This window comes from Oncorhynchus kisutch, linkage group LG5 (assembly GCF_002021735.2).
Source record: "Oncorhynchus kisutch isolate 150728-3 linkage group LG5, Okis_V2, whole genome shotgun sequence".
NCBI lineage: Eukaryota > Metazoa > Chordata > Actinopteri > Salmoniformes > Salmonidae > Oncorhynchus > Oncorhynchus kisutch.
The window spans coordinates 59,414,825-59,550,385 of NC_034178.2; the positions used below are offsets into that span (position 1 = coordinate 59,414,825).

At 44.0% G+C, this 135,561-nt stretch overlaps 1 protein-coding gene across 1 annotated transcript; it reads right to left on the reverse strand.

Moving 5' to 3' along the window:
- Positions 1-24,665: 24,665 nt before the first annotated feature.
- LOC109891624 (ERC protein 2-like) lies at positions 24,666-121,610 on the reverse strand. The gene is made up of 23 exons (XM_031823909.1): positions 121,510-121,610; positions 111,706-112,542; positions 83,774-83,935; positions 83,214-83,480; positions 80,540-80,614; positions 78,409-78,564; positions 76,692-76,859; positions 72,549-72,716; positions 68,235-68,372; positions 66,709-66,849; positions 66,309-66,449; positions 59,243-59,278; positions 56,736-56,956; positions 49,747-49,899; positions 44,554-44,565; positions 31,010-31,142; positions 30,769-30,929; positions 30,314-30,461; positions 29,720-29,952; positions 29,322-29,673; positions 27,910-27,980; positions 27,406-27,605; positions 24,666-26,992 (listed from the first exon to the last, which is right to left on the reverse strand). The coding sequence occupies exons 2-21, from the start codon at positions 112,381-112,383 to the stop codon at positions 27,954-27,956; spliced, it is 3,570 nt and encodes a 1,189-aa protein (XP_031679769.1). The 5' UTR covers positions 112,384-112,542; positions 121,510-121,610; the 3' UTR covers positions 24,666-26,992; positions 27,406-27,605; positions 27,910-27,953.
- Between the last annotated feature and the right edge of the window lie 13,951 nt (positions 121,611-135,561).

Below are 135,561 nucleotides of genomic sequence, written 5' to 3' on the forward strand. Positions count from 1 at the left end.
GCCAGTCCTCTTCTGGCTGTGCCGGGTGGAGATTATAACAGAACATGGCCAAGATGTTCAAATGTTCATAAATGACCAGCATGGTCGTATAATAATAAGGCAGAACAGTTGAAACTGGAGCAGCAGCACGGTCAGATGGGCTGGGGACAGCAAGGAGTCATCATGTCAGGTAGTCCTGGGGCATGGTCGTAGGGCTCAGGTCCTCCGAGAGAGAGAAAGAAAGAGAGAAGGAGAGAATTAGAGAACGCACACTTAGATTCACACAGGACACCGAATAGGACAGGAGAAGTACTCCAGATATAACAAACTGACCCTAGCCCCCCGACACAAACTACTGCAGCATAAATACTGGAGGCTGAGACAGGAGGGGTCAGGAGACACTTTGGACCCATCCGAGGACACCCCCGGACAGGGCCAAACAGGAAGGATATAACCCCACCCACTTTGCCAAAGCACAGCCCCCACACCACTAGAGGGATATCTTCAACCACCAACTTACCATCCTGAGACAGGGCCGAGTATAGCCCACAAAGATCTCCGCCATGGCACAACCCAAGGGGGGGCGCCAACCCAGACAGGATGACCACCAAATACGGTTCCCAATCAGAGGCAACGAGAATCACCTGACAGCTGATTGAGAACCGCCTCAGGCAGCCAAGCCTATACAACACCCCTAATCAGCCGCGATCCCAAATACTACAAACCCCAATACGAAATACAACACGTAAACCCATGTGACACCCTGGCCTGACCAAAATATATAACGAAAACACAAAAACCTAAGACCAAGGCGTGACAGAACCCCCCCCCCCCCCAAGGTGCGGACTCCCGGACGCACCTCAAAACCATAGGGAGGGTCCGGGTGGGCGTCTGTCATTGGTGGCGGCTCCGGCTCGGGACGTGGACCCCACTCCATAAATGTCATAGTTCCTCCCCTTCGCGTCCTGGGATAATCCACCCTCGCCACCGACCATGGCCTAATAGTCCTCACCCAGAACCCCACAGAACTGAGGAGCAGCTCGTGACTGAGGGGCATCTCGGGACTGAGGGGCAGCTCGGGACTGAGGGGCAGCTCGGGACTGAGGGGCAGCTCGGGACTGAGGGGCGGCTCGGGACTGAGGCAGCTCTGGACTGAGGGGCAGCCCGGAACTGAGGGGCAGCCCGGAACAGAGGGGAAGCCCAGTACTGAGAGGAAGCCCAGTACTGAGAGGAAGCCCAGGACTGAGAGGAAGCCCAGTACTGAGATGAAGCTCAGGTAGGTAGTAGGCTCCGGTAGATCCTGGCTGGCTGGCGGATCTGGAAGATTCAGGTTGACTAGCAGATCTGGAAGATTCTGGTTGACTAGCAGATCTGGAAGATTCTGGTTGACTGGCGGATCTAGCTGCTCTATGCAGACTGACAGCTCTGACTGCTCCATGCAGGCTGACAGCTCCTTGCAGACTGGCAGCTCTTTGCAGACTGACAGCTCTGACTGCTCCATGCAGGCTGACAGCTCCTTGCAGACTGACAGCTCCTTGCAGACTGACCGCTCCTTGCAGACTGACAGCTCCCTGCAGACTGGCAGCTCCTTGCAGACTGACAGCTCTGACTGCTCCATGCAGGCTGACAGCTCCTTGCAGACTGGCAGCTCCTTGCAGACTGGCAGCTCCTTGCAGACTGGCAGCTCCTTGCAGACTGGCAGCTCCTTGCAAACTGGCAGCTCCCTGCAGACTGGCAGCTCCTTGCAGACTGGCAGCTCCTTGCAGACTGGCAGCTCCTTGCAGACTGACAGCTCCCTGCAGACTGGCAGCTCCTTGCAGACGGACAGCTCCTTGCAGACTGGCAGCTCCTTGCAGACTGACAGCTCTGGCTGCTTCATGCAGACTGACAGCTCTGGCTGCTTCATGCAGACTGACATCTCTAACTGCTACATGCAGGCTGACAGCACCCTGCAGACTGGCAGCTCAGGCTGCTTCAAACAGGCAGGAGGCTCCGACAGCGCTGTAGAGAAGGAAGGCTCTGATAGCGCTGAACAGGCGGGAGACTCCGACAGCGCAGGAGAGGAGGAAAACGCTGGCTGCGCTGAACAGGCGGGAGACTCCGACAGCGCAGGAGGGAAGGAAGGCTCTGGCTGTGCTGAACAGGCGGGAGACTCCGACAGCGCAGGAGGGAAGGAAGGCTCTGGCTGTGCTGAACAGGCGGGAGACTCCGACAGAGCAGGAGAGGCGAGGCGCACTGTAGGCCTGATGCGTGGTGCGGGCACTGGTGATACTGGAGCGAGGACACGCACAGGAAGCCTGGTGCGGGGAGCTGCTACCGGAGGACTGGTGTGTGGAGGTGGCTCTGGATAGACCGGACCGTGCAGGCGCACTGGAGCTCTGGAGCACCGAGCCTGCCCAAGCTTACCTGGCTCAATGCCCACTCTAGCACGGCCAATACGAAGGGCTGGTATGAACCGTACCGGGCTATGCACCCGCACTGGAGACACCGTGCGCTCACTAGCATAACACGGTGCCTGCCCGGTCTCTTTAGCCCACCGGAAAGCACAGGGAGTTTGCGCAGGTCTCCTACCTGGCATAGCCATACTCCCTGTAAGCCCCCCCCCAATAATTTTTTGGGGTTGCTTCTCGGGCTTCCTTGCCAACCGTGTTTCCTCGTATCGTCGGCTCCTATCTCCTGCTGCCTCTGCTTCCTCCTTGGGGCGGCGATATTCACCAGGCTGAGCCCAGGGTCCTCTTCCGTCTAATATCCTCTCCCAAGACCAGAAGTCCTTATATCGCTGCTCCTTAACAGGGAGAGTTGGCTCAGGTCTGACTCCTGACTCTGCCACTCTCTCCCTGAGCCCCTCCCCCCAATACATTTTTGGGGCTGCTTTTCGGGTTTCCCTCTGCGCCGCCGTGTCTGTTTCTCCAACTCCATTCGCCTATAGCCTTCTTAGCACTGTTCCAGCGAATCCCATGCGGGCTCCTGCACTCTCTCTGGGTCGGCCGCCCACCTGTCGATTTCTTCCCACGTCGTATACTCCATGCCATTGCTGTCCATAACGTCCTCCTTTCGCTTTTCCTGCGGTCGCTGCCTGTAACCACGCCGCTCGTATGTGGTGGGTGATTCTGTAACGGCGTTCTTCGTTTGTTGAAAGAGAGTCGGACCGAAATGCAGCGTGGTGGTTACTCATGATCTTTAATGAGGAAATGGTGACGATACATGAAATAACTAATAAATACAAAAACAACAAACGGAACGTGAAACTTATTACAGCCTATCTGGTGAAACTACACAGAGACAGGAACAATCACCCACACAAGACAAAGCGAAACTCAGGCTACCTAAATACGGTTCCCAATCAGAGGCAACGAGAATCACCTGACAGCTGATTGAGAACCGCCTCAGGCAGCCAAGCCTATACAACACCCCTAATCAGCCGCGATCCCAAATACTACAAACCCCAATACAAAATACAACACGTAAACCCATGTCACACCCTGGCCTGACCAAAATATATAACGAAAACACAAAAACCTAAGACCAAGGCGTGACATGCTGAAGTGAAAGTCATCCTCTCTTGGGGAATGCTGCTTTTTAGTTAGCTTTGCGACAGTATCAAAAAGGAATTTCGGATTGTTCTTATTTTCCTCAATTAAGGGCTCTTCGGTACTGCACGGTACTGTCTTTCCAAGCTAGTCGGAAGACTTCCAGTCTGGTGTGGCGCCATTTCCGTTCCAATTTTCTGGAAGCTTGCTTCAGAGCTCGGGTATTTTCTGTGTACCAGGGAGCTAGTTTCTTATGAGAAATGTTTTTAGTTTTTAGGGGTGCAACTGCATCTAGGGTATTGCGCATGGTTAAATTGAGTTCCTCAGTTAGGTGGTTAACTGATTTTTGTCCTTTGGCGTCCTTGGGTAGACAGAGGGAATCAGGAAGGAGATCAAGGAATCTTTGTGTAGTCTGTGAATTTATAGCACGACTTTTGATGTTCCTTGGTTGGGGTCTGAGCAGATTATTTGTTGCAATTGCAAACGTAATAAAATGGTGGTCCGATAGTCTAGGATTATGAGGAAAAACATTAAGATTCACAACATTTATTCCATGGGACAAAACTAGGTCCTGCGTATGACTGTGACAGTGAGTGGGTCCAGAGACATGTTGGACAAAACCCACTGAGTCGATGATGGCTCCGAAAGCCTTTTGGAGTGGGTCTGTGGACTTTTCCATGTGAATATTAAAGTCACCAAAGATTAGAATATTATCTGCTATGACTACAAGGTCCGATGGGAATTCAGGGAACTCAGTGAGGAACGCTGTATATGGCCCAGGAGGCCTGTAAACAGTAGCTATAAAAAGTGATTGAGTAGGCTGCATAGATTTCATGACTAGAAGCTCAAAAGACGAAAACGTCATTATTTTTTTGTAAATTGACATTTGCTATCGTAAATGTTAGCAACACCTCCGCCTTTGCGGGATGCACGGGGGATATGGTCACTAGTGTAGCCAGGAGGTGAGGCCTCATTTAACACAGTAAATTCATCAGGCTTAAGCCATGTTTCAGTCAGGCCAATCACATCAAGATTATGATCAGTGATTAGTTCATTGACTATAATTGCCTTTGAAGTAAGGGATAGGATAGGTAGGATCTAACATTAAGTAGCCCTATTTTGAGATGTGAGGTATCATGATCTCTTTCAATACTGACAGGAATGGAGGTGGTCTTTATCCTAGTGAGATTGCTAAGGCAAACACCGCCATGTTTAGTTTTGCCCAACCCAGGTCGAGGCACAGACACGGTCTGTTGTTGGAGAAGAAAGTAAAAGTGCAATATGTGCCATGTAAGAAAGCTAATGTTTAAGTACCTTGTTCAGAACATGAGAACATATGAAAGCTGGTGGTTCCTTTTAACATGAGTCTTCAATATTCCCAGGTAAGAAGTTTTAGGTTGTAGTTATTATAGGACTATTTCTCTCTATACCATTTGTATTTCATATACCTTTGACTATTGGCTGTTATTATAGGCACTTTAGTATTGCCAGTGTAACAGTATAGCTTCCGTCCCTCTCCTCGCCCCTACCTGGGCTCGAACCTGGAACACATTGACAACAGCCACCCTCGAAGCAGCGTTACCCATGCAGAGCAAGGGGAATAACTACTCCAAGTCTCAGAGCGAGTGACGTTTGAAACGCTATTAGCACACACCCCGCTAACTAGCTAGCCATTTCACATCGGTTACAACAGCCTAATCTCAGGAGTTGATGGGCTTGAAGTCATAAACAGAGCAATGCATGAAGCACAGCGAAGAGCTGCTGGCAAAACGCACAAAAGTGCTGTTAGAATGAATGTTTACGAGCCTGCTGGTGTCTACTATCGCTCAGTCAGACTGCTCTATCAAATCATAGACTTAATTATAACATAATAACACACAGAAATACGAGCCTTAGGTCATTAATATGGTCGAATCCAGAAACTATCATCTCGAAAACAAGACGTTTATTCTTTCAGTGAAATACTGAGCCGTTCTGTATTTTATCTAACGGTGGCATCCATAAGTCTAAATATTCCTGTTACATTGCACAACCTTCAATGTTATGTCATAATTACGTAAAATTCTGGCAAATTAGGCGGCCCAAACTGTTGCATATACCCTGACTCTGAGTGCAATGAATGCAAGAGAAGTGACACAATTATTTCACCTGGTTAATATTTCCTGCTAACCTGGATTTCTTTTAGCTAAATATGCAGGTTTAAAAATATATACTTCTGTGTATTGATTTTAAGAAAGGAATAGATGTTTATGGTTAGGTACACATTGGAGCAAGGACAGTCCTTTTTCGCGAATACGCACCGCATCGATTATTTGCAACGCAGGACACGCTAGATAAACTAGTAATATCATCAACCATGTTTAGTTAACTAGTGATTATGATTGATTGATTGTTTTTTATAAGGTAAGTTTAATGCTAGCTAGGAACTTACCTTGGCCTACTGCATTCGCGTAACAGGCAGGCTCCTCGTGGAGTGCAATGTAATCAGGTGGTTAGAGCATTGGACTAGTTAACTGTAAGGTTGCAAGATTGAATCTTCGAGCTGACAAGGTAAAAATCAGTCGTTCTGCCCCTGAACGAGGCAGTTAACCCACTGTTCATTGAAAATAAAAATGTGTTCTTAACTGACTTTCCTAGTAAAATAAAGATTAAATAAAGGTGTAAAAAATAAAATAAAAATCGTCCAAATCGGTGTCCAAAAATATCGATTTCCGATTGTTATGAAAACTTGAAATCGGCCCTAATTAATCGGCCCTTCCGATTAATCGGTCGACCTCTAGTTCCTATAATACCTGTTCCTTTCCTATAATACCTGTTCTGTTTTGTTCCTGTAATACCTGTTCTGTTCTGTTCCTGTAATTACTGTTCTGTTCCTGTAATACCTGTTCTGTTCCTGTAATACATGCTCTGTTCTGTTCCTGTAATACCTGCTCTGTTCTGTTCCTGTAATACCTGTTCTGTTCTGTTCCTGTAATACCTGCTCTGTTCTGTTCCTGTAATACCTGCTCTGTTCTGTTCCTGTAATACCTGCTCTGTTCTGTTCCTGTAATACCTGCTCTGTTCTGTTTTTGTAATACCTGCTCTGTTCTGTTTTTGTAATACCTGCTCTGTTCTGTTTTTGTAATACCTGCTCTGTTCTGTTCCTGTAATACCTGCTCTGTTCTGTTCCTGTAATACCTGCTCTGTTATGTTTCTGTAATACCTGTTCTGTTCCTGTAATACCTGTTCTGTTCCTATAATACCTGTTCTGTTCTGTTCCTATAATACCTGTTCTGTTCCGTTCCTATAATACCTGTTCTGTTCCGTTCCTATCATTTCTGTTCCGTTTTTTATAATACCTGTTCTGTTCTGTTCCTATAACACCTTTTCTGTTCCTATAATACCTGTTCTGTTCCGTTCCTATAATACCTGTTATATTTTCCTCCTATAATACCTGTTTTGTTCCTATAATACCTGTTCTGTTTTGTTCCTATAATACATGTTATATTTCCTTCCTTTAATATCCGTTCCGTTCCATTCCTATAATACCTGTTCTGTTCCATTCCTATAATACCTGTTCTGTTACTATATTTCTTGTTCTGTTGTGTTCCAATCATAGACGAGTGTGGCACAATGTCCTCCTAACACCTACTGCTTCAATAGATGGCAACTATCAATGCAGAGGTCAGTTCTGCTACCAGGGGTCAGAGGTTAGGAGGTCACTTCCTCACTCTTCAACAGTTGATACACGTTATGATTTGTAAGAGCCTCAGGTATAACTGTACATTGCATAGATTAGTGTCTTCAGTAGATTATTTGCTCTTTCTCCAGTTTTATGACTAAGGGTGTCATTAATTTCAATTTCTGAAGCAGAACCTCCTCTCCACCATTAGTGAGAGTGATGGATGTGAGTGTTATGTATTGATGATGATGTTTTTTTTGGTCTTCTCCCAGACTGTTGATGCCTGAGTGGGCTGTATGGGCGCTGGGCCAGCTCGCTGCAGGAAGTGTGCTACTGGCTACATACTAACTGGAGCCTAAGTGTTTAGGTAAAATTGTCAAAGATTCCAGTCACCCAATTCATAGACTGTCCTCCTTGCTACCGCATGGCAAGTGGTACCAGAGCGCCAAGTCTAGGGCCAAAAGGCTCCTTAAACCTCTAGTGACTGTTAATCATCGCCTGACACTAATTAGCATAACGCAACAGAAATAAATATCCCTAGAAAATATTCCTTTTCATGAAAATCACAAATGAAATTTATTGAGACACAGCTTATCCTTTTGTTAATCACCCTGTCATCTCAGATTTTCAAAATATGCTTTACAGCCAAAGCTAGACAGCTAGACATCAGTGTGTATTATTTAGTCATTGAGGGTGGATTGTTAATGGGATTTATCTGTTAATTGAATGATTAGAATATTCCACCCTGAAACCATATAATTGTATGTTATTGATTAGAATGCATAAAATTACAATCAATAAATGTGTAGTTCTAGTCAGAATTAGGGTAAAACAATATAGCTAATGTTTGTCTTTATGGTATGTTCAAGACAGACTGTCTGAGCAAAACTAGAGATTAGAGATTTGGGAGAGAATAGGAGGTACGGCTCAAGGTCTCCCTAATCTCTGTCGGCTGGGTAGCAGGACATTGTGTGCTAATGTTAGTGTGTATGTATGTGCGTAGGATATCTACTGTTTGTGTGGAAGTATGTGCGCAGCTATAAAATGGATGTCTTTGTTTTCTTGACTTTAGAACGTTCCCGTGAATAAACCTTTTTGACTATTTTAGCTGGGCCTCCGTCTGTTTCATTCGACCAGTATCTTACAAATTCTAGGTCACAGACTGAGTAGTATAATTGAATTGAGTTATGAACATTGGGAACATAATTCTCTTGACAATGATAAACTTGGATTAGCTAACACAACATGGCATTGGAACACAGAAGTAATGGTTGCTGATAATGGGCCTCTGTAGGCCTATGAAGATATTCCATTACAAATCAGCCATTTCCAGCTACAATAGTAATTTACAACATTAACAACGTCTACACTGTATTTCTGATCAATTTGATGTTATTTTAATGGACAAAAAATGTGCTTTTCTTTCAAAAACAACAACATTTCTAAGTGACCCCAAACTTTTGAACGGTAGTGTAAATCATATTTTCTGGTCTGTTGTGTGCAATGAGAAGCAACAAACTGTATAAGGAAACAAAGATAAGTTATGTAAAGACTGATGAAACACTTTGCCATCTCCATACATGGAAAGGTTAACAGAGTTCAACAGTCCTAACACAATCAACAAAAAAACACCTTAAATAAAATGTTGTACAAAAAGGCGAACTCGACTCCATCCTTCATTGAATCAGATTGATAAAACCCACTGGTATTGACAACTGCTTGAATGTTTTTTTCATTGGCAAGATTAACAAACTTAGGCATGACAACAACAAAGTCTGAATCTAGTCATCTATTCATAATTGACCAAAAAAGTGAGCGTGGAAGAGGTGAAAAATAACTGCTATATATCAACAATGACAAGCCACCTGGGCGGAAAATTACTGAGGATGTCAGTGGACTATTTTGCCCCTCCTATTTGCCATCTCTTCAATCTTCAATCAATTCGATCTCCATACTCTCTCACACACACTTTTAATATTGTTGTATTATACATTTTGTGTTGTAGACACTGTATGTAATGGTGTAATAATGTTATATTATGCACTGTTTTATTTTTGGGGTTTATTTTGTGATTTTACCTTTATTTAACTAGGCAAGTCAGTTAAGAACAAATTCTTATTTTCAATGACGGCCTAGGAACAGTGGGTTAACTGCCTGTTCAGGGGCAGAACAACAGATTTGTACCTGGTCAGCTCGGGATTTGAACTTGCAACCTTTCGGTTACTAGTTCAACGCTCTAACCACTAGGCTACCCTGCCGCCCCAAATGTTCCTTCATGTGTTCGAAAATCAGAAAATCCGCTGGCTTGGCGGAACTGATGGGGATCCATAATTAATACAAATACCTCAGTAGGTGAACCTTAAACTTCACACTTCACCAGCTGAGTTCCTGTGAGTGTCTGTTGACAGTGTTTAGGATCAATAACACTGACGCACAAGTCAGAAAGAAAGTCACCTTCATTGAATGGATATAAACAAGCTGGCCAACACTCAATAGTAAAACTCTGATACAGGACATGCAATAGAAATGTCTTTGGCACTGGAGATTCCTACATTAGGTTTAAGAAATACCAAACATGACACACATTATCCATGTTGAACACAAATCTCTCGCTCTCTCATTCTATCTCTCTAACACACATATATCTCTCCGTCTCTCTCTCTTTTTTTCAGCACTCTTTCCTGTAGGTATCAAGGTCTTATTACCATACCCTGTTGGTGGGTACATGTCTATAGGAAATGTATCATTGACATTAACACCTATTAGTCAAATTGTTGTTGCTCACATTATTTGTATAGAAAGAAAACTTCCTCGGAGAGTTTTTTTTAAAGCATTATCAATACAAATTTAAAATGAAAGATAACATAAATCACAAAGATGAAATATTGCATGAAATATGGTTAAACAAAACATTTAAAATAAAATATGTGTGTGTGTGTATTACAATGAGCCCATCATCCTATAGCTCCTCCCACCAGCCTCCTCTGGCACGCACTAATACACACATTTTATATTTTAATTTGCATGTATGTTAAGTAAAAAGGAAACCGCACACTGCTCTCGATAGTATCACTGATCTTTAAAAAGCTTACGTATCGGCCTCACGGCCTTCGTCAGAGCTTGTGTGAGTTTTAAAAAATGAGCACCCTTAAAGCCCCGCCTTATCTCAGCTCCCTGGTCACCATAGCAGCACCCACCCGTAGCACGTGCTCCAGCAGGTGTATCTCACTGGTCACCCCCAAAGCCAATTCCTCCTTTGGCCACCTTTCCTTCCAGTTCTCTGCTGCCAATGACTGGAACGAACTGCAAAAATCACTGAAGCTGGAGACTCATATCTCCCTCACTAGCTTTAAGCACCAGCTGTCAGAGCAGCTCACAGATCACTGCACCTGTACATAGCCCATCTGCAAATAGCCCATCCAACTACCTCATCCTCATTTTGAATTTATTTATTTATCTTGCTCCTTTGTACCCCAGTATCTCTACTTGCACATTTATCTTCTGCACATCTACAATTCCAGTGTTTAATTGCTATATTGTAATTACTTTGCCACCATGGCCTATTTATTGCCTTGCCTCCCTTATCTTACCTCATTTGCACACACTGTACAAATACTTTTTTTCTAATGTATTATTGACTGTATGTTTGTTTATTCCATGTGTAACTCTGTGTTGTTGTATGTGTTGAACTGCTTTGCTTTATCTTGGCCAGGTCGCAGTTGTAAATGAGAACTTGTTCTCAACTAGCCTACCTGGTTAAATAAAGGTGAAATAAAAAATATAAAAAATTAAAAGACCTAGCCCCACCCACATCCGTTCCAACCATCGAAAGGGGTTGGAGGCAAAGGAAAAACAAACAAGTGCTACCAAATATAACAATATGCATTAAATAAATATTGTAAATAAGACGTATTAAACATGCCTGTAAAACCATAAAGCAAGTTTTCATTCATCATTGGGTACATCGTACGAAAAACATCTGAATAATCTTAAATAGGGGCATAATTCATGTTCAAATTCACAACATAACATACATAGGCATTTCATCCTTAAGACCTTTAGGAAATAATGTCTGGAGGGGGAAAATCCCAAAACATTCTCTTTTACTCAGAGTATTATTAATGTCACCTCGCCTGTCTGATATCTTAACTTTCTCTCTGCCACAAAATCTAAAGGTAGAAATGTCATGCTTTAGGTCATTCAAATGTACTGCGACTGGATAATCACTGTCATTTCTCCAGATGTTAATTTTTATGTTCCCTGATTCTCTGTTTGAGAGAACGAGAGGTTTTACCTACACAGCACAGCCCACATGGACATGATATAATGTCAATAACATGGGTGGTAGAACACGTAATAATGTCATTTATTTGGAACCGTTTTCCTGTATGTGGGTGGCAGAAATATTCACACTTCATCACATTGTTGCACTGTGCGCATCCTCTGCATTTATAGTTACCATTTGGTAGAGGGCGTAAAAGATCCTGGCTGATTTTCTTTTGTGGCTGGCAATTGGCTTGAACCAATTTATCACGTAAATTGCGACGTCTCCTATACACAAAAAGTGGTGGATTTCTAAATTCAGCCGGCAAATTCAGCCGGCATCCACTTTTCGTGAATTCAAAGTATATGTGGTTGTGAACATTACAGAGTGTTCTTTAGGTTTAGCAGGTCTTTTTTGTAGCAGTTCATTTCGTGTTTTTCCCAATGCCAAATTAAGAGCTTCATCCACACATTGTGGCGAATAGCCTCTTCTTAGAAACCTCATGCGCATCTCCGCTGCTGTTTCTAGATAATCCTCTGTGGAGTGGCATATACGGCGCAGCCTGAAAAACTGGCTTCTTCGAAGTCCTCTTTTTAATGGCTCAGGATGGAAGCTGTCCCCCTGCAATAGAGTATTTCTGTCAGTTTCTTTTCTATACAGAGTTGTAAACATTGTTACGTTTGATTTCTCAATCCACATATCGAGATAGTGAACATGTTGAGTGTCACATTCAATAGTGAATTTAAGATTGGGGTCAATGTCATTGAGTAGTGCCATAAAGTCTGACAGCTCTTTTTCCGTTCCTTCCCATATGCAATTTTTTTTTATCAATATATCGATACCACTTCAGAACTTTATTCAAAAATGGATTTTTGTTTTTATTATTAACAAAACGTTCTTCAAAAAGACCCACATAAAGGTTAGCATAGCTCGGAGCGAATGTGGAGCCCATCGATGTTCTATTCGTTTGGAGGTAGTATTCATCATCAAACCTGAAATAGTTATATGTCAAAAAATATTTTGCTCTAAAATAAAGTTTGTTGGTGGATATTCATTAGTATCTCTGTCTCCCAAATAGTGAGCTAGGGCTGCCAGCCCCCCCAATGTTTTTGGATTTTCACCCTCCAGACATTATTTCCTAAAAGTCTTAAGGATGAAATGCCTATGTATGTTATGTTGTGAATTTGAACATTAATTATGCCCCTATTTAAGATCACTCTGATGTTTTTCGTACGATGTACCCAATGATGAATGAAAACGTGCTCGGTAGGTCTATGTCCTCATTGTGGTTTTACAGGCGTATTTAATACGTCTTATTTACTCACTTTATTTGAATATTTTTGAATGCATATTGTTATATTTGGTAGCACTTGTTTGTTTTTCCTTCGCCTCGAACCCCATTCGTGGAAAAGTGTGGGTGTGGCTAGGTCAACATAAGTGTGCTAATTTTAAACTCACAAAAGCTCTGACGAAGGCCGTGAGGCCGATACGTAAGCTTATTAAAGATCAGTGATACTATCAAGAGCAGTGTGTGGGGGGCGCTCAAGATGGCGGAATGTGAGGGTGTAACATTTCTAGCTGAGGAACCATTTTAGGGTTTTCTCACTTAAGTTTATAGTTTTAGACTGCAATTGCAATTTGTTTTTCACAAAAAAAATGATATCTAACCATACAATTTAGCTATAATAATTTTGTAATTAATCAAACCATTGAGATATATTATACGATTTCCAACGAACAAGCTAGCTATCGAAAAGTTTCAGCGTGTGTAGTTAAGTTAGCCTGCTAACGTCTTAATAGCTAGTAGCATGGAATCAGGACATGACCAAACTTTTGCTGAGATAATGGATGTTGAAACTTCCAAGGAGAAAATAGGCATTGTTGAAACTCACTCATATGCTTGCAGTGTAAAAAAGGGGGGTGAATGTTATTCATACCCGAATACCCCAACCAAGGAGCAACTTCCAAAGAAGCTGAGAAGTGAACCATCAATGAGCCAGCTACAGGACAACATCGTCCGCATCTTCACGGCTAAAATCAAAGAGAGTACAGATAACATCATGAATTTGGTGTAAAAGAACACTATCAGTATCGTTAACCTGAAGAAATCGATTGATTTCAATGCTGAGGAAGTAAAAACTCTGAAGCAGCAGAACGCAACATTGAAAATTCAGGTTGCAAAGCAGGAGAAGAAACTCACTGCATTGAAGTCAAAGGTAAACGAGAATGACCGGTGTAGTTGGGGACGGAATCTTCGAATTTATGGAATAGCAGAAAAATCTGACGAGAACATCAAAGCAAGAGTGAAGGACATTTGCAGGGCAATAGTCCCGGAAGATGAGTGAGTGTTGTTGCAGGTTCTCTGGATGTAGTGCACCGCCTGGGTAGGCTGAGATGGGGAAAACAACGAGCCACTACGACCAGTGATCATAAGATTCATCTCCAGGACAGCGAGGGATATGACATGGAAAAGTGCAAAGAAAAATGACTATTTAAAGAAGAACAACCAGAGGTTCAAGGAGGATCTGACAGCATTTGACAAAGAAGCTCGGAATCGTCTGTGGCCGATGATTGAGAGAGCAAGGAAGGAATGGAAAAGTGCATTCTTTGCGGGAGCCAAGGCTTTTGTTAATGGAAGGGAAATTCACTCTGACGCCTAGCTTGTTGACTGCTGGATTCATCAAGTGAGTTGTGCAGGACTGAGTTTTATTTGCATCTGATAAAACTTTATATTTCTTGAGGAAAGAGCATTGTTTGTGTGAGCCAAACTTTTTTTATATATATTTTTTTATGGCAGGGAAATTCGCACTGACACTTAATATTAGCTTGATGGCTATTCGTTTTACCAATCTATGGTACAATGTTATTTGCAATTGAAAAAAAAAATATATAATATATATATAATTTAGGTCAACCACTTGCGTGGTGCAAAGGACTGTTTTTATTTGCAAGTAGTAAGAACTTTTCTTTTTGTGAGAACCCGATTAATGTGAATGTATACAAGTTTAATATTCTTCATATAGTCACTGTGGTAGTAAATGTCAATTTCTGTTTTTTCTATTAATGCCAGGGGAATCCGTAATATTTTGAAAAGGCAATCTTTATTTTTGTATTGTAAGGGTAAGAGTGCCGACTTTTATTTCATTCAAGAAACTCATGCCTGTTCCACAGATACTGTGTTTTGGAGGTGTCAATGGGGGAATGATATTTGGTTTTCATTTGGTACTAATCGGTCAGCAGGTGTCGCTATTTTAAAAGGCAACTTTAAGGGTCATATATTGAGTCAAGAAGCAGATAATACAGGGAGATGGATTATATTATTGGTAGATGTCAACCACATTCAATTCATTGTTATAAATACTTATGCTTCCAATAACAAGTCAAGAAACTATTTTATTTAGAGACATTGAGAGGAAAATAAGTAAAATTATGTCTAAATTTCCATTGGCCAAAGTCAAGAGCAGTGTGCAGTTTCCTTTTTCCTTCATCTTGTTCAACTGTTACTATGCACCTGCAAAAAAATGAAAAAATTGAATTTTGAAGTTGTATGTATGTACAGTAAGCTTGCAACTTGCCTTACAACATTCAATCTCAAAAGAAAAATCACAGAAATCATAAAGTTTGCATGAAATGTAAAACCAAAAACGTAAAATAATTGTGTGTCTCTGTCTGTATGAATGTATGTTTGTACAGTAACTTAGCAAGCTTCTTCACTAAAGTCTTCATTACTCTGGTCCACCCTCCTGCTTGTCTTTGGAACAACTGAAAACATATAGATCTTATTCAGGGTCATATTCACATATAGAAATATAGTTTTAACTATGTGTACACAAATTATATTTGTGTATTGTACAGTGCATTCGGAAATTATTCAGACCCCTTGACTTTTTCCACATTTCGTTACGTTACAGCCTTATTACAAAATGTATTACAATATTTTTTCCTCATTAATCTATACACAATACCCAATAATGACAAATTGAAAACATGTTTTTGGACATTTTTGCACATTTATTAAAAACAAAAATACATAAATACTTTATTTATTTAAATAATTCAGCCCCTTTGCTATGAGACTTGAAATTGAGCTCAGGTGCATCCTGTTTCCATTGATCATCCTTTAGATGGTTATACAACTTGATTGGAGTCCACCTGTAGTAAATTACATTTATTGGACATTATTTGGAAAGGCACACACCTGTCTATATAAGGTCCCACAATTGACAGTTTATGTCAGAGCAAAAAGCCATGAGGTGGAAGGAATTGTCCGTAGAGCTCCAAGACAGGATTGCGTCGAGGCACAGATCTGGGGAAGGGTACCAAAAATGTCTGCAGCATTGAAGGTCCCCAGTGGCCACCATCATTCTTAAATGGAAGTTTGGACACACCAAGACTCTTCCTAGAACTGGCCACTCAGCCAAACTGAGCAATCGGGGGAGAAGGGCCTTGGTCAGGGAGGTGACCAAGAACCCGATCGTCACTCTGACAGTGCTACAGAATTATTCTGTTGAGATGGGAGAACCTTCCAGACAGACAAACATCTCTGCAGCACTCAGTCAAGCAGGCCTTTATGGTAAAGTGGCCAGATGGAAGCCACTCCTCAGTAAATGACACATGGAGTTTGTCCGCTTGGAGTTTGCCAAAAGGCTCCTAAAGAACTCTCAAAGAATGAGAAACAAGATTCTGTGGTCTGATTCAACAAAGATTTTGGCCTGAATGCCAAGCGTCACATCTGGAGGAAACCTGGCACCTTCCCTATGGTGAAGCATGGTGGTGGCAGCATCATGCTGTGGGGATGTTTTTCAGTGGGAGGGACTAGGAGACTAGAGATCACTAAAGATCACCAGCAACAGTAAGACTTAATGTGACTCGTTTCATGAATCTAGGCATGTGTTGCGCATCACTTCTTCACAGGAGGCATTTGAATGTCAACTTAATTTGTTTTATCAAAATGTGTTTTTTGGCAGAAATGCCTTCTGGAACATGTGAACTTTCATTTGCCTTAATCGTTCTGTAAAGGCGAATAAAATTGTAAAATTATGAGCCTAGTTTGTTTTTACAAATGGAAAAAGACAGGAACCTTCCCGCTAGCCATGATTGGTTGAGATTATGGATGAGCTGGACATGCCAAAAGATGAGTTCAGATTGGTCTGCCATGTAGCAATCTTCTATATCATGAGCTGGTCAGTATATCTAGGTAATCCTTTCTAACGCAGCTTTTTTTTAAAGATATCATGTAGTAGAACTGCATAAGTGTTGCTCTCCACTTTCTGGAGGACCGAGTTTTGAAATCAGTGGAATGCCCGGTGTAATTAGAGTATGGTCCTGAAAATATGCAGAGGGAGTCAAAAAGAGAACACCTGTCTCTGGATTATATCTTCAAACTAAGGGCAACCATGGCATCCATGACCGAGAAGGAGGAGTGTCCATCCATGTATATGGGTAAGGTAGTCAAGCTAATTATATTTTCAGATATTATACGTTTCAGACATTATATCTAATTTTGTCAAAGTCGTTTTTACTTCAAATTCAAGCGTAGTGTTTGCTAGCTAGCTAATATTATGTGTGTGATCTGTGTAGTTATATTATTCGTATCTCAGAGCCATTTGCATTGCTAGTTATAGTCTAATGTAAAAAACACCATTTCAAATGTTGCTACACACCACCGAATCGAGCCGGTCGGTCACATAGTGTCCTGTTGAACTGTAGTAAATGATTCTGGTAAGGATTCTTACCTATCTCCACTGGAGTCAGTGGGGTTTCCTGTAGAGGTCTCAGTGGCTGTTATGAGTGGAGGGGTTGATCCAGTAGAGGAATGAGAAATCAGGGTGACAAGCCAAGTTTATGAGAAGAATATCAATGGACACTATCTTATTAAGGGTTATTTATTATTTTAAAATCAGTGGTTTGATTTGAGCTACATTAATCATACCCAACATAACTAATAAGTAAAGGGATAAAGTGTTGTGAACTTCTAATTGGATATTTGTAAACAAAATGAAAATGTTCTCTAAAGGACTAACGCACCTGTTGTAGGATTCATTATTGTGCTGAGGACCAAAGTAGAGCCAGCCGTCAAACCTGAGGAAAACAGATCAAAGGAGCAAGAACAAATGTAGTGGTCAAAAGATCATCTTATTCAGGGTAATAATTTAATCACAACAACAGTGTTCTGTTACAAATCATCATGAAACAAAGATAGAAGTGGAACAGCTGTATACATGTGCAGGCCTACCTGCTGTAATAGTTGTTGGATCACTGATGTGAACTTCCACCAGATCTAAAAGTATTTGGGATTTACAGTAAATACGTTTTTTAGTTTGTGGGTCAGAATGAATACAGTAATACTAAGAAGATTGTAAATCAAAGGGAAGTCAGATCATGAAGACCTGCAGCACTGATAGATTTGAATAGATCATGACTCACCTGTAAAGCTGTACCCATCACTACGTGGAGAGAGAGAGTTTGTTCCTGAGCTCACTCTGTAGTCACAGCTCACCTCCTTACTCCTCACTGACTGTAGATGTCTGATCAGATCGTCTTTGGTCACAGAGAATATACAGAACCATCGTTTGGCTTTTGGGGTTTTCTTTTTCCATATCCGTGTTTTCAAGAATGGCTTATTCTTCTCTCCAATATACAGGTTACAGCTGGTGTCGTTACCAGCAAGTCCAGGAATCAAACAGGTGATGATGAAATCCTCCTCATTATGACTGGTACTAATCACTGGTTTCTGAACTGTGAAGTAGAACACACTTCTATGCATATCATTCTGTTTATTATTTTATAAGTTCCATTTTCACAACAAAACGTAAAATGCAGATTTTCATAAAACATTATGGATCTATGGTTTCTATAAAAATATGAAAGTTAAAAAGGGACACATTCAAGTTTTTTCTCTTTAATAATTAGGCAATATTCAAATTAAACTATGAATAGTGACAAATAAGATCAATTAATATTGTTGTGATGCTATTAATTACTACTCCCTTACCTGTAAAGTTGTATCCATCACCATGTACCGTGGAGAAAGAGTTTGTGACCCTGTGTTCTCTCTGTAGTCACAGCTCACATCTCGCCTCTCCTGTAGACACCTGAACAGATCATTCTTAGTCACATTGAAGCTACAGAGTATTCTTATGGTTGACTTCCACATCATCCTCGCGGCCTGAGCCACTTTGTAAGGCTGAGGCAGTCTCCAGTGTACAGGTTACAGCTGCTACCATCACAGACTCAGGAAGTACACAGATGACGGTGATGTCATGTCATTGACACCAATCTCTGGTTTCTTTAGTTCACCTGAGAGGAGAAAGCAGCAATATTCTGTTTACACAGTAGCGTAATGAGAATAATACACACCTCTTTATAAATTACTGAAATAATGAGAAATGTACTGTTTTATGGTGCCAGCATAAGATGTAATTTTTTTAAAATATATGTTCTGGTTACAATTAGCCAATCGGATCAGTGGTTTCTTTAAATAATAGTCTCGTACCAAGACTCATAAAAGAGACAAGCTCACTGTATTTTGATGGAAAATGTCTCTTCAGCGTAGAAACGTCTCATTTTGACTTCAGCAGGTGAACTTTGATCTGCCTACTACAAACCAGCTGCTTACCTTGGAAAGTGACTGAGACAATGTCACTGAGAGGAGATGGGTTATACCTCTCTGCAGCATAGTAGATACAGCTCACTTTGACCTCAATGGGTAGATCATTACCTGCCCATTTAAGCACCTCAGTCCCTGTTAGTGTCTGTTGACAAGAATGGTGTTGCAGATGCTGTCCCTCTATTTTTAAGTTACACTGAGACATATGGAAGAGTTTGACAGATCATCTGAACTGAGTCTCTCTCTTTGATGACTGTAGAACTCACTGTCAGTCGTGGGTTTAGGAGGAAATGAGTACTTTACACTATATATCTCAAGTAGTGCATAAGTCTTTCAAATTCATTGTCATTTTATACAATACAAGTTGGAGTGAACACATACACTGTATCTGACTGCATGTGATGATGTGAGTGCATTGGTCACAGTAACTGTTATAAAGTATGTGCTTTCATCTTTCTATGTTCCCTTCATCAACATCATTGTTTTCCCAAACAGAAAACACACACACAGTGAATGACATCTCCCAAATAAACTAGCCTTTCACTTAACAGATGACAGTGACTGATTATAACTACTGTCAGCAAGTTGCTTTAATGGTGTAACTGAAATAGTTTAAATAGCGAAACTACTGTAAAACGAACGTGTGTTGAGATGTTACTATATCCTCCTTAACAATGTTTTCTCACTAACCTTGAGCTTGGAGAAACAAAACAGCATCTAGAAAGAAATAAAACAAGCATGTTATTCATTCTGTGAGAAAAAAAACTATCCTTCAAATGTCTTTGTGTGTCCTCTCTTTACATTCACATTGCATTCATACAGATACAGTACATTAGTCAAATGGAGACTGTTCATGAGCAGTAACAACTCAATCACACAGTACATAATGACTTCCATTACACAGGCTGGTGTATCTTGAAGCAAACTATACGTAGGATGTAACATAAAGTTGTGTTGTTAGAGAATATATGAAATATAACACTTACAGTGGAAGAATACGACTGAAAACAGGAGACCAGCACTGTGGTTGATCAACTCCATTTTACAGAGACTATCTGTGTCTGGTGGGCAGACTGATGAACTGTGTCGTTAAACAGTCATCATAGAGAAGTGTTCAGTCACCACAGGAAAACCACATGAGCGGGTTTAAAACTATCTGGTCTAAGAGACCAGCCCACACACAAGTCAGAAAGTAAGTCACCTTTATTGAATGTATATAAACAAGCTGGCCAACACTCAATAGTAATATTCTGATACAGCACATACAATAGAAATGTCTGGGGCACTGGAGACAGCCTCCTAAAAACACCAAACATGACACACAGTATCCATGCTGAACACAACTCTCTCTTAAGGGCTCCCTGCAATAGAGGGCTCTCTCTCTCGCTCTCTCTCTCTCTCTCTCTCAGAAGGTTTTGCAACCCTCCCTCTATCTTTGACTCTTGCACTCACGTGTTCGAACAAGCAGAAACATACAGTACACAGACACGTACAAACCCGCACACGCACACTTTATCACACACATACACACAAACACACATACACACACTTTATAATTTCTCTCTCTCTCACACACACTTCATAATTTCTCTCACAGATACACACACACACACAATCTTTCTCACAGATTTACTCCCGCAACACCCCAAAAACATGCTTCCTCTTTCATAACACTGCACAGGCTGCCTACTAGGGGGACAGGACAAGTGAGGAGACACACCACTCTCAAACACAACATCACACTGTCACCATGCAGATGCACTTCATGTATGACGACTGGAGCACCATGGGAAATAAGCCCAGGTTCACACAAGTAATCATTCAACATGCTGGATACACATTTAACTTGGTCCTAAATCCTTACTGTACAGAAAACATTTACTTATACACATAGTACAGTCCCAAAATCACATATTCAATAAGACAAACTGAAAAAAAGTCTAACTTAAAGTTGGAATCCACAATATGGGAAAACAGCTCCACTGCCATTATTGTTTTTGTTTTGTTAACAAAGAAGAGGTGGGGAGCGTCACGCGTCAAGGTAAAAAACAAAGGTTGATATGCTGCTGTTCTATCCCGCGTGCAATGATGTCAGAGAGAAACAAACAGTGTTGCAGTAACTTCTTTGTTGTTGTAAAATCCCAAACAGACCTGGCAGTTTCACCATTAAGGATTCCAGCTTTAAATCTACAAAAGTAAAAACACAAAAGACAACAAAAAAGTTTCAGGCATTGGTCACAGTGTTTTGTTTGATCCAATGGTTTGCATTTTCAACATCATACCATAAATCAAATGCAACTTGTACAAGACAAAGAAGGTGAATCTGTCTGCCTGTATTAGGCTTCTCATACTCCTTTTCAAATCAGAAGGCCTTTTACTCTCTTGATCGCTATTGGTGAAGGCTGTTGTCTTTAACTCCTGGGTCATGTTCATTAGCCACCAAACGGAAGAAAAATCTAGTGAAACAGGGAAGGACTACCTGGATTTGTCCAATTTCATTTTTATTTCTTTTACATTTGGCAAGTCAGTTAAGAAAAAAAATCTTATTTTCAATGATGGCCTAGGAACAGTGGGTTTACTGCCTTGTTCAGGGGCAGAATGACAGATTTTTATCTCGTCAGCTCGGGGATTCAATCTTGCAACCTTTCAGTTACTAGTCCAATGCACTAATCACTAGGCTACCTGCCGCACTAATAAGAAACATTCATTCTTCATTTTGCGTTGCAAAGCCTTTTAAAACATTGCATGCCCTAATGAACACAACCCTGGAGTATGTTAACCGATATGCCACTGATGACTGCACATTAAGATCTCTGCATAGAAGACTGGAAATTATCCCCAGACTATCACTCTGTTGGCACATCATGTAAACATCTGCATGCATGGGCACAAATGAAGTGTTCAACGTTTTCTACCATCTTGTATTTACCAAGTGCTGTACAGTCACTTATCATGGTAGGAGAACCCATACTTGATCTATTCAGTAGTAAAGAACCTGAAAATGGGGGATTCTGAATCCGTTCCCCCTGATGGCTACGTTCAAAATATCCAGGTTAAGACAAGAAGATTCTAATATCCCATAACTCTTTGCACCAATACTCAACAAGGGACCTGCTTCCGCATTCGGAATGACTGGGAGTGAATGATAGCAACACAGAAAGTTTGCCATCAAAGTGAAAAATAAACACAACTGTAATGAATTTCAGCTAACTACTCATTGAATACATAGCATAACTGCTTTACTGTCATTCCATTCATTTAGACTCTATTACTGGACTTCCTGACCGCTGGTCATGTTTCAATGCTAATGTAGAATCCAGCAATATCAAAGCTGCCATTCATTTTTATTTTTTAAATATTTCCACATATTGTCTTAACATTCCCATCTTCGAAAAAGCCTGATGGTAAAGTGAGAGGTTTTTAACTCCTCTGTCCATGTGCTTTTCCATTTATACCAATCTCTGACATTGTAAACACAAACACAACACCACACAATGTCTTTTTTTCAATTTGATTTCATGGGAAACTTGTCATTCTTGGGCAATGAGAGAGGATGAGTTGTGAGATTCATGTCCTGTCTGAATGTTGAAGCTAACAGACAAATGGATACAGAGGTGACGTTGGTAAGTGGTTCACTTTTTGTATGGTACCCGTTCGAGGACACACACACACCATGGAGGGGGGTTAGTGGTAGTAGTGATGGAGGGGGGTTAGTGGTAGTAGTGATGGAGGGAGGTTAGTGGTGGCAGTGATGGAGGGGGGTTAGTGGTAGTAGTGATGGAGGGGGGTTAGTGGTGGTAGTGATGGAGGGGGTTAGTGGTAGTAGTGATGGAGGGGGGTTAGTGGTAGTAGTGATGGAGGGGGGTTAGTGGTAGTAGTGATGGAGGGGGGTTAGTGGTAGTAGTGATGGAGGGGGTTAGCGGTGGCAGTGATGGAGGGGGGTTAGTGGTGGTAGTGATGGAGGGGGGTTAGTGGTAGTAGTGATGGAGGGGGGTTAGTGGTAGTAGTGATGGAGGGGGGTTAGTGGTGGTAGTGATGGAGGGGGGTTAGTGGTGGTAGTGATGGAGGGGGGTTAGTGGTGGTAGTGATGGAGGGGGGTTAGTGGTGGTAGTGATGGAGGGGGGTTAGTGGTAGTAGTGATGGAGGGGGGTTAGTGGTAGTAGTGATGGAGGGGGGTTAGTGGTGGTAGTGATGGAGGGGGGTTAGTGGTGGTAGTGATGGAGGGGGGTTAGTGGTAGTAGTGATGGAGGGGGGTTAGTGGTAGTAGTGATGGAGGGGGGTTAGTGGTGGTAGTGATGGAGGGGGGTTAGTGGTAGTAGTGATGGAGGGGGGTTAGTGGTAGTAGTGATGGAGGGAGGTTAGTGGTGGTAGTGATGGAGGGGGGTTAGTGCTAGTAGTGATGGAGGGGGGTTAGTGGTGGTAGTGATGGAGGGGGGTTAGTGGTAGTAGTGATGGAGGGGGGTTAGTGGTATTAGTGATGGTTGGGGGTTAGTGGTATTAGTGATGGTTGGGGGTTAGTGGTAGTAGTGATGGAGGGGGGTTAGTGGTGGTAGTAATGGAGGGAGGTTAATGGTATTAGTGATGGTTGGGGGTTAGTGGTAGTAGTGATGGAGGTGGGTTAGTGGTGGTAGTGATGGTTGGGGGTTGGTGGTAGTACTGATGGAGGGGGGTTAGGGGTGGTAGTGATGGAGGGGGGCTAGTGGTGGTAGTGATGGAGGGGGGTTAGTAATGGAGGGGGGTTAGTGGTAGTAGTGATGGAGGGGGGTTAGTAGTGGTAGTGATGGAGGGGGGTTAGTGGTATTAGTGATGGTTGGGGGTTAGTGGTATTAGTGATGGTTGGGGGTTAGTGGTAGTAGTGATGGAGGGGGGTTAGTGGTGGTAGTGATGGAGGGGGGTTAGTGGTCGTAGTGATGGAGGCAGGTTAGTGGTATTAGTGATGGTTGGGGGTTAGTGGTAGTAGTGATGGAGGTGGGTTAGTGGTGGTAGTGATGGTTGGGGGTTGGTGGTAGTACTGATGGAGGGGGGCTAGTGGTAGTAGTGATGGAGGGGGGTTAGTGGTGGTAGTGATGGAGGGGGGCTAGTGGTGGTAGTGATGGAGGGGGGTTAGGGGTATTAGTGATGGAGGGGGGTTAGTGGTATTAGTGATGGTTGGGGGTTAGTGGTAGTAGTGATGGAGGTGGGTTAGTGGTGGTAGTGATGGTTGGGGGTTGGTGGTAGTACTGATGGAGGGGGTTAGTGGTAGTAGTGATGGAGGGGGGCTAGTGGTAGTAGTGATGAGGGGGGTTAGTGGTGGTAGTGATGGAGGGGTGTTAGTGGTGATAGTGATGGAGGGGGGTTAGTGGTATTAGTGATGGTTGGGGGTTGGTGGTAGTACTGATGGAGGGGGGCTAGTTGTGGTAGTGATGGAGGGGGGTTAGGGGTAGGAGTGATGGAGGGGGGTTAGTGGTGGTAGTAATGAAGGGGGGTTAGTGGTGGTAGTGATGGAGGGGGGTTAGTGGTGGTAGTGATGGAGGGGGGTAGTGGTAGTAATGATGAGGGGGGTTAGTGGTAGTAGTGATGAGGGGGGTTAGTGGTGGTAGTGATGGAGGGGGGTTAGTGGTAGTAGTGATGAGGGGAGTTGGTGGTAGTAGTGATGGAGGGGGGTTAGTGGTGGTAGTGATGGACGGGGGTTAGTGGTGGTAGTGATGGAGGGGGGTTAGTGGTGGCAGTGGCGGAGGGGGAGGGTTTTGCCAATAGATGTGTTTTTGTTGTTCTCTACACACTCAACTGTCATGTTTACCACCACATCTGGATACACTGGGACAATGACATTGACAACAAACAAACACACAACACTGAGACTGGATAACGCATCTGTAATGACGGAGTCACTCCAACCATCCACTTTAACAATGGTAGTGATAGTCCTCACTGCCAAGTGCAAGTTTAAGAAGTAATCTCACTGATACTATAGTGATTGTGTGTGTGTCTCAAAAAATATTTCTCACGCTGTAGCAGGAATGTAAGAGCTCTTCTAAATGAGAATGAAATAGTCTTCTTGCCTTTGGACTGTCTCAAGGCTAGACTTTCCTTAGTGAGAGCCAGTCTGTTTTCATACAGGGAATGTTGAGTGCTGTTTTTTTTCTTGTAATGTACAAAACAAAGGAAAGTCACAAACGTTACTCCACACACTAAATACGGTTAAAACAAACCTTAGGCCTGTTTGAACAACAACAAAAAAAACATGTATTTTTATCCTCATTATTTTTTTCCTGGCACAATATTCTGACCACATAGACATGTAGACTTTAGATCTCTTTCTATATATATCTATAATATGTATATAATATGAACAAGGCACAAGGCCACCTTGTTGAGAAGAACATAAACGAGTCACTAGGCTTGGGTTTGGGTTAGCACAGACTATGACTGCTGAAATAGAAGAAGAGAGGATGAGAAAAGAGGTCATGAAGAAGAGGAGGGAGTAGGGAGACGATGAGCCGGAGAGACGGCTATAAAGGTATGGCAGGAAGTCTCATACACCTGGGTGTCCATGGATGCCATTACACATATAAAATCTCTCCATCTGATCCTACGTACAATCCAGTCTTCTACAGTTCATAAGCAAGCCAGGTTATGGGATCAACATCCCGATTTAGTGACATGATTGCACAACATCCAATGGCCGTGTCCCTTGGCTGTGTCTCTGGTTGAACATCATGTTGTGAGCACCAGTGATCTAAAAGCACCATTAGAAGTATCCCTGAAACAGGGGAGAGGAAGGTGCATAGGTGCATATGATGCTGAGAAACAAACCGTCATGTAATCTGATTGGTGTATGTTCTGAAAATACCATTCTGATTGGTACTGGTTTAAGACATCTAAATGCTTTTTGATTGGTGCCCTTGACTCATGACTGAATAAAAGCTGCATTATTAGTTCTGACATCTGCATAGATTGGAGTTTTAACTGTGACATCAACTGAGGTAACAGGATAGATACACAGTTGGAAGCCCCAAGCCCAAAGGCCCAGCAAACCCCTGGTACAGGGCCCTACCCATAAGGCCATGCCAGACTGCACATTAACGGCACAAGTAAACCTTCAGTACTACAGGCAAGCCCATTGGTCAGATAAGAGCTATAGTTGGTGCCTATTGGTCTGATAAGAACTTTAGTGGGTGCCCATTGGTAAGATAAGAGCTGTAGTGGCTTCCCATTGGTCCGATAAGAGCTGTAGTGGCTGCCCATTGGTCGGATAAGCGCTGTAGTGGCTGCCTATTGGTTCCTCTTCCTTGTTCTGATGCACTTAACACAAAACACTCATAGCCATAGTCATGTACTGCAGATGAAACACACTCAACAAAAGGTAATTAGAAGATAAAAATAAGTAGCACAACAATTTAAAAGTAAACTAAAGCTGTAACTGTATGGCACTTCATAAAATATGTGGGAAGAGACAGGCTATCTCTGGAAAAAGAGAAAACTACAACAAAAAACTACAAATGAGTAAAATAAGCACTGTGAAGACAGACTGTCAGTAAGTAGGGAGGAGACTGACAGGCAGGGGGAGCCAATCAGAACCAGCCGGGGAGGAACAGGGTGGGGCAAATCAGGTAAACAGGGCACCTCAGGTAAGCAAGGTGGAGTTAGGAGAGTGAACCAATTAGGCGCAGGTTGGTGAGAATGGGGGGCAACAGGTGAGCTGAGCAGCTTGACAACTGGGCCAGAGTGGCTGTGTGAGTTTGGCTGTGTGAGCAGGACCACGGAGCTGAGACCAGACAGCTCATCTGTCTGTCTGTCTGTCTGTGTTTGTCTGAGGGGGACCCAGTCTGTCCAACCCAGTTTAACGTCACAGAAAGCACCTCTGTGTTTGTGTAGGGCCACTCATCCTCCACAGAGTCACTCTCAAAGATCTGGCCAGTTTCTCCAATGTCTGTAGAGTGCTCTTCACATGATGGCTCCTCAGTCATCTGTAAAAATACACATGGTGTAATTAACACTAGAGTCGTTCTTGTCCATTTACAGTGATTGTCGAATGAACACTAAACAATAATTCACAGTGCTTTATTCTATATCTATCAATCAATATATATATAGCCCTTCTATCTATATCTATAGTCCTTCTTACATCAGCTGATATCTCAAAGTGCTGTACAGACCTTCGGTAAGGGGACAAGGACTGCAAGATTCAGGTATCTTTCCAAACATTCCCAGATTTTCCTGATATCCCAGTTGGAATATTCCTGGAATTAGGAGGGAATAATCAGAAAATCCAGGAATCTTCCAACCGGGATTTCTGGAAACCTAGGGGATTCTTTCCAAAAGTTACCACTAAAGGGGACCCTCCAAATCAAGTTTTACTGAATCTAGAAATACGTTTTACCTGCTCAACCATCAGTCTCCTCGTCTGGCCTTCCCACCTGCTTCATCCCTCCTCTTCTTCATCATCTTCCTCATCCTCAGTCAAAATAAAGGCCCCATTTTGAAGTGTGGATTGTGTGGTAGTAAAAAATGTTTGGTCAGGTAGTCAATGTGTTTCAGCATCATGGCATGGCTGTGCTCCTCCAATAGTGACTGAATCATCTAGAATCCAGAGAGATGAACACAGAGAGAGAGAGAGAGAGAGAGAGAGAGAGAGAGAGATGTGGCGAGGGAGGCAGGCAGGCAGGTTTGGGAGGGAGGGAGGGAGGGAGGGAGGGAGGGAGGGAGGGAGGGAGGGAGGGAGGGAGGGAGGGAGGGAGGGAGGGAGGGAGGGAGGGAGGGAGGGCAAGAGTCAGTCAGCTAAACAAATAAATCCACAGCACACAGAGATTTGGAACAGAACTGAAGAGAAAACAGGAAGTGAAAGCGAAAAGGTACGAAAAAGCAGTGTTTCAAAACATCTCACCCCTCAGAACAACATCAGAGCTTTGGTTGTCATCATTGGCACGATTATGCCCAAATGCCCTCCTCATCATCCTATTGGTGAGAGTGTTATAGGCCGGCAGAAAAGTTTAGCAGGAAGTGAAGAAAGGGTTATCAAGAGTTAGCATAGGTGAAAGGTTATTATATGACAGCATGTCATGAGTAGGTAAATATGCAGGAGAGAAATGATTGAAAGCACTATATTAAGAGTCATGATAATGTTACACTGTATATAGGATTAATATAGAGAAGAGCAAAGGCATAAAGGCATTGTAAGTCTGGTTTTTGCTTTTCAATCCAATCTGCATTGCATAGGTTAATTACAGGCCCACTCTGTAACATTTACAGACAGTATTGGTTGAATGGGTTAACAGTGGTCCACTTGATCCAGGCATGAATGTTGAACAAAGCTGAGAATAAACATTGGGTCTATTTTGACCTCACACCAGGAAGGCCCTACAGTAGAGCGGTAATAGGGCCCTGGTCAACAGTAATGCACTATAGGGAATAGGGTACCACTTGAGACACAGCCTTAATCTAAACATAGATTTAAATGCACAATGCAACAGTCTAGCCATTAGACCACCACACCACAACAAGGATAGGAAACAGAGGGACAGCCTGCTTTTTGTCTAATAGTGTTCGCAAAAACATCTGTAATGCCTCCCGGGTGGGGCAGTGGTCTAGGGCACTGGATCGCAGTGCTAGCTGTGCCACCAGAGACTCTGGTTTCGCGACCGGGAGGTCCGTGGGGCGATGCACAATTGGCCTAGCGTCGTCCGGGTTAGGGAGGGTTTGGTCGGTAGGGATATCCTTGTCTCATCCCGCACTAGCGACTCCTGTGGCGGGCCGGGCGCAGTGCACGCTAACCAGGTCGCCAGGTGCACAGTGTTTCCTCCGACACATTGGTGCGGCTGGCTTTCGGGTTGGATGCGCGCTGTGTTAAGAAGCAGTGCAGCTTGGTTGGGTGTTTCGGAGGACGCATGGCTTTCGACCTTCGTCTCTCCCGAGCCCATACGGGAGTTGTAGCAATGAGACAAGATAGTAACTACTAACAATTGGATACCACAAAATTGGGGAGAAAAGGGGGTAACATTTAAAAAAAAAATTTTTTAAACATCTGTAATTGCAAAAACATAATGGCAATGCAATTCATTCTGAGTAAATACGAGAATATGGTTTGGAATAAGTCAATTTTGTGCTTTAGTAGCTATAAAGAGTTAAAGCCTTACAATCAGAGTTCTGGGCCCATAGTCATAAAACATATCAGTTTTGCCTTTTAGATCATATGATTATATGGACAGGGGGGACCTGATCCTAGATCAGCACTGCTGGTCTGAGATGCTTTATAAATCCAGCCCCTGATTGTAAACACAAGAAAGGAAGACATGTGACCTGGTCGTGGGAGGGGCGGTGGCCGGCATGGGGGGGTCCTCTGGCAGGCCCTGGTCCTCCGCGGTGGTGTGGGGGGCGGGTGGCGGGGGTGGCCGCCTTGCTGTTGCGGGGCATGGGGTATGGGGTGATGGGGATGCTGCTGGGGGTGTTGGGGGTGTGGGTGCTGGGGGTGGGGGGCTTGCTGCAGGGGGCCGTGAAGGTGTGGCTGTGGGTGCTGTTGGGGGTGGGGGTGCTGCTGCTGTGGCGGAGGCCCGTGAGGATGCTGTCCTGGGTGGGGGTGTTGTTGTTGTTGTGGGTGTGGGTGTGGCTGCTGGGCTTGCAGCGGGTGCTGGGGCCGTGGTTGGTGTTGGGGCTGTTGGGGGTGCCCCTGCGGGTGCTGTTGGGGTTGAGGGGAGTACTGCTGTTGATGCTGCTGGGGGTGAGGGTGTTGTTGGGGTGGGGGCTGGGGGTGCGGGGCATGGGGGTACGGGGCGTGCTGCTGCTGGGGATGTGGCGGGTGCTGGTACTGGGGCTGGGGGGACTGAGCCTGGAGACCCGGGTGGGGTTGCTGGGGTAGGGAATGGAAGGGAGGATGGGGGTGGTAGTGGTCGTCTTCATAGTTGTCTGCCATCAGCTTCATCCTGCTCTGTGTCTGTGGAACAAAACATAAACATGTAAGTTTTACAATTTAACACAAGAGACCCAAACACTGAGTTAGTTTTTATGAATGGAAGGAATTGATTGAGTTATCAAAGAGAGAATAGCAACTGAGTAGCAGAAATAAGCTTAGAACGGAACAACTGCTGCTATTGTGAGCAATTCCATTGAAATTCAGTCAAATCAGGAAGTAAACTGAAATTCCAATTCCAATTCAATATTTCTAAACACTTTCAATGAGAAATAAATGGAATTGCCATTTCAGGTTACTAACTAAATCTACTTAATTGAAATGGAATGGACCCTGAGTAAAGGTTGAATAAAATGTCTACCTGAGTTGTGTCACCAGTCCTGACCTGCTGTTTTAGCTGGTGCATCAATCTGTCCTTCTCCCTCTTCAGAGCCAGAACCTCTTCCTGGGTCTTCTTCTTCCCAGAGGCAGACAGCTCTAGCAGAGCAATGTTAGCATCCTTCTCACTGATGGCTGCCAGCAGGGCCTGTTGTCTATAGACAAACAAGAGAAAAACATACCAGTCAGCACAGCTGAGACAAAACATGCATCTTTCCCACATATGAAGATAACATAATTTACCATGTCTCACTATTTACGTGAAACAAAAAAGTATTGACATGGCATTTGAGCATTCACACGACCAAGACAGTTTTTCTTTATATCCTTGACCTATTTGAATAATTTCACTGCAGTTCTTTTGATTACCATTGTTAAACAGAATATGAACATGATCTTTGCTAACTCAAACATATGAACATGTTTCATTGCTCTGCTGATGTACGACATCCCATGACTTACTTCATCTCCAGGATCTCCTCCAGCTGTTTCCTGCGCTCCTGTCTCATGTTGGTCAGGTGACCGTCCCTCTCCTGCAGGGACTGCTGGGTAGACGAGAGGCGCTGCTTGGTGGCATCCAGCTCCTGTCTAGTTCTCTCTAGGGTGTTCATCATCTCCTCCAACTGACACACACACACAGGAATTACAGACATACTGTATTTTCTATGTCTCACACGCACACACACACACTTTATAAACAGACCTTCAGATGCTGACCAAGGTCCATGGTGTTGTCTTTTCGAGGGTCCCCCATTATCTGACCAGGCTTCTTTTCCCCCTGGGGGCCCAGTTTGAGGTTGGGACCCCCCTTCTTAGTAACCTGCTCCTTGGTCTGCCTGTATGGATAACCACAGATTATGTCAGAGTTCAACCCTCTATCATACTAGTCACCGTCTTACCACACCACTAGCCGAACAACTGGTATCAATGGTTCATACGTCCCCTTGAGGCATTACTAAGGCATTACTAATACTTTGTCTACTGTACTTTATAAGTAAATATAGACACACAGAACTCACATACCACACATACAGGGTTGGGTAGGTTACTTTCTAAATGTAATCTGTTACAGTTACTAGTTACTTGTCCAAAATTGTAATCAGTAATGTAACTTTCAGTTACTTTGAGATTACTTTCCCTTTAAGAGTGTCACGCCTTGGTCTTAGTGTTTTGTGTTTTCGTTATATATTTGGTCAGGCCAGGGTGTGACAGGGGTTTACGTGTTGTATTTCGTATTGGGGTTTGTAGTATTTGGGATCGCGGCTGATTAGGGGTGTTGTATAGGCTTGGCTGCCTGAGGCGGTTCTCAATCAGCTGTCAGGTGATTCTCGTTGCCTCTGATTGGGAACCGTATTTAGGTAGCCTGAGTTCGCTTTGTCTTTCGTGGGTGATTGTTCCTGTCTCTGTGTAGTTTCACCAGATAGGCTGTAATAAGTTTCACGTTCCGTTTGTTGTTTTTGTATTTATCGTTATTTCATGTACCGTCACTTTTTCTTCATTAAAGAACATGAGTAACCACCACGCTGCATTTCGGTCCTCTCTTTCAACAAACGAAGAACGCCGTTACAGAATCACCCACCACACACGGACCGAGCGGCGTGGTTACAGGCAGCGACCGCAGGAAAAGCGAAAGGAGGAATGGACATGGGAGGACGTTATGGACAGCAATGGCATGGAGTATACGACGTGGGAAGAAGTCGACAGGTGGGCGTCCGACCCAGAGAGAGTGCAGGAGCCCGCATGGGATTCGCAGGAGCAGTGCGAAGAAGGCTATAGGCGAATGGAGTTGGAGAAACAGACACGGCGGCGCAGAGCGAAACCCGAGAGTCACCCCAAAACATTTATTGGGGGGGGGCTCAGAGGGAGAGTGGCTGAGTCAGGAGATGGACCTGAGCCAACTCTCCTTGTTTATCGTGAGGAGCCAAGGAGGAGACCAGAACCAGAGCCGGTGTTAGAGGTGAGCGAAGCAGAGACTGTGAAGGAGTTCATGGGGAAAGTGGAGTGGAGAGTAATGAGGGAGTTGCTAGCTTGGTGCTATAGATATCATATTCGTCCGACGGATCGTGTCGGGGATTTGATGGTACCTGAGTTAGCGCTCCATACTCGTCCTGAGGTGCGTGTTAGTCGGCTGGTGAAGTTGGTGCCAGCCTCACGCACCAGGCCTCCTGTGCACATCCCTAGCCTTGCACATCCTGTGCCACCTCCACACTCCAGCCCTCCGGTAGCAGCTCCCCGCACCAGGCTTCCTGTGCGTGTCCTCACTCCAGTATCACCAGTGCCCGCACCACGCATCAGGCCTACAGTGCGCCTCGCCTCTCCTACTCTGTCGGAGTCTCCCGCCTGTTCAGCACAGCCAGAGCCTTCCTTCCCTCCTGCGCTGTCGGAGTCTCCCGCCTCTCCAGCGCTGTCGGAGCCTTTCTCCTCTCCTGCGCTAACGGAGTCTCCTGTCTGTTCAGCACAGCCAGCGTTTTCCTCCTCTCCTGCGCTGTCGGAGTCTCCCGCCTGTTTAGCGCTATCAGAGCCTTTCTTCTCTACAGCGCTGCCGGAGCCTCCTGCCTGTTTGAAGCAGCCTGAGCTGCCAGTCTGTAGGGTGCTGTCAGCCTGCATGGAGCAGTCAGAGCTGTCAGTCTGCATGAAGCAGCCAGAGCTGTCAGTCTGCAAGGAGCTGCCAGTCTGCAAGGAGCTGCCAGTCTGCAGGGTGCTGTCAGCCTGCATGGAGCAGTTAGAGCTGTCAGTCTGCATGAAGCAGCCAGAGATGTCAGTCTGCAGGGTGCTGTCAGCCTGCATGGAGCAGTTAGAGCTGTCAGTCTGCATGAAGCAGTCAGAGCTGTCAGTCTGCATAAAGCAGCCAGAGAAGCCAGTCTGCAAGGAGCTGCCAGTCTGCAAGGAGCTGCCAGTCTGCAAGGAGCTGTCAGTCTGCAAGGAGCTGTCAGCCTGCATGGAGCAGTCAGAGCTGTCAGTCTGCAAGGAGCTGCCAGTCTGCAGGGAGCTGTCAGTCTGCAAGGAGCTGTCAGTCTGCAAGGAGCTGCCAGTCTGCAAGGAGCTGCCAGTCTGCAGGGTGCTGTCAGCCTGCATGGAGCAGTTAGAGCTGTCAGTCTGCATGAAGCAGCCAGAGATGTCAGTCTGCATAAAGCAGCCAGAGCTGCCAGTCTGCAAGGAGCTGCCAGTCTGCAAGGAGCTGCCAGTCTGCAAGGAGCTGTCAGCCTGCATGGAGCAGTCAGAGCTGTCAGTCTGCAAGGAGCTGCCAGTCTGCAGGGAGCTGTCAGTCTGCAAGGAGCTGTCAGTCTGCAAGGAGCTGCCAGTCTGCAAGGAGCTGTCAGTCTGCAAGGAGCTGTCAGTCTGCAAGGAGCTGCCAGTCTGCAAGGTGCTGTCAGCCTGCATGGAGCAGTCAGAGCTGTCAGTCTGCATGAAGCAGCCAGAGCTGTCAGTCTGCAAAGAGCTGCCAGTCTGCAAGGAGCTGCCAGTCTGCAGGGTGCTGTCAGCCTGCATGGAGCAGTCGGAGCTGCCAGTCTGCATGAAGCAGCCAGAGCTGTCAGTCTGCAAGGAGCTGTCAGTCTGCAAGGAGCTGCCAGTCTGCAAGGAGCTGCCATGTCTGCAAGGAGCTGCCAGTCTGCAAGGAGCTGCCAGTCTGCAAGGAGCTGCCAGTCTGCAAGGAGCTGTCAGCCTGCATGGAGCAGTCAGAGCTGTCAGTCTGCAAGGAGCTGCCAGTCTGCAGGGAGCTGTCAGTCTGCAAGGAGCTGTCAGTCTGCAAGGAGCTGGCAGTCTACAAGGAGCTGTCAGCCTGCATGGAGCAGTCAGAGCTGTCAGTCTGCAAAGAGCTGCCAGTCTGCAAGGAGCTGTCAGCCTGCATGGAGCAGTCAGAGCTGTCAGTTTGCATAGAGCAACTAGATCCGCCAGTCAGCCATGATCTTCTAGATCTGCCAGTCAACCAGATTCTTCCAGATCAGCCTGTCAACCAGAATCTTCCAGATCTGCTAGTCAACCAGAATCTTCCAGATCTGCTAGTCAACTTGAATCTTCCAGATCCGCCAGCCAGCCAGGATCTACCGGAGCCTACTACCTACCTGAGCTTCATCTTAGTACTGGGCTTCCTCTCAGTACTGGGCTTCCTCTCAGTACTGGGCTTCCTCTCAGTACTGGGCTTCCTCTCAGTACTGGGCTTCCCCTCAGTTCCGGGCTGCCCCTCAGTTCCGGGCTGCCCCTCAGTCCCGAGCTGCCCCTCAGTCCCGAGCTGCCCCTCAGTCCCGAGCTGCCCCTCAGTCCCGAGATGCCCCTCAGTCACGAGCTGCTCCTCAGTTCTGTGGGGTTCTGGGTGAGGACTATTAGGCCATGGTCGGCGGCGAGGGTGGATTATCCCAGGACGCGAAGGGGAGGAACGAGGACATTAATGAAGTGGGGTCCACGTCCCGAGCCGGAGCCCCCACCAATGACAGACGCCCACCCGGACCCTCCCTTTGGTTTTGAGGTGCGTCCGGGTTCTGTCACGCCTTGGTCTTAGTGTTTTTTTTGTTTTCGTTATATATTTGGTCAGGCCAGGGTGTGACAGGGGTTTACGTGTTGTATTTCGTATTGGGGTTTGTAGTATTTGGGATCGCGGCTGATTAGGGGTGTTGTATAGGCTTGGCTGCCTGAGGCGGTTCTCAATCAGCTGTCAGGTGATTCTCGTTGCCTCTGATTGGGAACCGTATTTAGGTAGCCTGAGTTCGCTTTGTCTTTCGTGGGTGATTGTTCCTGTCTCTGTGTAGTTTCACCAGATAGGCTGTAATAAGTTTCACGTTCCGTTTGTTGTTTTTGTATTTATCGTTATTTCATGTACCGTCACTTTTTCTTCATTAATTAAAGAACATGAGTAACCACCACGCTGCATTTCGGTCCGACTCTCTCTCAACAAACGAAGAACGCCGTTACAAAGAGTTTGAGTTTGAGTTTATTTTTACAGGGACAGTGCACATTAATCAACATTTCAGTAGAAGTGCCGGTTTTAGCCAACCGGCTAATTTTCAACCGCAGTCCCTGGGCAGGTTATTAAAAACAATTACAATATAGACAATAGCAACATAGAACAAGCAAGACATAGCATACAGACAGAGCAACATAGGACAAGCAAGACGTAGCATACAGACAGAGCAGCATAAAACAAAAAGCAGCAAGACAAAATTCATAAAAGCAACAAAGTGTTTCCACACCTCACAAGCTACAGACAACAGACAACATGGAGTGGCAACACACAGCTAGGGACCATGTTCACAAGTCTGATTGACCTTTAGCCATGTCTTCAAGCATTTTGTGAAAGTGTGATATGTGGTGCAGTTATGTGTGTCTGATGGCAGTGTATTCCAGACATGGGAAGCTCTCGCAGAGAATGCAGATTTACTAAAGGTGCTTTTCCTTAGGGGAACTATACAGTCACCTCTCATGGCAGACCTTGTGGATCTGCTGCCATATGTCTGGGTTTTCTGTTTAACAAAAATATTGAGTGGAGGGGGAGCCAGGCCACTGAGGATCTTGAATACAAGACATGCGTCGGTGTATTGCACAAGATTTTCCCAACTCAAGAGCTCATGCTTTCTAAGGATGTGACAATGATGATGGCTATTAGGCTTCCTATCAAGCACTTTGAGAGCCTGTTTGTAGACAGACTGAATAGGTTTTAATGTTGTACAGCAAGCTTGGGCCCAACTAGTCAAGCAGTATGTTAAGTGGGGGAGTATCATAGATTTGAAGTACAGTTTTGCTACCTCTGTAGTCAAACAATTTCGTATAAATCGGAAATTAGCTAGGTTGAATTTGGTTATTTGAATTACCTTTTTCACATGCTTTTTAAAAGAGAGGTTGGAATCAAGTATGATGCCAAGGTACTTAAAATCGGATACCACCTGGAGCTTCTCCCCTGACACATAGACATCTGGCTCAGTAGCATCTGTTGCCCTCTTTGTGAAGAACACAAAGAGGCATTAGAAGAAGACAAAAATATATTTTACCAATTGAATGAAATCTATTGTAGGATAAATCAATATTATAATTGACATAGCTGGCTATTAATGGATGTTGGATTTTACTTTATGGGTTGGTAGGCTTCTTCTAACCGATTGCTTTTTACAACAGATACGATTAGGCTACACTGTAAAAAGTGTCAGATTTACAGTCATTCCAATTGATGTAATATCCTTTGATCTTCAAGAATATGACATAGAAATCTGTAAATACAGTATATACTATGAAACATTTTAGGAGATCTCAGTTGGGGTCTCAGCTTACTGTTCAAAGTCAGAATAGTAGAATACACAAGGTGCAATTAAGAAATGTGGTTGTGCATCAGCAGTTTTTCACTTGTTATGTCATTCACTGACTGTCACTCAACTAGCCATATCAGCTAACAATTATTAGATTTGTAAGTTAGTCAAGCCAATTATCTAAACTTGTATTAATCATGGCTGACTACCGACTGGGCACACAGGGTACGTACCCAGGGGCCCTGACCTCCAGGGGGCACCCATTGATTTTGTTAGTCACTCTCACTCAGATATCATTTACATGGCATAAGTTGAGGTAAAATGTGTAGAATTGCAGGTAATTAGCCCTGAATCAGTTACCCAACCAAGGCAGGGCCCCCTAACTTCTCTCCTCCCCACACCTGATGATTAGCAGAGCGGCAGCAGGCTATCTACACTCATAGAGAGCTGGCTCCTGTGTTTGGCGGTTGCAGTAAAAATATATATATACAGTGCCTTCGGCCCCCTTGAACTTTGCGACCTTTTGCCACATTTCAGGCTTCAAACATAAAGATATAAAACTGTAATTTTTTGTGAAGAATCAACAACAAGTGGGACACAATCATGAAGTGGAACGACATTTATTGGATATTTCAAACTTTTTTAACAAATCAAATACTGAAAAATTGGGCGTGCAAAATTATTCAGCCCCTTTAAGTTAATACTTTGTAGCGCCACCTTTTGCTGCGATTACAGCTGTAAGTCGCTTGGGGTATGTCTCTATCGGTTTTGCACATCGAGAGACTGAATTTTTTTCCCATTCCTCCTTGCAAAACAGCTCGAGCTCAGTGAGGTTGGATGGAGAGCATTTGTGAACAGCAGTTTTCAGTTCTTTCCACAGATTCTCGATTGGATTCAGGTCTGGACTTTGACTTGGCCATTCTAACACCTGGATATGTTTATTTTTGAACCATTCCATTGTAGATTTTGCTTTATGTTTTGGATCATTGTCTTGTTGGAAGACAAATCTCCGTCCCAGTCTCAGGTCTTTTGCAGACTCCATCAGGTTTTCTTCCAGAATGGTCCTGTATTTGGCTCCATCCATCTTCCCATCAATTTTAACCATCTTCCCTGTCCCTGCTGAAGAAAAGCAGGCCCAAACCATGATGCTGCCACCACCATGTTTGACAGTGGGGATGGTATGTTCACGGTGATGAGCTGTGTTGCTTTTACGCCAAACATAACGTTTTGCATTGTTGCCAAAAAGTTCAATTTTGGTTTCATCTGACCAGAGCACCTTCTTCCATATGTTTGGTGTGTCTCCCAGGTGGCTTGTGGCAAACTTTAAACAACACTTTTTATGGATCTCTTTAAGAAATGGCTTTCTTCTTGCCACTCTTCCATAAAGGCCAGATTTGTGCAATATACGACTGATTGTTGTCCTATGGACAGAGTCTCCCACCTCAGCTGTAGATCTCTGCAGTTCATCCAGAGTGATCATGGGCCTCTTGGCTGCATCTCTGATCAGTCTTCTCCTTGTATGAGCTGAAAGTTTAGAGGGACGGCCAGGTCTTGGTAGATTTGCAGTGGTCTGATACTCCTTCCATTTCAATATTATCGCTTGCACAGTGCTCCTTGGGATGTTTAAAGCTTGGGAAATCTTTTTGTATCCAAATCCAGCTTTAAACTTCTTCACAACAGTATCTCGGACATGCCTGGTGTGTTCCTTGTTCTTCATGATGCTCTCTGCGCTTTTAACGGACCTCTGAGACTATCACAGTGCAGGTGCATTTATACGGAGACTTGATTACACACAGGCGGATTGTATTTATCATCATTAGTCATTTAGGTCAACATTGGATCATTCAGAGATCCTCACTGAACTTCTGGAGAGAGTTTGCTGCACTGAAAGTAAAGGGGCTGAATAATTTTGCACGCCCAAATTTTAAGTTTTTGATTTGTTAAAAAAGTTTTAAATATCCAATAAATGTCATTCCACTTCATGATTGTGTCCCTCTTGTTGTTGATTCTTCACAAAAAAATACAGTTTTATATCTTTATGTTTGAAGCCTGAAATGTGGCAAAAGGTCGCAAAGTTCAAGGGGGCCGAATACTTTCGCAAGGCACTGTATACACATTTCCATTTTTCTCTGCCTCTAGGGCCCCCTATGGGCTTGGGCTTCAGCTCCTGTAAGCCACTGCATTAAGCAGGCCCTGGATCTGCACTATGCAGCTGTTGCAAGAGCACATTTTTCACTGGCTGTCCACTGGTTGCAAAAATAATAATTGGTAGTCAGCTTAAACTTCTTTAGTTCAACCACTATTGGGTTAAAATACACATGTACATTTGTGAACAGCCACCCACTACAAATACAATCCGTAAGGTGCATAAAGCTAAATGAGAGAGCAGCAGTGTGATTCACTTGAATTCGCTATGTAGATGTCAATAATAAGTGATATCCGTATCGCCATAGACTACATGTCACGCCCTGACCTGAGTATTCTTTGTTTTCTTTATATATTTGGTTAGGTCAGGGTGTGACGAGGGTGGTATGTGTGTTTTTGTCTTTTCTAGGGTTCTTGTACTGTCTAGGGGTTTTGTTGATTTATGGGGTTGTTTACATTCTAGGTGTTTATGTAGGTCTATGGTTGCCTAGATTGGTTCTCAATTAGAGGCAGGTGTTTATTGTTGTCTCTGATTGGAAACCATATTTAGGCAGCCATCTTCTTTGGGTATTTCGTGGGTTATTGTCTATGTCTAGTTGCCTGTGATTGCACTTTTGTATCATAGCGTCACAGTCGTTTTGTTATTTCATATAGTTTATTTAGTGTCTATCTTTATTAAAAGTTGTATGTATTCTAACCACACTGCGCTTTGGTCTACTCCATACGACGATCGTGACACTACACCACTGCTGTCATCCTTACCTCCAAGCCTTTATTCAAATTGGATTATCCTTGAATGCCTTTGACAGCAGTCGCACCATTGGAAAACATAGCTTGGACTGTAGCCTTTAAACGCCTATTCCTGCTCTTTTACCGCGATCAAGCAAATACGTTTAGTGCGTCATCATAGTGGTCAGACTCGCTCAGGTGGAACAAACTTAAAAGTGAGCCTTTTTTCACTGCTGCTTTGAATGTTGTGAGTAAACAGAAAGGTGTCATTTTTTTTCTCGCAAACTTCCTTTAAGAATTAAAAAAGTATTTCTAGTAGAAATCACCTAAGTATCTGAAGTCTGATAATATTCTTTCTGATAATGTAACGTATTAAAGTAGATTTTTTTGTAATCCATTACTCCCCAACCCTGCACACATATACAGTTGAAGTCGGAGGTTTACATACACTTAGGTTGGAGTCATTAAAACTTGTTTTTCAACCACTCCACAAATTGCTTATTAACAAACTATAGTTTTGACAAGTTGGTTAGGACATCTACTTTGTACATGACACAAGTAATTTTTCCAACAATTGTTTACAGGCAGATTATTTCACTTATAATTCACTGTATCACAATTCCAGTGGGTCAGAAGTTTACATACACTAAGTTGACTGTGCCTTTAAACAGCTTGGACAATTCCAGAAAATGATGGCATTGTTTTAGAAACTTCTGAAAGGCTAATTGGCATAATTTGAGTCAATTGGAGGTGTACCTGTGGATGTATTTCAAGGCCTACCTTCAAACTCAGTGCCTCTTTGCTTGACATCATGGGAAAATCAACGATATCAGCCAAGACCTCAGAATTTTTTTTTTTAGACCTCCACAAGTCTGGTTCTTCCTTGGGAGCAATTTCCAAACGCCTGAAGGTACCACGTTCATCTGTACAAACAATAGTACGCAAGTATAAACACCATGGGACCACACAGCCGTAATACTGCTCAGGAAGGAGACATGTTCTGTCTCCTAGAAATGAACAGACTTTGGTGCGAAAAGTGCAAATCAATCCCTGAACAATACCAAGTCCTTGTGAAGATGCTGGAAGAAACAGGTACAAAAGTATCTATACCCACAATAAAATGAGTCCTATATCGACATAACCTGAAAGGCCGCTGAGCAAGGAAGAAGCCACTGCTCCAAAACCGCCACAAAAAGCCAGCCTACAGTTTGCAATTGCACATGGGGACAAAGATCATATTTTTTGGAGAAATGTCCTCTGGTCTGATGAAACAAAAATAGAACTGTTTGGCCATAATGACCATCGTGATGGAGGAAAAAGGGGGAGGCAACATCTCAACACATCAGTTAAAACTTGGTCGCAAATGGGTCTTCCAAATGGACAATGACCCCAAGCATACTTCCAAAGTTATGGCAAAATGGCTTAAGGACAACAAAGTCAAGGTATTGGAGTTGCAATCACAAAGCCCTGACCTCAATCCCATAGAAAATGTGTGGGCAGAACTGAAAAGGTGTGTGCGAGAAAGGAGGCCTACGAACCTGACTCAGTTACACCAGCTCTGTCAGGAGGAATGGGCCAAAATTCACCCAACTTATTGTGGGAAGCTTGTGGAAGCTACCTGAAACGTTTGACCCAAGTTAAATCATTTAAAGGCAATGCTACCAAATACGAATTGAGTGACCCACTTGGAATTTGATGAAAGAAGTAAAAGCTGAAATAAATCATTCTCTCTTCAATTATTTTGACATTTCACATTATAAAAATAAAGTGGTGATCCCTACTGACCTAAGACAGGGAATTTGTACTTGGATTAAATGTTAGGAATTGTGAAAAACTGATTTAAAATGTATTTGGCTAAGGTGTATGTAAACTTCCGATTTCAACTGTATGTGAGTAATACAATGACGACTGTTAGACTCATTAGAAACACATGCAGATGGCCACAACAAAACACAAGAAAAATTAACACAAATATATATATACACACTGAACAAATTATATACAAGATGTAAAGTGTTTTTCCCATGTTTCATGAGCTGAAGTAAAAGATTTTCCACATGCAGAAAAAACATATTTCTCTCAAATTTTGTCCACAATAAATTTACATCCCTGTTGGTGAGCATTTCTCCTTCACCAAGATAATCCATCCACCAGACAAGTGTGGCATATTGATTGAACAGCATTATCATTACACAGGTGCACCTTGTGCTGGGGACAATAAAAAGGCCACTCTAAAAAGTGCATTTTGTCACATAACAATGCCACAGATGTCTCAAGTTTTGAGGGAGCTTGTAATTGGCATGCTGACTGCAGGAATGGCCACCAGAGCTGTTGCCAGAGAATGAAATGTTTCTTTGTCTACCACAAACCGACTCCAATGTAATTTCAGAGAATTTTGCAGTATATCCAACCGGCCTCACAACCACAGATCACGTGCAACCACGCCAGCACCGGACCTCTACATCCGGCTTCTTCACCTGCAGGATCGTCTGAGACCAGCTACCCGGACAGCTGATGAAACTGTGGGTTTGCACAACCGAAGAATTTCTGCACCAACTGTCAGAAACCGTCTCAGGGAAGCTCATCTGTATGCTCGTCGTCCTCACAAGGCTCTTGACCTGACTGCAGTTCTGCGTCGTAATCGACTTCAGTGGGCAAAATGCTCACCATCGATGGCCACTGGCATGCTGGAGAAGTGTGCTCTTCACGGATGAATCCCAGCTTCGACTTTACCGGGCAGATGGCAGACAGCATCACGTGGATGAGCGGTTTGCTGATGTCAACATTGTGAACAGAGTGCCCTATGGTGGTAGTAGGGTTATAGTATGGGCAGGCATAAGCTATAGACAATGAACATAATTGTATTTCATCGATGGCAATTGAATGCACAGAGATACTGTGACAAGATCCTGAGGCCCATTGTCGTGCCATTCATCAGTACACAATTCTGGAAGCTGAAAATGTCTCAGTTCTTCCATGGCCTGCATACTCACCAGATACATCAGCCACTGAGCATGTTTGGAATGCTCTGGATCGACGTGTACGACAGCGTGTTCCAGTTCACGCCAATATTCAGCAACTTCACACAGCCATTGAAGAGGAGTGGGACAACATTCCACAGGCCACAATGAACAACCCAATCAACTCTATGCGAAGGAGATGTGTCATGCTGTATGAAGCAAATGGTTGTGACACCAGATACTGACTGGTTTTCTGATCCACGCACCTACCTTTTTTTAAGGTATCTGTGACCAACAGATGCACATGTTTATTCCCAGTCATGTGAAATCCATAGATTACGGCCTAATGAATTTATTTAAATTGACTGATTTCCTTATATGAACTGTAACTCAGTAACATTTTGAAATTCTTGCATGTTCAATTTATATTTTTGTTTAGTATATACAGTGCATTTGGAAATTATTCAGCACCCTTGACTTTTTCCACATTTTGGTACGTTACAGCCTTATTCTAAAATTAATTTAATATTTTTTTCCCCTCATCAATCAAAACACAACACCCCAAAATGACAAAGTGAAAACAGGTTTTAAGAAAACATAAATACTTTATTTACATAAGTATTCAGACCCTTTGCTATGAGACTCAAAATTGAGCTCAGGTGCTTCCTGTTTCCATTGATCATCCTTGAGATGTTTCTACAACCTGATTGGAGTCCACCTGTGCTAAATTCAATTGATTGGACATGATTTGGAAAGTCACACACCTGTCTATATAAGGTCCCACAGTTGACAGTGCATGTCAGAGCAAAAACCAAGCCATGAGGTCAAAGGAATTGTCCGTAGAGCTCTGAGACAGGATTGTGTCAAGGCACAGATCTGGGGAAGGGTACCAAACAATTTCTGCAGCATTGAAGGACCCCAAGAACACAGTGGCCTAGATCCTTCTTAAATGGAAGACATTTGGAACCACCAAGACTCTACTTAGAGCTGGCCGCCCGGCCAAACTGAGCAATCCGGGGAGATGGGCCTTGGTCAGGGAGGTAACCAAGAACCCGATGGTCACTCTGACAGAGCTCTAATTCCTCTGTGGTGATGGGAGAACGTTCCAGAAGGACAACCATCTCTGCAGGCCGCTTGCAGTTTTCCAAGAGGCACCTAAAGGACTCTCAGACCATGAGAAACAAGATCCTCTTTGGCCTAAATGTCAAGCATCACGTCTGGAGGAAACCTGGCACCATCCCTACGGTGAAGCATGGTGGTGGCAGCATGTTGTGGGGATGTTTTTCAGGGGAAGGGACTGGGAGACTAGTCAGGATCAAGGGAAAGATACAGTAAATAGAGCAAAATACAGAGAGATCATTGATGAAAACCTGCTTGAGAGCGCTCAGGACCTCAGACTGGGGCGATGGTTCACCTTCCAACAGGACAACGACCCTGAGTAAACAGCCAAGACAATGCAGGAATGGCTTAGGGACAAGTCTCTGAATGTCGTTGAGTGGCCCCGCCAGAGCCTGGACTTGAACCCGATCTAACATCTCTGGAGAGACCTGAAAATAGCTGTGCAGCGACGCTCCCCATCCAACCTGACAGAGCTTGAGAGGATCTGCAAAACAGTTTGTGAGAAACTCCCCAAATACAGGTGTGCCAAGCTTGTAGCATCATACCCAAGAAGAATTGAGTCGTTAATCACTGCCAAAGGTGCTTCAACAAAGTATTGAGTAAGGATCTGAATACTTATGGAAATGTGTAAATGATAACTTGCAAACATTTTAAAAAAAAAGTTTTGCTTCGTCATTATGGGGTATTGTGTGTAGATTAATGAGGGGGAAAAACTATTTTATCCATTTAAGAACAAGGCCGTAACGTAAATTTTTTGGGAAAAAGTCAAGGGGTCTGAATACTTTCCGATTGCACTAATATGCACTCAGGTTAGACATACAGGTACTGTAATTGACACAGAAATTTGAATGCAAAAACAATGAACAACATTCAGGAGATATGAGACACAGATGAGATAAAGACAAGTCCATGTTAATACAGTAAGTTCAGAGATCTCTGAAATGACTCACAGGTTTAGGCACCAGAGTTAGAATAGTAGGGGGGAAGTCGCACCTCTCAGGTGTACGGATGGGGCCGGTGGTGGGGGGGGGGGGGGATTCTAATGGAGGTTCGCTACTTACCTGGGAGCTAGGCTGCAGGTGGAGAAGAGGAGGAAGAGGAGGAACAGGAGGAGGAGGTGTAAGGAGGGATGGCAGGACAAGAGGAAACAGCAGACAGAAACAGGATACAGGAGAAGAGTAAAGAAATGTAACATTAGTATCATAACAGAAAAGAAGGACAACAGAGGACCCATAACCAGAATAAAGTGTACACAATCAGAGACAGACAGGGAGAGATCATCATCATCATAAGAGGCACCAATGAGAAACAGTCACTGGAAAACACAGACATAGCTAACGCGGGATGCACAGGATACACCTTCTCCTCTGACAGCCAGGTTAGAGCCCTGTATTAGCTGCTGGCTGCACAGCCTGTGAGTGCGGGGCGGGCATGCAGTCAGTCAGAAAAGGGGACAGAAGACACTAGCTGTGATAGAGAGAGGGGGAGTGAGTGAGGTTAGGCTAGGAGGAGGGTAGGGACAAGAGAGCTAGTATAGCTAAACAGTAAGGAGAAGAGGAGACCATGTGGGCAAGGCAGCAAGGGAACCAGTCAAGGGAGCCATGGCAGACAGCCAGAAAGAGGGGGACCAACCAAACAACTGGGGGGGGTACAGTACATACAGACCCTACCTACTAAACAGCTCACTCACTGAGCAGAACATTGTTGACCTGGAGCACAGCAGCTCCAGTCATGCAGACAAGACTACTAGGCTGAGAGCTAGCCTTTACATTGGGCATAGCAAGCTAGACAGGGAAGTGGAGAGGGCAGGGAGATCAGGGCGGAGGTCAGTGTAGAGAAGGTGGGAATCACTGTTAGTAGTAGGGTGGAGGTATCGAAGCAGTGAAGGGTGAGGATGGTTCTGGAGGAGGGTTAGGGATGAAGGTATCAGAACAGACAAGGGTGAAGATGGTTCTGGGGGAGGGGTGGAGGTATCAAAACAGAGAAGGGTGAGGGTGGTTCTGGGGGAGGGTTAGGGGTGGAGGTATCGGAACATCGAATGGGTTGGTTCTGAGGGAGAGTTTGGGGTGGAGATGGGCAGATGGGGGTCAGGAATGAGCAGGGGAAGCAGCGTGCCCACAGCAGTTGAAGGACTAAAGACAGGACCTTCCTACTCTCTTAGAAAAAAAGGTACTATCTAGAACCTGAAATGGTTCTTTGGCTATTCCAATAGAGTCGTGGCCAAAAGTTGAGAATGACACAAATATTAATTTTCACAAAGTATGCTGCCTCAGTTTCTATGATGGCAATTTGCATATACCTCAAAATGTTATTAAGAGTGATCAGATTAATTGCAAAGTCCCTCTTTGTCATGTAAATTAACTGAATCCCCCAAAAACATTTCCACTGCATTTCAGGCCTGCCACAAAAGGACCAGCTGACAACATGTCAGTTATTCTCTCGTTAACACAGGTGTGAGTCTTGACGAGGACAAGGCTGGAGATCCCTCTGTCATGCTGATTGAGTTTGAATAACAGACTGGAAGCTTCAAAAGGAGTGTGGTGCTTGGAATCATCGTTCTTCCTCTGTCAACTATGGTTACCTGCAAGGAAACACGTGCCGTCATCATTGCTTTGCACAAAAAGGGCTTCACAGGCAAGGATATTGCTGCCAGTAAGATTGTACCTAAATCAACCAGTTATCGGATCATCAAGAACTTCAAGGAGAGCGGTTCAATTGTTGTGAAGAAGGCTTCAGGGTGCACAAGAAAGTCCAGCAAGTGCCAGGACCATCTCCTAAAGTTGATTCAGCTGCGGGATCGGGGCACCACCAGTACAGAGCTTTGTCAGGAATGGCAGCAGGCAGGTGTGAGTGCATCTGCACGCACAGTGAGACGAAGACTTTTGGATGATGGCCTGGTGTCAAGAAGGGCAGCAAAGAAGCCACTTCTCTCCAGAAAAAACATCAGGGACAGACTGATATTCTGCAAAAGGTACAAGGATTGGATTGCTGAGGACTGGGGTAAAGTCATTTTCTCTGATGAATCCCCTTTCCGGTTGTTTGGGGCATCTGGAAAAAAGCTTGTCCGGAAAAGACAAGGTGAGCGCTACCATCAGTCCTGTGTCATGCCAACAGTAAAGCATCCTGAGACCATTCATGTGTGGGGTTGTTTCTCAGCCAAGGGAGTGGGCTCACTCACAATTTTGCCTTAGAACACAGCCATGAATAAAGAATGGTACCAACACATCCTCCGAGAGCAACTTCTCCCAACCATCCAGGAACAGTTTGGTGATGAACAGTGCCTTTTCCAGCATGATGAAGCACCTTGCCATAAGGCAAAAGTGATAACTAAGTGACTTGGGGAACAAAACATCGATATTTTGGATACATGGCCAGGAAACTCCCCAGACCTAACTTAATCCCATTGAGAACTTTTGGTCAATCCTCAAGAGGTGGGTGGACAAACAAAAACCCACAAATTCTGACAAACTCCAAGCATTGATTATGCAAGAATGGGCTGCCATCAGTCAAGTTGTGGCCCAGAAGTTAATTGACAGCATGCCAGGGCGGATTGCAGAGGTATTGACTCTTTGCACCAACCTCATGTAATTGTCAATAAAAGCCTTTGACACTTATGAAATGCTTGTAATTATACTTCAGTATTCCATAGTAACATGAAGAAAGAATATCTAAATACACTGAAGCAGCAAACTTTGTGAAAAATAACATTTGTGTCATTCTCAAAACCTTTGGCCATGACTATAGGAGAACCCTTTGAAGAACTGTTTTTGTTTCCAAGTAGAACCCTTTTGGTTCCAGGTAGGACCTTATTGGGTTCCATGCAGAACCCTTTCCCCAGGAACCAAAAAGGATTCTCCTAGGGGGACAGCCATTATGGAACCAATTTTCTAAGAGTGTACAGAAGCTACACAAAACAGCCAAAACACAAAAGGCCACAGACAAAAAGTGTGTGTGTGTGTGTGTGTACATGCGCGTGTGTGTGTACATGTGTGTGTGGAATCAGTGTCTGGTTATTGTCTATGTGTAAGGTACATGGGAGCTGTACTGCATTTGCTACAGTACAGATCCCATAATGGTGCTATGTTGTAATGAGAGTGAGTTCATGGTAAAGGGAGGGAAGAGGGCATACAGACTGTCAAATTAAATATCCAGGAAATGAAAAGAAATACATATGATTCAGTATGTACAGTGCAATCGAAATGTATTCAGACATCCTGACTTTTTTTCACATTTTGTTTCAAGTTACAGCCTTATTCTAAAATGGATGAATTCGTTTTCCCCCTCATCAATCTACACACAATATCCAATAATGACAAATCAAAAACAGGTTTTTAGATTTTTTTTCAAAAGCATCAAAATATAAAACAGAAATATAATATTGACATAAGTATTCATACCCTTTACTCAGTACTATGTTGAAGGCCCTTTGGCAGCGATTGTAGCCTCCCTTTCTTCTCTGCAGATCTTCTCAAGCTCTGTCAGGTTGGATGGGGAGCGTCATTGCAGTCATTTTCAGGTCTCTCCAGAGATGAATGATCAGGTTCAAGTCCGGGCTCTGGCTGGACCACTCACGGACGTTCAGAGACTTATCCCGAAGCCACTCCTGCATTGACTAGGCTGTGTGCTTAGAGTCGTTGTCCTGTTGGAAGGTGAACCTTCGCACCAGTCTGAGGTCCTGAGCGCTCTGGAGCACGTTTTCATCAAGGATCTCTCTGTACTTTGCTCCGTTCATCTTTCCCTCGATCCTGACTAGTCTCCCAGTCCGTGCCACTGAAAAACATCCCCACAGCATGATGCTGCCACCACCATGCTTCACCGTAGGGATGATGTTATGTTACTTTTACTGAGGAGTGGCTTCCATCTGGCCACTCTACCATAAAGACCTGATTGGTGGAGTGCTGCAGAGAAGGTTGCCTTTCCAGAAGGTTCTCCCATTTCCTCAGAGGAACTCTGGAGCTCTGTCAGAGTGACCATTGGTTCCTTGGTCACCTCCGTGAACAAGGTCCCTCTACCTTAATTGCTCAGTTTGGCCAGGAGGTCAGCTCTAGGAAGAGTCTTGGTGGATCCAAATGTCTTCCATTTAAGAACGATGGAGGCCACTGTGTTCTTGGGGTCCTTCAATGCTGCAGAAATTGTTTGGTACCCTTCCCCAGATATGTGCCTCGACACAATCCTGTCCCAGAGCTCTACGGACAATTCCTTCGACCTCATGGCTTGGTTTTTGCTCTGGAATCTACTGTCAACTTTGGGGCCTTATATAGATAGGTGTGTGCCTCTCCAAATCATTCCCAATCAATTGAATTTACAACAGGTGGACTCCAATCAAGTTGTAGAAACATCTCAAGGATGATCAATGGAAACAGGAAGCACCTGAGCTCAATTTTGAGTCTCATAGCAAAGGGTCTGAATACTTATGTAAATAAAGTATTTCTGATTTTTTATAAATTTGCAAAAAACTATGTCATTATGGGGTATTGTGTGTAGATTGATGAGAAAAAAGAAAACAAATCCATTTTAGAATAAGGCTGTAACGTAACAAAATTAGGAAAAAGTCAAGGGGTCTGAATGCTTTCCGAAAGCACTGCATGTGTTGAAACTGACATACTGTATATGAGAAATATATGACATCCTTATGGCTTTCATATGTGAAATCATATGAATACAGTAGAAGTTCAGTATTAATACAAATATGAAAGTATTGATTCATACATGCTACTACAGTTTCGTTTTTTGATAAAGTTTGTTTACCTGGCTCCTTGTTTAGGTGGCAGGTAGCCTAGTGGTTAGAGTGTTGGACTAGTAACCGAAAGGTTGCAAAATCGAATCCCCGAGCTGACAAGATAAAAATCTGTCGTTCTACCCCTGGACAAGGCATTTAACCCACTGTTCCTAGGCCGTCATTGAAAATAAGAATTTGTTCTTAACTGACTTGCCTAGTTAAATAAAGGTAAAGGAAAAAGATATTAGATTGAGTCATAAAGTGTGTGCAGGCATGGGTGGAGAAGCAGGCTGAAGACATGCGCAGACACACATGCACAAAGATGCATATACAACATGACTACTGGCGCAGGCTTTTGCAAGACTACTGCTGTAGAGGTTGCACAACAGATCTAGTGATCTTTACATAACAAGGATGGGCCGATGGGCTTCCAAATCAAACCAAATCAATTAAAAGGCGATACTATATGCAGGTGCAGTCGCAGACGTAAACCACGAGGGCAGCCTTGCTGAAGTGCCAGGGGCAGAGCACTCACTTTCCCAGGAAGTCCCACACCATGCCCCCAATCTGCTGGGGGGCAGCGGACACAGGGGGGAGCGGGTCAGGGGGAGCTCTACCACCGGGACCGTGACGAGGGACGGGGCCAGGGCCAAAACCAGGGCGAGGGACAGGGGCAAGGTGAGGGGGGCTGTGACAGGGGGAGTAGGAGGAGAAGGGTGAGAAGGAGGGTGAGGGGAAAGTGTTGGAGAGAGAGAGAGAGAGGGAGAGACAGAGACAGTGAGGGATATGGAAGAAGAATGAGAATGACACACTGAAATGCAATGGCACCGTATTACTGCTAGGGGATGCTCATGTGGCGAGCACATACAGTTTGACCTACCTGGACAGACCCTTTTCTGCAATATTTTACACTAAAATGGCCAATCCAAAGTCTAAAGATTAAATGTTATATTCATCAATACTCTATAGGTATTATGTAGATTTTCACTATCAGCCAGCATAGTACCCAGGGGGGGGGGGGGGGGGGGGGGGCACCAGAGCAGCACAGTCCAAGATTTACAGGATGACGTGACATCCACATATCAACAAAGACCGGTTGAGAGAGTAGATTAACTACACAAGAGCACATTTAAGCCAACTTGCACAGAGTTACAGGAATAACAATAAATAGCATAGCAATAAAGCAGTCACCACAGGGCCTTTTGGAGAGGACCATGCACATCCAGTGCCTTGTCATACAAATCCAATGAGCTTTCACCTTCACTGCACATTGTAGGGGTTTCACCCATAGCCTTGCTTGCTCACTAAAAAAACTATCAAAACCTTCGTTCATACTGTGACTCAATCGAGTGATTTGTAGTAATTAAATAAGACTTTCAAACATTGAATTAACAGTAAGTATGTCACGACTCCCACCGAAGGTGGCTCCCCTGCCTGTTCGGGCGGTGCTCGACGGTCGTCGTCACCGGCCTACTAGCCGCCACCGATCCCTTTACCTTTTTCTGTTTGTTTTGTCTTATTAGTTGCACCTGTGTCTAATTGTGTTTTCCTGATGTGCTCCCTTATTTAAGCCTAGTAAACCCGCCCTTGTTTTGTCCGCAATTAATTTTGTGTTACGTGTTGTGTCGTTGGGTGTGTTAGTACTCCGGACTGCGTACCCTGTGTTTTGGGTTGGTCAGTATTTTCGCGCCCTGTGTTTTGGGCATTGTATTTTGGTGCCAGATTAAAGTGCACTTTTCCCTTTGGAACTCTCTGCTCTCTGCGCCTGATTCTTACCTCAAACACCCAGTTAGCCGTGACAGAGTCCCGCACCTTCTGTTATAGAATGAGCAGGAGCAGCCGCACCTCCTCTCCCATCGATGGAGGAGAGGGTCCTCCATCACACCACCATTCTCCACCGAATAGGATCGGCAATGACGATGGAGAGGATGGACCGATGGGATAGGAGTGGCCTTCCCACCTCATCTCCAGCGCCCCCTCCACCAGCACCACCTATCCCTGCTTCAGCATCCGGCTCCGGGGGCCCTGCGTCTGGTGCTCCCCAGGGAGTATGATGGGACGGCAGTTGGGTGTCAGGGGTTCCTCCTCCAACTGGAATTATACCTGGTGACCGGCCGTCCTAATCCCTCAGGGGAGGAGAGCGTGAGCGCCCTCGTCTCCTGTCTGACGGGACGAGCCCTGGAGTGGGCTAACGCAGTGTGGAATGGCCCAGACTCGGCGAAGGATCACTACCCCGAGTTCACCTGCCGATTCCGAGCTGTGTTCGATCACCCACCAGAGGGTCGGGCGGCGGGTGAACGGCTGTTCCACCTGCGACAGGAGACGAGGAGCGTGCAGGACTTTGCCCTGGAGTTCCGGACCTTGGCCGCAGGAACGGGGTGGAACGACAGGGCTTTGATGTAGCCTCAGGGAGGACGTCCGCAGGGAGCTACCGTGTCGGGACACCACCCTCACCTTAGATAAACACATAGACATGTCCATTCGTCTAGACAACCTGCTGGCTGCCCGCGGGCGTCCGGAACAGGCCCTGTTGTTTCCACCCCCAGGCCCTCCTGCTCCCATCCCCATGGAGTTAGGGGGGGCTGCATCGAGGGGGACCGGAGGAGGAGTTTCCTCCTGCACCAGTCGTGGTCGGCAAGGACACACGGCCGACCGGTGCTGGAGGAGCTCGTCTGGGAGTCGGGAGGCCAGGCGGAGCACTGCTCGGTCACCCCAGGTGAGTCAGCACCAGACTGAGACTGAGATTCCTGTCGGTCATATATTTGTGTTAACCTCTTTTCCTGGGTTTTCTCCCTCTCTACAGCATAAGGCGCTAGTCGATTCAGGCGCAGCTGAGAACTTGGATCGTGGGCTCGCGTTAAGGCTAGAGATTCCCCTGGTGTCGTTAGACCTACCTTTCCCTGTGCACTCCTTAGATAGCCGACCATTAGGGTCAGGAGTGGTCAGGGAGGCCACGGTGCCACTGGACATGGTAACGCAGGGGGGTCATGAGGAGCGGATTAGTCTATTCCTTATTGATTCACCTGCATTTCCAGTGGTGTTGGGAATTCCCTGGCTAGCTCATCACAACCCGGTGATTTCATGGCGACAGGGGGCTCTTAGAGGGTGGTCAGAGGAGTGTTCAGGCAGGTGTATAGGAGTTTCCGTTGGTGCGACTATGGTGGAGAGTCCAGACTAGGTTTCCACTTTGCGCATTCCCTCTGAATATGCCGATTTGGCTATCGCCTCAGTAAGAGGAAGGCGACTCAATTACCACCCCATCGTCGAGGGGACTATGCGATAGACCTCCTGGTGAACGCTGCACTTCCTAGGAGTCACGTGTACCCATTGTCCCAGGAGGAGACAGTGGCTATGGAGACATATGTTGCTGAATTGCTGGGACAGGGGTACATTCGGCCCTCCACATCACCCGTCTCCTCAAGCTTCTTTTTTGTGAAGAATAAGAAGGGAGGTCTGCGTCCGTGCATTGATTATCGAGGTCTAAATTCTATCACAGTGGGGTTTAGCTACCCACTACCTCTCATCGCTATGGCGGTGGAATCATTTCACGGGGCGTGCTTCTTCACAAAACTGGACCTGAGGAGTGCGTATAATAAGGTGCGTTTCCGGGGAGGAGATGAGTGGAAAACCTCATTTAGTACTACATCTGGCCATTATGAGTACCTCGTCATGCCATATGGGTTGAAGAATGATCCAGCCGTCTTCCAGTCCTTCGTAGACGAGATTCTCCGAGACCTGCACGGGCAGGGAGTGGTAGTGTACATCGATAACATCCTGATCTATTCTGTCACACGCGAGGCGCACGTGTCTCTGGTGCGTAAGGTACTTGAGCGACTGCTGTAGCATGACCTATATGTCAAGGCCGAGAAATGCGTGTTCTTCAAACAGGCCGTTTCCTTCCTGGGTTATCGTATTTCCACCTCCGGGGTGGTGATGGAGTGTGCCGGCGTCACAGCCGTGCGTAATTGGCCGACTCCGACCACGGTGAAAGAGGTGCAGCGGTTTTTAGGGTTTGCCAATTACTACCGGAGGTTTATCCTGGATTTTGGTCAGGTGGCTGCTCCCATTACCTCACTGCTGAAGGGAGGTCCGGCGCGCTTGCGTTGGTCAGCAGAGGCGGGCAGAGCTTTCAGTCGTCTGAAGGAGCTGTTCACCAATGCGCCCGTGTTGGCGCATCCGGACCCCTCTTTAATGTTCATAGTGGAGGTGGACGCTCGGCCGCCCTTGTTCTTTTCTTTTCGAAGAAGCTTGGTCCGGCAGAGCGAAACTATGACGTAGGGGACCGGGAGTCCGCCTCTATGATACCGAGGAGCAGTCCGTCGAGCCGACCCCCATTCTTCCACCTTCATGTCTCGTGGCACCGGTAGTATGGGAGGTGGAAGCGGAGATAGAGAGGGCATCACGGTTAGAGCCTGCCCCCCCTCAGTGACCAGCAGGGGCTCAGTATGTGCCGAGGGGTGTCCTTGATAAATTAATACATTGGGCTCATACTCTACCCTCCTCAGGTCATCCTGGCATCGAGAGGACAGGGAGATACTGAAGGCCCACGTTGGCTAAGGACGTGAGATTTTATGTCTCCTCCTGCTCAGTTTGCGCTCAGAGCAAGGCTCCTCGACACTTGCCTAGAGGGAAGTTACAGCCCCTCCCTGTTCCACAACGGCCGTGGTCATACTTGTCGGTGGACTTCCTCACGACCTTCCCCCGTCCCAGGGAAGTATGACGATCCTGGTCATTGTGGATCGGTTTTCTAAGTCCTGCCATCTCATCCCGTTGCCCGGTCTCCCTACGGCCCTGCAGACTGCGGAGGCCCTGTTTACCCATGTCTTCCGGCACTACGGGGTTCCTGCGGACATCGTTTCTGATTGGGGCCCCCAATTCACGTCCAGAGTTTGGAGGGCGTTTAGGGAGAGGCTGGGGTTTCAGTCAGCTTGACCTCGGGTTTACACGCCGAGAGTAATGGGTAGGTGGAGCGAGTAAACCAGGATATGGGCAGGTTTCTGAGGTGAGTGGGCGAGGTATGTTCCTTGGGCTGAGCTCGCTCAGAACTCCCTCCGCCACTCCTCAACGAACATGTCTCCCTTCCAGTGTGTGTTGGGCTACCAGCCGGTCCTGGCCCCATGGCATCAGAGCCAGACCGGGGCTCCTGGAGGAATGTGTACAGCGCTCAAAAGACACCTAGAAAGCCTTCCAGGAATCACTGAGACTGGCGGGGGGGACGGCAGAAGAAGAGCGGGTCTGGCTCTCGACCCGAAACCTGCCCCTCCGCCTGCCCTGCCAGAAGCTGGGGCCGCAGTGTGTGGGGCCATTTAAAGTCCTGAGGAGGATAAACGAGGTGTGTTACAGGTTACAACTTCCTACTTATTATCGTATTAACCCCTCGTTTAATGTGTATCTCCTCTGGTCCCCTTCAAGAAGGTGAGGTGCCTGAGGTCCCTACAGTACCTCGTGGACTCCCGCGCTGCGGAAGTTGGCTCCCCTGCCTGTTCGGCCGGTGCTCGGTGGTCGTCGTCACTGGCCTACTAGCTGCCACCGATCCCTTTTCTGTTTGTTTTGTCTTATTAGTTGCACCTGTGTCTAATTGTGTTTTCCTGATGTGCTTCCTTATTTAAGCCTAGTAAACCCGCCCTTGTTTTGTCCGCGAATAATTTTGTGTTACGTGTTGTGTCGTTGGGTGTGTTAGTGTTCCGGACCGTGTACCCTGTGTGTTGAGTTGGTCAGTGTTTTCGCGCCCCCGGCGTTTTGGGCATTGTATTTTGGTGCCAGATTAAAGTGCACTTTTCCCTTTGGAACTCTCTGCTCTCTTCGCCTGATTCTTACCTCAAACACCCAGTTAGCCGTGACAAAGTAATAGTATTGGCTTAGACGTTAACCCAGGTATATGGTGTTAGTCTGATAATCAGTTCAATAAATATGCTAATCTTTATCTATAATTCTGTCTGTTTCTCTATCCATAGCACATCCATGCTTACGCCACACCTCCAACTACTCAACATCAATATATATATTTATCTATTATAAGACCTACAGTGCCTTCAGAAAGTATTCAAACCCCTTGACTTTTTACACATTTTGTTACATTACAGCCTAAATCTAAAATGTATTAAATAAATACAACTCCTCAGCAATCTACACACAACACCCCATAATGACAAAGCAAAAACAGGTTTTTAGAATTTATTTCAAATGTATTAATAAAAAACAGAAATATCTTATAAGTACTCAGACCCTTTGCTATGAGACTCGAAATTGAGCTCAGGTGCTTCCTGTTTCCATTGATCATCCTTGAGATGTTTCTACAACTTGATTGGAGTCCACCAGTGGTAAATTCAATTGATTGGTTATGATTTGGAAAGTCACACACCTGTCTATATAAGGTCGCACAGTTGACTGTATATCAGAGCAAAATACCAATCCATGAGGTCGTAGGACTTGTCCGTAGAGCTCCGAGACAGTTTGGCCACCTGACCAAACTAAGCAATCAGGGGAGAAGGGCCTTGGTCAGGGAGGTGACCAAGAACCTGATGGTCACTCTGACAAAGCTCTAGATGTCCTCTGTGGTGATGGGATAACCTTCCAGAAGGTCATAAGACACATGACAGCCTCTTGGAGTTTGCCAAAAGGAACCTAAAGACTCTCAAACCATGCCAAGATAGAACTCTGTAGCCTGAATGCCAAGCGTCACGTCTGGTGGAAACCTGACACCATCACCATCCCTACGGTGAAACATGGTGGTGACAGCATCATGCTGTGGGGATGTTTTTCAGCAGCTGGGACTGGGAGACTAGTCCGGATCGAGTAAAAGATGAATGGCGAAAAGTACAGAGAGATCCTTGCTCCAGAGCATTCAGGACCTTAGACTGGGACGAAGGTTCACCTTCCAACAGGACAACAATCCTAAGCACACAACCAAGACAACTCAGGAGTGGTTTCGGGACAAGTCTCTGAATGTCGTTGAGTAGCCCAGCCAGAGCCCGGACTTGAACACAATCTATCATCACTGGAGAGACCTGAAAATAGCTGTTCAGCAACAATCCCCATCAACCTGACAGAGCTTGAGAGGATCTGCAGAGAAGAATGGGAGAAACTCTCCAAATACAGGTGTGCCAAGCTTGTAGCATCATACCCAAAAAATTCCAGGCTGTAATAGCTGCCAAAGATGCTTCAACAAAGTACTGAGTAAGGGGTCTGAATACTTAAGTAAATGTGATTGTTGATTTTTTTGATTTTTATAAATGAGCAAACATTTATAAAAACCTGTTTTTGCTTTGTCATTATGAGGTATTGTGTGTAGATTGGTCAGTGAAAAAAAAATATTAGTTTAGAATAACATAAGATCAAGTATAAGATCAATACTTGATCTTATGTTATTCAATAAGATCAATAAGATCAAGTTTAGAATAACAAAATGTGGAAAAAGTCAAGGGGTCTGAATATTTTCCAAAGGCACTGTATATACTGTAAATATAAAGCACTTCCGCTGAGTACCATAGAAATGTAAAGCTAAGGGTAGTATAGCCCAGTTACCTTTCCAGCTCGGCGATCTTCTTATCCCTGTCGTTCTTCTCAGTCTCCACCTCTCGGAGGATGGCTAGTAGCCTATCCACCTCGGCCTGGGCCTTGCCAGACTCCTCCTTATAGTAGGAAACCTCCTTCTCTAGGACCTTGACTCGCTGCTCCCGCTCCACATACTCTGGGTTCCCCCTGGAGCCCACTCCCACCTGCTGCTGCTGGACCTCATGGGCCTTCTGCATGGTCATGGAGAGAAAAAGAAAAAAAAGAAAAAAACACACACACGAATGGAACACACGCACAGACTCTCACAAATAGGAGAAAGGGGAGAGAACCCAGAACAGACAAGCTCAACAATTAGTGTCTTTTATGAACTTCTCACTCTCCTCTCTCCCTCTTTCTCTCTCTCTGTAATGTATAAATAAAGCATAGTGAACAGGGGACATCAGTACTGCTATGGCTCATTAGCTCTGACTGAGGCTGTTATTTAGCTCAGTTCTGTGAGACTAGTGTACCAAAGCGATTGGAACTAAAGGCTGCTTGTGCCTGTTACAATATGCTAATGCTAACTTGAAAAACAAGCGATATAGAACAGTTGAGATTTGTACATCTGTCATTTAGTATCGTTAGTTTTCCTGAGTAGCTTCTTACACACTTGCTGACCTCATGACAATAACTTTTTAGGAGCCAAAGTGGACTGTGGGCCAGTTTCCCAGACACAGATTAAGCCTAGTCCTGGTCAAAAGAGCACATTCAATGGAGATTCAACATTTAGCATAAATTCCATTTAGTCTAGAAGCAGGATTAATCTGGGTTGGGGAAAGAGGCCATGTGTCTATAGGAAGGACAGGACCAGGGCCTGTAACCACAAAGCATCTCCCAGTAGGAGTGCTGATCTGGGATCAGGTCCTTACCTGTCCATATAATCATATTCATTATGATCTAAAATATTAAACTGAGTAGCACTCCTACTCTGAGCCCTGTCCTTCCTGTTATAATCACTTGGTAGAATCACTCATCTTTGCTCTCATGTCTCTCTGGATAATCACACCTGATCACCTCTAGTGTGTCTAAGTCACTGAAAGAGGAAAGGCTTTTGACCACCAGTCAGTAAAAACTGAACAGCTTGAGTCATCTTTCAAACACACAGAAGTACACAACACAGATCAGAATTACACAACACATCTGAGACATCACATCGGCAACGCTGACAGTCACAGAGCAACACAAGAGTCCCAACACAACAGACCCAACACAACGGACCTAACACAACAGACCAACACAACAGAGCAACACAACAGACCCAACACAACAGGCCCAACACAACAGACCCAACAGAGCAACACAAAAAAGCAACACAATAGACCCAAAAGAGCAACACAACAGACCAATACAACAGACCAACACAACAGAGCAACACAACACAGAGCATGACTAGATAAATATAGACCCCCACAGTGAGCCACGTCAACCATTACCAGTGTTAGAAGGTTAATATTAGGCCTCTGTTCTATTGACCACTTATTAACATGGAGACAGTGAAGGGGGCCAAACAGTGACGAGCAAACAAAGCATGCGATAATAAGGAAGACAAATCATAGCATGCAAACCAACACAGCTGAGAAGACAATCTTTGCAATGCTTTCCACATGAACAGATTTAGGTCAATCCAGCAGTGACCACAAGTGACATATTTCAAGCATGAGGAGTAAAGTGAGCACCAACAGTTTGGGGGGAATCTAAAGGTCTCAGAAGTGGGTGGAGTGTACCTCTAGGACTTGCCTGTGGGCCCTGCTCAAAAGTAGCGCACTATGTAGGGAGTAGGCTGCTGTTTGGGACACAGCTCTATAGGCCCTATACAGGTATGCAAGGCCTACAGTTAGATGAAAAATTTGTTGATTATTAATTCTGAGTTTGTTAAAATAATGGTACAGAGCTGACTGATATCTTGGTATCTTACTATCAGTCATGATGCCGGATGTGAGAACACTATAGAAGAAGAAACTATCCGTAATTTTCAGTTAACTCAGCTTTTTTTGCTATGAAGCTATGTAAGAAACATTCGACCACAGTAAAAAACACATTATATCACCATTGTACAGGTCTTTGTACAATTCTTTCTAACAGAGACCAATGGTTGAGCAACAACAGTAGGTTAGGCTATCAAGATGCAAAAAAATAGAACCGCAACTGTGTGGTCATACAGATTAAAGCTATGCTAAGATAAATGCTAAGATAAACGCTAAGCTAAATGCTCACTTCACACTCTGTTCACCCAGAACAGAGGCTAATGTGCGTGCAGTTGGAGAGCTAAATCATACTTATACATTGTAAAGATCAACATGCATCTACATTATCTGAAAGAGATACCAGGGACAGTGGGACTGAGACCATGTGGCCATGACACGATTACGCACTAGCTAGCTAGCATGTTCCAGGGTTTTAGAGTAGCTTTTGGTGGGTGTCCTCGTGCTTTCAATATGTGCCACCACAGAGAGCTCCAGATGGAGCAAAGGACTTACAGGGTTGTTCATCTGAGTGAACAGCTGCTCTGCTTGCTACATTGCAAAGGAAGGTGGTGAAGGGGGGAGTCGAGGAGGGAGGGGGAGGGGGGAGATCGGGGAAGATAGCATTAGCATGTAGCTCCATTAGCCAGAGGAGAGTAGAAACAGCAGGATCCGGGGAGAACAGACTAGCCTGGTACCAGATCTGTTCATCCCAAACAGACAATTACCAAAGGAGTTGGCAAGACAGCACAAACAGTTCTGGGACCAGGCTAAGAAAAATTATGTTACATGTTAGCCTACATGTTACATGTTAAAGGAGTGTCAATATAGAGAACATGTTTAATGTACAGTGCCTTGCGAAAGTATTCGGCCCCCTTGAACTTTGCGACCTTTTGCCACATTTCAGGCTTCAAACATAAAGATATAAAACTGTATTTTTTGTGAAGAATCAACAACAAGTGGGACACAATCATGAAGTGGAATGACATTTATTGGATATTTCAAACTTTTTTAACAAATCAAAAACTGAAAAATTGGGCGTGCAAAATTATTCAGCCCCCTTAAGTTAATACTTTGTAGCGCCACCTTTTGCTGCGATTACAGCTGTAAGTCGCTTGGGGTATGTCTCTATCAGTTTTGCACATCGAGAGACTGAATTTTTTTCCCATTCCTCCTTGCAAAACAGCTCGAGCTCAGTGAGGTTGGATGGAGAGCATTTGTGAACAGCAGTTTTCAGTTCTTTCCACAGATTCTCGATTGGATTCAGGTCTGGACTTTGACTTGGCCATTCTAACACCTGGATATGTTTATTTTTGAACCATTCCATTGTAGATTTTGCTTTATGTTTTGGATCATTGTCTTGTTGGAAGACAAATCTCCATCCCAGTCTCAGGTCTTTTGCAGACTCCATCAGGTTTTCTTCCAGAATGGTCCTGTATTTGGCTCCATCCATCTTCCCATCAATTTTAACCATCTTCCCTGTCCCTGCTGAAGAAAAACAGGCCCAAACCATGATGCTGCCACCACCATGTTTGACAGTGGGGATGGTGTGTTCAGGGTGATGAGCTGTGTTGCTTTTACGCCAAACATAACGTTTTGTATTGTTTCCAAAAAGTTCAATTTTGGTTTCATCTGACCAGAGCACCTTCTTCCACATGTTTGGTGTGTCTCCCAGGTGGCTTGTGGCAAACTTTAAACAACACTTTTTATGGATATCTTTAAGAAATGGCTTTCTTCTTGCCACTCTTCCATAAAGGCCAGATTTGTGCAATATACGACTGATTGTTGTCCTATGGACAGAGTCTCCCACCTCAGCTGTAGATCTCTGCAGTTCATCCAGAGTGATCATGGGTCTCTTGGCTGCATCTCTGATCAGTCTTCTCCTTGTATGAGCTGAAAGTTTAGAGGGACGGCCAGGTCTTGGTAGATTTGCAGTGGTCTGATACTCCTTCCATTTCAATATTATCGCTTGCACAGTGCTCCTTGGGAAATCTTTTTGTATCAAAATCCGGCTTTAAACTTCTTCACAACAGTATCTCGGACCTGCCTGGTGTGTTCCTTGTTCTTCATGATGCTCTCTGCGCTTTTAACGGACCTCTGAGACTATCACAGTGCAGGTGCATTTATACGGAGACTTGATTACACACAGGTGGATTGTATTTATCATCATTAGTCATTTAGGTCAACCTTGGATCATTCAGAGATCCTCACTGAACTTCTGGAGAGAGTTTGCTGCACTGAAAGTAAAGGGGCTGAATAATTTTGCACGCCCAATTTTTAAGTTTTTGATTTGTTTGAAAAATTTGAAATATCCAATAAATGTCGTTCCACTTCATGATTGTGTCCCACTTGTTGTTGATTCTTCACAAAAAAATACAGTTTTATATCTTTATGTTTGAAGCCTGAAATGTGGCAAAAGGTCGCAAAGTTCAAGGGGGCCGAATACTTTCGCAAGGCACTGTACATGTTGAACAGTATGTTGAGACCATAGAAATAAAATTACACCCAATTTGGAAGCTGGTCCATCCATCACGGACATTGACTTGATTTTGTAATTGGATTTCTATGGTTGAGACAGCTATGACCACTGGACAGGAACCAAAGAAGGAGTAGGAGGATGAGGAGTGAGGAGTGAGGAGGATACAGAATGGGTGGTTATGGGACAGAGAGACACAAGGAGGAGATCTGATGGACATCTTTGCTCCCCATCTACGGTGTTGTAGGAACATTATCTGAACGTTATCCAAACATAACGATTTCCACTAGTTACCACAGCAATAAAGTCAAAATTGGCTGTATGTCACCTGTTTCAGGAAACTAGGCGTATGTTCCGGGTCACTACCTCACACGAGAGACATTTAAATGTAATCTTTAAAATGCCTTCTGGAACATGTGAACTTTCATGTGCCTTAATAACAAACATGTATGCCATCTGTAAATACAAATAAAATTGTTAAATTACGAGCCAAGTTGGTTTAGCCACAGAAAAGCCGGTGTAACCGATGTGAAATGGTTAGCTAGTTAGCGGTGGTGTGCGCTAATAGCGTTTCAATCGGTGACGTCACTTGCTCTGAGACCTTGAAGTAGTGGTTCCCTTGTGTGCAGATGGTCCCTGGTTCGAGCCCAGGTTGGGGCGAGGAGAGGGACGGAAGCTATACTGTTACACCGGCAACCTTCCCACTTCCCACATGATTGGCTGAGATAATGCGTGGGCTGGACACGAGTTCGGATTGGTCTGCCACATAGCACGCTTCTGTCTATTTGAGCTGGTTAGTATGTGTAGGTAATCCTGTCTAACGTGGCTTTTAAATATATATATATATTGCTTAGTAGAACTGCATAAGTGTTGCTCTCCACTTTCTGGAGGACAGAGTTTTGAAATCAGTGGAATTAGAGTATGATAGCAAAGGAGATGGAGAAAACACCTGTTTCCAGATTACATCTTCAAACTAGGGCAACCATGGCATCTGTGACAGGGAGAAGCGTCCAACCATGATGTATACGGGTAAGATAGCCTAGCTAGCTACATTTTTCAGATATTACACATTTAGTTTTAATTTCAAGTTAAAGTGAACTGTTAGCTAGCTAGCTAAAGTTAGTTGGCTGGCTCGCTAGCTAACGTTACGTGTATGATCTTATTATTCATATCTCAGAGCCATTTTCTTGGCTAGTTCTAGCCTAATATTAGCTAGCTAACATTGAACCTGGTTGGTTAGCTACCTGCAGATTCATGCAGGGTAGTAACGTCATGAGAAGTGATTATGGTCCAATGTTTAGCTAGCTACCATCTTAACAAAAACCTCCACTATGCAAGTATCTATTTCAATAGAATGTCACTGTGACAACTGTTGATAGATGTAGCTGGTAAATTTGCTCTGGCTATCTACTCGTATTTCAGACCACGGGTAAGATAGTTTAGCTAGCTACAATTTCAGATATGACATGTTTCTAATTTTGACATAAAGTCTTTTAATTTCAAGTTAAAGTGTACTGTTATCTAGCTAGCTAACGTTAGCTGGCTGGCTTGCTAGCTAAAATTAGCTGGCTAGCTAACATTATGTGTATGATCTTATTATTCGTATCTCAGAGCCATTTGCTTTGCTTGTTATAGACTACTTTTAGCTAACATTGAACCTGGTTAGCTACCTGCAGATTCCTTAGAGGTACTAATATCATGAGTTGTGATTATGGTTCATTGTTTAGCTAGCTACATGTCTTAACAAAAGGCTCCACTATGCAAGTGTCAATTTTAATAGAATTTCACTGTGACAACTGTTAGCCAGTTAGCTTGGGTGCTTGACTGCTGTTTTTAGGACAGAACGCTCAGATCAAGCCTTAAAGAAATTGGTAGAGCTCAAGCTTAAGAGGGTGTGAATGATGCTGAACGAGTGAAGACAAAGAAGAGCTCTTCAGTACGTACCAAAATATTCAAAGGCCATTTTCTCAAAAGTGATGCTACAAGTTCATTCGAAGCAGAATTACTTTCCCATTGTTCCTCAAATGCAGTATATGATTTACTATTTTGTAGCTCTGTGTCTCTGCTTTTATTCAATGTAAAAAACATAATTAAACATTTTGTTACATAATACCGAATCAAGCCGGTCGCTATCATATTGTAAAAATGTATGAAAACAAAAATGTATTTAAGGTTAGGGTTAGGCTTAAGGTTAGCATTGGGTTTAAGGTTAGGGTTGAGGTTAGGGTTCGGTTTAAAATATATTAAGAAGAGAAACGGTAGAAATAGGTGTTGTAGTTTTTGTTACATATAGAGACAGATATGACACTATTGAGCAAAGATAGGTATACATTAGACCACAAACAGAAAGCGGACAGGAAACCAAAGATTAAACAAACATAAGTGTAATGGCCGAAGCCATACGTGCTTTACTGTGCATAAGGGCTTAGGGCAAAGAGGAGGAGGTGACCCTTAAATACATTATCTATTATGGAAGGAGCAGGACATCATTATAAAGATTAGATAGAGAGAGTAAAGGACATAAGTGCTTAGATTAAAGGCCATAAGTGCTTAGGGTAAGATAGATATACATTAATTTTAGGACATGAGAGGGTCCTGCCACCATTGTAATCTAATCAAGAGCGGATACAGGCGTTATTAGGCATGAACATGGAGGAAGCCTGGACTGAAAGATAATGGTGACCGATGACTTGAGGGAAGTAACTTCATTAACATATGGAATGGACTCATATACTGTGTGTGTATAAAGACAGAGCCAGTGCTCTGGGAAAGTGTGTGTTCCACGGACCATCTAGGCTTCTGATATGTTTGTATTAAAAGCCTATATTGAATTCACAAGTTCTTGTAAGTGTTATATTTTGAAACAACAGGTAAACAATTAATTTGATTGCTTTTCTGATTTTCGTGAAAAAGCTACTTGATGCTAGGTGTTCATAATGTTTTGTCGAGCGATCGATAAACTTACACAAACGCTTGTCTTGCTTTGGCTGTAAAGCATATTTTCAAAATCTGACCAGACAGGTGGATTAACAAAAGGCTAAACTGTGTTTTGCTATATTGCACTTGTGATTTCATGAATATAAATATTTTTAGTAATATTATTTGAATGTGGCGCTTTGCAATTCAGCGGTTGTTGATGACAATTATCCCGCTAAAGGGATGGGTAGCGTCAAGAAGTTAACCATACCCGTATGTCCAAGATTTTGTGTCCAACAGGTGAATTACAGAAGAAGGTGATTCACTCAATCCAACCAGGAGACTGGGTGTGGATCCAGTCCCTGAGGAGAAAAGACTGGAAGCAGACCAGTTGGGAAGGCTCATACCAGGTTCTGTTAACCACCGCCTTTACCATTAGAATAGCTGAGAGAGCCACTTGGGTCCACGTTACCCACTACAAAAAGGTAGGAACACATACAAGCACCGCTGATCACACACAGAGTTAGGGGAAGAACCGAGTACCAACAGGGTTCGGGGGTTACCTCCTTAACGAAGATCCCCTATTCCGACCTTTAATTACTGTGTGTGCTCTTAGAAGTGTGAGTATGGGGTGGTACCTAGCAGACTGACTAAGGGCAGGAGAGGGTTGGCGGTTTTGGGTAATATTAGGGACTCTGAGCTGCATCATAGTCTTGGTAATCTTTCTGATACATTCAGATCCACCACCTTCCTGTACTAATTATATGATGCCATTGTCATTGATAAGAAGTCAAATATAAACTTCATAATACACTGACCATCAAGGATGAGTGACTTACAGAATAGGAGTCAAATAAGTTATCGGAGAACTCTGGGGGTGGATACCTCACTGACTGGGTGGTTCGACAGTATGTTTGGAAAATGTATTTTTTAAATAATTACTGTGTTATGAGCTGCTTTCACCTGTATGAGTGTGTTGGTGTTGTGTGGTTGCTGTTTGATTCCGTGTGTGAGAGGTTTAATTACCAGGACTCTAGCGAGATCGATGACGCAACAAATGATGAGGTGACAACTACATGCCTCCAAGCCTAGTAGATGCCACTGATTCCTTCAACCATGAGGAGCCCATGCTGGATGAGACGATCTTCAATATTTAGACAGACTGTTAATTTAATGAAGATTATAATGAAAATCCTAAAAAGAAGAGTTATTATTGGATATAGGCCTAGAACAGTCGTTGATGAGTGTATGATGTAAATACATGTATTGGTTTTGTTTGCTTTTGTGTGACATTTATAATTCCAATAAAGGTTGAAATATCAGTGTGTAATATTTAGTTAAAGGATTGATTGATAAGATCATTTATATGTTTAAAGTAATGACTAAAGGATTCCACCCTGAAATCATATAATTGTATAAAATGTGTTAAGAGTCATAGTGTAGGAGTGACTGTTTTTGCATTTTTGACTTCAGAACATTCTCTGAATAAAGAACCATCCTTTTTCCAACTTAATGTAAGATGGTTCCTCGTACTGAAAGTAGTCTACGGGCCAGGATAATCTCTAATACATGGTTCGGTTTTCTTTAAACTAAGCTAAGCTAATTTTAGCCACAGCTAGCTAAAAAGCAACAGAAGTGATAGGGGCAAACACGCAATACTGAACTTCCCTTTTAATGTGACTATCCATGTCAGCTGGACTTGATGCAGGGTAAAGTAAAAGTCTTCATCAGCCATACAGGTATAACACTGTCTACATACTGCAGGTTTTGACTGAATTGTAAAAAATGCAACTGAAGGTAAGCAGATTAGTAGAAGACATTATCATGGTATAAAAGGAATCTCTTCCACTTGTTTCCTTGAACCATTTAACCTAATACTTGCTGAACTGTGCACAATGCACTGTAGGTTTCTCACCGTTACCAAACACTGTAAGTAAGCTCTGTACCATACAGTGTTACTATAAATCCTTGCCATCCCTTTAACAGGGATTCTAACAGTGCTTTTAACTGACAGACTAAATCATTGAGGCCGTCCCAAATGAGTTGTTCAGATGGTCATTGCTAGTTTACATAATAGACATCAGAATGAAACCGCAAAGGCCTCTGGGAGTATGCTGTATTTTCTAATCCCAGCCATGCATTCCCCACTTTCATTTACACTTTTAAGTTGTGCAGTGCTAGGACACCTACCTTCTGTAACTGTGTCTCCAACTTGCTACACTCCTCTTTCTTCTGCTCGATGGCCATCTCCAGAGACTTGAGCTTAGATTCTTTCTTCAGGCTGGAGGAGGCCAGGGAGGAGGCATGCTCCTTCAGGTCAATGAGACAGGACTTCAGGGGGACAGACAGGGACAGCACTGACAGTTAGGACCAGTCCAGACCAGGTGGCACAGCACAGTAAAAACACTGAACAGTCCTAACTGGGTCACGCTACCAGAGGGAGCAGCGTTCCATGTATTTGAAAGGGTACAGTTATTTTGCTCACTGTTCACTGCCAATTGTTCATGCAATACACATGTACTATATATTCACACAAACAAATACACACGCACACCCACACGCACACACGCACAAACACACACACACTGACCTCCTTCTCTGTTAATTCCATATGGAGGGTGTTGACTTTCTCCTTGAGGTCCTTGTTCTCCTTCTTATAGGACTCCACCTCGTCAATCCTCTCATTGTCCTCCCTCGCTCTCTGCTCCTTCAGTCTCTCTATTATCCGCTCCTGAGAGAGACACATATACACACATCCACACATTATGTCCACCATCAACACATTATGTCCATCATCAACACATTATGTCCACCACAACACATTATGTCCACCATCAACACATTATGTCCACCATCAACATATTATGTCCATCATCAACACATTATGTCCACCACAACACATTATGTCTAACACAACACATTATGTCCACCATCAACACATTATGTCTAACACAACACATTATGTCTTGCACAACACATTATGTCTAACACAACACATTATGTCTAACACAACACATTATGTCTAACACAACACATTATGTCTTGCACAACACATTATGTCCACCATCAACACATTATGTCCACCATCAACACATTATGTCCACCATCAACACATTATGTCCACCATCAACACATTATGTCCACCATCAACATATTATGTCTAGCACAACACATTATGTATAACACAACACATGATATCTAACACAACACATTATGTCCACCATCAACACATTATGTCCACCATCAACATATTATGTCTAGCACAACACATTATGTCTACCATCAACATATTATGTCTAACACAACACATTATGTCTAACACAACACATTATGTCTAACACAACACATTGTCTACCATCAACACATTATGTCCACCATCAACACATTATGTCCACCATCAACACATTATGTCCACCATCAACACATTATATCTAACACAACACATTATGTCTAACACAACACATTATGTCCACCATCAACACATTATGTCTAACACAACACATTATGTCTAACACAACACATTATGTCCACCATCAACACATTATATTCACCATCAACATATTATGTCTAACACAACATATTATGTCCATCATCAACACATTATGTCCACCATCAACACATTATGTCTACCATCAACACATTATGTCTAACACAACACATTATGTCTAACACAACACATTATGTCCATCATCAACACATTATGTCCACCATCAACACATTATGTCTACCATCAACACATTATGTCTACCATCAACACATTATGTCTTGCACAACACATTATGTCTTGCACAACACATTATGTATACCACAACAAAGTGATCTATATCAAAATCTTTAATACTTTTGAAAACATACAGTCTTTCTTCAGAGGAAAGACGAGCCACAAAACAACACTGAAAGCAAGTTATTGATCTATTGTGTGTTGCTCACATTTCCATCTTAACTCAGTAATGCATATCCAGATCATGTGATCTGAAATTGTGGGCTCTGGTTCTAAGTTCCCCTACTGTAAAACTCTGGGCCCTGGTTCTAAGTTATCCTACTGTAAAACTCTGGGCCCTGGTTCTAAGTTCTCCTACTGTAAAACTCTGGACCCTATATTTCAAAGTTCTGTACCTTCTCAGAGAGTGCCTCCTCCAGGGTGGCCAGGGCAGTGTCAGTGTTACTGGAGTCAGTCTGCAGAGACTTCACCCTGTCCTTCAGGTTCCCCAGCTGCTTGTCCTTATCACACAGCTGCTCCTGTAGATTCTCAATCTGGGGGGGGTGAGAGAAAATTAGCATGAGGTCAAAATAACTGTAGATAGAGAAACTGCATTAAAAGTTAGTTAGTGTGAGTGATGTTCGCAGGCTAAAAGACTAGAGGGGACTGTGGTTGTGTCCCAAAAGGCACTGTATTTGATATATAGTGCAAATAGTGCAAAGTCAAAAGTAGTGCACTATATAGGGACTACAGTGCCATTTGGGACATATGCCTGTGATGGCCTTTTTAAGCCTGTGAGAGGAAGTCTTTATTATTTTAGCCAAAGACATCTGAATTTAATTTAAGCTCTTTTAGATTTGCTGGTAATTGAGGGAGAGGAAAGAGAGAGAGACAGAGTTTAGATGTAAATGGCTATATACGGTATCTCCATTTTCACAGTGAGATGTTTTTCAAAGATAGTAAGAAATAAAACAAGATAGTCTAGCCAGAGAGAAAGAAAGAGAAAGAGAGATATCTGAGAAAGAAACCAATCAAAAATACAGAGACACATTGTACTGACAGAGAGTATAGCCACAGCAGAAAAAGAAACATAGAGAAAGATATAGTTAAAAGAGAGAGAAAGAACGGGAGAGAGAGGGAGAAAGAGAGAAGGTCAGGGTGAGAGAATAACCCTCAGTGTATATTTTTAGAACACACCAGAGGCAGTGTGGCAGAAACTCCCTCGTATCCTCCTTTTCTGTGTGTGTGTAGATACACTTTTAACCTTTTAAGCACAGAGACACTTGATGGACAGAGCTACAACCATCCATTTGTATCCTCAGAGACCAACTAGCCCAAGCATGTGTCCCAAATAGCACCCTATTCCCTATTCAGTGCATTTCTTTCGACGAGGGCCAATAGGGGAGGTAACCCAGGTCTCAGGGAGACAGGGATCCAACCAAACAACCTGCACTGATATACAACAAGCTCTCAAATAGGTTCTATGTAACAATTCTCAAGATTTTTCTCATTTCGGGGGAGAGCTTTCTTGTTGTTTTTTAAAATTTCATCTTTATTTAACCAGGTAGGCTAGTTGAGAACAAGTTCTCATTTGCAAATGCGACCTGGCCACGATAAAGGAAAGCAGTATGACACAGACAACAACACAGAGTTACACATGGAGTAAACAACAAACAAGCCAATAACACAATAAACAAGTCAATGACACAGTAGAAAGAAATAAAGTCTATATACAGTGTGTGCAAAAGGCATGAGGAGGAAGGCAATAAATAGGCCATAGGAGCGAAAAATTACAATTTAGATGAACACACAGATTAACACTGGAGTGATAAATGAGCGGATGATGATGTGCAAGTAGAGATACGGGTGTGCAAAAGAGCAGAAAAGTAAATAAAACAAAAACAGTATGGGGATGAGATAGGTAGATTGGGTGGGCTATTTACAGATGGACTATGTACAGCTGCAGCGATTGGTTAGATGCTCAGAAAGTTGATGTTTAAAGTTGGTGAGGGAAATAAAAGTCTCCAACTTTTTTGGGAATTCGTTCCAGTCACTAGCAGCAGAGAACTGGAAGGAAAGGCAGCCAAATGAGGTGTTGGCTTTGGGGATGATCAGTGAGATATACCTGCTGGAACGTGTGCTACGGGTGGGCGTTGTTATCGTGACCAGTGAACTGAGATAAGGCGGAGCTTTAACTAGCATAGACTTATAGATGACCTGGGGCCAGTGGGTCTGGCGACGAATATGTAGCGAGGGCCAGCCGACTAGAGCATAGAGGTCGCAGTGGTGGGTGGTATAAGGTGATTTGGTAACAAAACGGATGGCACTGTGATAGACTGTATCCAGCTTGCTGAGTAGAGTGTTGGAAGCTATTTTGTAGATGACATCTCCGAAGTCGAGGATCGGTAGGATAGTCAGGTTGACTAGGGTACGTTTGGCGGCGTGAGTGGCGGAAGCTTTGTTTGCGAAATAGAAAGCCGATTCTAGATTTGATTTTGGATTGGAGATGTTTAATATAAGTCTGGAAGGAGAGTTTACAGTCTAGCCAGACACCTAAGTATTTATAGTTGCCCACATATTCTAGGTCGGAACCGTCCAGGATGGTGATGCTAGTCGGGCGGACGGGTGCGAGCAACGAACGGTTGAAAAGCATGCATTTGGTTTTACTAGCGTTTAAGAGCAGTTGGAGGCCACGGAAGGAGTGTTGTATGGCATTGAAGCTCGTTTGGAGGTTAGTTAGCACAGTGTCCAAGGAAGGGCCAGAAGTATACAGAATGGTGTCGTCTGCGTAGAGGTGGATCGGGGAATCGCCCGCAGCAAGAGCGACATCGTTGATATATACAGAGAAAAGAGTCGGCCCGAGAATTGAACCCTGTGGTACCCCCATAGAGACTGCCAGATGTCCGGACAACATGCCCTCCAATTTGACACACTGAACTCTGTAGTTGGGCCAAAATGGGCCAAAATACCAGCAACCGTGTGTGAAAACCTTGTGAAGACTTACAGAAAATGTTTGACCTCTGTCATTGCCAACAAAGGGTATATAACAAGTATTGAGATAAACTTTTGTTACTGACCAAATACTTATTTTCCACCATAATTTGCAAATAAATTCATTATGTGATTTTCTGGATTTTTTTTTCTCATTTTGTCTGTCATAGTTGAAGTGTACATATGTTGAAAATTACAGGCCTCTCTCATCTTTTTAAGTGGGACAACTTTCACAATTGGTGGCTGACGAAATACTTTTTTCCCCCACTGTAGGTCTGCAACAGTTTGGGTCTAGGGTGTCACCCCCTTTGAAGAGGGGGATGACCGCGGCAGCTTTCCAATCTTTAGGGATCTCGGACGATACGAAAGAGAGGTTGAACAGGCTGGTAATAGGGGTTGCAACAATGGTGGCGGATAGTCCAGATTGTCTAGCCCAGCTGATCTGTACGGGTCCAGGTTTTGCAGCTCTTTCAGAACATATGCTGTCTGGATTTGGGTGAAGGAGAAGCTGGGGAGGCTTGGGCGAATAGCTGCGGGGGAGGCGGAGCTGTTGGCCGGGGTTGGAGTAGCCAGGAGGAATGCATGGCCAGCCGTTGAGAAATACTTATTGAAATGTACTATTATCATGGATTTATCTGTGGTGACCGAGTTACCTAGCCTCAGTGCAGTGGGCAGCTCAGAGGAGGTGCTCTTGTTCTCCATGGACTTTACAGTGTCCCAAAACTTTTTGGAGTTAGAGCTATGGGATGCGAATTTCTACTTGAAAAATCTAGCCTTTGCTTTCCTGACTGACTGGGTGTATTGGTTCCTGACTTCCCTGAACAGTTGCATATCGTGGGGACTATTTGATGCTATGGCAGTCTGCCACAGGATGTGTTTGTGCTGGTCAAGGGCAGTCAGGTCTGGAGTGAACCAAGGGCTATATCTGTTCTTAGTTCTGCATTTTTTGAACAGTACAATTACTTTTAAAGAATGACCAGGCATCCTCGACTGACGGGATGAGGTCAATATCCTTCCAGGATACCCGGGCCAGGTCGATTAGAAAACCCTGCTCGCAGAACTGTTTTAGGGAGCGTTTGACAGTGATGATGGGTGGTCGTTTGACCGCGGGCCCATAGAGGACACAGGCAATGAGGCAGTGATCGCTGAGATCCTGATTGAAAACAGAAGAGGTGTATTTGGAGGGCATGTTCGTCAGGATAATGTCTATGAGGGTGCCCATGTTTACGGATTTAGGGTTGTACCTGGTGGGCTTCTTGAAGATTTGTGTGAGATTGAGGGCATTTAGCTTAGATTGTAGGACTGCCGGGGTGTTAAGCATATCCCAGTTTAGGTAACCTAACATAACGAACTCTGAAGCTAGATGGGGGGAGATCAATTCACAAATGGTGTCCAGAGCAAACCTATGTCTGATTCTCAATATGTTTCTCATTTCGGGGGAAATCTTTCTTGTAAACCTGTCTGAGTCAAATGTTTCCCTCAGATTTGCTCTTAGGCGAGTAGCTGAGGCCCTCCGAGCCGCTATCCATTACACATATTTCTACTGAAAAGCATGTTATGCCTAAAAGCAGAGCTAGGCTCCCCCACTTCCAGTACTGTAAGCAATGGTTGGAGAAAACAATGTTGTTCACTGATGCCGTCCATTTAAACAAACTAGTGAACAATCGCAGTCTACCTTAACCAATCCCTGATCCTTAACCATGACCCTAAATCCCTGACTGCTGCCCCCTGCCCCTAACCTTCTTCTGCAGGACGTTGATCTTCCTCTCCTTGACCTCCAGCATGTCCTTCATGTCTCGAATCTCTCCGGCCAGTGTACCCTTTTCTTCCGTCAGGTCCTGCAGCTGCTTGGTCTTCTTGTTCAGGAAGGACTCCTTCTCCTCCAGGCGCAGGCGCAGGGCGTCCACCTGGGAGGGGAGAGGTCACAGGTCAAAGGTAAAATTTCACAGTTCAGAAGTCAAATTCAATCAAATGGATTTCATAAAGCCCTTTTGACATTAGCAGTGGTCACAAGGTGAAAACCACCCCAACACCCAGCCGACTGGAGGAAGCTTGTGAATGCTCCCCAAAGAGCAAAAGTGTTTAAGTCAAGTTGTCACAAAGTGCTTTCATAGTAACCCGGCTGAAGGGCATTTAACACTGAAGGCCAAAACTCAAAGTTCAACGGTATTATTATTGTCTAATTGACGAAGGAGAGTCGTCTCTGAAATACTTGGCATTTACAATACAATGTTCATTCCCCACTAAATGATATCGGGCAAGAAGGGAGGTGATACAGTTGAAGTCAGAAGCTTACAATCAGTTAGGTTGGAGTCATTAAAACTTGTTTTTCAACCACTCAACCAATTTCTTGTTAACAGACTATAGTTTTGGCAAGTCGGTTAGGACTATCTACTTTGTGCATGACACAAGTAATTTTTCCAACAATTGTTTACTGTCACGACTTCTACCGAAGTCGGTTCCTCTCCTTGTTCGGGTGGTGTTCCGCGGTCAACGTCACCAGTCTTCTAGCCATCTGTCACGTTCGTTTGTAGAGATGGACCAAGGCGCAGCGTACGTAGAGTTCCACATACTTTTAAAGAATAAAGTGAAACTTAAGCAAATACAAAACAATAAAGAATAAACGAACCGTGACGACAATGCAGTGCTAGCAGGCAACTAAAAATAAACAACATCCCATAACCCCCAGGTGGAAAAAATGCTACTTAAGTATGATCCCCAATTAGAGACAACTATAACCAGCTGCCTCTAATTGGGAATCATACAAATCACCAGCATAGAAAATATAAATATAAACTAGAACAAAAACACTAGTCACGCCCTGACCTACTCTACCACTGTCTATGTGACAGGACACCCCCCCCCCCCCCCCAAAAGGTGCGGACTCCGACCGCTAAACCTGAAATAAAAAGGGCGGGTGTCTAGTGGCGGTGGCGGCTCTGGTGCGGGGCCAAGTACCCGCTCATCCGCCAGAATCGGGGGCGGCTCTGGTGTGGGACGAAGTACCTGCTCATCCTGCGGATCCAGCCATGGACCTTGAAGTTCTGGACCGTTCACCGTCGCAAGAGGTTCCGGACTGTGGACCGTCGTTGGAGGTTCCGGACTGTGGACCGTTGTTGGAGGTTCCGGACTGAAACGTCGCCGGAAGCTCTGGACTGGGAACTGTCGACGGAAGCCTGATGAGTGGAGCCGGCACTGGTGGTACCAGGCTGGTGACACGCACCTCACAGCGAGCGCGAGGAGCAGGTACAAGACGTACTGGACTGGGGAGGCGCACTGGAGGCCTGATGCGTGGGGCCGGTACAGGTGGCACCGGACTAGTGACACGCACTTCAGGGCAAGTGCAGGGAGGAGGCACAGGAAGTACTGGACTGGGGACACGCACTTCAGGGAAGGTGCGAGGAGCAGGCACAGGACGTACCTGACTGGGTAGACGCACTTGAGGGAGAGTGCGAGGAACATGCACAGGGCGTATCTGACAGGGAAGACGCACTTGAGGGAGAGTGCGAGGAGCAGGAACAGGACACAACTGACTGGGAAAGCGCACTTGAGGGAGAGTGCGAGGAGCAGGCACAGGATGCACCTGACTCGGAAGACGCACTTGAAGGAGAGTGCGAGGAGCAGGCACAGGATGTACCTGACTGGGAAGATGCACTTGAGGGAGAGTGCGAGGAGCAGGAACAGGACGCACCTGACCTACTCTACCATAGAAAATACAGGTTTTCTATGGTCAGGACGTGACACCATCGCCAATCCATTTTTCATGTTCCTAGCGCACCAGTAACACATAGCACAAGAACTTACAATAAACAATTCCCGACAAGGACATGGGAAAGAGAGGGAAAATATACACAACATGTATTAGGGAATTGAATCCAGGTGAGTGTGAAAACAAGACAAAACAAATGGAAGGTGAAAATGGATCGGCGATGGCTAGAAGACCGGTGACGTTGACCACCGAACACCGCACGAACAAGGAGAGGAACCGACTTCGGAAGAAGTCGTGACATTTACAAACAGATTATTTCCGTGTATCACAATTCCAGTGGGTCAGAAGTTTACATACACTAAGTTGACTGTGCCATTAAACAGCTTGGAAAATTCCAGAAAATTATGTCATGGCTTTAGAAGCTCCTGATAGGCTAATTGACATCATCTGAGTCATCGGAGGTGTACCTGTGGATGTATTTCCAAGCCTACCTTCAAATTCAGTGCCTCTTTGCTTGACATCATGGGAAAATCAAAAGAAATCAGCCAAGACCTCAGAAAGAAAAATGTAGACCTACACAAGTCTGGTTCATCCTTGGGAGCAATTTCAAAAGGCCCAAAGGTACCACGTTCATCTGTACAAACAATAGTACGAAAGTATAAACACCATGGGACCACACAGTCGTCACACCGCTCAGGAAGTAAACGCGTTCTGTCTCCTAGAGATGAACGTACTTTGGTACGAAAAGTGCAAATAAATCCCAGAACAACAGCAAAGGACCTTGTGAAGATGCTGGAGGAAACAGGTACCAAAGTATCTATATCCACAGTAAAATGAGTCCTATATCGACATAACCTGAAAGGCCTCTGAGCAAGGAAGAAGCCACTGCTCCAAAACCGCCATAAAAAAGCCAGACTACGGTTTGCAACTGCACATGGGGACAAAAATCGTACTTTTGGAGAAATGTTTCCTGGTCTGGTGAGAAAAAAAAATAGAACTGTTTGGCCATAACCACCATCGTTATGTTTGAAGGCTTGCAAGCCGAAGAACACCATCCCAACCGTGAGGCACGGGGGACGGGGGTGGCAGCATCATGTTGTGGGGGTGCTTTGCTGCAGGAGAGACTGGTGCACGTCACAAAATAGATGGCATCATGAGGAATTAACAATTATGTGGACATATTTAAGCAACATCTCAAGACATCAGTTAAAGCTTGGTCGCAAATGGGTCTTCCAATTGGACAATGACCCCAAGCATACTTCCAAAGTTGTGGCAAAATGGTTTAAGGACAACAAAGTCAAGGTATTGGAGTGGCCATCACAAAGCCCTGACCTCAATCGCATAGAAAATGTGTGGGCAGAACTGAAAAGGCATGTGCGAGCAAGGAGGCCTACAAACCTGACTCAGTTACACCAGCTCTGTCAGGGGGAATGGGACAATATTCACCCAACTTATTGTGGGAAGCTTGTGGAAGGCTACCCGAAACATTTGACCCAAGTTAAACAATTAAAAGGCAATGCTACCAAATACTATTTGAGTGTATGTAAACTGCTGACCCACTGGGAATGTGATGAAAGAAATTAAAGCTGAAATAAATCATTCTCTCTACTATTTCACATTCTTAAAATAACGTGGTGATCCTAACTGACCTAAGACAGGGAATTTTTTACTAGGATTAAATGTCAGGAATTGTGAAAAACTGAGTTAAAATGTATTTGGCTAAGGTGTATGTACACTTCCGACTTCAAATGTATGTAAGTGTGTGATGCAGAGGACCAGGAGAGAGTGATATAATGTGCCCTTAGATGTGGACCAAAACAGGACAAGGACCAAAATACATGCAGGGGAAAAAACATTCAATTAATGACCCCAACGAGATTCTGCACACATCATTTAAACGTAAATATTTTACATCATCCAAGGGTGTACATAGGCATGTGTGTGTTTTTGTGTGTGTGTGTGCACACGTGTGCCTGTGCGTGTGTGTGCTTGTCTGCATGTGTGTGTGTGTGTGTGTGTGTGTGTGTGTGTGTGTGTGTGTGTGTGTGTGTGTGTGTGTGTGTGTGTGTGTGTGTGTGTGTGTGTGTGCGCGTGGTGTGTGCGCGTGTGGTGTGTGTGCGTGTGGTGTGTGTGTACGGTGTGTGTGTACGGTGTGTGTGTACGGTGTAGCTACCTCTGTCTGCAGTATGGCAGCGCGCTGCTCCTTAGCAGTGAGGGACTCTTTGAGAACCTCTATATGCTGTTTGCAGTCTGAGTTCTGGTTGTTCAGGGTCTCCAGCTTGGTCTGCAGGGCCAGCAGCTCAGACTCCTTCTTGGACAGCTCCTGCTTCAGCTGGTCAATCTGTGGAGGAGAGACACACATACACACACAGAACAGGGAGTATCACAACTAGCGATTGTATGAAGTTGACAGCTAACTAGTATGATTATGGCAGGTGTGTGCCTGTATGTGTGTGTGTGTTTGTATTAGGTGTCTGTGTATGACTGTACTGAGTGTGTTTTGTGCAGTGGACATTGGACAGAACAGCCTCTCACTGAAATGGGCTGACAGTTTATCCACTGTGTTCCTTTCAGCCAGGATCTCCTCTCACTAAAGATGAATTTTGGACGGACTCTCCTGCATTATTCATGAGGTATACATCAGCCCTATCTATGATTGATGATTAATGGGTTAAAAAAACAACAACAAGGGGCCTCCCGGGTGGCACAGTCGTCTAGGGCCACCATTATGGCACCAGAGACTCACGGTTCACGCCCAGGCTCTGTCGCAGCCGGCCGCGACTGGGAGGTCCGTGGGGCGAAGCACAACTGGCCTAGCGTCGTCCGGGTTAGGGAGGGTTTGGTAGGGATATTCTTGTCTCATCGCGCACTAGCGACTCCTGTGGCGGGCCGGGCACAGTGCACGCTAACCAGGTCGCTAACCAGGTCGCATCCAACCCGGAAGCCAGACGGAAGCCAGACACGGCTGGGTTGGGTTGGATGCGCACTGTGTTAAGAAGCAGTGCGGCTTGGTTGGGCTGTGTTTCGGAGGATGCATGGCTTTCGACCTTCATCACTACAACTCCGTAAGGGAGTCTTGTAGCGACAAGATAGTAACTACTAACAATTGGATACCACGAAATTGGGGAGAAAAGGGGGTCAAATTTAAATGTAAAAAAATACACCAACAAACCCCCCCGCTGGTTTCAGCCACAAATGGGTAATGTGGAGTTGGATGTAAACACACGGACACAATTCTACAGATAGGCTAGAGGCTAAACCCTGGTGATGACATGCCACAGACAGATAGATAGAGGACGGACGGACAGACAGACAATGTGACAGACATACAGACAGAGGCTGGGAACTTAACCAGACTGTGAGACAACTGACGACAGACTGTATAATATGACTGAGCAAATCAAAGTGATAAGATAAGGGTTAATGAGAAAATTAAACGTAAGCAGTTTGGTGCAGTTGGTTCCAATGGTAATACTCTACTATCAGTCATGCTAGATGGATACAACCATATTGACAAGGCTTCAGAGGTGATCAGAAAAGAGAGATTTTAATAACAAAAGAATGATGTTCTTTATTGTCTTCCTCTGCTCTCTCTGCTGTCTCTCTGCTAAATGTACAAGTAAGCATCTCCCAGTCAGATAGCTGCCAGCGAAGCACTTCCCTGATGAAATCAGTTAATTTAATACTAAAGCTAGTTTATTTACAGTCAGCTCTGTTCTTTTCACTTTGAACCTGCACAGCAAAATCAAGATTGTGAGTGATTGTGTTTGGCACATCATACACACAGTAAATGTGTGTGTGTGTGTTTGTGTGTGTGTGTGTGTGTGCGTGCGTGCGTGTGTATGTGTGCATGTGGGAGTTTGTGTTTTTTCCTCTATATGTGTGTGTACCTTGGTCTTCATAAACTTGGAGTGGTTCTTGTAGACCTCCATCTGTTTGATCTCCTCCTCTCTGTCCTCGGTGTTTAGCAAGCCGTTAGCCTTCAGTATCTGGATCTCATCCTCCAGGTCCCTGATGTTGCGCTCCAGAGACGCTATCTTGGTATCCTGGTCAACACACACACACCAGCTGTAAGACTCTATCTTGGTGTCTTGGACAACATACATACACACACACACAAACACACATGCAGACACACACACTAGTTGTACACTACATCCACACTTAAAATCCAGTGGTAGAACATTTCCAAAAGGTTGACCAGTGTACAAAACACAAAACACTTGAAAGAGAGGGACAGAGAGAGGGAGAGAGAGAGAGGGAGAGAGAGAGAGAGAGAGAGAGAGAGAGAGAGAGAGAGAGAGAGAGAGAGAGAAGAGGGCAGCGAGACAGAGAGAGAGAGACAGTCAGAGAGAGTCGGAGTCAGAGAGTCAGAGAGTCAGCGAGGAAGAGATTAAGAGATAAAGAGAGAAAGAGCTCTATGAAGTAATAAGGAGAGCCGCTGCAGTATCTGGAGAAAAATCGAAAGCTTCCTCCTCCTTCTCTGCCTGCTGCAGATCCAGCTTTAGCTCCCTCCCAGCCTCTCAGTGGATTAATCACCATTTGGAAATACTGAGCAGCACACATCACATCCAGCCTGGGAGAATGTCCAGCCCAGAAAGAAACGCCTGGAGAAGAAGCAGGAAGAAGGTCCGTACTGCTCTGTAGTCGCTCGCACATCAATGCAGGAGCCAGTCTCTGGACTGCGACTCCGACTCCGAGTGTAGCTTTGACTTCGCAGGGTTTTCAAATAAATAATACAGATTAGCCGTGGTCCGTCTCCCATGCACTCCTCCTGCAGAGCACTGGGAAAGAACCCCTTTTCTTCTCCCTCTCTCCCGACCTGTCCTTCCCTCGACAGGTTCTGAACTTGTGAAATTGAACTAGAACTTTAGCAGGGGTCATCCAGAACCCAGTGGAGAACTAGGAACACCGGCTGCATGAGATGCTCTCGCTATAGGATGACGGAAAAAACAACAGACGGTCCTGATCTAAGGGGTTAATGTGAAAGTGTGAAAGTTGTTATCATGGCCATGTGCCTCGTCAATGCATCACTATCCTACAATTGCAGTCATATGCAAGCTACCATAGAGAGAACATAGTAGTACATTAGAACATAGTATAGACAGCAACATACCGTAGCTCAATGGGTCAGAGAAGCTATGTCATCCAATTGACTTCACTTCTACAGTAGATCATGCTGATCAAGCTGAGGATGTAATTCTCTCTCTCTCTCTCTCACTCTCTCTTCCTCCCTCCCTCCCTCCCTCCCTCCACTGTGTTCTGGCCTCAGTGTCATAAACATGTTCTCCTTGGTGTTTGAGGAGTAAGGTAGAGAGAGAGAGAGAGAGAGAGAGAGAGAGAAGAGAGAGAGAGACAGTCAGAGAGAGTCGGAGTCAGAGAGAGAGAGAGAGAAAGCATTACTCATGCTAACATCAGCATCAACATGGCTGTGAAGAGAGTGGAGAGGAGCGGGGAGTTCCTCTACTGAGAATGGAAGGGGCGGGGCTTGGCTCTGTATGCAAATCCAGAGCCTCCAGGAGCCAGCGTGTCATGTGACCATGCAATTGGAGAGTCACATGACAGTGATAGGAGATGTTGGGGTTTTGCTCAGCACCAATCCATCTCCATCTGATGTGGTGTGTGAGAGAGTGGCGTGCTGGAGGGCTGTGAGCTCATGCTTTATATTTAGGAGGCGATATCACAGCTCTGCAGCTACAGTAGATTGATGGGCTCTATAGTGGTTCAAATACTGCTTTGAATATATTTTTCATAGCTTTTGCATGTTAAGTACCTTTGTAACATCATCCACACAGACTAGTCTCACAAGGCCATACTTCCAAATATCGTCTTGTTGAACAAAGCCTTGGCTTTCGAGGCTATCCATAGACTAGAATCAAAGTGCAATCAAACTAAGCAAAACCGTTCTTCTTAGAACTAATGTTTGCGTACTTCATCTGACCACATGGTTGGTCTCAGTGATGGTGCTAGTCAGGTGTAGCATGATGTACAACAGTACCCATAATGCCCCATGGTTCTTACCTTCATCTCTATGATGGTCTGGAGGGCTTTGGTTTTGCCAGGGTCCTGGTGCATCTGGTTTCTCCTGTGCAGTTCCTGGGAGAACACCAGTTGATATGAAATGGACAAGACAAGCATCAAATGTCGCCTCTCTTAAGACATAGTGCAATTGGCCCGTATTTATTAAGCATCTCAGAATAGAATTGCTGATCTAGATTCAGTTGAACCTTTTAGATCATCATGAATAAGATTTCATGGATAAGGGGGACCTGATCCCAGATCAGCACACCTACTCTGAGAATCTTTATAAATGTGGGCTATGAATCTCTCCAAAAGCATCTTAGCAAATACCACAACACAACTTTTGTTTTCAATGGGTAATGACTTAGCTCAACACTCTAGAGACAGCATTGAAATAAGTTACGTTTATTTGCACGACCATTTACATCAGTCCTATACTGGCCCTGCTGGCAATAATACTGTATACAATTCAGAGGAAGCTGATGGGAGGAGCTATAGGATGATGGAATGTTATCAAGCACATCAAACATATGGAAAGCACATGTTTGACTCCTTTTCATTTATTTCATTCCAGCCATCCTCCTAAAGCTCCTCCCACCAGCCTCCTCTAACACAGATTGAACACTGTTCCTATCACTTCAGTCAGAGCACAGTAAACAGACAGAAAGACATACAGTATTGCCCTCTAGTGTTGATACGTATACACTTTAACTTAGAAGAAAAATTAGGAAATTGGCAAATAATGTCTGCTTTAAAACCAGCACCGAACAAATAATATGACTCGGGCACAATCAGTAACACCTCAAACACAAGTGAGACCAGTGCCTACAGAGGCTACCCTAACCAGGTGGAATCTACTGGGTCTACTGTAGGCAGATAGTAGGGTGGTAAACCAATTAGATACCTTTTGAGTAATGTAACTTAATGGAAAATGTTTTGGGATTTCACCTCATTTTTACATTCTGTAATAAAGAGCACGCGGTCAACATAAAAAACATGTTTTGTAGTAAGTGCCTATTAAGTGCCAAGTAAAGCAACAAGGTTGACCATAACAGAGTTGACGACTTGATCTTCAATCATCAATAATGCTTGTTGTGTGCTACAGGGAGGGGCAATTGAATGCAAGCTTCACAAAGTATTTGATTGTTAAAACATTTCTAGCCTGTCTATCTATGGGTAGCAGGGTTGATGTGTTATTCTAGCCTGTCTATCTATGGGTAACAGGGTTGATGTGTTATTCTAGCCTGTCTATCTATGGGTAACAGGGTTGATGTGTTATTCTAGCCTGTCTATCTATGGGTAACAGGGTTGATGTGTTATTCTAGCCTGTCTATCTATGGGTAACAGGGTTGATGTGTTATTCTAGCCTGTCTATCTATGGGTAACAGGGTTGATGTGTTATTCTAGCCTGTCTATCTATGGGTAACAGGGTTGATGTGTTATTCTAGCCTGTCTATCTATGGGTAACAGGGTTGATGTGTTATTCTAGCCTGTCTATCTATGGGTAACAGGGTTGATGTGTTATTCTAGCCTGTCTATCTATGGGTAACAGGGTTGATGTGTTATTCTAGCCTGTCTATCTATGGGTAACAGGGTTGACGTGTTATTCTAGCCTGTCTATCTATGGGTAACAGGTTTGATGTGTTATTCTAGCCTGTCTATCTATGGGTAACAGGGTTGATGTGTTATTCTAGCCTGTCTATCTATGGGTAACAGGGTTGATGTGTTATTCTAGCCTGTCTATCTATGGGTAACAGGGTTGATGTGTTATTCTAGCCTGTCTATCTATGGGTAACAGGGTTGATGTGTTATTCTAGCCTGTCTATCTATGGGTAACAGGGTTGATGTGTTATTCTAGCCTGTCTATCTATGGGTTACAGGGTTGACGTGTTATTCTAGCCTGTCTATCTATGGGTAACAGGGTTGATGTGTTATTCTAGCCTGTCTATCTATGGGTAACAGGGTTGATGTGTTATTCTAGCCTGTCTATCTATGGGTAACAGGGTTGATGTGTTATTCTAGCCTGTCTATCTATGGGTAAAAGGGTTGACGTGTTCTGCTCAACCGGCTCAATTTTCCACTTCAAAACACCAGAAAATGTTAAAAAAAAGAGTAGAACCAGCTCACTTGCTTTTACACTATGATATGATGTTCAATGTTTCTTTTGAAAACATTTTTTTTCTAATAAATAAATTCATTAAAAATCCTACATTGTGATTTCTGGATTTTTTTTCTCATTTTGTCTGTCATAGTTGAAGTGTACCTATGATGAAAATTACAGGCCACTCTCATCTTTTTAAGTGGAAGAACATGCACAATTGGTGGATGACGAAATACTTTTTTGCCCCACTGTAAGTATGATTCTCAATCAGAGACAACGAACGACACCTGCCTCTGCCTCTAACTACGACGCAGTAGTTATATAGTTATGTCAATTTAGTGGTTGAATAATACCACTCCATTTACTCTGCGTCTACTGTGGCCCTACAGTAGCTACAGTATATAGTACTATATGGCCATATGCTAACCATAAGCACTACATAAGTCACATCACCAATGGCACCCTATTCCCTACATAGTGCGCTACTTTTTGACCAGGCTCTGTTCAAAAGTAGTGCACTACATAGAGAATAGGGTGCTATTTGGGACGCAAGCCATACATATACTCTTGTACCTCTCGGAGGTGGATGTTCTCCTTCTCCTTCTGATCCAAGATGACCTCCAGGTGTCCCAGCTGTGCCTCGGCCTCAGCGATGCGCCTGGCCCTCTCCTGCTCCTCCTCCTCATTGACCCTGCCTGGCCCCCCAGGCAGACCCTTACTCTGGAGCATTTCCAGCAGCTTCTTGATAGACTCGTCCCTGGCCCCCAGCGTCTGCTTCTGAGTCTCCATCCGCAGCTCCATCTCCTCCAAGGTCTTCCTCAGGAGGAAGAGCTCTTTGGCCTGCAGGAAAGCAAGGAATTGTATGGAATTTTAAATTAAGGAAGTATAAATTATGTCATCATTAGGGCAGCGCAATTCTGGGAACTTTCCCAAAATGTCCAAGTTGGAAGAAAATCCAGAAACCTCCGGTTGGAAGATTCACAGAATTCCTCCAGGTAATAAGAAGTAAGTGGGAATTTGGAAATGTTGTTACCATAATGTTCAACCCTGGTCATAATAACCTGGAACTAATAACTAACTCATTTATTTAATCAGTCATTTATTGTGAATTATTAACTATTAAGATTCCTTGCCTGGCGGTCGTGCTCGGCCTGCAGTCGTCTAAAGTTCTCCTCGGTCAGCTCGATGTTGGTGTAGTGTTCCCCAGAGCGGCCGCCACTCTCCTGCAGCAGGTGGTTCAGATCCCTCTGGGTCCTCAGCTCATCCTGCAGGGCCTGGATGGTCAGCTGCAGGTGCTGTGGGGGTCACGCACACACACACACACACACCAAGGAGTCTCAATCTGGTAGGATCACAGCACTTAGCCTAAGATGGATTCAAATAAACTACAGACCAGACAATGATGGGTCACTGAATACGTACTCATGGAAGGACATATTCAGGCACACATGCAAACTCACACACAAAAAAAACATGTTATAGAGAGGGGGGACAAGGAACATTTTGATGGCCCTGTGGAAAGCAGATGTGCATTAGGAAGAACACACACAGAGAAACTCACAAACACACACTGTAATCTATTCACCCTCTGGAGAAGTTACAGCTGAAAAAACGGAGGCCTTACCTGGCTATGGCATGAAAGACACATAGAAAACACACGCGCACACACAAAGTATGGGTTGAAGAGGGAAGAGAAAATACAACTGTTTTATATACTGTTCATAATCAACTATACAGCTTGTTGCTTTCCATCTTCTGTTACCATTTTTAGGGTGAGTAGTGAGTACTGTAAATGGCTATCTATTTACAGGACTGTATATCAGTCATTTAATCTTTAGGAATGTTTCTCAAGGTTTTGACAGCAGGAATACTAAAAGAGACATTTAAACAAAGCCATCCAGTCAATGACTGAATGTGTGTTGCTGGGAGAAACCGATTGTGCAACTGAAATGGCACCCTATTCCAGTAGGAAAGCGAAGAACTTGTAGGACCATGATCCTTCGATAATAGTTTGACGATCATGTCAAGTGTTCATTGTTTAACGGTTGGGTTCAACAGCTTGCACTTTCAAAGGAGGTTGTGCTGTGCTGCTATCATGTATGATTGTTGCAGCATTATTGATAATTATCTATCATTACTGTAGGGCGGGTGCTGTCCATACGGCCTGAGTCGAGAGCAGCAGAGGTCCATGTAGAACACAGTAAACAATGTTCCCACTGAGAGCTGGAGACTAACCGACAGCAGTAGACTCAGCGGACTTCTGGGTTCATGCCCATCCATATGCTGTGTGTTAGGGTGGTGTGTGTATGTGTGTGTGTATGCGTGCGTGCGCGTGTGTATGTGTGTGTGTATGCGTGTGTGCGTGTATGCGTGTATGCGTGTGTGTGTGTGTGTGTGTGTGCGTTTGTGTGTGTGTGTGTGTGTGTGTTTGTGTGTTAGGGAAAAGCAATGCTCCTCCATTAGACTGCACACACTGCTTCAGGAAGCACACGGGAAAAGTAAAGGGGTACAGTACCTGATAACTAAATTAGTCACACATCGATTGTAGTGTGTGTAGTGTGTTTAGGACAAGGGAAAAGGAGGCTGAGGCTCTGTGACTCTCCCAATGTACACACTAGCATACCACTGTGCACTGATTGGGCCATGCATTCTCAGTGGTATCTAGTATGGACATTGGAACCTAGCCTGGGTGTTGGAGTTTAGGGGGCAGATAAATACAGAACAACACTATATACTATAGCATCACAAGCGATGCACACACAGTGCAGAGGAGCAGCCACACCCCTATATGAGAACCACACTCACAGTATGTTGGTCTGTATAGGGGGAACATACGAGGAGGACCAGGTGTGCTTGGAGTAAATAAGGAATAGCTAAACAAACAACACTCTTTTAAACAGAGTGTGTAGGGGAAGGGAGAGGGTCAGAGGGTAGGGTGTAGGGAACAAAACAGGCTAAACCCATCACACTCCTTTTGGGTGTGTATAAGAGTCAAGTTAGGAGTATGTCCAAAATGGCGCTCTGTTCACAATATAGGCCTTAGTGGACTACTTTTGGCCAGATCCCACAAGCTCTGGTCAAAAGTAGTGCACTATATAGGGAAGAGGGTGCCATTTCAGATATGACCTAGGGGTGGGGGGGTCTCTGGTGGTCACTGAGGAGACACGACGACATCACACTGGTGGTGACTCTATGTTGTACACACACGGCAGCCAGGGCAGCGGTGGCAGACATAGGGACAAACCTTGGCCCTCCTGGCGTCCAGCAGCTGTAGTAGCACGGGCGGAACCAACAGAGAGAACACAGCATCAGAACACTCGGTAGCATGAAGCGCACGTGGAGAAAATATGAGCTACTGTAAAAGCTGCCATGAGAAACGTGAGAATAATGTGTGAGGAACGTGAGAACAACGTGGTGAAGAACATGAGAACGTGTGAAGAATGTGTGAGAAACGTTTCAGAATTTTAGCCATTTATTTATTCATCCTTCCACCCCTCAAATCATGTATCACTATCCATTCTGATGTAAATAATACAGTTAGGGAACCTCACAAACTCACACAAACACATACTATAATCACTCTAAAACATAATGGAAACCTTAATGGAAAGAGTGAAATTGTGAGTTTATTTGATGGTGAATACATTTCGGCATTAAGTTTCACCATGTTAATTGATACAAGGCAGAACAAATTCATACTAGTAACCACACACTGGGTACATCTAATAGGTGTGGTATTGTGGGGACGGTTTCCCAGACAGAGATTAAGCCTCGTCCTGGATTAAAAAGCAAGATTAATGAATGTACTTTTAAGTCCAGAACAAGGTTTCATCTGGGTCCGGAAAACAGCCCCTTATATCAGGGATAATCAACTAGATTCACCTGCGGGCCTTTCTCCCCCGATGGCTCAGTTTGGCCGGGTGGCCAGCTCTTGTTGGTTTCAAACTTCTTCCAATTAAGACAATCAAGTTGTAGAAACATCTCAAGGATGATCAATGGAAACAGGATGCACCTGAGCTCAATTTTGAGTCTCATAGCAAAGGGTCTGAATACTTATGTAAATAAGGTATTTCTGTTTTTTTAATAGTTTTTTTATAAATTTGCAAACATTTCTAAAAACCTGTTTTCACTTTGTCATTATGGGGTATTGTGTGTAGATTAATGGGAAAAACATGTCATCCATTTTAGAATCAGGCTGTAAAGTTACAAAATGTGGAAAAAGTCAAGGGTGCTGAATACTTTCCAAATGCACTCTACTCTATCTCATATATATCTCTACTCTATCTCATATATACCTCTACTCTATCTCATATATATCTCTACTCTATCTCATATATATCTCTACTCTATCTCATATATATCTCTACTCTATCTCATATATATCTCTACTCTATCTCATATATGTCTCTACTCTATCTCATATATATCTCTACTCTATCTCATATATATCTCTACTTTGGAACCGGTTTCTTAAATTAAAATCACTTGGATCTGATTTGCTAGTGTTTTTACAGTGTTTTATGTACAACAATTGAAGAAAAAAAACATTGCTGTGTAAACTTGTTTGGAAGACCCTGCCCTATTTGTGTTAAGCCTGTGTTGTGGTAGTATGTTCTTCCAACCAGCAGAGGGTAGTGGTCCCTTTAGCAGGGTGCAGTCTCTCAGGCTGTCTCTAATGGACTGCCAGTATCTCATATTTCCACTGCGTTGGGCAACACTCCCTCATGTAAGCATCCCAGCCTTCTTGGGCCAATACACTGAAACCATTTAAAACCTGTCAAATCTTTAGTCATACTCACAAAACCACATTCACACATGCTCAACCAGTCTTCTGCAATCCACTCTCTTCCTCACACTTAATCACTGTTGCCTCTATCTCCCTCTCTCACACTCACTCCACCTCTCTTGCCCTCTTTTCCTCTCTCTCTCTCTCTCTCTCTCTCTCTCTCTCTCTCTCTCTCTCTCTCTCTCTCTTCTTTTTTACTCTTTCAAATATAGAGGGACATACACACACACACAGCAGACACACAATAAAATAGACAAAATATGGATTCCATATTGTAGATAAAATGCCATAAATACTGTGAGACTAAATAAGAGGTGTTTGAAAAGGAGACATTAAAAGTAAATATGTAGAGGGAGCGATAAATAAGATGTATGTTTACACATAAGTCATATGCTGAATAATCATAATTTATTCATCAAAATGCTGTATGTAAACTAAGTAACACTAAAGGAGGGGAAATTCATTTATCCTGACATTAGTTGTAAACATTTTTATTTAGAATATTATTCCCAGCTAGTCAGTAACATTATGTATGAATGTATTAGTTTATTCAGTAACATTATTTATGAATGTTTTGGTTTAGTCAGTAACATTATGTACAGTATGAATGTATTAGTGTGGTCAGTAACACTATGTATGTATGTATAAGTGTGGTCAGTAACATTATGTATGAATGTATAAGTGTGGGCAGTAACATTATGTATGAATGTATACGTGTAGTCAGTAACATTATGTATGAATGTATAAGTGTAGTCAGTAACAGTATGTACAGTATGAATCTATTAGTGTAGTCAGTAACAGTATGTACAGTATGAATGTATTAGTGTAGTTGGTAACAGCATGTACAGTATGAATGTATTACTGTAGTCAGTAACATTATGTATGAATGTATAAGTGTAGTCAGTAACATTATGTATGAATGTATAAGTGTAGTCAGTAACATTATGTATGAATGTATAAGTGTAGTCAGTAACATTATGTATGAATGTATAAGTGTGGGCAGTAACATTATGTATGAATGTACAAGTGTAGTCAGTAACATTATGTATGAATGTATTAGTGTAGTCAGTAACATTATGTACAGTATGAATGTATTAGTGTAGTCAGTAACAGTATGTACAGTATGAATGTATTAGTGTAGTCAGTAACAGTATGTACAGTATGAATCTATTAGTGTAGTCAGTAACATTATGTATGAATGTACAAGTGTAGTCAGTAACATTATGTATGAATGTATAAGTGTAGTCAGTAACAGTATGTACAGTATGAATCTATTAGTGTAGTCAGTAACAGTATGTACAGTATGAATGTATTAGTGTAGTTGGTAACAGCATGTACAGTATGAATGTATTACTGTAGTCAGTAACATTATGTATGAATGTATAAGTGTAGTCAGTAACATTATGTATGAATGTATTAGTGTGGGCAGTAACATTATGTATGAATGTATAAGTGTAGTCAGTAACAGTATGTACAGTATGACTCTATTAGTGTAGTCAGTAACATTATGTATGAATGTATAAGTGTAGTCAGTAACAGTATGTACAGTATGACTCTATTAGTGTAGTCAGTAACATTATGTATGAATGTATAAGTGTAGTCAGTAACAGTATGTACAGTATGAATCTATTAGTGTAGTCAGTAACATTATGTATGAATGTATAAGTGTAGTCAGTAACAGTATGTACAGTATGAATCTATTAGTGTAGTCAGTAACATTATGTATGAATGTACAAGTGTAGTCAGTAACATTATGTATGAATGTATAAGTGTAGTCAGTAACAGTATGTACAGTATGAATGTATTAGTGTAGTCAGTAACAGTATGTACAGTATGAATGTATTAGTGTAGTCAGTAACATTATGTACAGTATGAATGTATTAGTGTAGTCAGTAACAGTATGTACAGTATGAATGTATTAGTGTAGTCAGTAACAGTATGTACAGTATGAATCTATTAGTGTAGTCAGTAACATTATGTATGAATGTATAAGTGTAGTCAGTAACAGTATGTACAGTATGAATCTATTAGTGTAGTCAGTAACATTATGTATGAATGTACAAGTGTAGTCAGTAACATTATGTATGAATGTATAAGTGTAGTCAGTAACAGTATGAACAGTATGAATATATTAGTGTAGTCAGTAACAGTATGTACAGTATGAATGTATTAGTGTAGTCAGTAACATTATGTACAGTATGAATGTATTAGTGTAGTCAGTAACAGTATGTACAGTATGAATGTATTAGTGTAGTCAGTAACAGTATGTACAGTATGCATCTATTAGTGTAGTCAGTAACATTATGTATGAATGTACAAGTGTAGTCAGTAACATTATGTATGAATGTATAAGTGTAGTCAGTAACAGTATGTACAGTATGAATGTATTAGTGTAGTCAGTAACAGTATGTACAGTATGAATGTATTAGTGTAGTCAGTAACAGTATGTACAGTATGAATGTATTAGTGTAGTCAGTAACAGTATGTACAGTATGAATGTATTAGTGTAGTCAGTAACAGTATGTACAGTATGAATCTATTAGTGTAGTCAGTAACATTATGTATGAATGTATAAGTGTAGTCAGTAACAGTATGTACAGTATGACTCTATTAGTGTAGTCAGTAACATTATGTATGAATGTATAAGTGTAGTCAGTAACATTATGTATGAATGTATAAGTGTAGTCAGTAACAGTATGTACAGTATGAATCTATTAGTGTAGTCAGTAACATTATGTACAGTATGAATGTATTAGTGTAGTCAGTAACAGTATGTACAGTATGAATGTATTAGTGTAGTCAGTAACATTATGTACAGTGTGAATGTATTAGTGTAGTCAGTAACATTATGTATGAATGTATAAGTGTAGTCAGTAACAGTATGTACAGTATGAATGTATAAGTGTGGTCAGTAACATTATGTATGAATGTATTAGTGTAGTCAGTAACAGTATGTACAGTATGAATGCATTAGTGTGGTCAGTAACATTATGTATGAATGCATTAGTGAGATCTGACCTGCCCCTGAGCCCACTCAGACACTCTTGACTCCCATTCCAAATGGGCACTACAAATGTGGCTCATGCTCACAGTGCAATAGCACTTCAAAAATATCCTTCTTCAGACACCCACATACAGTGCCTTGCGAAAGTATTCGGCCCCCTTGAACTTTGCGACCTTTTGCCACATTTCAGGCTTCAAACATAAAGATATAAAACTGTATTTTTTTGTGAAGAATCAACAACAAGTGGGACACAATCATGAAGTGGAACGACATTTATTGGATATTTCAAACTTTTTTAACAAATCACTGAAAAAAAAAACTGAAAAATCGGGCGTGCAAAATTATTCAGCCCCCTTAAGTTAATACTTTGTAGCGCCACCTTTTGCTGCGATTACAGCTGTAAGTCGCTTGGGGTATGTCTCTATCAGTTTTGCACATCGAGAGACTGACATTTTCCCCCATTCCTCCTTGCAAAACAGCTCGAGCTCAGTGAGGTTGGATGGAGAGCATTTGTGAACAGCAGTTTTCAGTTCTTTCCACAGATTCTCGATTGGATTCAGGTCTGGACTTTGACTTGGCCATTCTAACACCTGGATATGTTTATTTTTGAACCATTCCATTGTAGATTTTGCTTTATGTTTTGGATCATTGTCTTGTTGGAAGACAAATCTCCGTCCCAGTCTCAGGTCTTTTGCAGACTCCATCAGGTTTTCTTCCAGAATGGTCCTGTATTTGGCTCCATCCATCTTCCCATCAATTTTAACCATCTTCCCTGTCCCTGCTGAAGAAAAGCAGGCCCAAACCATGATGCTGCCACCACCATGTTTGACAGTGGGGATGTTGTGTTCAGGGTGATGAGCTGTGTTGCTTTTACGCCAAACATAAAGTTTTGCATTGTTGCCAAAAAGTTCAATTTTGGTTTCATCTGACCAGAGCACCTTCTTCCACATGTTTGGTGTGTCTCCCAGGTGGCTTGTGGCAAACTTTAAACAACACTTTTTATGGATATCTTTAAGAAATGGCTTTCTTCTTGCCACTCTTCCATAAAGGCCAGATTTGTGCAATATATAACTGATTGTTGTCCTATGGACAGAGTCTCCCACCTCAGATGTAGATCTCTGCAGTTCATCCAGAGTGATCATGGGCCTCTTGGCTGCATCTCTGATCAGTCTTCTCCTTGTATGAGCTGAAAGTTTAGAGGGACGGCCAGGTCTTGGTAGATTTGCAGTGGTCTGATACTCCTTCCATTTCAATATTATCGCTTGCACAGTGCTCCTTGGGATGTTTAAAGCTTGGGAAATCTTTTTGTATCCAAATCCGGCTTTAAACGTCTTCACAACAGTATCTCGGACCTGCCTGGTGTGTTCCTTGTTCTTCATGATGCTCTCTGCGCTTTTAACGGACCTCTGAGACTATCACAGTGCAGGTGCATTTATACGGAGACTTGATTACACACAGGTGGATTGTATTTATCATCATTAGTCATTTAGGTCAACATTGGATCATTCAGAGATCCTCACTGAACTTCTGGAGAGAGTTTGCTGCACTGAAAGTAAAGGGGCTGAATAATTTAGCAGTTTTTGATTTGTTAAAAAAGTTTGAAATATCCAATAAATGTCGTTCCACTTCATGATTGTGTCCCACTTGTTGTTGATTCTTCACAAAAAAATACAGTTTTATATCCTTATGTTTGAAGCCTGGAATGTGGCAAAAGGTCGAAAATTCAAGGGGGCCGAATACTTTCGCAAGGCACTGTACAGGTTGACAAATTCATGTTAGAGGTATCATCTAATGCAAGACAAAGGGAGTAATCTATCTCATCACCTGTATATGTGTAAATGCCTATGTAGGACAAACGAAAAGACAATTAAAACAACGCATCCCTGAACACCGCAGCTCAATCAGGTGTAAGAACACTGACTATCCAGTAGCAGCTCACTTTGTTAAAGGGAACCATCCCATCTCCTCCCTCAAATACACAGGCATTGAGCATGTTGTTCTACCAAGGAGAGGAGGTAACATCGACATCTTACTACTACAGGGGGAGGCTTACTGGATATCATATTTAAAAACATTGACCCCTAGTGGTCTGAATATTGACTTTGATCTCAGGCCCTTCTTAGGAACAATTCTAAACTCAGCAAAAATGAAACGTCCTCTCACTGTCAACTGCGTTTATTTTCAGCAAACTTAACATGTGTAAATATTTGTATGAACATAACAAGATTCAACAACTGAGACATAAACTGAACAAGTTCCACAGACATATGACTAACAGAAATTGAATAATGTGTCCCTGAACAAAAGGGGGGTCACAATTAAAAGTTTCAGTCAGTATCTGGTGTGGCCACCAGCTGCATTAAGTACTGCAGTTCATCTCCTCCTCATGGACTGCACTAGATTTTCCAGTTCTTGCTGTGAGATGTTACCCCACTCTTCCACCAAGAAACCTGCAAGTTCTCTTACATTTCTGGGGGGGGGGTGGCCCTAGCCCTCACCCTCCGATCCAACAGGTCCCAGACGTGCTCAATGGGATTGAGATCCGTGCTCTTCGCTGGCCATGGCAGAACACTGACATTGCTGTCTTGCAGGATATCAAGCACAGAACGAGCAGTATGGATGGTGGCATTGTCATACTGGAGGGTCATGTCAGGATGAGCCTGCAGGAAGGGTACCACATGAGGGAGGAGGATGTCTTCCCTGCAACGCACAACGTTGAGATTGCCTGCAATGACAACAAGCTCAGTCTGATTATGCTGTGACACACCGCCCCAGACCATGACGGACCCTCCACCTCCAAATCGATCCCGCTCCAGAGTACAGGCCTTGGTGTAACGCTCATTCCTTCAACGACAAATGCGAATCTGACCATTACCCCTGGTGAGAAAAAAACGTGACTCATCAGAGAAGAGCACTTTTTGCCAGTCCTGTCTGGTCCAGTGATGGTGGGTTTGTGCCCTTAGGCGGACCTTGTTGTCGGTGATGTCTGGTGAGGACCTGCCTTACAACAGGCCTACAAGCCCTCAGTCCAGCCTCTCTCCGCCTTTTGCGGACAGGACACCGATGGAGGGATTATGCATTCCTGGTGTAACTCGGGAAGTTGTTGTTGCCATCCTGTACCTGTCCCGCAGGTGTGATGTTCGAATGTATCGATCCTGTGCAGGTTTTGTTACATGTGGTCTGCCATTGCGAGGACTATCAGCTGTCCGTCCTGTCTCCATGTACCGCTGTCTTAGGCGTCTCACAGTACAGACACATCTGCAGTCCTCATGCCTCCTTGCAGCATGCCTAAGGCACGTTCATGAATGTATAAGGGACCCTGGGCATCTTTCTTTTGGTGTTTTTCAGAGTCAGTAGAAAGGCCTCTTTAGTGTCCTAAGTTTTCATAAATGTGACCTTAATTGCCTACCGTCTGTAAACTGTTAGTGTCGTAAAGACCGTTCCACAGGTGCATGTTCACTAAACAAGCATGGGAAACAGTGTTTAAACCTTTTACAATGAAGATCTGTGAAGTTATTTGGATTTTTACAAATTATCTTTGTGACACCTAAACTTTTGTGGTTTACCCAATAAATTGCTGGGCGTTTATACATAGACTGTGCGACTCTGTTTTTCAAGCTTCCAGTTTATTCCCCCGTTAGTCAGCACCTCAACACTAAATAATGTTCTCCAGTTTTTTATTATCTTTCTTTCCCAAAACTATTCAACACAATCACAATAGCTTTTTTGTCTTTTAATCATGTTCAGCATATTTTAACATAATGTAGGCCAAGTCATGTTGTTACCTCATATCCCAGCGATATGTTATCTTATAATCATAGAGCTACATACTGCATTGGATGAACACTCACATGCAAATCAATCATCCACCTTGATAATCAAAGACCTCTACCACAGTCATTCTCCTACCACACCCCCACACGCAGTCACTGGCAAATGAATAGACACACACACCTACACAGAAGCCATAAGAGGTTGTATTTTATATAGGTTGTTCCTCTCTCTCTCTCTCTCTCTCTCTCTCCTCTCTCTCTCTCTCTCTCTCTCTCTCTCTCTCTCTCTCTCTCTCTTCCCTTCCTTCCCTTCCTTCCTTCCTTCCTTCCTGATCAATATTCAGTCATGTTGGAACTGAATTGGAGGAAGCGGTCCAATAATACCAATTCCCATCTCCTCCATCCCCCCTCTCCTCCCCATCCTCCCCCCTCTCCTCCCCATCCTCTCCTCTCCCCACCCCCCTCTCCTCCCACATCCTCCCCACCCCTCCTCTCCTCCCTCCCCCTCCCCATTCTCCCCTCCACATCCTCCCCTCCTCTCCTCCCCATCCTCTCCTCCTCCCCCCATCCTCCCCTCCTCTCCTCCCCATCCTCTCCTCCTCCCCCATCCTCCCCTCCTCCCCTCCCCATCCTCTCCTCCTCCCCCATCCTCCCCTCCTCTCCTCCCCCATCCTCCCCTCCTCTCCTCCCCATCCTCTCCTCCTCTCCTCCCCCATCCTCCCCTCCTCTCCTCCCCATCCTCTCCTCCTCTCCTCCCCCATCCTCCCCTCCTCTCCTCCCCCATCCTCTCCTCCTCCCCCATCCTCCCCTCCTCTCCTCCCCCATCCTCCCCTCCTCTCCTCCCCATCCTCTCCTCCTCTCCTCCCCCATCCTCCCCTCATCTCCTCCCCCATCCTCCCCTCCTCTCCTCCCCATCCTCTCCTCCTCCCCCATCCTCCCCTCCTCCCCTCCCCATCCTCTCCTCCTCCCCCATCCTCCCCTCCTCTCCTCCCCCATCCTCCCCTCCTCTCCTCCCCATCCTCTCCTCCTCTCCTCCCCCATCCTCCCCTCCTCTCCTCCCCCATCCTCCCCTCCTCTCCTCCCCATCCTCTCCACCTCCCCCATCCTCCCCTCCTCTCCTCCCCCATCCTCCCCTCCTCTCCTCCCCATCCTCCCCTCCTCTCCTCCCCCATCCTCCCCTCCTCTCCTCCCCATCCTCCCCTCCTCTCCTCCCCATCCTCCCCTCCTCTCCTCCCCATCCTCCCCTCCTCTCCTCCCCATCCTCCCCTCCTCTCCTCCCCATCCTCTCCACCTCCCCCATCCTCCCCTCCTCTCCTCCCCCATCCTCCCCTCCTCTCCTCTCTTTTAAGATTTGTTTGAATATTATCGTGATATTATTGTAAAATTAAACACGAGTTACTTTTGGAATTTGTTTTTTCGGCCAATACGAAATTTCACATTTTTCATTCTTGAGTCAAGACATTGCCCTGGTGCAATGGCGACATAACAAGAAGTGGGTAAATGTGTTTCTTGCAACATTTACCACGGCCTATGGCCGACTTGAACTATACACGCTCATGGAGCAGCTTCAGAGGCGGTTTCTTTAACACGACACAGACTCTATGGTCTATGTAAGCAAACAGGGGGATTGGAGCCCCCCACTCAGCAACTATCTGGGTGGCTTAACTAGTGAACTCGAAGAGGGTCACCATATCACAGAATGGTCCTCCTGTGGTCCCAAAATCTATGCTTTTAGGACTAAAAAGAATCACGACGTGTTGAAAGCCAAAGGCGTGACTCAAAACTATGAAAATGCCCAGCGTGTAAACTAGGAAACAATTACACGCTTGGTCGAGGGGTTCATAAATGACAGGAATAGTGACTTGGAGATTTTGAGCTCCTACAAAAAAATTGTTAGGGATAAAAAGGGCTTCCATCTAAGGAATGCCCCACTTACTAAAATATTCAGGGTAGTCTATGACAAGAGACTGCTTTTGCCTGACGGGACCACATTGCCCTTTGGCTACTGACTTATGCTACAAGCCGCAGTGTGTCTTAAAGCTTCAGATATAATGATTGCTGTAGAAGGTTTTGACCCCCGGTTGCAACTACCATTTTCGGCCTTAATCGCAGGGCCATCTAATAGTGGTAAAACTTGTTTTGTAAAAAGTATTTTAGAGAATTCTGAACATGTGTTATCTCAAAAGCCTGATGATATTGTGTGGTGTTATTCTTGTTATCAACCTCTGTATGATGAATTGTTGAAGACAATAAAAATCAAGTTTGTTGAAGGAATACCTGAATCCCTGTCTGATGATGAACTTCTCCCTCCTCATAAAAACAATCTGCTGGTTTAGGACGATATGCTATTTGCAGGTAGCGAACATCCCGAAATTGCCCGAGCTTTTACCCAATATACTCATCATAGAAACCTGTCCGTGCTTTACTTGGTGCAGAATGTCTTTCACCAAGGTAAAAATAGCCGCACCATCAGTTTGAACGCCAATTACATGGTTTGTTCAAAAATCCTAGAGACAAACTACAAATTAACACTCTAGCTCAGCAGATGTACCCGGGAAGGAAATCCTACTTTATGGAGAGCTATGAGGACGCTACCAAAGCGCCATTTTCTTATTTAATCGTGGATTTAAAAGCAAATACTCCAGAACACCGGTGGCTCCGAACCAGCCTGCTCCTCATGGGAGTGGCCGGCTGCGTACATTCCTACAAAGTAACCGCTATGTCTCTGCGTTTAGAAAGAAACCTGCCCCTCTTGAGAAGCCTAGTTGGGGCTACAGCTAATGAACGGAAGGCCATCTTGGGTCACTGTTCTTCACATCTCATATTATCCCTATGTGAGATTGCTTTGAATCTTCTCAAAGGACGCATTCCACTCACCCTGACACAATTGAAAAAATTAAAGAGACAAAAGACCGCGATCAAACTCTTTGCCAATAAAAGGGCCAGTCTTCAAAAGAAAAGACATAGCATACAACAGTCTGGCGGTTTTATTCTACCTTTACTAAGTATAGCCGTGCCCTTCATCACCAGCCTTATTGCTGCCAGACGTGGGGGTTGAACACAGAGTGTGATGGCCAATAAAATGTATCTGGTGCCACAACAAGAGTTGGATAGACTTAAAAAACAAGTGCAGGGTCCTGAAAATATCAGACAAACAGCGGAAAATGATTTGGATACGGCCATGAAGGATATTTTGAATCGAAAAGGATTGAACCCCTATGATAAGGTCCAAAAATACACAAACCTCTTGCAAAGGTATTCGGCCTTGGTGAAACAAGGGGAGAGAGAGACCGGCCATTTAACTATTTCCGGACCCTTTAAAAGATGACGAGCCTAGCGAGAGCCAAGCCTCTGTAATGCCTGTACCTGTGAGCTTACCGTCTGGAGATAAAGTTATGCATGACATGTTAACCCATGTTCCGGCACGTAACAGGAAGAATGTTAGATACATTATGAACAAGATAAATGACTCAAATGGGGCCGCTACTTGGAACGACAAAGGAGAGTTTATCCTTCAGGGCTCTGTTGTCAGGGGTTCACATATGCTTGACTTGCTTAAAAGTACCACCTCGGCCCACAAGGTTGCTGATGACAGAAGACCTCCAGGGTGGCTTCAGTTTCTTAAGGCCTTGGCCATCCTCAACATTCCCCTCTCGGGTGTACCCAACTATAAGCTTTGTCAACAGATTCACTCTTTAAAACACTTCAACAAGATACAGCACCCCTAAAGATGCCCCAACAACCCGCCTCCCTATGAAATGAATGATGATAACTCATTTACCCCCCTGAACGCCTCCGGACCTTTTCCTAATCCCGATCTCTCTGGGTGGTTAGACTTTTGAATGACTTTTGAATGACTATGATTAAATTTAATACATTTTATTAGAAAAATTAAGCAATTTAACATTTGTGGCATTCTTGAAACATTTGACGTGAGCATATGCCTTGATTACACGGTCTTAAAGGACACACATTTTTGATATTTTCAATCAAAAACAAGCTACAACGTTATCATTACTTCTTAAATCATCCTTATAAAGAGACATAACATCTTCAAAAGAAACTCCCCGGGCTCTTTGGCATAGGTAGATTACACAGTGTTGACCACATGTAGTGGAAAGGTTATCTTGTACTTGTTTGATGCTGTAGTAGATCTTTGAGACGTTTTTGGTCAAAAAATCTTTAATAGATTTGGGGAAATGTGAAAAACCGGGGGGAAAGCCGTAGGAATCAAAAAAAGTTGAGATTTTTCTTCCTCCTTCATCTTCTAATGTCACAGCTAGCCAATGTTCACCGGCATGTGTTTAGGATGGGTATTGACAATAAACATGGCAGGCCGCTCCGGCCATTTCTCAATAGGTAATTCATCACAAGCCAGCACTTCACAAAATTGTTTTCCAATCAGTCGGCTCATGAGCCCTTCCAACTCTTGGGTATTCATGTCTTTGCTCAACGATCCTTAATAATAATCCACTAAGACCTGTCTTCGGGCATTCACTTCCAAGATTGAATCAGAGCATGCATAAAATATCATGCTAACTGTACAGGCTAAAGGTGTACGGAAATGCATTTCCAGCCTGAGGTTACCTTGGGACACCACCGAAAGATTTCCTGAGGTGTCATCATCAGGTGATAAATTGAAAGCATACAATGTGTAACCCTCTGCAAAATCATTTCTGTCAATAGGTAAAGAGAGATCTTTTAGATGCCTCCCGGTAGCCAGGAATTGATTGTAAAATTCTCGCACAGATATGTTGTTATTAAATTGTGGTTGGAAAGCCTTAGCAGGGACCTGCCGACCGTCCTGACAGAGAGCTACATACTCTGCATTGAAATGTTGGAAATTAAATGTTTTTTTATTTAAGCTGCCCGTATTAGAGGCGTGATCAACCAAACCTATAACCATGTATCGTGGTAAAGGGCCACTGCAGATTCTACTGCCCACAGGTATGCTAAATCTTTTCATGGTAATTCTTTGGAGAGGGTAAAGGGCATTTCCTTTCATCAGAGCCTGTGAGTGACCCAGACGAACTGCCAGAGATACAGACACTTTTTAATATAAAGCGTTGCTCTCAACACTTTTAAACTAAAGTCCCCGTCCTGGGCAGACATTAGGCAAAACTCATCCTTGGCCCTGGTTAATTTAGGTCTTAAATCAAGCGCATTTAAAGGTAAACATTCTTGAAAGAAAATGTCAGTGTATATGGCCTAGCTGATGAAACTCTCGAGATTCGGCATAGTAGCGAGCGCGTGCCTCCAGTCCTTTGTTTGCACCGGTGGATGGGTCTGTCCATTCCATAGAGACTCCTGCAGTATCCTTGCTAAACATCCTGGCGCTGAATTGTGTCTTGAGAGTGTCTTCAGAGTAGTTGAGTAAACACTCCATGATGGCCCTATATGGGTATGTGGCACTGCTTTGACTGATTAGACGTTCACCCAAAGTCACATCCACTTGGGAGAAGATGGTGGCCACTGGGTAATTAATGAGACTCACTTTGGCATCGTTTGCAATATTAGTACCATCTCTTTTGGTCACTTTTAGACGCCAATGCACCAAGGTGTTGTTGAGGTCCAGATAGTTGTCACCGTGGCCTGGTATGAAAAACTCTATGAGACCGTTTTCTGTAATGGCAGAGAGTGGGGCTATCTCCACATAACTGGACCTCTCTACTGAATGTTGGGTTAAGGGGGCCGTGAAAAGATCGAGCTCTGTCTTTATAGCTTCAGAGGACATGCGGTGAAAAGAGCCATGGTGCTTGTTCTTTTCGAAAATACTTCAGAGTATTCTTTTTACCGTTTTTGGTCCAGACCTCCTCACTTTACCCCGTCTTTGACTTACTGAGTTTCTTTTAACCTCCGTTTTTTAGGCGCAAGCCTGCGCCTTTATACCCGGAGGTCTCTAAACTAAACTGTTGTTCTGATCTGTTCTTTTGAGGTTATCATGAAAAGTGACATCAGACGGTATCTTAATTCATGGAAGAGATAATTGGACCGAATGTTGTGTGTACCTCAAAACCCCCTCTAACTGGCTTTTTTGGCACATCGTATATTGTGGCACTATACTTGGCCCTTTCTCTATTTTATTTATTTATTTATTTATTTATTTAACCAGGCAAGTCAGTTAAGAACTAATTCTTATTTTCAATGACGGCCTGGGAACAGTGGGAACAGTGGGTTAACTGCCTGTTCAGGGGCAGAACGACAGATTTGTACCTTGTCAGCTCAGGGGTTTGAACTTGCAACCTTCCGGTTACTAGTCCAACACTCTAACCACTAGGCTACCCTGCTGCCCCAAGTTGTTTCAGCCGCGGTCCTGCTTCCGTTGTTACTGTCATCACAGCTTTGCCACTGATCACAAAATACATGTTAATTTTAAAAATCTTGTTTACTGTTCTGGGGTCGCATGCCTTGTTCTGGACTTTATTTATAATGTGTCTGCCACAGCCAATACCCGGACATTCCTGCTTCATAGATAGCAACCCTAAGGGCAATAAAACAGGGGTGTGGGGCCATACTCTTTCAAAAAGTTCAAACACAGAACCCCTCAGTTTAACCAGGTCCCTAGATGTCAATCAGCATGACAACTTCAAAGGAATAGATGCAATATAGATATAAAATAACACACCCTCTAACACGTGACAACAGGAACAGGATGTCCTGGCCGGATGCCCATATCTGGACACAGGGCCATAAATCAACATTTTGACCCGTGCCGTCTACTTTATTCTGTCTTATATAGATGTGCCTCTGCCTCTTCCTATCCCTGTGCCTCTACCTCTACCTCTACCTCTGCCTCTGCCTCTACCTCTCCCTGCCTCTCCCTCTTCCTCTTCCTCTTCCTCTGTCTCTCTCTTCCTCTTCCTCTCCCTGCATATCCCTCTTCCTCTTCCTCTCCCTCTCTTTCTTCCTCTGCCTCATCTTCACCCTCTCCCTCTTCCACTCCGTCTTCCTCTCCCTGCCTGTGCCACTCCCTCTTCCTCTGCTTCTCTCTCTTCCTCTTCCTCTCTCTTTGCCTCTTCCTCTCTCTTTGCCTCTCTCTTTGCCTCCGCCTCTCTCTTTGCCTCCGCCTCTCTCTTTGCCTCTGCCTCTCCCTCTCCCTCTCCCTATACCTCTCCCTCTCCCTGCCTCTTCCTTTACCTCTTCCTCTTCCTCTCCCTGCCTCTCCCTATGCCTCTTCCTTTCCCTATGCCTCTCTCTTTGCCTCTGCCTCTCCCTCTCCCTATACCTCTCCCTCTGCCTATACCTCTCCCTCTGCCTATACCTCTCCCTCTGCCTATACCTCTCCCTCTCCCTGCCTCTTCCTTTACCTCTTCCTCTCCCTGCCTCTCCCTGCCTCTCCCTATGCCTCTTCCTTTCCCTCTGCCTATGCCTCTCTCTTTGCCTCTGCCTCTGCCTCTCCCTCTCCCTCTCCCTCTCCCTATACCTCTCCCTCTGCCTATACCTCTCCCTCTGCCTATACCTCTCCCTCTGCCTATACCTCTCCCTCTGCCTCTGCCTATACCTCTCCCTCTCCCTGCCTCTTCCTTTACCTCTTCCTCTCCCTGCCTCTCCCTATGCCTCTCCCTCTCCCTATACCTCTCCCTCTCCCTCTGCCTCTGCCTATACCTCTCCCTCTCCCTGCCTCTTCCTTTAACTCTCCCTCTCCCTGCCTCTTCCTTTACCTCTTCCTCTCCCTGCCTCTCCCTCTCCCTCTTCCTCTTCCTCTCCCTCTGCCTATGCCTCTCTCTTTGCCTTTGCCCCTCTGCCTCTCCCTCTCGGTCTGGTGCATGTTCTAAACCACATGCCTTGTGAAGTACTAGGTGACTATGGAAAGTAGTGGTCAGAACATAGTGGACTACTAGACCATAATGTAGGTCTACAGTATTTCTCAGTCCTGGTCCTGTGGACCCTCTTGCCCTAGCACTAACATACCTGATTCAACTAATGAACTCCTCACCAAGTCTTTGATTTGAATGAGGTGGGTTAGTGCCAGGGCCAGGATTGAGAAACACTAATGTAGGAGACTGTTAGACCTCACAGTAAGGACTCACATTGAGGCGATGGTTGCCTAGATGTCCTGGATATAGCAGATACATGATATATCATCATTCATTCTTAATTTCTGGGCAGGCCAGTCATCCGTTTGCTGACGGGGGCTGCGTGCGTCAGTGACAGGTCTCACCTTCATAGAGAGTAGCACAACCTGTTATTCACACACACAGGGAGGTTCAAAACAACAAACACACTGGCACAGGTTTCCACTAGAGATGGATCTGTGGCTTTCCCACCCGACCCGATAAGCATAAAAGTTAATGAAATGGATACCCATTCCGAACGGACCAGAGGACAGTCAGACACGTTCCGAAAAGGCCTATGGAAAAACAGACCCAAACATACTTATGCTGGTTGAGATCCGAGAGACCCATTCAGATCCGAGAGACCCGTTCAGATCCTAGATACCCGTTCAGATCCGAGAGTAGAAAGAGAGAAATGAACCAGCGCCATCAATAAACGAGTGATATTGGCTAAATGATCCACAGTTGTGTCCTAAACCCTAGAGAGACCGAGAGAAAGATGCCATGTTCCCAACACCAGCATACATTTCTTTAAATTTGCCAGATAAGCTACTACTGCAAAACAGATAGTCAGTGCCTTCAGAAAGTATTCACGACTCTTGACTGTTACCACAGTTTGTTGTGTTGTGTCACTAGCCTACAATCAACTCCCCAAAATGTCAAACTGGAATTATATTTATTTTAAACAAACTAATAAAATATTAAAAGCTGCAATATCTTGAGTCAATAAGTACTAAACCCCTTTGTTATTGTAAGCCTAAATAAGTTCCGGAGTAGAAATGTGCCTAACAAGTCACATAATAAGTTGCATGGACTCACTCACAGTAATAGTGTTTAACATTACTTTTTGAATGACTACCTCATCTCTGTTCCCCACACATACAATTATCTGGAAGGTCCCTCAGTCGAGTAGTGAATTTCAAACACAGATTGAAACACAAGGACCAGGGAGGTTTTCCAAAGCCTCGCAAAGAAGGGTGAAGTTATGAATTACACTTTGGGTGGTGTATCAATACACCCAGTCACTACAAAGATACAGGCTTCCTTCCTAACTCAGTTGCCAGAGAGGAAGGAACCTCAGGGATTTCACCATGAGGCTGATGGTGACTTTAAAACAGTTACAGGGTGCAATGGCTGTGATAGGAGAAAACTGAGGATAGATAAACAAAATTGTAGTCACTTCACAATAATAAACTAATTGACAGAGTGAAAAGAAGGAACCCTGTACAGATACAAAATATTCCAAAACATAAATCCTGTTTGCAGTAAGGCAGTAAAGTAACGTTTTAAAAAACATTTTAACTTTATGTCCTGAATACAACGTTTTGTGTTTGGGGCAAATCCAATCCAACACAACACATAACTGATTACCACTGTTCAAGAATGGTGGTGGCTGCATCATGTTATGGATATGCTTGTCATCAGCAAGGACTAGGGAGTTTTTTAGGATAAAAATAAATGGAATAAAGCTAAGCACAGGCAAAATCCTAGAGGAAAACCTGGTTCAGTCTGCTTTCCAACAGACACTTGGACACAAATTAACATTTCAGCAGGACAATAACCTAAAACACAAGGCCAAATCTACATTGGAGTTGCTAACCAAGGTGACATTGAATGTTCCTGAGTGGCCTAGTTAGAGTTCTGACCTAAATGGGCTTGAAAATCTATGGCAGGACTTGAAAGACAATGATTAACAACCAACTTGACAGAGCTTGAAGATTTATTTAAAGAATAATGTGTAAATGTTGTATAGTCCAGGTGTGCAAAGCTCTTAGAGACTTACCCATAAAGACTCACAGTTTCCAAAGATGATTCTAACCTATATTTATGTATTTACATTTCAATCAATTTGCTACATTTCTAAAAACATGTTTCTCTTTGTCATTATAGGTTATTATGTGTAGATGGGTGAGATTTTTAAAAAATTGAATCCATTTTGAATTCAGGCTGTAAAACAATAAAATGTGGAATAAGTCAAGGAGTATGAATACTTTCTGAAGACACTGTAAATTACCCGTTTTATCGACTTGCAATAAACTGACACAGATTACAAACTCGCGCAGGTCTCATCAACTCACACACATTCAATTACCAGAGGACGTGTCCAATTCCAGGTCCAGTTGGTAAATAAATTTTAATTGCACATACCCGAGACCCTTGACAATTACAGTGCATTCGGAAAGTATTCAGACCCCTTGACTTTTTCACATTTTGTTACGTTACAGCCTTATTCTGAAATGGATTCAATTGTTATTTTTCTTTATCAATCTACACACAATACCCCATAATGACAAAGCGAAAACAGGTTTTTAGACATTTTTGCAAACGTATTTAAAATAAAAATGTATCAGACCAGACCCAGATCTGAGACAAAAATCTGAATTTGGGACCAGGACCTGCTCGGGACTCGGGTCAGATATCAGAATTCAGGTCTGTCAGACCCATGAAGACCTCTAGCTCACACTGTCACGTTCTGACCTTAGTTCTTTTATTATGTCTTTGTTTTAGTATGGTCAGGGCGTGAGTTGGGTGGGTTGTCTATGTTCTTTTTTCTATAATTTGTGATTTTCTGTGTTCAGCCTGGTATGGTTCTCAATCAGAGGCAGCTGTTAATAATTGTCCCTGATTGAGAATCATACTTAGGGAGCCTGGTTTCACTTTTGAGTTGTGGGTGTTTATTTTCCGTGTTTCCGGACTGTTTCGGTTTGATTACTTCACGTTTATTGTTTTTGTTCGGTGTTCATTACTTTATTAAAAAACATGAACATTTACCACGCTGTGCTTTGGTCCTCACCTTCTTCCACCACAGATGTTCGTTACACACACACACGCATGCACATATCCACGAATGTACACACACACACACACACACACACACACACACACACACACACACACACACACACACACACACACACACACACACACACACACAGACACTCTCAGCAACCACAAATGCACACACATGCACGCACACACATACACACACACATTGTCATGCTGTATGAACGCGCGCACGCGCACACACTGAAGGCCTTTGAGGTTCAGGTGAAAGACACAGTCATCTGCTTCAACATTACTATTCACTCATACCACTGACTACTACAGTAGTATGAACTTCACCAGAGGAATACAAGGCATTTCCCTGCTTCAGTTCAGCTCAAAGCATCTGACTAAAACTAATCTAGAATCAGTCATATTGACCTGAGATGACAAATACAAATTACCACAAATGGCTGAAATGCATTGTGACTCGGCTGGCTGACTACGGCTGGCTGATCATTCCCTAGGCCGACCAGGAGCATCGGACCGGACACCGGGGAAAGTTTCCATCTGGAAAACTCTGACAGCTCCACTCCGCTTCGTTAAACGAAGGAGCTCTATGAAGGCCAAGCGCTGCAGTGTTACTCCAGCCGGATCGATAATCCCAGACCTGCTCACTGACTCCAGGAATTTACTGTTCAGTCCAACTGTCTCATGCCTCTGCTGTACATAATGGATAGATGGCGGACAAGGAAGCACAAGCTGATTTGGTATGCTTTGACTAATCAACCCTTATTTCTACTCTACTCATCTCTCATATCTCTCATTTCCTCTCTCTCTCTCTTCCATTATTTCCTTCCTTCTCATGAATTATCTTTCTTGAACTGTCTTTTCCCCCTCCTTCCTCTCCACTCATCCCCTCCTCTCCACTCATCCCCTTCCTCCCACCACTCATCCCATCCCCTCCCTTCCTCCCCTCTCACCTCCACTCATCCCCTCACCTCCCTCTGCACAGATCAATAACAGTCACCCTCGAAGCATAGTTACCCATCGCTCCACAAAAGCCGCGGCTCTTGCAGAGCAAGGGGAACTACTACTTCAAGGTCTCAGAGCAAGTGAAGTCACCAATTGTAACGCTATTTAGCGCGCACCGCTAACTAAGCTAGCCGTTTCACATCCGTTACACATGCATCCCCTCCTCTCCACTTATCCCTTCCACTCCTCCATCCATCTTCCTCTTCTCTGATCTAGACTTAAACCCTGTCTGTGATATAGGGCCAAGATGTTACTCACTCTAATGAGGCCTCTCATCTCCTCACTTTTCTCTCTCTCTCTTCCTCTTCCTTAGCGTCAAAATATCACCCATAGCTAACTCACTCTTCTCATGTCCTTTCTACACCTCTCCTCTCCTCCTCTCTTCCCATCCTCCCTAGTTTAAACCGGTCATGTTAAAAGCTCAGGTTAAAACTAGATGTCACAAAAATATTGGTCTGTCAATCCAGGAGGAGTGTTTAATCCCAGGGTCCTTAGTTTAGTGATGAGCTTGGAGGGCACAATGGTGTTGAACTCTGAGCTGTAGTCAATGAACAGAATTCTCACGTAGGTGCTCCTCTTATCCAGGTGGGAGAGGGCAGTGTGGAGTGCAATAGAGATTGCATCATCTGTAGATCTGTTGGGCGTTATGCACATTGGAGTGGGTCCAGGGTGTCTGGGATAATACATATTCACATGATTACTGCACATCCATGACTATTAAATGATATATTATTCTGCACAATACTCTAATCGTCTTTGATTACCACACATTCTGTTAATCTTTGTTTAAAATAAATACAAGCCGGCCTCCCGGGTGGCGCAGTGGTTAAGGGCTGTGCCATCCAGAGACTCTGGGTTCGCGCCCAGGCTCTGTCGTAACCGGCCGCGACCGGGAGGTCCGCGGGGTGACGCACAATTGGCCTAGCGTCGCCCGGGTTAGGGAGGGGTTGGCCGGTAGGGATGTCCTTGTCTCATCGCGCACCAGCGACTCCTGTGACGGGCCGGGCACAGTGCACGCTAACCAAGGTTGCCAGGTGCACAGTGTTTCCCCCGACACATTGGTGCGGCTGGCTTCCGGGTTGGATGTGCGCTGTGTTAAGAAGCAGTGCGGCTTGGTTGGGTTGTGTATCAGGGGACGCATGACTTTCAACCTTCGTCTCTCCCGAGCCCGTACGGGAGTTGTAGCGACGAGACAAGATAGTAGCTACTAAAACAATTGGATACCACGAAATTGGGGAGAAAACTGGATAAAAATTTTAATAAATATAATAAATACAAGCCTACCACACCCATGAACAGTGGGCACAACAACACATTTGTAACCATCCTGCACCCACAACCACACAGGTTACACACACACACACAGTAGATTAGTGGGCTCCATACACACACACATACACAAACACACATTCCCACAACCTGGGAGGAGGCTACAGGCTGGTTACAGGCTTGTTGGATCTAAGGAGCACTGAGGCTGAGCGAGGGGCCTAGCTGCTGGCCATTATAATGCAGAACTGCCGACAGGAAAGAGAACTGTTCCCCTGCTGTGAGACTAACACTGCCACTACAAATGAGTGTGTGTGTGTGTGGCTGTGTGTGTGAATGTATATGTGCGTGCATGCGTGCGTGTGTCTTCACGCGTGAGATGAGACGACTAACAGAAGATTACAGATCAGAGAAATATGGCAGTTTAGCAGGAACCAACAATCTCATCTGTGGAAACTCTGTGCCAGTGGTGTGTCTGAGCATAAACACAGCAGTGTTATATCCTCCATTTTGGGGATTGTGATGATGGTTGCTGACTGCCTGGCTCAGCAGCAGAGCTCCAGCAGCTCCGGCCCAGCAATAACAACACATTTACACACACGTTGTTACACACACACGCTTACACACATACACACACACACACACACACGTGCACCACACACACATGCATTAACAGAAACACACATTGTTACAGACAAAGGGACAGACACACACACCATTATGAGTTGGGATGGCAGTGTTTGACGTTGATGTTAAATAATGACCCTGAGTTGATGTTAAATAATGACCCTGAGTTGATGTTAAATAATGACCCTGAGCTGATGTTAAATAATGACCCTGAGTTGATGCTAAATAATGACCGAGTTGATGCTAAATAATGACCCCGCGTTGTTGCTAAATAATGCCCCTGAGCTGATGCTAAATAATGACCCTGAGCTGATGTTAAATAATGACCCTGAGCTGATGTTAAATAATGACCCTGAGCTGATGTTAAATAATGACCCTGAGCTGATGTTAAATAATGACCCTGAGCTGATGTTAAATAATGACCCTGAGCTGATGTTAAATAATGACCATGAGCTGATGCTAAATAATGACCCTGAGCTGATGCTAAATAATGATCAAAATGGTGAATGTTCAAAATGCTGTGGCCATAGCATCTACAGTAATCATTACCTTCAGCTCAGCTAAGACCCACAGGGTGCTGCATTATTTGATGATAATGTACCATTAGTAGAAAACTAGCATTTCAATGAAACAGATCTAGGCTAATTGTGAGTCGTTTGAGTGTGCTTGAATCATACGTTGAGTCATATGAGTGAGTTTTCTCCGCTACAACTCACAACTTCCACCGAAGTTGTTCCCTCTCCTTGTTCGGGCGGCGTTCGGTGGTCGTGTCACGTTCTGACCATAGTTCTGTTATTTTATTCTTTGTTTTAGTATGGTCAGGGCGTGAGTTGGGGTGGGCAGTCTATGTTTGTTTTTCTATGTTGGTTTTTGTGTTCGGCCTAGTATGGTTCTCAATCAGAGGCAGGTGTCGTTAGTTGTCTCTGATTGAGAATCATACTTAGGTAGCCTGCGTTTCACTTTTGGTTTGTAGGTGTTTGTTTCCTTGTGAGTGTTTGGGCCACACGGTACTGTTTAGGTTTTGTAAATTCACGGCATTGTTTATTGTTTTGATTCAGTGTTCAGTGCCTTCTTTAATTAAAATCATCATGAACACGTACAACGCTGCGCTTTGGTCCGATCCTTACTCCTCCTCAGACGAAGAGGAGGAAATCCGTTACAGGTTGACGTCACCGGCTTTCTAGCTGCCACCGATCCATGTTTCATTTTTCCTTTTGTTTTGTCTGTTTACACACCTGGTTCCCATCTCATGATTATGTTCCTTATTTAACCCTCTGGTTTCCCTTTCTGTTTTGTGCCTGATTGTCTTTCGTGTATTCCGGTGTGTTGTAGTTTGAGTCCTGTTTTGTCTTGTTTGGAACGGGATTTTGTTACGTTTTGGATTGAGTAAATCAGTGATTGTTACTCTTATCTGTGTCCTGCGCCTGACTCCTTCGCTATCTTTTAGATCGACTCCGAGAACAACGATGATGTAAGAAAGAACACACTGTATTTTCAGTATATAAATAATGTATAATATTTACTTTGGCTAATAGTGGGCTGCTATAATAGACGGACTGAGCTAAAAGCAGACTGGATGTAATTTACTCTCTTCAGTCAGCAGCTCAACAAGTCTTTTGGGCAAGGAATTCTTCCACCCTCCAGAACCATCGGACTGGGGGTGGGTCTGTATGTGAGTATGTGTTTGCCTTACAATGCCCCAACCGCAACCCTGTGAATCAAGATACAAGTGAGCAATTACATTGGCAAGACACAGCTGCTTTTTATTAGCCAAACGCAATTCATTAATGTAGGCTAACTCTGTCTCCAGGGAGGGAGATATCATCCAGACAAAAATTGAGAGGATTTACTCCACCTACACACACACACATTGTAGATGTCACTGTAGATGTCACAAAATCTATAATTCATACACTGTATGTAGGCTCTGCCTCTTGTATGAGCATACGTGTCTTATCCCCTTATGTATACTCATATACTTCTCATGGAATAATGACAAAGTCACCACACACACCCTCAATGCACTGTATGAAAACAAGACATCCTGGATGTTAGATATACACTACATAGCCAAAAGTCAAATATTAATATGGAGTTGGTCACGCGTTTGTTGCTATAACAGCCTCCACTCTTCTGGAAAGGCTTTCCTCTAGATGTTGGAACATTGCTGTGGGTACTTGCTTCCATTGAGCCACAAGAGCATTACTGAGGTCAGGCGTGATGTTGGGCGATTAGGCCTGGCTCGCAGTCGGCGTTCCAATTCATCCCAAAGGTGTTCAATGGAACTGAGGTCTGGGCTCAGCCAAGCCAAGTTCTTCCACACCGGTCTCAAAAAAACATTTCAGTATGGACCTCGCTTTGTGCACGGTGGCATTGTCATGCTGAAACAGGAAAGGGCCTTCCCCAAACTGTTGCCACAAAGTTGGAAGCACAGAATCGTCTAGAACGTAATTGTATGCTGTAGCATTAAGATTTCCCTTCACTGGAACTAAGGAGCCTGAACCATGAAAAACAGCCACAGACCATTATTCCTCCTCCACCAAGCTTTACAGTTGGCACTATGCATTGGGGCAGGTAGTGTTCTCCTGGTATCCGCCAAACACAGAATTGTCTGTCGGATTGCCAGATGGTGAAGCGTGATTCATCACTCCAGAGAATGCGTTTCCACTGCTCCAGAATCCAATGGCGGCGAACTGCCAGCCGACGCTTGGAATTGTGCATGGTGATCTTAGGCTTGTGTGCAGCTACTCAGCCATTGAAATCCATTTCATGAAGGCCCCGACGAACAGTTATTGTGCGGTCATTGCTTCCAGAGGCAGTTTGGAACTCCATAGTGTCACAACCAACATACAGAGACACAGGGGGAAGGTACAGAGACCAATCAAATCACAGTTGGCTGTGGACATAGCCCTTACATCGTCCATCCGTGGCTCAGTGGTGGCTGGTGTGCGGACTGTATAAGAATGTCTCATTGTAATGACTGAAATGGAATGAATGGAAAGATATCAAACACCACAAACACATGGAAACCATTCACATGGATACCACATGGATACCATTCCACTACATTCTAGCCATTATTATGAGCCAGTCCTCCTATATCTCCACCCACCAGCCACCACTGTTGTGGCCAAATCCCTAAAATCAGCTGTGGCCGTACTGCAGCCTAACAATCACTTGGGCACAATCTCTTGGGTACAATTTGGATAAAGCCTCCAGAAAAACAAACCAGGATGAACCAGGATGCTTTAACAAAGTGCAATATTTGATATACTGTACAGTGTGTGGTGCGCTGCACTGAAACGTAGAGTTGCGAAGTTGTAGTTAATTATGATTTTACCACAGTAAGATACTGTAGAATCTAGATAGATTATTTTAGAAGCTTCTTACTGCATGCGTATCCACCTCCCTCCCCACCTCCATCCCTCCCATTCATTCTGAATGACGATGTGATAATTATTGGACATCAGGGAGTAGAGACAGAGAATATCTTGGGACAAAAAGAGAATAGTTAGAGTGACGAGACAGGAGCGAGAACAGTGAGAAACTGTGACAAGAAGGTAGAGCGATCCAGAAAAAAACATAGAGAGAGGGGACAGATGGCAGAGTGAGATGCACAGGGAGATTGAGTTGTAGAAGTGCACACTAATCCTAGTACACACTATCAAGTGTGCACTTCCAACTACACACCACCAAGTGTATACTACCAAGAAGTGGCATAGGGGAGAGGAGGGGAGAAGGCATGTTGTGTTCTAACCTGGTTTTCCTCGTGAGTGACCCTCATCTGCTCCTTGAGGACGGAGGTGCGCGCCGCCTCCTCCTTACGTATCATCCTCTCCTTCTTCAGCTCGGGGCTCCAGAAGCTCTTGATGCTGTTGGTGGACGAGCCCAGCTTGCTGTCCTTCAGGTCCAGCTCTCTCCTAAGCAGGTCATTCTCCCGCTGCATGTCCCGGAGTGTGGCCTGCATCTCCAGCAACTCCCCCCCACCACCCCGTACCGCCTGCCGCAGCAGGGCAGACGGCACCCCCTGGTGGTGGTGGTGGTGCTGCAGCATGGACAGGGAGCCTAGGTCGCTGTAGGACAGCAGGTCAGTGTGGTGGCCCAGCCCCACCGTGGCAATGTTGGGGCTGCTGCCCATGGCCGTGACACGCCCCCCGTACATGGCCCGGTTGGAGGCACGCCCCAGCGTCATGGTGCCCTTGGGGTAGGTGGCGGTGGAGCCCACTCCCTCATGGTCGCTCAGATACATGGGCCCGGATGTGGCGTAGGCAGCGTTCAGCGACTGGATGTTCTCCATGGAGAGCGTCTTGCCCCCTCCACTGCTTCCACCCCCACTACTGGCCCTCCGGTGACCCAGCCTGGGGGACCTAGGCAGTCGTGGGGACCGTGCAGGGCTGCTCTCGATGTGGCCTACTGCTCGGGCACTGCCGTACATGTCCTGGGTGAGGGAGGTGTGGCCTGGGCTGGCCGGACGCACGCCACAGGGTCCTTACCAGGGGCGCGCTGCAACGATCACAGTGTACTCTCTCTCTGCGAGACACATAGGTGGCTCACTGCTTGCCTGTGTGGGTGGAGGGCCTCAATGTCAACAGATCTGTGGAAATGGGAGTAGAATTTGTCATCATAATGACAAGAAATCTGCTGCATATTTTGTGTTAGATAAAATAAAATAACTTCAAAAGCATATACAAAAACCATTCCTCTCTCTCTCTCACACACACACACACACACACACACACACTAACCCCCCTGTAGGGTTTGGTGGGTGTGGTGTTGAAAAGAGCTGCTCTCCTCCTGTTCACATTGACAGCTGGGTGAGTGAGTCACCAGCCTGTGGCTCTGTGGGTTTATTTTACAGGAAGGGATTCCAATTCTAAGTGAACCCACTGGGAATCACAGCATCACCCTGGTTTCCCCCGGCCCAGGCACTCATCCCAGTCCTATTAGTGCTGACCCAGTCAGAAAGCAGAGAACACCTATCCTACTGTGCATAGTAGTACATAGTATAGCAACTATAGTATCATAAAGGCATAAAACCAGGTGCCATGCCCATCTGACACTAAGAGGCAAATGATATTCAATGAGGGGCTATGCGTTCTATGGAAAATAATGAACAACGTGGAATGTGCGTTCCTCAAGGAACTGACCTTCCGTGGAGTTACATTATTTTCCAGAGAACGCATAGAGCCCCGAGTTGATAATCCCTTTTATACCATGGCTATTTAACCTATATTTAACTAGGCAAGTCAGTTAAGGACAAATTCTTATTTACAATGACGGCCTACCAAAAGGCAAAAGGCCTCTCATATAAAAATATAGGACAAAACACACATCACGACAAGCGAGACAACACTACATAAAGAGAGACCTAAGACAACGACATAGCAAGGCAGCAGCACATGACAATACAGCATGGTAGCAACACAACATGGCAGTAGCACAACACGGTAACTGCACAAAACATGGTACAAACATTATTGGGCACAAACAGCACAAAGGGCAAGAAGGTAGAGACAACAAAACATTTTTATTTTAAATGTAACCTTTATTTAACTAGCAAAGTCAGTAAAGAACATATTCTTATTTACAATGACAGCCTACTCCAAATCTGGACGACGCTGGGCCAATTGTCCCCTATGGGACTCCCAATCACGGCCAGATGTGATACAGCCTGGATTCAAACCAGGTACTATAGTGACGCCTCTTGCACTGACATGCAGTGCCATAGACCGCCACTCGGGAGCCCCATCACGCAAAGCAGCCACAACTGTCAGTAAGAGTGTAAATGATTGAATCTTTGAATGAAGAGTTTCAGATAAAACTGTCCAGTTTGAGTGTTTGTTGCAGCTTTAACACATTTGCCTCTAGAAATGTGTTCAACATCCACTGAAGTAGCTAGCAAGATAGCTACAGTAGTTGCCGTGGTAACCAAACAAACAGTCCTAGCTTGCCATTGTGAAAATCGAATTCAACACTGCCAATAATGTTATGAATTTGACTTTTGTTGTCAAAAGTAACTCAAACATAGAACATGTAAGAATAAACTACAGAAAGGCATTGAATTTTACTGTGCGTTATATGAGAAATAATGCACACTCTAGAATGCCCCCTTCATGCCAATCAGAAATAAGTACTCAACAATGGCATGGTATAATTAAGCAATAAGGCCTGAGGGGGTGTGGTATATGGCCAATATACCACGGCTAAGGGTTGTTCTTCGGCTCGACACATCACAGAGTGCTAGGATACAGGTCTTAGCCGTGGTATATTGGCCATATATCACAAACCCTGAGATACCTTATTGCTATTATAAACTGGATACCAAAATAATGAGAGCAGTAAAAATAAATGTTTTGTCATTTCAGCCAATCAGCATTCAGGGGTCGAACCACCCAGTTTATAATAATATATAATACATGTCAATAAGCAGTCACCTTAGTGAGTGACTGGGTATCAGTTAGAGACTACATCCCCCAGAGTTGCGCACGCTTCCATTTCCTCTTCTGGAGCACTCAGCCGTATGTAATCACTCTTATCCCGCCACACCCTAGGGTCACATTCACTAGACACCAAACGGAAGAAAATGGACTGAAACAGGGAGGGACTACCCTAATTTTGTTGAATAATAAACACTGGTTTTCATTTTCCGTTGCAAACTGTGTTGCTACGGTTTGCACTAATGAATAGAAACCAGGGGAAGGCAGAATGGCTGCAAGTGTACCTCATCTTTTGTTCTAAAAATAAAGACAAATGGAGCTTCTGCTGTTGTATTAATGGCACATAATCAATGGGTAAAACGAATATATTGTAATTGTCCATCTATAGACCTACATCATACAGCTGTGCTGTCATGGTATAGCTACGGGCTCTATTCAGTCTCTAACGCTGAAGATCCACTTTATAGCACGATTGACAATTTAAGGCAATGTGCCCACGGTCACAGAGACAGCGTTCACGGTAAACACTGCATATGCCGGCTCAATCGGAAATTACCTTTACATTTTTAGGCGGATCTTCCACGATACTTTGGTGATACGGATTTAATCCAGCCATATAAATCTATGTTTCAAATGAATTGTAATTCCCACCTAGAAAACAGAGTACAGAGCGGTGTGTGAACATAATGCTTCCTATTGTAGGCTACTGCTAGTGTTTGCTGGACACACATTAGCATGCACAGAGCTCAATTCCATGTGGAGTCATTATACACCAGAGTCGTCAAAATGGCAGCCACGTTTCTGGACATCACATTTAGCTGAGCGGTTACCGCCTCCAGTATATGGTCTTTGTCCCAAATGGTATTCCCTATATTGTGCACTACTTTTGACCAGAGCCCTATGTGCCCTGGTCAAAAGTAGTTCACTATATAGGGAATTGTTGCCATTTGGAATGCTCCTCCAGTGTTATCAAAGGGCTCCGGAGGTACAGGAAGCAAATAGGGTTCTGGTAGGAGAAACCCAAAGATGAATGGCTGTTTTAAGGGATGGTGGTGGTGCTTCTCTGTCTATGGGGATAACTGGGCTGTTTTAAGTGATGATGGTGCTGTCTGTCTGTCTGTGGGGACAACTTGTTCGTACAGAAACAATACATTTATTTGAGCTCTGAAGGATTTACCAACATAATTGCAATTAGTATTTTGGCTGTTCTGTGTATGTGTGTGTGTGTGTGTGGGGGGGGGGGGGGGGGGGTAGCGTAATACTGTGTACACTACAGCGTGTTGGTCTGAGTGTGAATGTGTCAAATGGGCTCAAAACGTCTCCCTCTCTATACTTAGTATTTCTACAATTCCATTAAACTGTTTTTGTTTTACACTTAACAAAATATAGAAGCAACATGTAAAGTATTGGTCTCAGGTTTCATGAACTGAAATAATACATTCCCGAAAAGTTCCATATGCTCAAAAAGTCTCCCAAATGTTGTGCACAAATTTGTTCAGATCCCTGTTAGTGAGCATTTCTTCTTTGCCAAGATAATCCATCCACCTGACAGGTGTGGCATATCAAGAAGCTGATTAAACAGCATGATCATTACACAGGTGCACCTTCTGCTGGGGAAAATAAAATGCCACTCTAAAATGTGCAGTTTTGTCACACAAAATCCCACAGATGTCTCAAGTTTTGAGGGAGCTTGTGAAATTGGTATTCTGACTGCAGGAATGTCCACCAGAGCTGTTGCCAGACAATTGAATGTTAATTTCTCTACCATAAACTGCCTCCGATGTTGTTTTAGAGAATTTGACAGGAGGTCCAACTGGCCTCACAACCGCAGACCAGGGGTGTTTCTCAAAATGCATACCATCGTGTTCCAGAGCACTCAAATTGGAGACCGTCGGAGCATGAGCCCAAATATGCGAAACGGAGCACGGAGGGCACTTCTCGAATGCGTGCTCCGTTTGTACAAATTTTGAAGCATGCATCGATGCAAGCTTCAACGGAAAGTATGCAATGAAATAGGATGCAAGCTATTAAAAAATGAAGCACATTTTCTTGAAATCATTATTTGAGCTGGAGAGAGCAAATGCACTCCTACTTCGGAATGAAATGCTGCATATTCACATCTCATATGTTGCCTGACTACAATATTGTATATTGATACGTTAATAAATACATGCTGTGTTAATTTTGGAATGGTTACCTGCCTACAATACCCACTGTAGTGTGTGTAGGTCGCAAGCCCATAGTATGTCAATAGAACTAACTGGCTAGATAGCCACAACGAATTGTTAGCTAGCTACCCACAAAGAATTGACATCTACCTTCGATAACATTGGTTTTAGGTCATTTTTGCCTGTTATACTATCTGGTTAGCTACATTATTACGATTCACATATAGCTAGCTGATGGTTATGAAGTAAAACGTTTGCTTTGTGTATATCTTGTTTCATCTCTATTGCCACTGTCTTGGTTAGAAGGAAGGTTCAGTAAATGGGTAAGTAAGTCAATAGGGCTAACTGACTAGTCACGAATAATTGTTAGCTAGCTACCCACGAAGAATTGACATCTACTGTACCTTGCATAACATTCGTTTTAGGTTATGTTTGCCTAGCTAGATTACAAGGATTCGCATAAATCCAGCTGATAATTATGAAGCAAAATGTTGGCTTTGTGTATATCTTGTTTGGTCTCTATTGTTGCCATTGTCTTAGCTGGAAGAAAGTTTGGTGAATTGGGAGAAGCAAGTGCTTCTCAAATGTAATGTTTTATCCGTTCTCCACACTCTCGTCCTGACAAGAACATACTCAAAATAACGTCCTCGGAGAATCCACTTGGCGCATGAGAGTGCGGAGCACGGTAGTATGTATATTGAAGAAGGTGTATGGCGTCGTGTTGATCAGCGGTTTGCTGATGTCAACGTTGTGAACAGACTGCCCAGTGGTGGCTGTGGGTTATGGTATGTGCAGGCATAAGCTACGGACAACGAACGCAATTGCATTTTATCAATGCAAATTTAAACGCATAGAGATGCCCTGATGAGATCCTGAGGCCCTTTGTGAGGCCCATTTTTTTTATTAGGTATGTGTATATCTGTATTCCCAGTCATGTGAAATACTTATATTAGGGCTTTATGAATGTATTTTAATTGACTGATTTCCTTATATGAACTGTAACTCGGTAAAACCTTTGAAATGATTGCATATTGTGTTTATATTTTTCTTCAATTATTAGTTTTAGGTATCCAAAGTGGTAGTTATGTCTGTATGTAGTCAGATTCTACAACTGAATATGAGAATATCTGTGTCCCGGGTAGAACCCTATTCCCTGTGTAGTCCACTACTTTTGACCAGAGCCCTGGTCAGGGGTGGTGCCCTATATGGGGAATGGTTAGGCATTTGGGACGTATCCTAAAATACAATTTACAACAATCAAGCAGCATCATCAGGTTCTAGCACCATCAGTAGTCTTCTAAACACTTTAGTGTCGCACATTTCCAGCAACTTTCCCAAAATTCTCTGGTTTCTGGAAATTTTGGGAAAGTTACTGGAATTTTGCAACACTTAGCCACTCTCAGACTCTAGCCAATCATCTTTGAGCCACATGGTGGTTGTATGTAAGTGTTATGTAATGCAATGTTTTTAGATTTTAGATGTGTTATTGTTAGACCACTCATTTTACCTAATGTTAGGAGGCTGTGTGTTATACTCAGGCTCTTCAGTGTCAATCTAACATTGTATTTATTTGTACTTTTGTCCCAGTGCCAGTCTTTGTGTGCTATCATGCCAACTTAATGGAGTTGGCAAGAGCACAAACAGATCTGGGACCAGACTCATTTTGTTAGGCTCCAGTGTAAAAAAGTGCAATATGTCTAAAAGCATTTTCCATTTTTTCCCTCCCTCCCTCCCTCCCTCCCTCCCTCCCTCCCTCCCTCCCTCCCTCCCTCCCTCCCTCCCTCCCTCCCTCCCTCCCTCCCTCCCTCCCTCCCTCCCTCCCTCCCTCCCTCCCTCCCTCCCTCCCTCCCTCCCTCCCTCCCTCCCTCCCTCCCTCTCTCCCTCCCTCCCTCCCTCCCTCCCTCCCTCCTTTCTTTCCATTTATTTCTAATAAGATTCTATTATCAAGTCAAACATTTAATTGGTTGTAGCTGTTCTTCATGGTCCCTCCCACTGCCCTCTCATTTTGATTTGATTGGTTGTATTATGACGGAGATGACTGAGATGTGGTTGTCCCACCTAGCTAACTTAAGATAAACTGTGAACTTAAGATGAACTGTAAGTTCCTCTGGATAAGTGTGTCTGCATTTAATTACTAAAATGTAAATGTATTACCAGAATAACTGGGTTGTTTTAAGGAATGGTGTTGTCTGTCTGTGATGATAACTGGGCTGTATTCTTCCTTCCTTCCGGGCCACACTTGCATCATCTTCTCAGAAGTGATGGTTTCCATGGTGACTGCATTGTCTGGGCTTACAGCAATAAAGCACCTGGGTTGGCAGTCCTCTTACATCACGCTAACTTAAGTTTGAAAAGGCAAGAAAAAAGAGTATTGCTGTGAATTCCAGTGTGGGTGGATAGAGGAAGGAGAAAGGAAATGTGAGAGTGACTACAGATGGTCTGGTCACCTGTACCATTCACTCCTCCCTCCATGCCAGGGTAAGGGTGAGGACAAGATGGCCACTATCTTTACCGGAACCATTATGTGCCTGCCCTACAGCCAGACCTGACTTTGCCTATAGCACCACCTCTCCCTTTCAGAATCAGATAGTGATGTGATATGGCTGTATGTCTGTCTATGAAGTCCCACAAGGATATTGGAGGCAATGAAAGTATTTTACAGCCTGGTGTTTGGAAATTACAATGACCATAGGACTTGGCAAGACAGCAGAAACAGATATGGGTCCAGGCTAAGCATTTTGCGGACAAGATATAAATATTGAAGAAATATTGTGAGAAAATACATAAGTAGGCAATTACAACAACACGAAGACAAATGTTTTCTGCAACAAGAAGCTTTAAAATGGGATGTGAGTGTTACAAATACAAAATGGCAGAGCGAATCAAATTAAATCCATTGGAAAGGGTGTAATATGTCAGCCTACATTAGCTGAGAGGACTGAAGCAGTTGTATTAGCTAAACAAGTTGCTTTTTCAGCAGCCAGTCCCTCAGAGGCTGTAGCTAATTAAGTTCAAACAAGTTATACAACATGCATATCAGGAGGCTGCCAATTCTTATCTTCAATTGGCTTCCAATGGCTACAAAGTGTTTGTGAAGTCTGTAGTGGAAATGTTGGAAAAGCATCAAGAACTGCATGTGGCCAGCTGGGTTCAAACCCCAGGTCTCCTGGGTGCAACAAGACTTTGCTATCCCACTGAGCTAAACGCCTATGTCTTCTGTCTGTGAAGCCACATCAACACAGGAGCCTACAATCCTCTCCCATTAAAGCGGTCCGGGGTTGTGATGCTGAATCGACCCAACATCAGTGCTGAATCCACAAACAGCGTTAGCGCTAACTGCGGTGCTGTCCATGGTGCTGAACCAAGAGTCAAACACATTGCATATATTTGCATATGCAATCAACAAGCCAGACGATGATAATACTCTTAGCCTAATAAAGGCAGGTGTTATGTGGCAGAAAAGCGTAAGCAGCTGTGTTTGCGAGGGCCAAAATGACTACAAGCGAAGGACTGTGCAGAAGAAATTGTCGTCTGAGATTCAGAGATGTGGCACGGAATCGGTCGCACATATAGGCCCTGGGTGTTTCTGTGTAAATAAATAATGCTGCTTTTGGTTTTGGGGCTGTCTACATTTCTATAAGGCCATGTCATTTTCCTTTCATCAACCACGCGCAACCTTAGAAAACCTTTATTTTGGTGGCCTTTACTCTTGCCATGATGGCATCGAAATCCACATAAGACCACAGCAGTGTCTCTCTAAATATCATTATAAATCACATAATTACACGCCAATGTGGCATCATTGTTCCAGTCACAAATGTATGTAAATGGTCAATGTTTCAGCCATCATGCATACTGTACCTTAGGCTAGAGTTTGAATACAAACATTCACACCAGGACATAATTTAAAATTTACTCAACATCGGCACAACACGTGCCGCACGAGGTCAGCTGCATAGGCTACAACTGTGCAGAATAATTACGTGGGGCAAATTATGTATATGCTCCACTAAGTAGGCTACATAATATTGAATGACCATCATCAAGCGTTACCATTGACAAGACACCCAACCCCACAATTGAAACCACTCCCCTTGCCTTTCATTATTGGTTGAGAGGATCAGATAGCAGAAAAACGTTTTTCCTAATGGCTGTCACCTTTGTCAGTTAGCCAACATGAAACGTCGATTTCTGAAGGGGGCTCATTAGTTTGAGGGGGGACATGTAGCTGTAGGGTTCTTCTCATATCGCTTTAAAAAAATTGTTGGAACATAAAAGGATAATGTTTAGTAGCCTAATATCCTAAATGATATACAGTATCAATAAGATCCTGGTATCAATATTGCGAAATATTTCTAATTCATAATGACAGCATCTGTAAAATGCTTCCCCCTGAATTATTCTAATAAGGACATATATGACATAATGAAACCCTGGGGCATTACAGCATTAATATGTCGAATTGTCATTGTTTATGTATATAGTATTTTTATCTAGCATTTTATCTAAATGCAATGTGATAATGTATGACAATTAGCCACTAGATGTATAAAACCGTATACATTACAGAGCACTGGGCCCTATTAAGATAAAATACGATTCTAACGCCCTCGAAATCCTTTATATTGAAAATTAAATAGACTTATATGCAATTCTTTCACTTTTCCTGGACACCGATTCAACTCGAAATGAGCCGACAAAAACAAATTAGATTTTCACCCGGATCGAATGAGTGAAATGGGCCTATACATGATAAAAACAGAGTGACTACAAATTACCTTGCCTACCGTACGTTTTTCCCATGCATGCATCTACAATACCATCCAACGAAAGGATTGGGAGTGATTTTTTACGCACACATCGAAAAAACTTCACTATTTACACATTTACTGAGTCAGTACTGCTCTATATCATACATATCAGCATTGATCTTGAATAAATCAAATAGAAATGTACCTTTTCCTACAGTTAATTCCTCTCCATCACCTTTCAGAGACAGCAACTCCATTCACACCAGTCAAGCATCCTGCGCTGTCATTGGGCAGCGGACACGCGCTCTCTCTCGCTACCTACTACAGAGCAGCACAGTCTGATTTAAAGGGACAGTCAAAAGAGAGCAGAGTATTGAACCATCGAAACGTGACTGTGTAATCCCAATATAGAAATCTAATTTTTCAACTCACAAATTCATCAGACTTAATCATTAACCTCCCTGCTTTTTATGGTCACCATCCTCACGGGTATAATATGGGTGGTGTAGGTTTAACAACTTATTTAGTTAGTTGAGGAATTGTTTGGTAACTGGCTGGTGTAGTTTGCCAACCCCCACCATCCCCAATATTATCTAGTCTAATTTCACAGCCACTGTGCCATCAATCACCTTTATGCACCATTAACTACTGTGTTCAACCTAGAGATTACAGTTCATCCAGGCTTGTCATCCCCTATAACTCTTATCAGTTGTGTGCTGATTTTATTACCTTTTTTTTGTGCGCTATATAGGGAATAGTGGGGCTCAGTGGGGAGGTGTAGGTATAGGGAGTATCCTCATTTCAGGAACATGCCTCTGGACGTAGGATAATCTTTTGTTCTTGAATGGAATAAACCCATGTCCCTTGGGGGGAAACTTTTCAGTTGTTCTGGGAATGGATGAAGACAGATGTTTACCACCCACTGTAGCAGGGAGACCAGAGAAAATAGAACAGAAGAGAGTGATGCAGTGAAGAACAGGAATCTTCTCAAAGCAAGCCATGCCTGAAGCAGATAGAATTGTTCGGATAGGATTATCTTTTTATTGTATTTACATTTTTCATTTTAGTCATTTAGCAGACGCTCTTATCCAGAATGACTTACAGTTAGTGCATTCATCTTCAGATAGCTAGGTGGGACAACCACATCTTCAGATAGCTAGGTGGGACAACCACACCTTCAGATAGCTAGGTGGGACAACCACATCTTCAGATAGCTAGGTGGGACAACTACATCTTCAGATAGCTAGGTGGGACAACCACATCTTCAGATAGCTAGGTGGGACAACCACATCTTCAGATAGCTAGGTGGGACAACCACATCTTCAGATAGCTAGGTGGGACAACCACATCTTCAGATAGCTAGGTGGGACAACCACACCTTCAGATAGCTAGGTGGGACAACCACATCTTCAGATAGCTAGGTGGGACAACCACACCTTCAGATAGCTAGGTGGGACAACCACATCTTCAGATAGCTAGGTGGGACAACTACATCTTCAGATAGCTAGGTGGGACAACCACATCTTCAGATAGCTAGGTGGGACAACCACATCTTCAGATAGCTAGGTGGGACAACCACATCTTCAGATAGCTAGGTGGGACAACCACATCTTCAGATAGCTAGGTGACCCAGCCACATCTCACATGTGTGGTGCTGGTTAAGTGTTCTTTTATTATTTATTATTATTTTGGGGGATTGGGTTGAGCGGGAGCTGCCCTCCCGTAGGGGTGGGACGGCCAAGAGACCTGAGGTGGCAGAACGGAGTGCTCGGGTTGGGATGTAGGGTTTGAGCATAGCCTGAAGGTAGGGAGGGGCAGTTCCTCTTGCTCCTCCATAATTAAGCACCCTGGTCTTGTAGTGGAGGGTGCGGAGGAGCGAGGTGACATGAGAGAACTTGGGAAGGTTGAAAACCAGGTGTGCTGCTGCGTTCTGGATAAATTGCAGGGGTTTGATGGCACAAGCGGGGAGTTCAGCCAACAGTAGTCCAGATGGGAGATGACAAGTCTCTGGATTAGGACCTGCGCAGCTTCCTGTGTGAGGTAGGTTCGTACTCTACGGATGTTGTAGTGCATGAACCTGCAGGAGCGTCACTGCTTTAGTGTTTGCATAGAATGACAGAGTGTTGTCCAGGGTCACGGTGCTTTGCACTCTGGGAGGGCGACACTGTACAGTTGACAACCGTGAAGGCGAGGTCTTTGAGCAGGCAGGCCTTCCCCGGGAGGGACAGCAGTTCTGTCTTGTTCGAGGCTGAGCTTGAGGTGTGTCTACATCCAAGTTAAGATATCTGCCAGTCACATAGAGATGCATGTCGCCAACTGGGTGTCAGAAGGGGAAAGAAGAAAAGTAGTTGAGTGTCATCCTTACAGCAATTATAGGAGAGACCATGTGAGGATATAACAGAGCCGAGTGACATGGTGTATAGAAAGAAGAGGAGAGGGCCTAGAACCGAGCCAAGGGGGACACCAGTAGTGAGAGTATGTGGTGCAGACACAGATCCTCTCCACATCACCTGGTAGGAGCGGCGTGCCAGGTAGGATGCAATCCAAGTTCACAGTGTCAAAGGCAGTAGATAGATCTAGGAGGATTAGAACAGAGGAGATAGAGTCAGCTTTGGCAGTGCAGAGAGCCGCCGTGACACAAAGAAGAGCAGTCTCGGTTGAGTGACCCGTCCTGACTGGTTAGGTTCAAGAAGATCATTTTGAGAGAGATAACGAGAAAGTTGATCAGACAGCACACTCAAGTGTTTTGGAAGAAAAAGAAAGAAGGGACACAGGTCTATAGTTTTTTGTGTGGTTCCTTGAGGAGGCACCGTATTACCTATATAGTGCACTACTTTGCACTACTTTTGACCAGGACCATTGGTGCCATTATGACACTGATGAATCACAATCAACACACAATACAATCTGGTTGTTTGTTTATGTGGCATAGGTGGTTGTTAACGTGTGTGTATGCGAGGTGTAGCTATCGAATGGTGAAATAGGTGGTTCCTCTTTGGGTTGGTGTTGGGTGTGTTACCTGGCTGTGGGGGTCTGCGTTCTATAACCCAGTGAATCATCCAACGACTCTCTCTCTTAGAATCAAAGAGCCTTAGAGCCCTGCCTTCAGTGCCTTGGAATCATTAATCACATGATGGATTCTCCCATCGTCATGGTGATGGCAGCCCAGGTTCCTTCCTTCCTGTGTACAGCCAGCTCTGACTCGTAAATTAAGTGGCCATCGCCACGGCGACCCAGCACACTGTAAATCGATCTGAGTGCATTACATTTACATCGCACATCATGACATCACTATGAGGTGTGCATTACACCCAGAGAAGAATAGCATCACTAAACCTTACAGGCTCTTCTGTGGATGTGAGTGATGTTAATGTTGAAAGAAAAAAAAGTCCCCTCAGTACAGCCCCACCCCTCTGTTATAGACATGCACATGCTCGCAACTGTGCTGCAAACACTGATGATGAATGTGGGTGACAGGCTCAAGAGAGAAGATCATCAGAACCATTATGCACACACGAATGCGCACACACACATGCATGTACACATTCACGGAGAGATACCTGTTCATTAATTACACATTCATTAATTCATTGTCCTGTTTCTGTATAGTCAGGCAGAATTTTCTTTAGCTCCCCTCTATGCAGTGTGTGCATCCCAGATGGCACCCTATTCCCTATATAGTGCACTACTTTTGACCAGGGCCATAGGGCACTATATAGGAAAAAGTGTTCAATTTGGTACGCAGACAGTGAGATTTTGCAGTGTACCCCTGGCAATATTCAGTTATTTTTCTCTTCCCAGAGATGACTATCAACACATTACAGAGAGCCATTGATCCCTCTTGCAGTCCAGACAGCAATGATTCCCATTTCCGGGGGGGGGGGGGGGGGGCTCTTAAGAAAGTATGGAGGAATGGGGAGAAGGGAGGGGGGTATTGATTATGCAGTCTAGAAGAATCTCACGCATGCCATGCACATTGGAAGGGCCGGGGTCTGTGACTGGCAGGTTGGAGAGGAAAACCAGAGGGTGCATTCATTCATTTCTCTCTTCACCCTCCTTTTTCATTTGTCATCCCTTCCTTTTTACTTACTAATGTCAGTGTAACTGTAATTCATTTAGACATAATGCTGCTGGCTGATTCACAGTCTGTGGCTGATTCAATCTGCTCTCTGTTGGCCTCTGCTTGTTGACTGGGACACGCACCAGAACATCAACGGCAGGTTCTTCTGAATACATTTTTCACAGAGCAATTCTCAGCAGGTTCTCTTGGGTAGAAATGATCTTGTAATTATTTTCAGTAATCAGTGATAATGAGGGGATAAACACTCAACTAATCACACATCTGAAAACTCATCTTCCTGGTTTCTCTTCTGCATCTGAAGCAAGCTGTTGTCATCCCCTGTCTCACTGTTGAAGAGGTGTGCTCTCCCACTGTCTGAATTGTTTATTTGGATCCCCATTAGCTTTTGCAGAAGCAGCAGCTACTGTTCCTGGGGTCCACAAAAAACACACAAAACATGACAAGTAACAAAACATTGATCCACTGATAGACAAGGACATTCACACACATTTTGAATACAACGATATACAAACATTACAACAAAAAACAAATGTAAACAATACAATAAAACAATGATGTGTGAGAGTGTCTGTGTATCCCCTTACAGTCCCTGCCGTACATGAAATGTTGTTTCATCTTTTTTAATGTTACTGTTTGCTGAGTAATTGGAAATGGAAGGGAGTTCTATGTGATCATGGCTTTGTATAAATCTGTGCGTTGCTGTGAATTTATTTTGGACTTGGGCACTGTAAAGAGACCCCTGGAAACCAGGAAAAATTGTCATGCATGTTGTGGATGTTAGTTCTGTATGTGCAGTTAAGGGCAAGCTGTGCTGCTCTGTTCTGAGCCAGCTGCAGCTTTGCTGAATCTTTTTTTGCTACACTTTTCTTTGCTGCACAGTAATTAAGATGGGACAAGACCTGAACAACTAATACGGTTGATTTTTGTGTCAAAAACACAGAACATACTTTTATAACAGACACACCCCTTCCCATATTTACAACAACTTTGCCAATATAACTTGACCATGATAATTGTACATCCAATGTCATACAGATGTTCTAGAAGTTTAGCTTCATCAAGGTTTTCCATGGTCATACCTGTCTAGTTTTGAACGCTTTGTACAAAATAATCAAATGCACTACGACAGGATATTTCTTAACGTAGCTCTTTATTAGCTAGATATAACTGTCATGTTCACGTGTCTCATACCATGATTAACTGACCATAGCCTCAACACCTGGGTGGTCTGAACCAATCATAGGCAGTAAAATGCATCCAATTACAATTCAGTATGTTTACACATATTAATATCACACCACCCTTTATGCACAACTCCAGTAAGACCAGTGGCAAATCATTTGTAAAAAATATAGAAGAGTAACGGCCCAAGGCAGCTGCCACGAGAGACACCACACTGTACATATAGTATCTGATGTTAGAGAACAAACCCTGGGTTCTATTGCATAAATCATTCTCCAACCATTTGATGGTAGGTGATGTAAAGCCATAGCAAGTGAGTTTCTTCAATAACAATTTATGATCATTAACATCAAGAGCTGCACTTAAATCTAACAATACAGCTCCAACTATTATCTTATTATCCATGTATTTTAACCAATCATCTGTCATCTGAGTCAGTGCAGTACAAGTTGAGTGCCCTTCTCTTTATGCATGTTTAAAGTCAGTAGTTAACTTCCTTCCATGCCTGTGGACACACACACTCATTTAGGCTTAAAGATATAGCAAATAGGGGTGGCAGTCTGCTACCATTCTCAATAGTTTCCCATCAATGTTGTCTATACCTGGTGGTAATACAGTCTGCTACCATTCTCAATAGTTTCCCATCAATGTTGTCTATACCTGGTGGCTTATCATTATTAATGGATAACAATAGTATTTCCACCTCTCCCACCCTAACTTGACCAATTTCAAAACAGCCATTTTTGTCTTTCATTATTAGATAATTTTTTGAAAATAGTAATTGACATGATTGGCAATATCGAAAGGTTTCGTTATAAATGACCCATCAACTGACTCAGATCATTTAAGCTACTCAAAAGTATTTTTCCATTGTGTTTTATGTAATCTATTGTCACGTTCTGACCTTAGTTCTTTTGTTATGTCTTTGTTTTTATGGTCAGGGCGTGAGTTGGGTGGGTAGTCTATGTTCTTTTTTCTAAGATTTGGTATTTCTGTGTTTGTCCTGGTAAGGTTCTCAATCAGAGGCAGCTGTCAATCGTTGTCCCTGATTGAGAACCATACTTAGGCAGCCTGTTTTCACCCTTGAGTTATGGGTGATTATACACTGCTCAAAAAAATAAAGGGAACACTAAAATAACACATCCTAGATCTGAATGAATGAAATATTCTTATTAAATACTTTTTTCTTTACATAGTTGAATGTGCTGACAACAAAATCACACAAACATTATCAATGGAAATCAAATTTATCAACCCATGGAGGTCTGGATTTGGAGTCACACTCAAAATTAAAGTGGAAAACCACACTACAGGCTGATCCAACTTTGATGTAATGTCCTTGAAACAAGTCAAAATGAGGCTAAGTAGTGTGTGTGGCCTCCATGTGCCTGTATGACCTCCCTACAACACCTGGGCATGCTCCTGATGAGGTGGCAGATGATCTCCTGAGGGATCTCCTCCCAGACCTGGACTAAAGACATGATGTCCCAGATGTGCTCAATTGGATTCAGGTCTGGGGAACGGGCGGGCCAGTCCATAGTATCAATGCCTTCCTCTTGCAGGAACTGCTGACACACTCCAGCCACATGAGGTCTAGCATTGTCTTGCATTAGGGTGAAGAGCACAGGGCGCCAGTGACGAATTTGCCAATCTTGGTGTTCTCTGGCAACTGCCAAACGTCATGCACGGTGTTGGGCTGTAGACATCGGGCCCTCATACCACCCTCATGGAGTCTGTTTCTGACCGTTTGAGCAGACACATGCACATTTGTGGCCTGCTGGAGGTCATTTTGCAGGCTTCTGGCAGTGCTCCTCCTGCTCCTCCTTGCACAAAGGCGGAGGTAGCGGTCCTGCTGCTGGGTTGTTGCCCTCCTACGGCCTCCTCCACGTCTCCTGATGTACTGGCCTGTCTCCTGGTAGCGCCTCCATGCTCTGGACACTACGCTGACAGACACAGCAAACCTTCTTGCCACAGCTCGCATTGATGTCCCATCCTGGATGAGCTGCACTACCTGAGCCACTTGTGTGGGTTGTAGACTCCGTCTCATGCTACCACTAGAGTGAAAGCACCGCCAGCATTCAAAAGTGACCAAAACATCAGCCAGGAAGCATAGGAACTGAGAAGTGGTCTGTGGTCACTACCTGCAGAACCACTCCTTTATTGGGGGTGTCTTGCTAATTGCCTATAATTTCCACCTGTTGTCTATTCCATTTGCACAACAGCATGCTAAATTTATTTTCAATCAGTGTTGCTTCCTAAGTGGACAGTTTGATTTCACAGAAGTGTGATTGACTTGGACTTACATTGTGTTGTTTAAGTGTTCCCTTTATTTTTTTGAGCAGTGTACTTTCTGTTTAGTGTGTCTTGCACCTGACGGAGCTGTTTCGGTTGTGCTTTTTGTTTGATGTTGTTCCGTTTAAATAAATAATAATAACACAGGTCCTCACCTTCTTCCACCGACGACCATTACATCTATCTTGGTTTGGTGATATTTCTTCTTCTTTTTGTTAAGTTTAGTCACGACATTTAGTCGCATAATTTCTTTGAACCATAAAATTGTTCAATTCATCATCAATCAAGGGAGCTCTAACAGTTCTCACAGTTCATTTCTTAACAGGTGCATGGTTGTCAACAATTGGCTTGAATCAATTTACATATACTTTGAGTACTGCATCTGGATTCACTTTCTCATACACATCAAACCAACATACATGTTTTACATCTTCAACAAAAGAGTCCTGAGAACATTTTGTATGATATCTTACAAATGACTTTAGGCCGAACCTTTGGCACTTTGGCTTTCCTTGTTATTGCCACATGGTATCGTAACTACAGTCAATGGGAACTGATATTGCTCTGGAGCAAAGCTCTGCAGCATTAGTGAACATATTATCAATACAAGTGGATGTCACAGATCCGACACTATTGGTATACACTCTAGTTGGTTGAGCTATAACCTGGGACATATTACAGGCATTAGTCAGAGTTAGAAGTTTCTCTTGACAGGACAGCTAGTTGCTAACCAGTCAATGTTTAGGTTACCCAGAAAATAGACCTCTCTGTTAACATCACACACACTATCAAACATTGCAGACATACAATGTTATCCAAATCCTCACTGCTAGCACTTGGTGGCCTATAGAATGGCTCTGACCATATAAAGCAACACCTCTCCCACAGGTATTCCTGTATTTTCTACAGATGTTATATCCCTGTATTGCTATTGCTGTATCATCAAATGAATTATCTAAATGAGTTTCAGAGATGGCCAGTATGAGGAAGTTATTGATTTCATGAACCTTATTTCTAAAGCTACATACATTAATCTGGGCTATTCTTGTCCCTTTCCTGGGTAACTTATCGGAGATAGACATAAAAAAATAAGTAAAATAAAAACATTGTTTAGCTACACTTGTGTGTGTGTGAGAGATGTTGGGCTGAAGCTACTGACCCTCACTCTTTTCAGGCTTTTGGGAGGGAGGGTGGATAATGAGGTTATCGTAGTGGATGTAAGCAATGTCCCACGCTCTCTGGCAGCTTTCATAGTTGGGATAAGTTCTTTCCGCCTCTGGCGCTCAGCTTCAGAGAAGTCCTTGTTGAGAAAGATGTTGGTTCCTCTCAAGTTCTTGGCTCTGTCCAGAATAGCCATTTTGTCCTTGAATCTTAGGAACTGGACCACTATTGGCCTGGGTCTGTCACCTGGGCTGGTTACAGGTTTTCCAGACATATGGGCGTGTTCCACCTCAATCTTCCTATGACCAATCTGCAGGTTTTCGGTGATCATTTTTCTCACTTCCTCCTCAGACTTCGTCCAGGTGTCATGTGTCAACCTGGTCTCAGAGCATTTCGTATTATGCTGTACGTAAATCTGAGAAATTCCATTTAGTATGATATGTTAAGTTTTGTATAATATGTATTAATTTGTGGATGTCCATCACCCATTTCGTATGATATGTACAAACTATTTTATGTTACCAATTTGCAAAACTTAATATATGTTACAAATTTGCAAAACGTATGATATGTTACGAATTCTATCTAGGTGGCTAACATTAGCTTGCTAGGCTAGATGTTAGGGTTAGGGTTCAGGGTTAAGGTTAAGTTTAGGTTAAAACACGCTAAGGTCGATGCCAGCACCCCCAAGGAAATCTATTAGCATATTACAAAAATCCCCATACAAATACATCAATTTAAACTAGAGATATCTGTTTTGTGACTCAATCCACCACATCCACCTATGTAACACTTCTGCAGCTGCATTGAAAGGTGACAGAGCTAGAACGGTGATTGTCTGACCATGAGACATCGGTCTTCTCATAAAATCATCTGTAGCCTCCGAACGGTTTGGCCTACAAACTATGACCCCTCTATGGAAAGATGACACTCTCACAAACACAACACATTATCACTACAGACAGAGTGAGTCAGAACACAACACATTATCACTACAGACAGGGTGAGTCAGAACACAAAGCATCATCACTACAGACAGGGTGAGTCAGAACACAAAGCATCATCACTACAGACAGGGTGAGTCAGAACACAAAGCATCATCACTACAGACAGGGTGAGTCAGAACACAAAGCGTCATCACTACAGACAGGGTGAGTCAGAACACAAAGCATCATCACTACAGACAGGGTGAGTCAGAACACAAAGCATCATCACTACAGACAGGGTGAGTCAGAACACAAAGCATCATCACTACAGACAGGGTGAGTCAGAACACAAAGCATCATCACTACAGACAGGGTGAGTCAGAACACAAAGCATCATCACTACAGACAGGGTGAGTCAGAACACAAAGCGTCATCACTACAGACAGGGTGAGTCAGAACACAAAGCATCATCACTACAGACAGGGTGAGTCAGAACACAAAGCATCATCACTACAGACAGGGTGAGTCAGAACACAAAGCATCATCACTACAGACAGGGTGAGTCAGAACACAAAGCATCATCACTACAGACAGGGTGAGTCAGAACACAAAGCATCATCACTACAGACAGGGTGAGTCAGAACACAAAGCATCATCACTACAGACAGCTTTTATCCAGCAAGTATAAGTGAGTAGTGCAGGGTTCCCCGAACTTGGTCCTTGGGACCACAAAGGCGTGCACCTTTTGGTTTGTTCCCTAATACTACACAACTGGTTCAAATGATCCAAGTTTGATGATTAGTTGATTATTTTAATCAGCTGTGTAGTGCTAGGTCAAAAACCAAAATGTGCACCCCTTGGGTTCTGAGGACCAAGTTCGGAGAACCCTGCACTACTCACTTATACTTGCTGGATAAAAATATTGTCAACATGGTGAGTTATCTTGATGGTGGTGGTGATTGTTGGTCAAGTTGTGGTCCAGGGAACCACATTGACAATGACCATAGCAGTGGTGGAGCGGACATGCCTTGGTACAGCCCTAAATAGGACACCGGGGATCTTCAACATCCTGGGGCTACAGTATTGTAGGGAGTATTGGAGAGTGTCTGTTTACATTCAACAATATAGGATGAATAGTTTTAACATCAAAATTAACTTGGCTCTTCAGATTACAACCCAATAGATATTTTTTAATATTGAAAGTATATAAAAAACTATATATAAGATGTTTTAATATACACTGCTCAAAAAAATAAAGGGAACACTAAAATAACACATCCTAGATCCGAATGAATTAAATATTCTTATTAAATACTTTTTTCTTTACATAGTTGAATGTGCTGACAATGGAAATCAAATTTATCAACCCACGGAGGTCTGGATTTGGAGTCACACTCAAAATTAAAGTGGAAAACCACACTACAGGCTGATCCAACTTTGATGTAATGTCCTTAAAACAAGTCAAAATGAGGCTCAGTAGTGTGTGTGGCCTCCACGTGCCTGTATGACCTCCCTACATGCTCCTCCATGCTCCTGATGAGGTGGCGGATGGTATCATGAGGGATCTCCTCCCAGACCTGGACTAAAGCATCCGCCAACTCCTGGACAGTCTGTGGTGCAACGTGCAACGTGGTGGGTGGATGGAGCGAGACATGATGTCCCAGATGTGCTCAATTGGATTCAGGTCTGGGGAACAGGCGGGCCAGTCCATAGCATCAATGCCTTCCTCTTGCAGGAACTGCTGACACACTCCAGCCACATGAAGTCTAGCATTGTCTTGCATTAGGAGGAACCCAGGGCCAACCGCACCAGCATATGGTCTCACAAGGGGTCTGAGGATCTCATCTCGATACCTAATGGCAGTCAGGCTACCTCTGGCGAGCACATGGAGGGCTGTGCAGCCCCCCAAAGAAATGCCACCCCACACCATAACTGACCCACCGCCAAACCGGTCATGCTGGAGGATGTTGCAGACAGCGGAACGTTCTCCACGGTGTCTCCAGACTGTCACGTCTGTCACATGTGCTCAGTGTGAACCTGCTTTCATCTGTGAAGAGCACAGGGCGCCAGTGGCGAATTTGCCAATCTTGGTGTTCTCTGTCAAACGTCCTGCACGGTGTTGGGCTGTAAGCACAACCCCCACCTGTGGACGTCGGGCCCTCATACCACCCTCATGGAGTCTGTTTCTGACCGTTTGAGCAGACACATGCACATTTGTGGCCTGCTGGAGGTAATTTTGCAGGCCTCTGGCAGTGCTCCTCCTGCTCCTCCTTGCACAAAGGCGGAGGTAGCAGTCCTGCTGCTGGGTTGTTGCCCTCCTACGGCCTCCTCCACGTCTCCTAATGTACTGGCCTGTCTCCTGGTAGCGCCTCCATGCTCTGGACGCTACGCTGACAGACACAGCAAACCTTCTTGCCACAGCTCGCATTGATGTGCCATCCTGGATGAGCTGCACTACCTGAGCCACTTGTGTGGGTTGTAAACTCTGTCTCATGCTACCACTAGAGTGAAAGCACCGCCAGCATTCAAAAGTGACCAAAACATCAGCCAGGAAGCATAGGAACTGAGAAGTGGTCTGTGGTCACCATCTGCAGAACCACTCCTTTATTGGGGGTGTCTTGCTAATTGCCTATAATTTCCACCTGTTGTCTATTCCATTTGCACAACAGCATGTGAAATGTATTGTCAATCAGTGTTGCTTCCTAAGTGGACAGTTTGATTTCACAGAATTGTGATTGACTTGGAGTTACATTGTGTTGTTTAAGTGTTCCCTTTATTTTTTTGAGCAGTGTATTTTAGATGCAAAAAATACTTTACATAATGAGCTCACCTGCATCGAGTTCAACATAGAACTGGGTTGTTTCTGGCTCCACTTGTAATCCTGTAACCGACCAGACGGGGGCAGTCTTAGTCTGTGGCTTGTGATTGTGGGTACCATAGTAACCAGCGCAGCGTTTTCATTCACACCCACAGCTACACAGGAACTGTAGACTGGGTCATGTTCATTCACCTGAGTCACTTGAGAGTAGCTGGGGCAAAATGGTGTTGTGGAAAATGGTAAAGGAGGGGAGTGGACACACACAAAGGAGTATGAACGAGAAGAGAAGAAAATAGTAGAGAAGAGAGAACAGTTGAGACACAGGGGACAGTAGGACTGTACTGAAGACACTATAAGAGACGGCTGCCACTCGGACCGATGTCATTGACGTCCAGAACAGAGACTGTGATGGTTGCCTTGTCCACCATGTGGACGACGGGGTTGCAGGTCACCGCCAATAGACAGGTCTGACTCAAAGAGGGGCAGGACTCCATGACCACATTATAGGTGGTTTTGATGATGTCCCTGGATTCACATCATCTAGTTCAATCCAGTACAGGCTTAACTGAATGACAACAGAGACAAAATGTAATATGGAATTTGATTGAATAGTTTGGGGTATGGCCTCATCTCCGAGATATGCTCATCAGAGCCAGATGTGGATGACAGGTTGCTGGGCAGCTGGTGTCACTACTTCCGCCGAAGTCGGTTCCTCTCCTTGTTCGGGCTGCGTTCGGCGGTCGACGTCACCAATCTTCTAGCAATCGCCAATCCACCTTTCATTTTCCATTTGTTTTGTCCTGCTTTCACGCACACCTGGTTTACATTCCCTCATTACTTGATGTGCATATAACCCTCTGTTCTCCCTATGTCTGTGTTTGGAATTGTTTGTTGTAAATTGTTTGTGCACTTCAGACTGGTTTGCGACGGGTTATTTCAACCCGTATTTTGTTGTTCTGGGTGCAGTTTGTATTGCCTCATTAAACTGCTCCGGGAGTTACCCATTTCTGCTCTCCTGCGCCTGACTTCCCTACAGACAGTTACGCACCTCTTACAGCTGGCATCGAAAAAAATGATTTGATGAAACATTGAATTTGGTTTTTACTGCTATAGCCCATAGAAATGCTTTGAATAACACATTCATAAACAGACAGTCAAAAAATGTATAATAATGAAAAAGGTGTCTGTCCTACATCTGAGAGATATAAGAGAGGTGTCTGTCCTATATCTGAGAGATATAAGAGAGGTGTCTGTCCTATATCTGAGAGATATAAGAGAGGTGTCTGTCCTATATCTGAGAGATATAAGAGAGGTGTCTGTCCTATATCTGAGAGATATAAGAGAGGTGTCTGTCCTATATCTGAGAGATATAAGAGAGGTGTCTGTCCTATATCTGAGAGATATAAGAGAGGTGTCTGTCCTATATCTGAGCGATATAAGAGAGGTGTCTGTCCTATATCTGAGAGATATAAGAATTTTTTTATTTTGTTTGGCCACGTTATTTTTAGCACATTTTACCCCATATTTTACAGCCTAGTACTGGTTACCGTTAGACACATTAGAGCAGATCATTATTCGTGTTCCTGAGAGTCTACCCTTTCGATATTGGTGACATATTAGTTTGTAGCTCCAACGATTCAGTCTGGACAGTCTGTTTTGTGGAAGACCTCTTTGAAATGAGGACGTCCGCGACAGAGAGTTCAGACAAAGCTTGTGGATGTCATAGAGCTAAACAATCGACTCTGTCGTGTTTGCGAGAGTCTCCCCTTTCAATATTGGTGACATATTAGTTTGTAG

Bases quoted from the DNA above. Each gene is read 5' to 3' on its own strand.
- LOC109891624 (XM_031823909.1), bottom strand. From the start codon at position 112,383: ATGTACGGCAGTGCCCGAGCAGTAGGCCACATCGAGAGCAGCCCTGCA. The intron at 72,717-76,691 runs GTAGCTACACCG...CTCCCCTCCCAG, and splicing joins CTGCCATACTGCAGACAGAG to GTGGACGCCCTGCGCCTGCG. The intron at 30,462-30,768 runs GTAAGTCATGGG...GTTTGTCTATAG, and splicing joins GAGGAGATCCTGGAGATGAA to ACAACAGGCCCTGCTGGCAG.